This window comes from Cydia fagiglandana, chromosome 5 (genome assembly GCF_963556715.1).
Source record: "Cydia fagiglandana chromosome 5, ilCydFagi1.1, whole genome shotgun sequence".
Lineage (NCBI taxonomy): Eukaryota > Metazoa > Arthropoda > Insecta > Lepidoptera > Tortricidae > Cydia > Cydia fagiglandana.
This window is the reverse complement of record NC_085936.1, coordinates 14,171,902-14,316,080: the sequence shown is the minus strand read 5'-3', so window position 1 is coordinate 14,316,080 and position 144,179 is coordinate 14,171,902. Positions and strand designations below refer to the sequence as shown.

The window sequence follows — 144,179 nt, the reverse complement described above, 5'->3', positions numbered from 1 at the left end:
AGGATTTTCCTAAGATTATTCTATAGATAGGTTAGGTTAGGTTTGTTTTATGGCAATCCTGAAAATTACGCGTTTCTGAGAAAAACCAATTATGACTAAAGAAAATTCGGACAAACAATACATTATGACTTAAAACTATTTGGGAAACAATAGAGACCCGTTATGGGACCGGTCGACAAAATACGGGACAAAAACGGGACCAGTAAAAATACGAGACGTGATACTTAAATACGGGGACAGTCCCGTATATACGGGACGTATGGCAACCCTAGCCATACCCTAATACCCTCTGTCTAACAATCTAGGTGAACGCATGATTTCAGCGTTATTTCTTTTGTGCCATAGTAACTGGTGATACATTTGATAATAAGTAGTCAATAACATGGAGTCTAGACAAATACATTTATTTTCTTGGCTATACTACTCTTGTCCTTTACAAAAACAACGAATACTCGTGTAAACACAAACGTAGGGAGGCGTGTTAAGATTTTTAAAACATGAGTATAAGTAAATTTTAGTAAGTCACTCAAGGAAATAAACATCAAATCAGCATCGTTTATTTTACTTGAAAGTCTGAATACGCCTTCTGTAACAAACTACCTAAGGTAGTAGTACTAGTGCTCGACGCTGCACTAGTATTCGACATGGGCACTTTATGTCAAAGTAATATAGGTTAAATTTGATCGGCGAAGATTTTTCTGCATTTAATCCTTGTCACTTTGACATAAAGTGCCCATAACCGCGAAAACAGAAATTCGCAAATTGCGGGGATCTTTCTCCTTCACTCCAATGAAGGCGTAATTAGAGTGACAGAGATAAATTCCTGTAATTTGCGAACTTCGATTTTCGCGGTTATAGTCCAGAAGCTAGTTAAACATAGGTATAAAGCATTTCTACAAACGGCCACACTCCTGTACATCGGTGGGCCTTATGCCTTTTGTAATAAGGTCCACCGATGTACAGTTAACAGTATGCGAAATTAAAAATAAAGTATCGCGGAAAGTGCAGATTAAAAGCAAGCTTTTGTTCGAATTACTCATACATCTCTTTCTTACGGCTCATAATGGGTAACTTAATGCGTCCAGCCATATAAAACCTACCAAGCAAGACAAATTTTGCCGCTAAATATCAGTAATAGCCATAAAAACTCTATTCTTCGTGTAGGTACAATCAACAACAAAAGTGAAAATATATCAAATGACACACGACACACGGCACGACTATATTGTCAAGACTAGTCAAGAAAATAGGAAATCCAAGTTGACATAGTGATTTAAATTATTAAATTAATCTATACCTATAGTAAAGTTTTCAAGTGCCATGATAAGATAAGATAAGATTTCTTTATTGTCAAAGCTGTGTTGGTACATAGGTCTTAAAGAGTCTACTTAAGTCCGATAATGTAGCTTATTTCAAAGACTATGAACTCTAAGTACTAGAAATAAAGTAGATATTACAGAAGTCCATGATCAAAGACTAATTCATTCTCTGACTCACTGCGTTTTAAACAGTGTACATTATATCAAAAATTCAACAAATAAAAATGTAAAATAGGGTAATTCGTCAGTAACTAGCCATCGGCCACTAACTGGCCACCCTAAACTAAAAATGAATTATAATATTCACGTATAAAAAGAATTAATTTTTGTATAAGGTTTCAATAACTGGTCAGCCTTTAATAACTAGCCTCTCTCTTAAGGGGCCCACTTATTAACAGTCCGCCGGACGGTATGTTAGTTGTTCGGAACTGTTAAAATTTTGTTCTAACTGACAGGCCGATACCGTCCGGCGGACTGTTAATCAGTGGCCCCTTTATAGTAAACTGAATTCTGTTTATAGGTGAACAGAAATCATTTGTAGTTTAGCGTGGCCAGTTACTGGCGAATTACCCTATCACACGATTTACTGTAGTTCTCGATTTAGTTAGTGTATTATTTTGTTAGTGTGTATTATTTTGTGTGTTAGAATAAGAATTGTTAACATAATCCTAAGCATATTATTCTGCAATATGCCTACTTGAATAAACTATTTTTTTATCTTTATCTTATCTTTATTGTATCTGCTGACTGTATGATGAGAAAAAGTTGCGTCGCGAGCCAGCACCTTTCTAATAAGTACTTCTATTAACGGACAATACAAAATGTTGATGATTATACAAAGGAAAACTTTTATGTTTGATCATTTAGGAGGGTACTTTAGGACTTCTTGTTTCCGGCGATAATTATTGTTTTTCGGCTACGCAGACACTTACCCCCTTATTCATAAAACTTTACGGGCCTGATTTAGTTAAATTATATCTTATCCCTTTCTTACAAATTCATAAGTTAAAATGACAGATAAGGACACGATTATTAGCTAATTGAGGTTTGTAGTGCGTTTGTGAATAAGGCCCACTTGCACCAAATCGTTTATTGACCAAATATTTTTACAATTGACATCACAGATTGAACTTAGCCGAAAATTTGATTTTACAATTAAACTAATATCCATCGGCCCCAAACTAGGCGCAGCCTGTATCTCGGGAACCGGAAAAATAGAATTTACTGAGAGACTTTAACAAAACTGAATATGATGGCCGTTTTTTTTTTGGAAAAGAAATATCTATCTAACCATTCTACTAACCCGAGGTTAACGGGTTACGCCTGGAGTTACCATGGTTACCAGTACAATTTGACACTAAATTAACGGATTAACCGCTTAACCCCGGGTTATTGGGATGGTCCAAGTGGGCCTATAAGCGGGTTAAACTTTTGTATTCGTAAAAAGTGTTTACTTCAAAATGTATACGTCTCATTTCCTTACTTTTTTAGGATCACTTTCTTGTCCCTGGAACCCTAATAGGATCACTTAGTTTGTCACTCGCCATCCGTCCGTCTGTCTATCAAGACCCCTTATCTCGGGAACGCGTGGAGATATCAAGTTGAAATGAAAACCATATATACTCAGCCTCCTGCAGTAAATAATCAAACTTCTAAATGAAGGTAAAAAAAGTTACGGCCGATTATGCCGCAAAAAAACGTATCCTTATATTTCGACTTTCTCATGGGAATCAAGATTTATAGGATACGGCGACAGCCACGCATCCGCCATGGATGTAGGCTGGTAGGCTGTGGCTAAATAAGAAAAATAATAAAGTATAAATATTTTTTGTATATTTTTTCTTCGTTTTGTGTCATCGTGACCGAGTTATGAAGCTGTTTTTGTTCCATCAAGGTACATTTTATTAGATAGGTACATAAATATTATTTTTATTTCTAGAATTATTTTTTAAAACACTCTGAAACCATTTAAGGGTTCATTCAGAATTCGATTTGAGTAAACTGACGTTTTCATCTCTATCACCAGTGGCACAGAATAAAATGTAATAGTACCTAGCTAGTTTTCAATATCTGATTTACAGGCAAACACGTACTGCTGGCTCTTAGATTTGGTCGAAGTCAACTAGTCTTTCCATGATGAGATATACTCGATAAATTGAGGCGGGTGCCGTCGTGACGGAGTCGCCTATAGTTTAGGCCTCTAGGGCATTAGCCGCGTTATTTGAAAACGCCAGTTCGAATCTGGCCTCCGCCACTGGAGGATTTGGTTATTTTGCTTTAGTAAATGACATCTTTTTCACTCATTTTATAACTGATTTACAAGTTTAGTTAGCAAAGTAATGTAAAAGATTTTCCTTCCTTCCACCTGCTTTCTACTCAGTATTCTGTGTGAAGCTTCGTCGCCTTCGAAGTAATGGAAAACTGACTGTGACCTACAAAGGCATAAACTTTCAATTTCAGTTACGTAAATGTGAACACTGAACGCAGGGTACCTACATCAACTAATTTGTAGATTGCATGAGGATGGATTAAAGGCAGACTCAAAGAAACAAATTGATCGGAACACGAACATGTCTGGTTTTTATTGTTTTGCTCGACGAGGACCTATATACCTGTACCTATATAAATAAAAGTCTAAGGAAGAAGCTAAAGAAATGTATCACAATGTTAGAAAGAGTAAGTTTATGAGAAAATAAACATCACTTGGCAAATAAACTTTTAGGTACAAAACAATCCAACATTATTTAATGGCACTTTTCTAGTTCTCGATAACATTTACTTGACCTTTGAAATTATCTATACCTTTAGTTATTATCAATAAAAGTAGTAGGGAGAAGAATTGGTAAAGTTTGCTGAATATTTTATGTCCTACTTTTTGGAGGATGATTTTGCCCAAAAACTGTTGTCAGGCTTTAATATACCAAATATGCCAAATGTACATAAATGTTGTAAGTAGCACTATTATCTACCCGAATAACGTTTAGTAATATTGTTCTCGTCCATGTGCCCATTTCCAGAAATTTCATTATGTTTCGGCGTAATATTGCATTCTTAGCAATTTGTTCTATTTTTGTCCTGTGTATATTTTTGTTCTAATCTACAACATGTATTTTTAGGTCGCCTCGAGAATCTCGCTAACTAAATTGGCATTAGATTGACAGCTAAAAAGATACCAGGAATAGCAAAGAAAAAATCAAGGGCCCAACGTTTTCTGTTCTCTTTCACGACGCAGCAACTAGTATCATTTCTCTCACCTCGCTCTTTTAAAATGCCGTTTGTCAAAAAAGGACAACCATACTGTTGACAAGGTGGACTTCAAATCAAGTGTTGCCTTTCTTGATGCGCCCAGGCTGTGTATGTGTGCGTAAAAGCGTATATGTGTGCTCTTTTAGGGATGTCAAAAGTCGATTTTAATCATGTTATATATCGATAAACGCTACACAGCGGAACTAAATAGCGATTAATTGAAGCTTCAATATCTTCGTTAAACATAAACATAATTGAAATGCTAATGGATAATGAATATATTATAATATAATAATATAATTCAATTATTGCGGAACACCTATTTTAGGAGGTATTTATGTATTTTAATTAAATATCTGAACTTTCCCTTGGTTCCCTGCTGGGGCGTGACTATAAAATTGTGATCCCACAACCACAACAAAGAATAAAAGCGTTTTTGGTCATTTTAAGTATCGTTAAGCCTTTGAAGTAAAATTAAAATTGCAAGAAATGTCGATAGTTTATCGATATGACTTTATCGACATGGCTACAGCAACGTGGGCCTCATTGTTAATCGTACACTAAACAAAAGTGGCAACAGTGACAGCTCGCTGAGACACCGTCTTTATATATTATAAGTCTATGGAAAAAATAGTCACGAGTATGTGTCGATAAAATGATGTCGATAAGTAAGATATTATTGCACTTACTGCCCATGTGATAATTATAAATGGGTCACAAACGATTTTGATTTATGTAAATAAATGACGAGAAAAGTGGTTAATTCGATTGTAAGATTGTGACGTTACCACTCAAATCAGGAGGTGCGGATGCGAAATTAATTTCAATGTTAGTAGGTATGCAGGCGTGTTTATTTTAAGATCTCGATTGTCACCATAAATATTGTGTACATGTGGCCGGTAGATGAGACTGATCCAGAATTATTGAAATTCTGACCTAATTGTTAACTAGAATGTCCAGTTAAAGCCTGACAACAGTTTATTTAACCCTGAGATAGTGTCGCTGCAAATTAGCTTACGTATGGCAATAATGTGCGTACGTCATGTATAGTCGGGGTAGTGGGCATTGGCTTCATGTTGATACTCGTATAATGTCAAAACATTGCTTACAGAGAATTCGGTCCTTTCAATTTACATATTCGTCAAAATCTGATACTAAATATTCAATATTTATATATTCCTCGTTTTCTGACTCTAACGAAGTCTGATTTTCATTAGATGTTGTGCCGCTTTCAGGACCACCAACCTCGATTATAAAACGTTCAGTCTCCAATTCGATTATAGGATTTTTATCGTCGATCTAAATAAACCTTAAATGAAATATTAAAGTTTAAACCAAACAACTAACGAGTTCAATAAAACCGCACTATAAAATGTCAATACCGATCATGTCAACAACCAACTTTAAAACATTGTTTGTTAGAATGCTATGAAATCCTTCGTCTTTTTTAAGCTGTAAGTATTTGATTGCATGCACTACAATTTTTTCGCATCTTTGGTAATTTTTTTTGGCTTTTTTGTAATAAAACCGTTTATATTTGAATATATTCGTAGATATTTTCCGTTTGTTTACAACGGTGACATTCGATGACATCCAACGTTCGTTGTCAAAGAGTACTTGTTGCCAGTAAAAGAAATTAGTACCATTGAAAATCCGCACAATGGCGAGGGTCAAATAAACTGTTGTCAGGCTTTACAATCGAAGCAATAGGGATCACCGAGACGATTTTATTTTTGCGTCCACACCACACAATAATAAATGAGAAATTAATCAGATTGTACGAAATATTTCCCAGTCTGGACTGGCCTTATTTGTATTTTGAGCCAAACTCACAGTTTCTATAATTATCACCTAACTTGTTACTCTAGCTGTACCTAAGTTTTCCTAACCAATAAAACCAAATAAATAAAATAATTTATTTAATTACAATACGTTTCTCCGATGTCCTTGTCTCTATGGCACAATTTTCAAAATATCAAGTGATATTTGTAAAATTACTTAAAGTTATATTTGACCGCGCAATAGTAGCGCCCCTATCGGTGAATTCTCACGATATTTTCTAATTCAAACTTTTTTGATAATATCGATATGAACAGCACTGGTATCATTTATGGACATTGACTTGTCAATTTAGTTCGCGAGATTCTGGAAGCAATTTAGGGGCTAGGTCGATCTGTGCTAAAGGTTGTCTCAAAACATCTTTATTTGACAAACTTATTGCAAGCAACCTAATTGAACCTAAGCGCATAATCAAATGAATGGTAGTTACTGGTAGATAATAAAAGTCTAATTTATGATTAATAGAATAAAAGAATAAGTGTCAAAATTTGGTACTTAATCAATAAAACATGTCCGTCAAACAATTTTTATAATTTTCTTTAAATAACCAAAAAAAAATTTTGTAAAATGCCAAACTCAAGACGAAGAAAATTTTCAGTTCAGAATGAAGTGGCACGAAAAAACCTGTCCAAGGGAGGTACAAACACAAATAAGTACGCTGCAGAGATTGGTCCGGGGTACGATAGTTTTAATAGTACCTACGGCTTTGCTACTGTCAATAAAATTAGGATCTTAAAGCTGTTTTATTAAGGGTAATTGGTTGGCTCAGTGGTTCACATACCTGTTTGTAAAAGTATAAAGGGAACTACTTCATACAGCTTATTAAGGAAGTTATTTCGGCTGTTCAATGAACGAATGTTTCTGCTTTTTATTTGTCGGGGGGGTCGATGGCACCATGCCATCTGTGACCGTTAAAGCATCTGCGACGTTGGCCAAACCATCAACTGTATTTGTTATTCTCCTCCCTCCCTTCTGCCCTTAATCTAATTCGAATAGGTACCAATTTTAACTGATTGTCAATGAACAACGCTCACGATCCTAGTTTCAAATCAAGAGCTTAGATTGCATGCGTAATAGCTTCATGCTAAGCTTGGAAAAGGGTTAACAGCAAAATTTTGATTACCTTAATTTACTGGGGAACAAATTGGAAACATGAGAATATTCCAATAATTGCGATGTTTGATACTGTCTGACTTGTTCATTCTCGGCAAAATTATTTCGATCATGTTAGGAAAGCCATATGAGCTTCCGCTAGAATAGTTACTCGTATTTATTTATCAAGGGGGCAACCTTGTTGTTTAACTTCTCGTGCTAATATTAATCACCGAGCAAGCGAAGTTTTAACTAGTGAAATGTCGCCGCATTTTCGCTGAGGCGACAAGTAAAACGTTTTATCGTATCAATGACTGCCTACCTCCAGAGACGTCGGAATAAGTTTAAGAAAATCATTTATGTAAATCTTTACAGCATTTGAAGAATATTCAACTTTTCAAATCCTAACATCAATAGACATTTCGTAGTCTAAACCGTTAAAGGATTCCATGATATTGTCTACCGTTGTCCCGTACAAATGCGAATTTTCTGAAGATTTGTAGGTTTAGGAGTTTGTTTTTGTATCAAATGTTCAGAAATATGCACAAATAACCGTCGACTTTAAATGCCGATTAAAAAGTTGTAATACATGAAATAAAATACGTTTGTACGGGACAGCCCGTGGAATTCTCCTAAAGATATATGTAAGTATTTATTTTGTTTCAGCAATTCATCTTCAATTTCCTCACTGAAAAATAATAAAACAACAAACAAAGGTCTACAAAACCGCTCAGTAGCAATAGAACCCATGACGGTCGTGTTAGAATGTGATAACTGTTCGACCTCTTCAATAGTAAAAAAAGAGAACAATCTTGACCCCGTTGACTCCAGTACAATCAAACTCAATAGCCTAAGCACATCTACACACAACGGATCAGTAGCATCAAAGCAACCTACGCCGCAGTTGACGCCAGCCCCATCTAAACAGGGGACAACAAATAAAAGCCGAAGGGAGCCGACACATCAGCCACGAGCAAGAGTCCGTAGTCCCAAATATAGTTTGGTTGTCTTAGATACACCAAATACAGAAATATATAACTCAGTTGACTTAAGTCCTGCCAAACCCCAGACTGCCACAGACTCTGCGTCCTTAGAATCGTCACAACCTACACCAGAATCGTCTCCACACTCATCTAAACGAGAGACAATGGATAGAGGTCGTCGGGAGCAACGTCATTCACATCGAGCAAAAATTCGCAGTCCAAACCATAGAATATATGTTTTCAACACCCCTAGTACGGAAATTCATAAAATAGTAGATATTGGGACTAGTGCAGACGTTGGTATAGATTCATGTATGGAGACAGTGGGGACAAACGTGATAGACTGGGCGCAAGAAACACGAGATTGGCTCCAAGAAATCCAAGTTTATACTGTGAATACGGCGGAAATAGAGATGTTAGAGTTGGAACAGCAGAGCGATCATTCGTTGGACGATATGTGTAGAATCTGTCACAGTGGGGATTGTTTATCTCCGGAGCTTGGGAGGCTGGTGTCAGCCTGCAATTGCCGGGGCACGGTTAGTACAGATTATCATTTTACATTATAGTATTTTATATTAAATATTACGTATTAACAGGGTTGGATGACAAATCAATATTATAGTATCATCGAACTGTTATGATGATAGAGGAGGTTTTTGCCTACTCGCCATAAATATCTTGTTATTGTAATTCCAACGCCATCTCATTGAAATAGGTTAAGCTAAACCCAAATAATTCAGATGTCGAAAACTGTTTTAGATTTTTCACTTAATAACCAAATGTCCTTACTAGGTGGGACGCGTCCACGTGCGGTGTCTAGAGCGGTGGCTGACTGAGTCCGGCAAGTCGCGCTGCGAGCTCTGTGGGACACGGTACCATACGCGCCGCGTGCACCGCTATGGAGTGCTTAAAGCGCTCGTCATGTGGTTCTTGAGCCAGAACGCTAAACAGGTAAAAACTGGAGACTTATTATTAACGGAAATAGACGTTATATTAAGGAAAAAGTGACCAAGCCCTCCGGTGGCCAAGACCGAAATCGGATCACCCGACCACGACGGTACCCGTACCGAATTCTCTAGTAATTGCAATTAAAAGGCTAGGGCATTTGACTAACTAAGCTTGCACCTCCAACACCTTATGCTTGTGCTGTCTGTTCGATCAACTTTTTATTTTTTTACGAAGTACCACACCCGCGTGCACCGTTACCGTGAGTTAAGGGTTGAATCAGCATCGAGCCGCATTTTATGTATGAAAAATCGCTCGTTAGTATGAAGATGCGTACGCATCGAAAAGCTGAAAGGCTTTCAGTGAAAGCACTCTTAACCCATATATTGGCATTGTAACACCCGTGACACACGGAACATTAAAAAATCTAGCAGGTTCACTTTATACCTAATAACATAATTATGCTATAATATATCGAGTCTCCTTTACAATAGCAAAACAGAATTCACACAAGTGTAATTATAAATTATAAATTACTTACAAGGAAAGGTATCCGACTAACAGTTGAGTTGGTTACACTAACAACATTGCGCCGCGGAATCAACGGGTGTCGTTTCGTACTGTAAATATTTTTGCGTAATCCGCATTGTCCATAATTTCAATGCATTGTCTATCTGTTATTATATTAAGAGTTGCATAGTGGTCGTATTTATAAACAAGTAATACACAGAATCTTTACATAATACTGTTATGTATCATATTAGATACATTGCCAAGAACTCATGTGAAATGGATTATTTTACATTTAATACATTGACAAGTTGTCGCCAAAATAGGTTTAAGTAAGTACATGATTTATTTTAATTGTTTATACTTGGACGTAGTTTAGCGTAAAAGATCCATCCTCTAAAATTTTTCATTTAAATGAATGACTTTTCCCTTTGACAGAAAGTTCAAATTTTACTAACAGATTTTTGTGGATTGGATCTTTTACCCTAAACTACGCCCACTTGTGGTTGCAAAACATATCTGAAATATGTCAAATAAACTATCATATTATTTAGTTGTTGATCTTAGATTTTTTTTTAGGTAATAGATATTGCGTTTTACTAACAATAAAAATGATTTCTGTTGCTTTACAAGTTTTATTTTTTATTAAAATCCACATTTTTCTTGTGATAAGAAGGCAACTAGTTTGTCGAGGGATTAGCATTGTATCAAATATGATACAGTTGATTTTCCAAAACTGGAAAATCCTAGATTATTTCTTAATTTTTATGCTTACCAAAAACAAAAATGTTGTGTGTGTCATATTTAAAATATATTGAGCCTTGCCAAGATAAGGGTTTAAAACACCTGCGGTTCTTGAGCCAGAACGCTAAACAGTAACAACTGTTCCGCTAGGTAACATGTCAAAGAGTCTCGTTATTATTTAATGCGGGGCTTAATATTATGAATTTTAATTTCAAATTCAGTTAAGCGCCTAACGAAGTAAATCAATGACAGCCAAGTACCAATAAGTCCCTTTTACTTGTGCTTATGTATTACAACATCACAGTTGTGAAGATGAGAGACATTTCCGTTAAGTACAAACAGCAACCACTCCTAACTGGACCTTATTACAAAAGGCAGAAGGTCCACCGATGTACAGTTAACTGCGTGGGCGATGGAACCTGCAAAATTATTCTACAGGCTGTTACTGACCATGGGGCTTTAAATCCAGGGCTCGATTCTACGCGCTAAACTGAGCTACTTTTATTATGGCACCAACCCCGAAAACCCGATTTTTTTTTTACTTTTTCATACATTTTGGCTGATCAGATGTCAACGTTTTCTATGGAAAAGCCAAAAAAATTTCCCCGATTTTAGGGTTGGTCCCATAGTAAAAGTAGCTCAGTTTAGCGAGTAAAATCAAGCCCTGGAATTAAAGCCCCATGGTCAGACACATACTGTATAAATGAAGATGGCTGTAAAATAACATTTCTCGTGCAAATATTAGGTTATTGACCTCAAACGTCTCAAAATAATGAGAGGTGGTTAGTCGAAGTGACAGGTTGACGGATTCTACTCATTAGTAAGAAGCCCGATATTGCTATTAGGAACGTTCAAGTCACGTAATTAAGAGTTTAGTATGAAATTATTTCGTATTTTATTTTGTGCAAGGCTTCGTCCTTGAGGTCAGCATACATATTTATTCTATTCGCTATGTGTAAAAAATATTTGTTGTTTCAAAAAAAAATCAGTTTCCCCTATCGCACAAGTATATTTTAATTAATCTTAGATACAGCTTTATATGTTTCCATGATAATTTGTTGTTTGACTAGTGAGAAAAGCATTTTTATTAGTATGTAACCCTACTCTTTTATAATCTACTTTGTACGAATACAGCAATAATTGAAAACGAATTAACACCTGCGCCTTATTGCGTATAATAAACGCTTTACTCACATCTAGATCAAGATTAGGAACATTGTGATATAATAACGCCTACCGGCGAGTATCGGCCCGTTTGTATGACGAATTAACGAGGGACCTTTATATTCAATAAAACCTTTTTTCGTAATTTCGTGCGTAGCTAGAAAAACATATTGTGACGTCTTCGTGATTTTGTACAGTCAACGGTAAAAATATGGGTGTAGACAACTTACTCAAAAATATGTCCCATAGTTCTTAATTCACTGACATAAGAGTTATGGGACATATTTTTGAAATGATTTCTACACCCATATTTTTACCGTTGACCAGCAAAATTTGTAGATGCACTTCCACTTTTGTTTCTAAAAAAATAATCAATAATCAAACAACTAATTTTCAGCTCTTTAATTTCAATAATCGTGTAGCTCACACACGACAAACCTTAAAAAATGTCACAAATAATATTAGAGACTAACGGCGTGATTCGGGAAATGAATTAGAGATTCACTAGATATGAAATAGTAAAGACATGTGACGTTCCACGGTAAAAGGCACCATTGCTCCGGATGAATATCGGAGCGACGTTAATAATAGCGTAAGCGCCAGCCGCCATTATTGTTTGTTCAGCTACATACTTTTCAAACGTAAACAACGACGTTGTCGATTGAAATGACGCGTGGCCTAGGTGACAGAATTAAAGCTTACCCTTATCGATGACCATTGACCGGACGTATGGCACTTTGCCAAGTCCCAGCTATTGCCAGTCGGGTTAATTTAGGGAATGAACCGATCCAAATTGTGTTTGTGATCTATTCGACGAGTAACTTCTTTATTTAGGTGGAGTTTTCGAACTGAAAGAGTCCAATTTGGCAGCAAGAGTAAACAACACAATGTTACACATAGTAGCTAGGTAGTTTACATTCAAAATACAGTCTAGGAAACATCAAAACATCAACACGACTGTTGGAAATGTTTGCGTCTTTCTTTTCAGTGTATATACATGTATACGAACGTACCTACATTATCATCTTTAAGTATTCATATGTAATCTTATTATATACGGGCGGTATATTCAAAGCCTACACTACACTAGCCTGACAAGCCGGCCTAGCCAAGGTTACAATCGCTATCGCTTCTACAACGAAACGCTTCGTGTCTCTCTATCACTCTTCCATATTAGTGCGACAATGATAGTTGCGTTTCGATCGCTACGGAGCGTAAGCGATTGGCATTTTGGCTACGCGGCAAGGTCTCTTGTCTTTTAGAATAACAGGCAGTTCTTTCAAACTTGTAGGTCTTCTTGTAGATTGGAGAAAAAGCGCTGGTGGCATAGCGGTAAGAACGTGCGACTTTCAATCCGGAGGTCGCGGGTTCGAACCCCGGCTCGTACCAATGAGTTTTTCGTAACTTATGTACGAAATATCATTTGGTATTTGCCAGTCGCTTTTCGGTGAAGGAAAACATTGTGAGGAAACCGGACTAATCCCAATAAGGCCTAGTTTTCCCTCTGGGTTGGAAGGTCAGATGGCAGTCGCTTTCGTAAAAACTAGTGCCTACGTCAAATCATGGGATTAGTTGTCAAGCGGACCCCAGGCTCTCATGAGCCGTGGCGAAATGCCGGGATAACGCGAGGAAAAAGAAGAAGAAGAAGGTCTTCTTGTAGATTAAAACTTGTAGATTATCTTATGACTATTTGTTCCAGCTCATGGTGGACAGTCTCGGCATAATGCTGATGTCCCCGCTCGCGGTGCTGGCCGCGTGGCTGTCCGGCCGCACGCTGGCTGGGCTGATGACGCAGGAGAGCCAAGTCACCCCCTGGCCGCTGGCGTCCACGTTCGTGCTCGCCTGCATGACTTTGGTGAGTAATCAACTCATGTAAAGTATGGACACGAAAAAATCTGGTCATATTATGACTATAATTTCGTCGGGTGACAAGCAAAAGTCACAAACTAACACCATTGAAATTATTGGACAATGAACCGTGTTACAAGTGCAATAAAGTGCATTGTTACTTTAATCTTTTGATAGTACTTAGTGACTTTTGCTTGTCACCCGACGATTTAATTGTGTGTGTTGAATGATTTCCGAAAATCATTTTAAAAAGTGCTGCTTGAAAATCCTCATTTATTTAAAAGATTTACAATACTATGCACGATCAGATTTTTTCGTGTCCATACTTTACGGGGCCTAGCCAAGATTTCAGTCTAACAACGAACAACGCCAAACGGAAAGAGAAAATGTATCGGGATGACAGATGTTATTAAAACTCACGTGACTATTTCCATACATAATTTAAAATTCGATTGGCGTTTTCTATCAACGATTGTTACCTTGGCTAGGCCCCCTGACCGGTCTCATGTTGCAAGAGAGCCAAGTCGCGCCCTGGCCACTGGCTTCTATATGATCGTACCTGCATAACGCTGGTAAGAAGTTAGCAGCATGTAATAAAATTACCTAGCAAATAGTTATTGATTGTAGGTAAAAGAAAAGAGGCATCATAAAATCACAGATAAAATCGTGCTCCATAAAATTATGAAGCACGATTTTATCTGTGATTTTATGATGTTAAATAACAACCGAACTTGATGGATGGCGCTATACGATGCCTTACGGCTCGATTCGGAAAAGATATGAAATAGTAAAGATATGTGACGTTCCACGGCAAAAGGTACCTTATGGCGGCTGGCGCCGCGATTCGGGAAATTAATTAGAGATTCACTAGATATGAAATAGTAAAGTTATGTGACATTCCACGACAAAAGGTACCTTATGGCGGCTGGCGCTTACGTCGCATAGCGCCGCAATAGTATTGGAGCGACGTTAATAATCGTAAGCGCCAACCGCCATAAAGTACCTTTATTCGTGGGACGTCACATATATTTACTATATCGTATCTAGTTAATCTCTAATTCACTTTTCGAATCGCACCGTTTTTTTTTGTTGTTGCTGAATTCTGAGGGTGAGGGGGAAACTATTGAAACCAATTTTTACTTATTTTCTATTATAATAAATATTTTTAATTAGTGAAAGAGGATTAGATGAGGGATCTCCCGACAGGCGAAGTTGGTTGAAAGTTGTTTTTAACAGTAGTAAGTAGTAACTCATGAAACTTCTATAGCGACCTGTAAAACTACAAACACTACATAGCGCAATCTATTGTGTAAGTACTACAGATAAATTCAAAATAAACAACCAAAGTGACGCCTCAAGTCACGGTGAAGTGTCGGAATATTGATGGAGCATTCCACGGGTTGTCCCGTACAAACGCATTTTATTTCCTGTGATGCGACTTTTTTCTTGGTATTTAAAGCAAGTGAATATTTTTCTGTGCATATTTTTGACCATTTATCATAGAAAAGGAAACTCTTATACCTTTAAATCTTCAGAAACTTCGCGTTTGTACGGGACAACGGTAGACTATTTCATGGAATGCTTCAATAAGTAGTGTCCAGACGACCTGTTAACCTATTATTACTTACATATATTTAAAACTGATAGAAAGTCAAGATGATCGGGTAGGATATAAGCCAATCAAACTGTCATTTTAGTATCTGCGATATAAAATCAGAGCAAAGAGCATTTGTAATGCCACACAAAGTAAGTGCGTCTGCGTCATCAATGTAGTAATGTATTCAGTGTTCAAGTTTTTATATGACTTAAAAGTATTTAAACTTGTGCATTGTGCATTGTTACTCGTCTTGTGCGTCACCAATCAATACTCGTGCCCTATTTGTCACTTCTACTTAACGATTCAGACGTTTATTTCTCAAAAATTATTTAGACTCGTACATTCACTTACAATGACAAACATCTACACTATGTAACATTAAAAGTAATTGCATGCTAAAGTTACATTAACTTATTAATAACAATGAAGACCGCTATACGAAGCACCGACTTGCAAAAATAAATTTACGTAAAACTTTAATTCATTAACCAAATTAGCCATTAACCAAACTAGACGACCAATCACAAAGCTTTTTGTACCTCATAAAAATACATCAGGTAAAGGTATTATTTGTCTTTATTGCTAAGTTATTACGTAGATGTAATCTTCAATACTTTAACCTTCCAAAATCCTAGCCACCCTTTTGCTGATCTTTTATGCAGCATTTTACCTTAACATATTTGCGTATAAACTAATTTTAGCATGTTTGAGCTTGTATACGTTTATGTATGTGTTGTCACGTGATGTGGGTGCGCAAAACCGGAGAATGCAATTTAAAGATTTATTTATATAGGTATCACGTAAAAAAGCTTTACAAAGCTGGGATTCAATTTGACTTGGGTAAACTATTCAACTTTTTAAAGACGACAATTTGCAAAAAAATATCTCAGTTTAGTCGCCATATTCCCAGTTATCGTACTCATCACAAAAAAGCGCTTATATTACATGGTAAGTAGCTATATTTACAATTAAGTATCTACTCCTTTATACAGGTTGGCCCAAAAACACGTTAACAACGTTTTTTCTAATTATATTATTAAGTACTTACGTAACTAGAAAAATAAAAATTAAAACTACACTCTTTTTTAAGTATGCATCAAAAATTCATTGTCTTCAAAATAACCTCCTTTCGCATTGCTACACAAACGCAAACGTTTGTTGAAATTTTCAACGAAATGCCGCAGCTCCTCCATGCATATTTTATCCCATTCTTTGGAAAGTGCTTTTGTATTTAGTAGTAGCACAGGCCCTTGTGTCTAAGATTGACCGCAAACTATAATCCATTGGATTTAGATCAGGCGAGTAGGGTGGCCACTCTTTTGAACTTATAAATCCGAGAAAATTATCTTTGCACCACTGCTAATTTTCCCGGATTCATAAGTTGCGTATGCTGCAGTAACTGTTGCCCTGGCTTGTTGGCCGGGTTCCACTATAATACCTCTGCGAAACATTTATTGATTTATTTTAACGAATTGCTAATCTAAGCATTAGTCTGTTGTAAGATGGACGTCCGTATACGCGTCACTGTTCCAGTAGGTATAGTCATCATCCTACATGTGATACATGTCATCTTCAGTAATTGATAATAGAGGTGACAGCAGGGTGTCATTTTTCCAGCATTAGCGTGTCGTGCATTAGGGACATTAGGACGTTTACAACTCTTCAATATACGAAGACCCGAATACGCAAAATATATTTTTAGCTTTCGTCGATATAAAATTACACTCGTCAGCATCATTAATATGAATAGGCTCGAGATATTCAATTCCATGTCATGATTCATTGTGTTTTAAGCATCTGTATTGATTACGCCATATTGGGAAGGAGTGACGTCCTGACATACAGGAAATTAGGTTCACTCAAACGAGACTTGATATATTGAGAGACATCTGTTTTATTCAATTTCATAGGTTAATGAAGGTTCCCATTTAATTGAAACTGTAATACTTATCAAATGTCCTCCAATCTCAAACTTCTCTCAAAATGAATAAGTACGAGTACCTAAACTTTTATATTTTTCCGTATAGCTGAAATGTAGGTAAAAAAACAATGATAATAATTGGTCCAATTTTATTGGTTGTTCTGTTTTGTAAGAAAATATTCATTGTAATGAATCTTAACTCCTTTTCGTGTAACTTCCTAAGCATTCCTTCATTTCATTTACTCCCATTAAAAAGAACAAAAGAAGCCCCCGAAATTACAATCAATTTGCATTGCTTTACACAAATTCATATAATGAAATACCTGCTGATATTATCAATATAAATAATAAAATATTACATAATCAAGGACATTATTACACAAATTGACTAAAGCCCCCCATTCGCACTCCTACCTTGTAGTCCGCCTCGCGGGACTATGGCGTAGTATATAGCTCACACACCACCCTACATTGTAGTACACCTTGCAGGACTACGGAGCAAGAAGTAGCTCACACACGGTTTCCTAATTTTCTTTGAAACTATATTTTTTTTGATCCCAGGTATGTTATTACTGCTGGATCGTTTCGGCAGCGACACGGCATGCCCTCGGCTGGTGGATCTGGTATCGTTCGCAGTACGAAGTCCGTCTAGAGTTGCAAGATGAAGAATAATATAGGCGCATCATTGATGTGGCGTATGTATTTATAAAAAAAGTACTTAATTACCGTGAGAGGACTTATTAAGGTATATTGTCAATAAGGTCTCGGCCTAGCCCTAAAACTAAGAATAAGTTCTTGCAACTACAAAAGCTTTACCTTTGCCCTGAAAGGAAATTAAGGCTTAATGTGAGTATCCTTTTGGCCCCCTGTAAATCCATTTCCGTGCTTGTTTTTGTAACTCATTGGAACATTAAAAAGTTTAACGTGATTTGATCAGATATGGCATAACTCACTGTACCTATTGTACCAGTGTGCAAGTACAATATTATAAACATGCTCTGCAGTATCAAAATATCAAATCATGTAAAGAATTTTAATGTTATATGATGTTTTTTAAACAAGCACGAGTCCTGTTTAATAAGTGCGTGCAACCTAAACTAGCAATAAACAGTTTGGCATGAATTCAAGTATTTTATTAAAGTTTATAAGTTTTATTAAAGTTTAGTTTTGACGACCGGTCTGGCCTAGTGGGTAGTGACCCTGCCTATGAAGCCGATGGTCCCGGGTTCGAATCCTGGTAAGGGCATTTATTTGTATTATTATACAGATATTTGTTCCTGAGTCATGGTTGTTTTCTAAGTATTTAAGTATTTATATATTATATATATCGTTGTCTGAGTACCCACAACACAAGCCTTCTTGAGCTTACCGTGGGGCTTAGTCAATTTGTGTAAAATATTTATTTATTTTATATATTTATAATAAACCAGATATTGTGAATGTAACCCATCCCCGGTTGTGTATGGTGACAGTGGCAGCCAAAATGAATATGCCTGATGTAATTTATGGAAATTATACATGAATAAGAGGCTGTCAATATCTAAAACGCGCACACTGTCTATTTGTATCGGATTAAATGAGATAGTACTGTCGCATTACCTATGTAAGAGTCTGTGCGGAAAAAGTAGTCGTGTAATGTATAGGCTCTCTTACATTCTACAATTCTTCCCTTTCCGCGCAGACTCCACCGGGCCTGGGCAAGGAAATAATAAAAATAATATTTTAAATGAAAAAATGTGTGGATTATTTGTGTAACTCGTTAGCGGTTTAGGTATAAATGTTTTGAAATTGTAGTTTCAAACTGCGGACTAATACCCATTTTAAATCAAAAAATAAAGATAGAACCGTTTACTGGTGATTTTAAGACCAATATTTGGAATTATCTTCTGTCGAGGCGATTTTGTTCAATCATGTATCACTCGATACATCATTGAACGACACACATTACTTTTTTTTGGCTTTATTAAAAAAGTTTTTCTTAAAAATCTGCTTAAGACTGCGTCGTGCAAAATCAGCGAAAAAGGCAGTCACCGTTTAGTCGCTAGCGTCCACATCGCTTGATAAAAAAAATTATAATAAATATCATTATTATCCCAAAGAGTGTGTTTACAACGAATCACCCTTGAAAATTTGAAATCTTTTACAATATAATAAATACACTCATGCAAAGTTGTACCTAAAACGTGATGAACGAGTGTCAGCGTTTAGTAAAATTTGTATAAAAAAATCGATGCTCATGCTACAAAATCGAGTGATTTCGAAAGCCAGATAACTAGACTACAACGAATCAGGCTTTTCCTATTTTTCCTCTTAAAGGCTACAGAGAAATTCAATCGTAAACGTAAACTTTCGTAAAATTTCCATACATCCGCCATATCTGTCAAATTCTCCTTCTCCTCAGATGCCCGCTGTGGGCCGTTGGAAGCGGACGCGTACAAGCTTTTTCCAAATTGACAGTTCAATTTGGCATATATATTGACAGAAATTCATGTCCGTATACGAATGATGATACCAGTGAAAAACTGTGTTCAAAATAAATAGGGTAAATGAATAATGTCACACGGGTATTCATAAGTCATAATACTTTAAAAATATAACAAATTATTTAAAATATATACAAACACAACCAAATCAGCGTAATTAGTTTCTTCCTAATTCACTAAAAATTAAAAAAGTTTGAAGATTTGTTTTATCTTATTGGAATAAATTTTCATTGTGCTGGCATTCATATTACGTCATTTTAAAAACATATATGACATAATGTCAATATACTAGATAGACAATTTATCAACAAATTTCTTCACATTTTAACGTAAACAATATAAATTATTAAAATTTTATTTATGAAGACGAAGCAATGTTGTTCACATGATATCAGCAATAAAATTTTTAGTTTCAACCAGTTTTGTTGCTATTCTGAGAGCTATCACGTGCTTTGAAAGTTAATTCAATGATATATCATCAAGAAATTCAAACCAAGACTCGACCTGCAGTCTCAGCGAGTTTTTGTGGCTATATTATTAGTTGAAAGAACGATATTTCCATCGCAGTGGTATGGTTTACGAGTACCTATATTGGTTTCATGTGACGATGTTTATATAAATGTATCTATCAAATAACAACGTGCTTTTATTTCATTGATATTCGGTGCAAAACGATAACTCAGTAACGAAAAATAATTACTTATCAGAAATGCCTTAAGGCGCTCTTATAGTTGAGTTTTACGTTTCCGAGGGGGTGAAGCAGACGAGTGGTAGAACAGGCGGGCGGGGGCCCCGCGCGCCCCGCCGCACCATTCCCGCGCAGCACGTCTACATCCTTATTCTGGCGCCATCGGTATTCTGAATATTCTGATTTGTCAGTTCCGGGATTTTTTCCGGCAAATAATATCGAATAAGGTTTATTAGCAAATTCGTAATTTAATGAGTACTTAATGAAATTATATACAATATGAGAGTATACCCCGACAAACTAAGAACCTAATCAAATTATACCCAATTACTATGAGACAGAAATTAGTACTTAAGTACTTACCTTAAAAATATAATAGAGTTAGACCAAGAAAATTCTGTAACGATTTTGATTGCACACGCAGTGCAAGTGTTATTTTGAACGACAAACCTTCATGAAATTATGATTAACACTTGCACTGCGTGTGCAATCAAAATCGTCGCAGACTTGGTCTAATTCTAGAAGTCAATTTCGGGCAAGTAGGTATTGTAAATAAGGAGGAATACTGTAGTTCGTTTTTTTTAGCATTAGAAAGTACTTGAAAGAAGGTAAGCGATCTAGACATGTCTTTTAATTGAATGGCGCTTTTTAAAAATCAGTAACTATTACTTATGAAAGCTTATTTTATATATTAGGACTTTTATTTTATATAAAATCAATCAACATTTGGCATGATGTGTCACATCCCCGTAGCTGCAGGCGTCCATAGGCTATGGTGAATGCGGGTCGTATGCTGGCTTGCCACCAGTGTGGTATATAAAAACAGCATTTTTTGGAATAAATTTCCATATAGCACGGTACGGACTTGGCGGAAATAAGGTAGAAGTACTAGTGCACAACGCTGCACTAGTATTCGACACGGGCACTTTATGTCAAAGTGACAAGAATTAAATTTGAATACAGAAAGATCGTCGCCGTTCAAATTTAACCTATATTACTTTGACATAAAGTATAGTGTGTAGCTTTCAAATAGAGCTCAACGGCTAATCCTATTGTCTATTGTTAAGTAAAACCGCACGTGCTACTTACGTGCAAAAAAGGGTCTTAATTATTTTATTTGGCACCTGAGCGCCGGCTAGGCCAACGCTCAAAAAACCAGTGTAGGTGCGCTCTCCGATAACGCGCCTTTGTGTCATCTCGATGACACATTTTAGACTGGTTCTGTAGCGTTCGACTCGCCGCACTCAGTAACCGGAGTACGTATTTTTTATGCAGGTGGTTGTGGCACGTGGCATGAGCGGTTTTACTTAACAATAGACAATAGGAGTCTGTGGCCATGAGTAAGCCCATTCATAATAAAAAAAAAAAGGATTAGCCGTCGAGCTCTATTTGAAAGCTACACACTATACCCATGTCGAATACTAGTGCAGCGTCGAGCACTAGTACTTCTACCTTACCTAATATTAAACACAAAACCATTTTAGGCATTTTTCGACCACTTCCCTTAAAACGCATGTAGGTAACTCGGAAACTAAAAGCGGTGAAATGGTTAGGTACCACTCGGAAGCCGGTGTTGCTCGAAGGGTACCACCATACACTAAACACTCCCACATAGGTATTTGAATCCCGTACACATATGTTTAAAAATGATTCAATTTGAAATAGCCTTTAATAAAATTTGTTTACACAATTTATCAATCGTGACTGAATTCCGGATTGGTTAGACGGGTGTGTGCCTTTGCTTCCCAACTTGTTATAAATTGACAATATGACGGGCGAATGTCTGAAATGTCACAGTAATTAAGAATTATTTTGCTTTTCTTCGTAAGAATGTTGAAAAACATTGTGTGTATAACATATTTGCATATTTATACAGTGGTTACCCATTTTATGAAACGTCCACTAAACTAGCATAGGTCCGACGCTGGCAGTGGCCACGGGCGTACTGGCGCGGGGAATAGGCACAAGGTATTGCCGCGTAGGGTGTAATTTAGTAGGCAAAAGTTGAATTCATAAAATTATGAATGAAAAGATTAACGTATCGATAAAAGGACCAGCAAAAACGAAGATTTACTTAAAAGCTATCGAATGAGGTAAGTTTCATATCCATTTTCGTCGTAGTACTTCTAAAATATGGATCAAAAGACAGCTTTAAGCATGTTTTCAACTTAAGATTCTATCGAGAAAATAATGAGCCGTTGTGTTTCTGACAAGCAATAACGTAGTTCAAGGACTAAAGTTATACATACTAGAAAATAATGCATGAAATCCTTGTAAAAGTCTGTAAATATGGTTACAAAAAAGCGCATTTTACTACACACCGCGCCTTAAAGTTTTTTCAGTGAACGTTTATTTATAGGTATTTATGAGGTCTTATGTCTTATCAGCGTGGCTTTGGCCTTTGGACATTTTTGTAATGCTTTGTAATAAGGTAGGTGAGGTATCTATATCCCTCATTTAATAACCTTTTTTTGAATGAATTACAATATAATTATTTAAATAAATAAGTGGTCTACAAACATACATATCCGCTCGGTCCGCTAAAATAATTTAAGTGCCCTACATAATAGGTATATTTAAGATTAACAATCAGTAAACATCATTAATTACGCTCAAATGCTTGTTTCCTTCGAGCAACACCGGCTTCCGACACGTCGGAAGGGAGGGGCCCAAGCGATATCTCACCGTACAAATCTTTCTGCCATTTTTCGCGGGGGGAAGGTGCACACAGTGGCACTTCTCACACACTTACATACAAAATCCAATCAGAGGCCCTACCGCGAACCACGTTCGACGTGTTGCCTCTCTATGGCACTTGTAAATTCATACGTAAGTGTGACAGGGAGGCAACACGTCGAACGTGGTTCGCGGTAGGCCCTCTGTAATGACGACACAAATACATACAAAATGACACACGTCAAAGACAAATCTTGCAAACCTCGATCTCTTTTTGTGTACGGACGAGTGACTAGTGCAAGGCCTATTGACTTCCTTGGAATGACGTGACCCTTCATAATTGTACATGTGTGCTCCGTTTCTAGAGCTGTATTGCCAGTAATTACCATAAAAATATTTTACTACAGCAACATTGCTAGAACTGGCTTTGTCTATACGATTTCTAGGAACAAATCCAATTATTTTATCAAATATATTTTGATTTGTATTTTATGAAGTAGTCAAAGTCATATGTAAATTATTATTTATTTTTTGAAATATGTAAATTATTATCTATTTCAGTTTGTCTTTGTCTATGTTCATAAAATCTATGAAGGGTAGACGTGCCTCTACCCTCCTTGATAAAATTTAAAAAAAAATCTTTGTCAATAGGCCTCTTTGATAATGATAAGCCTTGATTTGAGTCTGGCCGGTAAGAACATAGACAAGACAAAAGTCTGTAATGTCAATGCTGTCATTTAAGTCATTTAACGCCAAAAATATAAATTTTCATATAAAACGATTTATTCACTTGAAATATGTTTATTTACCTATTAATTTAAAAATAAAAACTATTCATATGTACGAGCAACATATCTAAATGCGTCTTCGCACAGACTTAGTTAAATTTAAACCGTTGTCGCTCTTCCTTCCTTGCTGTATTATGTATCCGGCAATGGCGACTTCATCAACAATTCTTATCCGGATTATGAAAAGCCCTAATGTGTGTGTGGAAACCGTTGTAGTAAACCAGAAACAGCGATAATTTCAAGGTAAGAAATATATCAATCTTTAAATGAAAATGAGTGTACTAATTACCAAATTCAAATATCATAACGTCGGTGAGATTGCCAATTCCGCTATGTGCATTTTAGCAACTTTTCAGGAGAGACAAAAAATCGATTTATTAAATAGTTGGGCAAAAACGTGACTTAAATCTACGTCCAAAGACTGTCAAAAATAACAAGAAATATGTTGTTTAAGAAAAAATGGGGATTAAATCACTACAGATGAAGATATTTATTTTTTTATCAATTTTGTGCACATACGGGTATTAGTTTTGAGCTTACTAAACACGTATGTGTAAGCCATGCACATAGGGATTTTAATTCATATTCATTTAAGATTTTTTCACAGTAAGTTATGTGTCTATAAATAAAAACACAATAATATCTGAGAACAATCACTTGTATTACAGAGAAATGAAATTATCAGAAGGAACATTTTAGCATCAAACAAAAATACTGTATGCACCTACCTACTAAATACTTAAAAAAAATATCTAATTCGCTTGAACATACTTCAGCAAAATTGTTAACAAAGTATACATTTTCTTATAAAAATAAGAACGTAATCATCGAAATAAACGTAACTAAAAAAGTTTTATTTAGTTTCTTAATTTTTTTTAATTATCTTGTAAATTCTTGTCACAATAATAACTCATAGTTTTATGACAACTAAGAGATATAAAAAATGTAATCAGGGGCCAAATTCGACATGTACAACTGTCAGATTTCGCATCCACGTCAAATCAACAGTTGATTATATCGCATACTGAGTGTTGATTCCATCAACGGTGGATAATATCATTTGGTACAACCAAAACTCAACTCTAAACCAAGGGTGGTTTGGTCTGGTTTGCTTGTCACCCTAACTGTGGATTGTTAATGTCAAATTTTGACATTGTACGTATTCGAGAACTTATGATTTTTCCCACATCAACGGGAGATCAACACGATACATCAAACGTCGCTTGTCGAATAGGGGTCCTGTATTTGATTCCTTAGGTATATAACTAATCAGACTTGTTGTTGACAAATGATATCAATATGTCAGTCGTGATGAAGACAATCATAAAAATAATGGTGATCTCTATGCATGTATTTTTTCAAAGATTGCAAGCTATCAAACTTTGACTTGTCAATTTTTCGTGGTGAGTCGTATAAATTCGTAAGTGCATTACTGTTTATGCGTTGACGTTGAGGTAGAGGTTTCCATTCTTCTGGATGTCGCAACTTGTAATCAATGTTTCCATTTTTGTAACGGAGGCCCCTTATATCGGTCACTACCGGATCACCTTTTTTTTCCCGGGCCTGATTGAAGGAAATTCGCATATTTTCTCATAATCTTGAAAAAAGTTATAATCTAAATGATGCACGGTATAAGGTTTTGCAGGGCGTGCATGTCTCATTATATTGATGTAATCATTAGCCGTATACATAGGAGCCTTAAAAAGACCCTCTAATGTCGAGTGCACGCTGTCCACCTCCATCATTGTATGACCTTTTTCAAGGATCAGTTGTTCAAGCTCGACGTTTGTTTCTGATGACAAATTTAATAGAGCGGATGATAGGACTCTGTTTCTATTCTGGTACGAGCATCCGTCTGATATAAGGATAATTTTTTTAAAGCCCTCGGGAATTTTCGATTTGAGAAAATGAATCAGACATGAGGTAAATTCGTTTGCAGTTACTTCGCCATTACCTTCATGCCATACATATAATTGTACTTCTTTATTGTTATTGCAGTAGATACTGAAATTATGAAGTTGGAGTTTTTGCTTATAATATTGGACAGATACTTTTAGCCTGGGGCACAATAACACGCCTTGTACGTCCATTGTAATAACATGAATTGTTGTGTCAGGTATGAATATGTCAGAAGAAAAAGTTGGGTCAGGTTCATGGCTACTTATTTGTCCTGTGCTAAGATCAATCAACAATTTAGATCGCCAATGTTTGCCTCTTTTAGACATTTCTCCAACCTTCCGATTAAGTTTACTTTTGATCAATCTGTCAACAAACATGCCATAATACGTTAATATAAAATCGAATAATAAAAATAACAATTTATTCAGTTTTATATATTTACTTGCTATACTTTCGAATAAATTAAAAACATAGAAAACGAATTGTGGTATTCAATGTATTTTGATAGGTAACTAGATTTAATAGACCAAATAGAACAGAAGTAGGCACCTATAAACTGCACAAACATATATTTTTATATATGTTTGTGCAGTAATAGGAAATAGCTAAGTTAAATTGACTTTATTTTATTATAATTTACCAATGCTGTTAAGTACCTACGTTAAAACTAAGTGAAGCTACCCACTTACTGTGTTGCAAAGTAGTTTGCTATAAATAAGGAAAACTTACCGATCATATAAGCGATAAACAGGTAGTTCACAATATCAACACTTTATGAAAACATTCCGGCTAAAATATTTTGTTGTGGATACCAAAAACCATAAAAACTTTTCGAAATGATGTTTTCTGACCGAAGTTCATAGGCACACTAAGCAACTGTCAATGTCACTCGATACTAAATCCACATATGTGCATCAATGGTTATCAATTTCTTCGATTTTATTTGGTTACCAAAACCCGTATGTGTTTAGAAGCACATGTGTAGTTATTTTTAGGGCTAAAATCACAAATGTGTTTTGTTAAAACCTGATCCAAGTAAAATTTGCGTTTACTGATTTTTGGATTAGATGCGGAATTCAATTTTAAAGTCGAATCTGCAAAAAACAGAATATCGAAAAAATGCACATAACGGAATTGGCAATCTCATCATCGATAATTTAATCTTACTATCCCCGTAAGTCCCGCGGAAATCGCTACACAGGTTGACCCTAACAGGACTCTGGAGCGATAGCAAGCCAAAGACCAAACACACAAACATGGAATGCGACAATTTCATGGAAAGGATTACGAACATGGGCTGCGATAAGATGCAACCCAAGTTTGTGTTCCATAAGAATTTTAACGTTAAAATTCCAACAAGGGCTGAGTGGACCGAAGGTCTTGAAGCACCAATCTCTGATGAAAACGACATTATATGGTACACAGATGGGTCTAAGACAGAATCTGGTACGGGGGCAGGCATTTATGCAAATGACTTTAGTAGTAGCATAAGCATGGGCAATTACGCCACTGTCTTCCAAGCCGAGACATTCGCTATAATTGCCTGTGTTCATGAGAATATAGTTAGGCGAACCCAAGGGAAGAATATCTATATACTCAGCGACAGTCAGGCCGCTCTCAAAGCGCTCGAAGCTCCCAGAGTGGACTCTAGACTGGTATATAATGGCGTCCAAGCTCTGAACCAGCTTGGAAGGCAAAACAGGGTGCAACTGGTATGGATCCCAGGGCACGAGGGATTCATAGGCAATGAAAATGCAGATGAACTTGCCAGAGCCGGATCTGTAAGTAACCTTATAGGTCCGGAACTATTCGTGGGGCTCTCACAGGGAACCATCACAACGGCTATTAAAGACCATACCAAGACTAAACACCAGGAAGAATGGGATAGTCTGACGGGTCTAAAGCATGCAAAGCTCTTTATGCAAGGAATAGACTCCGGCTGGAGCAAAAAGCTTTGGAAACTTAGCAAAAGACAACTCCAAATCATAACGGGGGTGTTTACTGGCCACTACGGGGTCAAAGGATTTCTGGCCAAGATGGGACGGACACTCTGACAACACCGATTGTCGTATGTGTGGCGAAGAGGAAGAGACAGTAAGACACTTAATGTGTGAATGTCACGCCCTCGCCAGACAAAGAATGAAGGACTTTGGAGCAGGATACCTGGAACCAAAGGACTTTAAAACGCTACCCATGAGCTCCATCATCCGACACATGGATATGGTGGGAAAAGCTCTTGAGTAGTTGACGGATCTCTTCTAGGGGGTAACTGCACAAAAGATCCCTATGGGTCGAAGTGTATCCGCAAGGGCCCCCGAAAACAATAAGATAAGATAAGATAAGTCCCGCGGACGCTATATCGCGTCCGAAATTATAATCTAAATTCATCATAGATGTAAAACCTCTCATTGTTTACGAGTAAGCTGGTAAATTTAGACCTTAGGAATTAGCGACGTTAGTAATTAGGAAGTTAGATTATTTATATTGTTTAATTTGTGACTATTTTGTTTTAGCGTGTGATAATAATATAATCCTGGCCCGTCATATGATTTCTTGGAAAAAGCTCAAAGGGCACGTATCTGCTGCATATACAGACTAGTTTTCCGGTGACCAAGAACGCTGCGTGGAGCTGTGGAGCAGAAATGTCCGATAACCGGATAGATGTAATAACAACTTGTAACCATTTGCCATATCAATGTATGTATTCATATGTATTGCTCCTAACATATATACATTAATCCTAATAGGAATGAAAATATTTATATCTTAATAATACGTAACTTTTTGTAACCTTTTATATTTGACGAATTTTTAAATATAGTACCTAATCATTATCTTATAACGTATTTCTTTATTTATTTGTGATATGCTAATTTAAGAGCCCAACAACGTGCACACTAGCACCACTGCTAAAATAAATAATCGTGATTATTTAAGTTAAATTTAAATTTTACAGGTATTTAAAAAAGTGGCCGCTACTGACTGTATTGTGTATTTAAGTACCTTTTGAATACATCAAGCTAGTTTTTATGTTGCTGGATTCGTCAATCTATGAGCTCAAAACAAAAACGGCCGCTTTAGTTTTGAACGGGTAGGTTGACGAATCCAGTAACATAAAAATTAGTTTAATGTATTCAGCAGTGGCGCTAGTGTGCACGTTGATGGGCTCTTAAAAACCTGACCCCAACAAAAAATAAAATAATACAAAAAGAAATTCCCTCTCCGGGATTCGAACCCAGGACCATTAGCTTCCTGAACTGGATTACTGCCAATACCCGCTAGGGGCGCTAGGCTAAACGGGTTGTCAATTCTAATTACAATGGTATCCTACCGAGCGCTAGTAGTATAAACGAACTTTTGAAGGGGACATTTTTTTGTATGGAGTTATCGTTCTTCTCCTAGTGAGTATTATATTCTTTGGACTAGTGTCACAACACGCACACTAACACATTTCCGTTGAAGTATGTCATTGTATTCTGAGAGATGAGAAGTCGGATTTGTCGCTCGACCGATCCGCAATTTGTACTGAGCGAGCAAAATCGATAAATCCAACAATTACTTGAGTCTAAAATATAATAATTGTATTTAAATGTAATTAAACGTATGATATGTAAAAAAAAATATTACATGTGAAATGTAACACTTTCATTTTGTAAATTTGATGTCCCCGACCTCTTTTTATAACAAAAAACCGAGCAAACAGGCATTTTTGTGCAGCAGTGTTCACGCGCGCGTCTGGACTCGGTCTAGTGAAAAATCCAAGTGCAACTAGTTTTATTACCCGCGCTAGATTAGATTGACGCGCTAATCTTGTACCTCGGCAGAGGGGAAATAGTGCGAATGCCGCCTCCCTTCCCTTGTTTCAGTACAAATTGGCTGAAATACTTCCGACATAAAACCTAAAGGTATAAAAGTACAATTTGCTAAGTAAACTGTCAATCTACATTAATTATAATAGATAGACTCTTAGAAGTCAGCTTACTGAAGATTATGAACAACATATAAGTACTTTCTAAATAAAATACAATTTGTTTTTCCATGACTCATGTAGGCCGTATTTTACTATAGACCATTTTAAATTGAAGATGAAATTAATTCATGATAAAAGCTAATAAGGCCCGGTAATATTTTCGGTTATTCTTGAACTTCTGTTCAAGTCAGTGTTCAACTGTCAGTGCAAGTAACAAGGCCCGGTTCCGAACCAACATGGTATGGTTTTTAGGGTTCCGTACCCAAAGGGTAAAACGGGACCCTATTACTAAGACTTCGCTGTCCGTCCGTCCGTCCGTCTGTCTGTCACCAGGCTGTATCTCACGAACCGTGATAGCTAGACAGTTGAAATTTTCACAGATGATATATTTCTGTTGCCGCTATAACAACAAATACTAAAAACAGAATAAAATAAAGATTTAAATGGGGCTCCCATACAACAAACGTGATTTTAGACCAAAGTTATGCAACGTCGGGAGTGGTCAGTACTTGGATGGGTGCAGTGGCGGATTTGCAGTCTTTGCCGCCCTAGGCCCCAAGCCTTGTAGCCGCCCCTTTCTAAGCATCAGCACCCATCATATTGACTACATTTAGATCAGGCAACGGAAAGATATATTATAGAGGGAAATGCTTGGGACACATTTTTTACTTAGTAACTTTTTTGGACTCGTTAGGAGGTGAACATATCAAAAGTTGGGGGCTTTGGTTTGAAGGTCACAGCTTTCGGTTTTTCGCTTATTATATCTTAGAAACTATACGTCCTTGTGACATGATGATAGGAACATAGGTTTTATGAAAAAAATAAGCAAATACTTATTCATTTTAAATGACAGTTTTACCAATAACATTGACTTTCATGTACCTACAAAAACATTTAAAACTATTTTCTTGAATAACTGCTAAACTATTTATCCTAAAATTATAAAAAAATCTGAGATTCTTACAATGAGCTCTTTGATTTGATATGTAACACGATATAGTTTGAAAAACTTTATTTTTAAATTTTCTCATTTACCCCCCAAAATATGGAGGCCATATTTTAAAATTCATTTTCATCACACTCGCTCAGTAAATGTGGAATTGCACGTAGGCGTAGCGGGAGTTATAGAAATTTCGTTTTCCCTAGGGAGTTATGAAGTTTCTAGTGCCATAATTAACAGTTTTTTGTCTTTAAACTTATTTTTTGTATCGCAAGTGTGATGAAAAACATTGTGTGTATCTCGGGGCGTAATAATATTGCAAACTCGAGCCTATAAATCGGTCCGGCAAGCCGTCGCGATTTAACTTACTCTCGTTTGCAATATTCAACTTACGCCCCATGTTGCACAATGTACTATTATTTACGTTACACGTCCATCTTTGGGTCACAAACTTACAAATGTGTGCCAAATTTCAACTTAATTGGTCCGGCAGTTTCGGAGACCTCTCTCTTCCCCTGGCTCAAGGGCTACGGCCGGGGACTTTTGATATGTTCACCTCCTAGATAGTTCAAATAAAAATAGGTACAAAGTCAAAAATTGTGTTGCAAGCATTTCCCTCTATAGGTACTTTTTTGAGAATTTGTTGCCTGGTCTAATTTTGAGTTATTTTTTGTTATCATCAGCGAATTTTTGTCACAATTTGCCGCCCCTAATATCTTGCCGCCCTAGGCCCGGGCCTACTGTGCCTTATGGGAAATCCGCCACTGGATGGGTGACCGTTTTTTTTTTGCTTTTTCTTTTGTTTTTTTTTGCATTATGGTACGGAACCCTTCGTGCGCGAGTCCGACTCGCACTTGCCCGGTTTTTTTTATAAAACGTGTATTTTTCAAAAGCGCTGGAATATTTATATAACTATTTTGGTATATGAAGAAACATGAACAAATGAGAAATCTATATTGAATTGATTTGTTAATAATATCCTGATTATTAATAGAACTATTTCAGTTAAAATAAAGGTGGGCCTTATATGCTTCACCTGACCTTATTCGTCCACATTTAGATCCTATAGCTATATTTGGTCACTTTGGCCGTCACTATCTATTTGATGCCGATTGTACTAACAATTAAAAGTACAGCTCATATGTACTTTTACCTGTACTGAAACTTAAGCATTTGAGCGTAATTAAAGATGTTCACTGATTATTAACATTACGTGTTAAAGAACCGTGTCCCGATGGTGCGTCCATTAATGAATCGCATATTAACGGATAGAGGTTTACGAGTACATTCACGGAAAAATGATTATAGGCAACCCAATACTAGTGGCTTAGTTGCCGTTTATAAATCGTTTGTGTCGAGCAAAATCAGCGGAAAAGGCAGTCACCGTTTAGTCGCTAGCGTTCACATCTCTTGATAAAAAAAATTATAATAAATGTCATTATTATCCCAAAGAGTGTGTTTACAACGAATCACCCTTGAAAATCTGAAATCTTTTACAATATAATAAATACACTTATGCAAAGTTTTACCTAAAATGAGATGAACGAGTTTCAGCGTTTAGTAAAATTTATATAAAAAAATCGATGCTCAAGCTATAAAACCGAGTGATTTCGAAAGCCAGATAACTGGACTACAACGAATCAGGCTTTTCCTATTTTTCCTCTTAAAGGCAACAGAGAAATTTAAGGTTAAAGTTAGGTGAGGAATATAAGGCCCAACGGGTAACAAGGCCCAGCATTCAAGAATAGTAGTTAAAATAACAATTAAATAGCTGTAAGCAGTACTGTAAAATACTGATAAGTGTTTGAGGCCTCCTCACTGAGGAGATTTTGTAATGTCATGACCGAACTGGACCAAACGTTGGAATGTTATGATAAGTCTTGTCATTCATGATAGTGTCGGGCCCGTATAAAGTAGTATGAACGACAGCCTTACTGGATCGTATTTTATATTTTTCTTAATTCTAATATGTCAATGCGGTTACCAACTTTTTCTGCCACGCGTTTTTCTGTCAAATTGTGAATCCGTATAACTCCAGCTAATAAGGAACAGATTGCTATTATATAGTATAGGCTTTCCATAATATTGACAACCGTATGACATCATATGAAGTAATAATACGCAAGATTTTGAATTGTTGATTCCAATCGCAAGTTGTTCAAGACATGAAAATTTTAGCAATATTATTTATTTTTTACTTTTATGAATCATTCATTAATTTATTTCATCAAAAAATGGTTGTCTGTAAAGTCAGTATACGGACGATAATTTTGCGTGATAACGTCATAAGAAAACGTGGCCGTAACGTTACCATGGAAATCTGTCCACAACGTTATCATGGAGATTTGGCCACAACGTGACCGGTGTTCATCGATTTATAAGACGTTATCACGCCAAAAATATTTACAACAACAAATGCACTGCTTCATTGTTCACCCTAATGCCACTAAACATCCCAACTCTGTAGGTTTATAACATTAAAAATGTTTATCAGATCGTTTTCGTGGGAGACTGTACATTTTCAAAAGTTACAACGATAACAAAAGGCAGTGGTATTAAAAGATACAGGAGTTTGCGGAGCATCGTAAGGTAGGTAAGGTATTAACACAATTATCGTTACGAAACACAAACTAAGCTTTTGCGATGTAGTACAATTTAAATCAATTCTAAAAGTGAAGTTTGTATAGGTATGTATATTCTTCTGAGAATAAATTGTCTTATACCTGGAATCGATTGTTTTAGTAAGTTGGGTAAGAAACACTCTATATTACAAATCTTGTACCTATTACAAATGCAAAGTATAGATCGTGTCATTCACGAAAACGCGTGCCTTGACTTGTATTGCCATGTTATTAAAGGTTAGATTTACCAAATCAGCGCGTCATGGTGGATCACATGAAACTATAAAACAAAATGCCAACAATCAAATGAATCTAGGCCTTAATTTACTATACAGGGTGGAAAGATAAGTCGGGCCCTGGAGGGAAATTACCTTAATTATACCTTATTTTTAAAAAGAAACAAAACTGCATTCAAAGATTTTCTTAAACTCGCTTGCCTCGCCCGGGACTCGAACCGACTAAAAATTCCAAAAAATAAAAACTCGCAAGTTTATTCTACTAGTCGATACAGTTAATGTTAATGATAACATTTCTCCAAGAAACATTAGGTCTTACACTCGTCTGTCGTACAAAATATCCATAAAATCTAATATTTAGTACTTAAGATTTCGTATGACAAGCCAAATTGAATAAAAAAAGAAAAATACTTTTAATGCAGTTTTGTTTCTTTTTAAAAATAAAGGAATGTCTCCTTTAAGTAAAATGAGCCAGCTTAAGGATTTAAGGCTCCCTCCAGGGCCCGACTTATCTTTCCACCCTGTATACCATTTTAAATTTAAGGCGTAATTAATTCCAGATAAAGGATAATAAGGCCTAAAGGGAAATTTTGTAGGTCTTATTACCCACGAACAATGTATGTGAACTGAATAGGATAAAAAGGAACTAGATTATAACATATTGTTCTCATGTTTAGCACAGTGTAATAATAGTACATTATTGCAGAGGCCGGGAAAGGGCAATTCGTGGATGAGTTTCGATTTTGTCGGACGACGCGAAGCGGAGTCCGACAAAGAAGACGAATCCACGAATTGCTATTCCTGCCGAGGCATATATAGTGCTTTTCTCCAAACATGCGAGGAAATAAGCTAAAATAATTATTATTTAAGCATCAAGCATCACTCAAATCAAACCTTCACATCCAAAATGTCAAAAACAATTTCCCTCTTTAATTAATTTTTAAAAGTTAAAGGCACAAACTTATTCTGCCATTCAGTACCATTCAATATTCGTTCATTCAATATAATTGCGCAATATAGTTTGTCAAACCAACTTTTCAGTCAGTAAGAACCAGGAAAACTACACCCATCCTTTTCTTTTGGGTGCTAGTACTAGTGTAAGACAAAGATAGTATGATTCTCTTTGTCTATGTTTGAAATGAGAAAGTCCTTTGACAAACTATGTAAGCTTTATGAACACGGATGAGATTTAAAAAAAATATAAAAATAATCTTTGATTTTATTAAGCAGTATTCGCACGATCATACACGTGAAATGATAGCTGATCGGGTCGTGTAGAAGCGGCTCGCGGTAATAATAATTGGCTGTTTGCGTTTTTTATTATTAAAAAGTAAAAAACACTACAGTAATAAGTTATTACTGTAGTGTTTTTTTACTTCCCGTCCGCTAGAACAGGACAGCGATAGTTTGATGTTTTTTGGTTAGAGTTTGACATTAACGAAGAACTTCCCGTACTATTTTTGCTACAGTAAGGTGAACATTTCCGAGCATATTGGAGAAAATAAATATTTTTTTAATAATAAAAACGATCGTTATATGATAAGTACCTACAAGCTGAAATGTATGTACATTTTACCTGTGTGAAAATTGTATAATTGAGATAAATAAACTAAATTATACTTACTATATTCTCTGTTATTCTTGAACTTGTACTTGGGCTAAAAAGGCCCTCTGTCTGTGCGGGTGACAAGGCTCGGCCCCGGGCCTTATTGAACGTGAGACGAAATAGTAAATTTAATTATTTTTATATAGGTAATTATGAGTTCTTTGATTTCCCGATAAGCATCACTTACTGACTTACAAAAGTATAAATGTAGTACATAATAATATGTAGTACCTGAATTTTATTAGAGGTTTTTAAAGCCTTATTATCAATTAAGTTATAAGTGAAATATAATAAGCGTCTTTAGTTGTAAAAAAATATTACAAGCCCTATAACTAATGAGGGGATCATTTTAGATATAGTCCACTTTTTTCGAGTAGGTAAATTCGGACTATGTTTACAAACCGCATACCATCGCCCATGACCACACTGTTAACTGACAGTTCGTAAACCTTATTACAAAAGGCATAAGGTCCACCGATGGACAGTTAAGAGCATCGCCGTTTGTACCTATCTTAATACAAATAAAAGTCAACAACGAAAATAATTAATTACCTAATACGTCACATACCTATGACATGACATGAACAAACAAGGAAAGCTATATATAAAAAGTGATTTTTCTCTGTCTTCTCACAAAGGAAAGCTTTGACAGTTTAAATTCCTCAAAGAAGGTCCGTAGTTAACACTAAACTCGAAACAGCACCTTTAAAAAAACATTAGGGGTCACTGACCTGTCCCAGTAAATTGAGGTAGTGTGTGTGAGCTGCGTTTGTGTGTGAAATGGGGTAATTTGACAGAATCTGAAAATTTACCCTCCTCGACGCCCTCTTAAGTAACATCAATTTCAGTGTTGACATTGACAGCCTTTTAAGTGAAAATTATAGATAATAAGTTGTGTTGCTCGCCCGTAATGTGAAGGGTAGATGCGTAGTGCGTACAGTATCTTTACAGAGAGCTGAAGCCATTCTGTAAACGTATTTGTTTTGGTGCCGACTAAAACCGTTTTTTGTTGTTGTTCAAAGCAATTTGTTTTTTATACAACACAAACACTTTCAAGCTAAATAAACCAATATTTATACTTATCTCTGCGATAATATTTAATAATGCGCCTACTAGCATTATTGTAGACTTTTCTCAGGATGAATTATTAATAGATTTGTCTCGTACGTAGGAGTCAAGGATTGATGGAGAACGTAAAAGTACATTTAGTAATTAAGACCCCAGTCTTAATTACTAAGCGCCCTAGCACAGGTGGCTTTAACGTCATGAAAACTTCTGGTTTAAGAGAGATTAATGGAAGTTACAGTTTTGGAATTTTCTCTTCAGGATATTGTTAGAAATTTGTGATATCATCACGAGCGACTACCTATATGTATGTGTCAAGCGCGAGTTCAAGTATGGAATCGCGCGGGAAAACGCGTCATGCTATTGTGTTTGTTCTAATGATCATTTTCACTTTTGCCATTGGGGACACACTCCATCAGTGTATCAGATCTGTAGAGTTAGATCAAGCTGAGTTGGCAGCGAAGTTGATATCCCAGACTGTGTGTTATTTTAAACGTCAAATTTCTATTAAATGATGGCGTTCAAATAACACTTGCACAGTCTGGGCTATCAAAACCGCTTCCAACGTAGCTTGGTCAAACTCTAGGTTGGGACGTGAACATTATTACTCTTTTCTACACTTTATAAAACAAAGACCCCCGCCGCGTCTGTCTGTATGCAGGTATGTATGTTGACGATAAACTCAAAAACTACCGAACGGATTTTCATGCGGTTTTCACCTATCAATAGAGAGATTATTGAGGAAGGTTAAAAAGTGAAACTTGTTAAGGTTTTGTGTAACCCGTGTGTGAAGCCGGGGCGGGTCGCTAGTTGTATTAACCTTTTCGCCGCCGTGTCAAAAACAAAAGCTGTCACGCGGACGCCACGTCACCGAAGTGTCAAAACTGAAATTGATCTTGATGCATATGTACGACTGGTTTGTGACCGATTAATCAGCCTGCGGTGCGGATATATCGGTCATTGGCGTCCAAAAGGTTAAAATAAAAGTACATTTTCGTGGTAAATTCAGTTGTTTTTAATTCCCTCCAAATTGTCGGTCCAGTCAGGCCAGCCGCGTATTTCCTGGTAGAGCTTGCGGCCCGGGCTCTCTGTGGCGATGAGTTGCCGGGCTCCTACTAGTTTATAGTCGGTCTTCAGGTGGCCCATGGTCACTCCGCACTTGATTAACGCCTTGGCGGCCGCCAGCGCTTGAGGGGTTGGCTTGTCATCTAGAAGTAAAGAGTTAAACGGTTAATTTTAAAATTAGTTAATGGATTAAGAACCAACAGGAGTGGTCATTTCCCTATACAAACGTAATCGACTGTTTTCTCCGTGGGTTTTGATGCTAGACCAATGATTTTTTCAACACAGATTAATGTCTTGGTATTATTAGTTATTAGTATGTGTCTATTTCTTAGTATATGACATTTATTTCAGTTTATAAATTACATGTAGTGTTTCTACTTGATAAATTTCTGAAAAAATAATTTAATTTGTTCAAATACTTCTAATAGTACAGATTACTATTGCCAATATCTGTGTCTGACCGTTTTGCTTTTATTGATTTTTGTTTTTTAAGGCGCTAGAGCCTTTCAAAAATGGCCAAAATGGCCTAATTGACTGTGCCGCAATGAGAGGCGTAGTATTCAAAACTGATATCAATTAGCCAAAAAAGCGAAACGGTCCGACACAGATAATTTCATAACCATTTAGATTTCCAAGTTTGGTTAGGATTGGTTAAGTTTTAGAGGAGGAAACAGTCGAGTACGAAACCTCGATTTTTGAGATTTTTACGCGGGAATTTTCGCCTTGTCCTTATCGCACTAGTTTTAGGAGCCGCTTCCATTAGAGTGACGGGTATATTTACCTAAAATATTTTAAACTCAGCTCCTGTTTCGTCTTAATTTATATATTAAGGAATTGATAAATGAGCAAATTCAAAAGAAATACTTTTTTTATTTAGTAATGACTAATGATGTTTAAACATTAACCCCCTTATTCATAAACGTTAACTAAAGTTGACAAGCCGATAATAATCGTTTGTCCCTTTCCATCATACCCATACGTCGGAAAGGGACAAACGATTATTATCAGCTTCTCAACTTTAGTAAACGTTTATGAATAGGGGGGTAAGTACTTATGTATTTGACGTTATCATATTATTTGTTACTTAAGATCAAATTTCTTAAACCACATTGTTTGTGCTTTTAATCATAGAGAAAACCTGAATGACGTACGGAATCCTAAAAACGCAGGAAAGGAAATCCTACTTTATGCATTTTAAAATTTCTTTATTAACGGAGTGTAAGTAGGTATAATATATAGATGCACATTGGAACTTAGGAGTGAACACATGTAATTGTGTAGATACTTACTACTATTTAAGCAATCATTTGTGACGTCCCACGGGTAAAAGGTACCTTATGGCGGTTGGCGCTTACGCTATTATTAACGCCGCTTCAATATTGTTGCGGCGCTATGTGACGTAAGCGCCAGCCGCCATAAGGTACCTTTTTCCGTGGAACGTCACATTTTAAGAGGACATCCGATAGGGTCGTCAGTAATACCTGCAGATATTGGATTCTATAGGGCAGAATTCATTGACCTTTTTTTTTTATTATGAATGGGCTTACTCATGGCCACAGACTAGCCGAGGCGTAGACGTGGCCTACGATGGAGCGAGCTCGCCCAAAAGGTGCCTGTTCACTCTTGATTAACCCTAATACTAATGGTCGCCCCGTTTCGTTTGTAACTGTATATTATTTATATTATAGGACAATTTAAATATTATACGTCAATTTGTGTTCGCACATGTGCGTTCACCGTCATACAAGTTTGTTCGTTTGTTCCTAGGCCACGCCCTCTGGCAGTGAATGCGTTAGTATTATTTCGAGGTCGATGATAAAGTTTACACAAAGCCTTTTTATGTGTTAAAAAGATTACGGGTGAAGTTTCGAAAATCCCTTTAGTATAAAGAAGAAGGGAATTTAGTTATTAGTTTGTTTCATGTTAATACTTTAAATACAATTTAATTTTACAAACAATACATGAGGCAATCACTAGTACATGAGAGAAGCATCAATAGTTGAGTTCATCGATATAGGAACTCCCAACCTGTCAATAAATTTAGCCCCATAGAATCCGATGTCTGCAGGATTAATATTTAATACGGTGTCTTCGTGACAGTCGCTGGCACCTAACATACATACATAATTAATGTTTAACATGCATAATTCATACTTAAAATTATACGTTTACGAGTATGTATTAAGTAGCGCTTGTTACTATGCTACAGCCAAAACATATAAGGTTAACGGACGCATCTCTTTCAATAGGCGCCTCGACACCATGTCACGGGCGAAATAGACTTTCATCTCAGTATCAAATTGTACTTGGTAACCATGGTAACTCCAGGTTTAACCGGTTAACCCCGGGTTAGCAGTGCAAGTGGCGCTTAGTAGGTAGTTGGTTTTATACCTACATATTATTGTATTTTATGATACCAGCCATAAAAGATTTTATTTGACCTTCAGGGGTCGAAACATGCATATCGCAATAAGGATGCCCGATAAAGAAACTTAAGAGGCAACAGGAGTGGTCATTTCTCCATACAAACGTACTCGACTGTTTCCTCCGTGGGTTTTGATGCTAGAGCAATGATTTTTTCAACACAGATTAATATTGTCAATATCTGTGTCGGACCGTTTTACTTTTATTGATATTTTTGTTTTTTAAGGCGCTAGAGCCCTTCAAAAATGGCCAAAATGGCCTCATTGACTATGCCGCAATGAGAGGCGTAGTATTCAAAACTGATATCAATTAGCTAAAAAATCAAAACGGTCCGACACAGATAATTTCATAATCATTTAGATTTCCTAATTTGGGTACGATTGGTTAAGTTTTGGAGGAGGAAACAATGGAGTACAAAACCTCGAATTTTGAGATTTTTACGCAGGATTTTTCGCCTTGTCCTTATCGCACTATTTTTAGGAGCCGCGTCCGTTAAGGTAGACTTCCGAGCACAGCGGCTCCGGCGACACTAACGCAGCGACACTGACGCGGCGACAGAGCGACAGTATTATGCAGTATGGAAATGTATGAACTTACTTCCGAGCGCAGCGTCACTATCGCAGCGACAGTGGCGCCGCGTCAGTGTCGCTCGGCGATAGCGGCCGTGCTACGTCTGCGCAAGCACTGTCGCGCAGTCGCTGCGATCGTACGTGGTTTTGAGGCTATGTCAATATTTAAAATATCTAAAAAATGAATATTAAAGCGACAAAAGCTCCTGAATTTGTCGTCGTTCTCGTTTAAATGCTTTTTTTTTCAAGTTGGTATAAGTTCCTTCGTCTATTCTATACTTATGAAAATTGAATTGGGTAGGCTTCGCTCCATACTGTAAAAGTAACGAAGCAAAAGATCGTGATCCTCCTCTTCTTCTAAAAATATTTTCATAATTGATCGGTTTATCATAACTTCATAAGTATATTACGTCTGCACCGTATGGAATAACAACTGCGGCTGTCGCGCCGCTCGGAAGCGAATCTGCGTCAGTTAACGCTGCGACACTGACGCAGCGGCTCTAACGCTGCGGCCGTTGCGTCAGAGCCGCTTTGCTCGGAAGTCCAGCTTTAGCGAGACAGGCCCCCTAGCCAAGGTTACAATCGCTATCGCTTCGACAACGAAAAGCATTATGTATCTCTATCACTCTTCCACATTAGTGTGACAGTGACAGTTGCGTTTCGATCGCTACGGAGCGTTAGCGATTGGCATCTTGGCTACGCGGCCAGGTAGGTATATTTACCTAAAATATTTAAAACTCAGCTCCTGTTTCGTCTTTACACGATATTAAATTTACGTTTCATCCATGTTAACGAATCATGATTGCACGAATAGTATCCACCAAAAAAGAAAAGTTATTCTTCTTTATATATACCTATCTATATACTCGTAAAATACTATTAGGAAATCGAAATATATCTATCCAAAACATAAACTTACAAAAAAAGAAAATTAAATTATACACAAATAGATACAATCAACAATGAAACTAAGGAAAATCAATAATTCTATTATTGGAATCTATTTTAATCCCCCCAAACAATAGAAAATCCGAACATGTTTAATTAAGACCAGATGACCACTATAATACAGACCCAATTTCCTGTGGATGTGGTTTTATCATATTTAATGAAACCTTTCGAGTACGAACTATAGACGCACAAATATTTACCGATTGATTTTGAACAAAGCAGCCGCAAAAAAACAAAGAAGAGTGATAGAGAGATGCGGCTAAAATGGGCCTGGGCAGGGCATATGTGCCGACTTCACGACGAACGGTGGAGCAAGTGCGTTTTGGAGTGGAGACCCCGGCTAGGCAGAAGAAGTGTAGGCAGACCACCCGCACGTTGGTCCGATGACATAAAGGAGACTGCGGGACCAGTCTGGATAAGGGTGACCAACAACCGCTCAAAATGGAGAGAGATTGGAGAGGCGTATGCCCAACGGTGGGCGAACACACGCTGAAGAAGAAGAAGAATAAGAAGAAGATAGAGAGATACAAAGCGATTCAATGGTCGCAAGCGATCGACAACACCTTGATAAGGCCGCTGGCAGATTTAAACTTGCGACTTTCTGGGATACCGGTCTAACCAACTGAGCTAGTACAGTTACTGATGGGCCGACGAGAAATTTTCTAAATTGCGAAATTTTCACATGGAATATTTTCGGAAACTTAGTAACAACTAATACTGATATAGACTTTCACAACTATTACACATTATTAAATTTTACAACGGGACTTAATTGCGTAAAGTTTTCTTTGTTACTTGTGAATTTTTTTTCTAAAATTTTCGGGACTTTCTTACTTATTGGAAATTATCCGCAAGTTGCTATGCTGTTGCAGCTTCTGAATCTCAATTCATTGCATTGTTTACATGCCTTTGTTCGCACGAACTTTTGAAATAATATTATAAAGCGATTAACGAAAAACCAATTCACTAATTTGTTTTATAATAATTAATCCTAACCCCTTTATAAACACGCCAAAAGTCTCAATTAGCTAATAATCGTTTGTCTTAATCTGTCTTCTTGTCTTATGTATTTTGTAAGAAAGGAACAAACATTTTTCGCTTAAAAAATTATAAATTATAATTAATTTAAAAGAGAGTCTGGCTTCAATATTGTCTGATGTTAATGTTTCTCGAATCATTGTGCCCAGACAATACTAATTTGATTGTTCACATTAATTTGTACGTTTTCAGGCTATTGTGAAAGAGTTAACGAGCAACACGCGTCCCAATACAATGTTACTCTTATCGTTGGCGAAAATGGCGAATGTTCGCCTCACCGCTTCAATCACGTACCAGCCGGCCTAGCCAAGGTTACAATCGCTATCGCTTCGACAACGAAAAGCATTATGTCTCTCTATCGCTCTTCCATATTAGCGCGACAGTGACAGTTGCGTTTCGATCGCTACGGAGCGTAAGCGATTGGCATCTTGGCTACGCGGCCAGGACCCCCATTCAGATTTTAATTTCTTGTTACGGAACGGTTATGAATACGACCCGTCAGCTATCAAACAGTGACAACTGGTCCAGAAATATAATGTAATAATCTGAATCGGGCTTTAGTGTGATCTCAAAACCAAGTGTGAAGTAGGTACGCATGTAGTGACTACGGAGCACAGGTTACCACTGCTACCAGGTAATTTAAAATATTTAAATGGGCAAATGCTCGCGAAACGATCAGAATACGATCAGAGTAATGAATTCTTTGTATTGACCTATTCAAATATCTTAATCGGCTTAGGACTTCAATGGACTGGTTTTAGTCTGAAATGGTTTTAGTTCATTTATTCGAACTATTCAATTAAAATAATCTAGGTATATTCATTGCGCGCCAGATTTTTTTTTATGAACTATGTCCGAGGAGAGAAGAGGAAGAGGCATGAAATGCTGCTTAGTATGATGGGAATCTATGGACCATGCGACTCGAGGTGGTCATTTTTAAATGATATGATGGGCCCGATTCGGATTTTGAAATAGACATCTATTATATATCTTTTAGACATCACCAAGATACGATAACGATATGTTTAAGATCTAACCTGTCAAATTTGACATTTGCGCGATTCTGGAGATACTCTTGAACGATTTCCTCAGGATATGACTTAGAGATCCAATTCACGTCTAATAATCTAATCTTACGCTATCTAACGTAAAAGTGACATTGGTTGCCCGAATTGTGCTGCAAAAGAGAACTAGTTGATATCTAAACTATAATGTATCTAGAATGGATCTAATACGTGTCGTCTCTTGTGAATATCTTGAAGTTCGAATACGGCAGTATGTTTTTGAATAACCAACATAAGGGAAAATGGCGAAGCCTGTTGCGGATAGCTTTATTGTTTGTGCGTAATGACGCCTGTTGCTGATTTATGGCTGTGCCTCTGACGAAGCCTACGTTGAGTTTTTCAATTATTTATGTCGCTTACTTTCAATAACGATTGATCTGTTTTTAGTCAAATAAAGTAATCTCCTTCTTCCTCGCGTGGTCCCGGCATTTTGCCGTGGCACGTGGCTCATGGGAGCCTGTCAAATAATTTGGCGTGTTGTTTCATGTTGGCACCCGTGAACTATTTGAATATGTAATGTTTATAAACGTAACTTACTGTTAAAGTTGCCTATAAAAGATATTCCTATGGACTTCCTATTGTAGCCGTAGGTGTGGGCGCCGACGTGGAGCCAGCCGGGGCCCTCGTACACTTTGCCGTTTCCACCAACCAGGAATCTGAAATAATTCCCACACCTCGTAAGCTTAATAATTAAAAAAAAACATAGAAAAATCTGTCTTAGTCTTCCTATTGCCCTACAATGTAAAGGCGTGCAATCAAAACTTTCATGATTAATAAAGTTATTTATTATGTAAGTATCCAGTCCCATCATTTTACAACTATAAATACAGAAATAAGTAAAAAGTTATAAAATGTAAATGAGTGTTTGAAAGGGAAAAGTTATAGTAGAATAGACCCCTTTGTTGGTAGTTTGCACGAACTTTTGAAACTCAAACCTATAATTTCAGTTTGAATAATAATAACAATTATTGTTTGGAACATAGAACATAATAATGAGAACGGTAGATAGAACGATGCAGAAGGCGGTGATCTTGGACACTGCGCGGATAGTACCTACGTCGGTTCCTCTCTCTGCAGCCCTGACCACCGGTAGCTTGGGCCTTGCCCCGCTGCTGGCGGCACGCTAGGTTAGGTTTTTTATAATGTGTTTATATGTATTTTTTATTGTTTGTAAGTGTTTTTATATTTTACTTTTATATTCATATTATAAAAACCCTAGCCTAAGAAAAATGATGAATAAAAAAAAGAACGGTATGAGAATTTCAGATGCAAGTCGGAACGCGTTCCTGGTACAGGAATGATAAAAAAAAATCAGGGTGTTTTGGCATAGTATAAACATGTTTAGATTAGAGGGTATGTATTGATATATTTTTAAATCACACTTGTATAGTCAGCAGCAGAAGTTGCTACGCGGGCGAGGTGTTCAAAATGATCTTGACGCGACTTTATTGTTAAGAGAATAAGAGCGTGTCAAGGTAATTTTGTACACCTCGCCCGCTTAGCAACTTCTGCTGCTGACTGTATCTATTCCCATTCCACTAATCGACTTGAATCTTTTTAAATCGAGGTACTTAATACATATCTTTTAGGTAACCATCAGGGGTCGGACAAAAAGTGCGGATGACGTCAAACCACTTATAGGATGATTTCAAATAGTATTTTTGATTTTCATAAACAATTATCACTTTTCATTTATCAACCTCTTTATTAAACGATATCGCCACTTGAAATGAGTAAGTACGTTTTTGACTGACACATTGTCAATCAGATGAACAATAAATTGACTTCGTTATTGTTTAGCTATTGTATCTTCACGATTATATTTAGCTAAAATTTATATTTACTAATGTATAAGAAAACGCTCTAAAATGTCATCTTTATTTTAGAGAATATTGTGGCAATTTTCCTTTACTTCATTAATACTACTTTGTTACTACATGTCACACGGAAGTTTAAATATAAACTCAAACATCATCCTGTGTGCAAGATTACGTCATTTTTACGTCATCCGCACTTTTTGTCCGACCCCTGGACTAACCATAGTCCATCCTAAACTGCATTGGCACTTACCATGAGGTGAGATTGTGGTCAAATGCTTACTTTAATAAAACAACGGGTTGCAGAAGTGAAAACTCCATGACATTGTAACAGTTTTTCGATCAGGTCACGTGTCCGTCTTACGAATTTTCAATCTGTCGAATCTGTCGGCCACGTGACCTGTCGCGAGTTTAACATTTTTTTCCCCATCACAAAAAGTGCACAGCGCCGCTAAAGAAGTTTTCACTTCAAAAAAAGAGGACAGCAAGCAGAGCAAGCTTCTTCAGTTTTACTTACGAAGGCCCCAAGTCCCAGTAGCTAAGCTGGTCCAAGAAGTACGTCTGCAGGGTCCGGACCTGCTCCGCGCAGGCCTGGTCCGTGCTGCACGTGGGGCTGACTGTGTGCATGATGATGACCAGACCGACCGGCCGCGGCAGGTATTCCACTCGAGTCGGGCTTAGCCCGTCCCACTGTTCTCTCGTTACTACTCCGCAGTCTGAAAAATAAACGGATAAGATAAGATATTATCTTTACTATTTCATATCTAGTGAATCTCTAATTCATTTCCCGAATCGCGCTGGCGCCGACAGTCATTTTTAATTTAAATAAGGGAAAGTGGGAAAACTGAGACTTCGGCTGATTGGATTTATTGATAAGAAACGACGGGCGCGGGACTGTTGACTTTTTAACCGGCTCGAGGTAAACTGACGTTTTCTATTTTTCGGCCATTATATTGTTACTTTTTTGAGGCTGGTGTCACACAACTGGGAGACTAACACAGTACACACGGGTCAATTTTACCTACTATCTAAGTATTTTATCAAAAAATTATCACACGACATGCACATATCACACTTACACTGTACGATTGTTTTCGACGTACGTAAATACTTCTACATAAATATAATATTTGTTGTGACCTGGGTTCCGGCAGAAAATCAGTGCTTTGCTCGAAAGAGCGAAGCGTACCACTGAGCCGTGACCCTTTTGTCCTGCTGCAACGCACACAGTTTGTACCTACCTACTTTTATAAAATTTTACTGTTGTACCTACTCATTTCTATGCTATTTTTTTTGTAACTCAATTTTCTTTGTTAGTGTAATAATTATTGTTTTTTCTTTCTGTTATGATGTGTTTAAATTTATATTGTGTGTCATTGCAGCTGTCAAATAAATGATTTATCTATCTATCTATCTTTTTTTAATGCAGGGTTATTTAGAGATTAATATTTTATCTCATTTCTAAACATAGGTTTTATGTATACAAATAATGTGGTAGAAAAACAGAAAACTAAAATAAAGCTAACAAAAACCCTAAATATAAAGATAAATATAAATTAAAATAATTATTAAATAAATTTACCTAATTGGCGCTTCCGGCCTACGTCGTACCCAGCTAAAAGGTGTCCATAATGCCTGAACATTGCCGCGCTGCACTTCAATTGAGACCTAACCTGTTGAATCTGTTATGTTCCAGTGCGGGGGTCGCAGCCCCTTTCCCGTTTCCGGCTTAGTTCACCGGTAGTGTATATTCAAATAAATACCATATCATATAAGCATCAAAAACAAATTAACGTAAATATTTTTTTTTTATATTGTGAATGGGCTTACTCATGGCCACAGACTAGCCGAGGCGTAGACGTGGCCTACGATGGAGCGAGCTCGCCCAGAAGGTGCCTGTTCACTCTTGATTTGAAGGTTGCCGGGTTATAAGAACACGGAAATATAGACGCCGGCAGGGAATTCCATTCCTTGGCAGTGCGCATAAGGAAAGTAGAAGCAAAGCGTTTCGTGCGAATTGGTGGAATATCTACCATGTAAGGATGGAAACCGGCCGTGCGTCTAAAAGTCCGATGGTAGAATGGGGACGGTGGTATAAGCTCGTGTAGCTCTTGGGCACACTCCCCGAAGTGCAGCCTGTAGAATACCGACAGGCTGGCGACTTTCCGCCGATGGGCCAAAGACTGAAGCTTAGCCGTTAGCTTCTTGTCGCCAATCATCCTCCTGGCTCTGCGCTCCACTGAGTCCAAAGCGGCGAGTTGGTATTTAGCTGAGCCATCCCACAGGTGGCTGCAATACTCCATACACGACCGGACTTGAGCTTTGTAAAGTGTTAGAAGCTATTTCGAAGGATACCTACCTATTACCAAAACAATCCGAGTTTTTATTGTCTTTATTTGAAACTGGAGTAACTGGACCTACAGAAACACAAACACAAACACAAATACATATTTACCTATAAGAACGACGCATAATACATTTTTTTTGGCATCATACCTATGATATGAGACATTATTTTGGGAGTAAATATAACGCAAGCAGTAACTACTAAATATTAGTTCTTCGAGTCCGTCTAATCCACAGACAAAACATCCTCCAGACTTAGCATAGTCGCGCTACCCCCTCTGCCACGCATACGGTAATTTTACTCCATGTTCGAGTCGAAAGTGTCATTGTGTGACGTCCGTGTCTTTGAACGGACCAATCACGGCACGGGACTTCGCTCACCTCGTCCCGCGCACCCCCTCATTTTTGGCATCATCGGTTGCATGAAATAATTGCTCTAAACTCGGTCTAGAGGATTCCTAGTCTATGGTCTAATCTAAGCTAACCTTGCACCAACTTGAACGGAACAAAGTGAGGAAATACCATTATAAACATTATAATTTCATATAAATAGTTTCGCTCTCGTTTTCATGGTTCCGTAACAGTTCAAAGTTGTCTTCCAAAATCACATACGGTTGTTAAGCGTGGTAAAAACCTGCAAGGGTCCACCACCAAAACGTTCAAGTACCAGTGTGTTATTTAAAATTATTTATAAAATAAGGGGTGATAGTGAATAGAATCAGGCGTTACTTTGCTGAAATACATATTAATTAAAACCAAAATATTACTTTGCTAATCCGCGTAAAAGATAACGTGCTAGTCAATCAGTGCTAACCCGTTATACTTGTAATAAAATCAAACCACAGTTTAATGTTTACACTTATTATTACTTATATTTCAATATCAACAACGAGCACAGTCATAGTTTTCTTACAGTCGACGCCATATTGCATGCCTCCAAAACAAACCTTTTTGCTTACACCCTTGCTATGATAACTTTTAAACGAATATTACATTTATTACTTCTATTAAACATTTGTAAAATCTTTTCATATTATGAAATGAATTATGGTGTATGTTCAACTTACATAACTTAAGTGATTCTTTTAATAAGTATTAACTAAAACATGGAATACTATACCGGATGCCTCAGTGCAATACTGTGTTAAAATGCTACTCAATGACCTTATTTTGTTTAATATTTATAAGTCGAATCAAAATAGAAATAATTTGATGGTAAAAGAGGTGTTTTATTAATAATATTGTATGTCAATTAAGCAGCATTTCTAACAATCGGCCATCCTGAATTTTGCCTGACCCTAGGCAATCCAAAAAAAAGAAATAGAAATGAAATATATCCTAACAAAAAAAACTAATACAATGACTTTGATCATGACTCACTAGGTATACTAAACAAGTAATAACAATACATAACCTATTGTTTATAAATTACCTACTCAATATCAATTTTAAGAGAAGACTAAATGTTAATAGGTAATTATCACATATTTAACAATAATAATAATTATTATTTTTAAAACGACTAACAATCTGATATTACACTTAAACAACGCTGTGCATAAATAGTTCGTTTTAACATTTATATAACAAGCTTATTTTTACATTTATTGGCATCAGAGGATAACAAAAAAAAACAAGTCAACAAATTTACTAATACCATTTTCGGCCATCCTACATATGTAGATTGGATGTCCTCATTCAATTATTTATATTGTTAATAGGTACATATTAATAATTATAACATTGACTAATTATTTAAGATTTTGGTATGTATGTTTGACCATCACTTAAACTACACACTATCCCCATAAAATAATTGTCTTTCGTTTCATGATGAACGGCAGTTTTGTACTATTCAAATCCCTCACTTTCACTTATACACAAACTGGTGACGACTCCACCTAGTAGTTGTCAACTTCATGTAAATACTCTCGGATGTAGCATCTAGTAAATTGTCATCTTGTGTCCAACACACCCACCAGATTCAGCAGCCTCCGGTATGTTATACACGTACAGGATGTAACGGCGTCAGATGACTCGCTCAGCGCACGCTCAGGGTGTAAAAATGAAAAATATATGAGAAAAAAAAAATCAACATATCGCCAGATCGTACAAACCGTAAATAACGGTGTCGGATAAATTGTTTTCTCGCATAGTGCATGCCCTTGGTGTAACTTCATTTGAAATGTAGTCTTCTTATCACGTGTCACACACACAGGATGTAACACTGTTCGGTCAGTTGCCGCTGAGCAGTAAAATTATTTGAAATTTTCCATCATGTCATATGTCACACATACAGTGTTTGGTAAGTTATTCTGTCGCATAATACACGCACCAGGTGTAAGAAGGAACCTTATCATGGCATACCCACACAAGGAGCATCCGTCTTTAGATAAGCTTAGTTGATGCTGCTTGTTACCGCGTTCTCACGCAGGGAGCTATCGGCCTCAAGCGAGCTTACTGGGTGACCCCTGTTACCGCGTTCTCACACAAGGAGCTATCGGCCTCAGAGGGTCCTAACGCTTATTACCGCGTACCCGCGCAGGGAGTATCGGCCTCAAGCAAGCGTTTCAAACAGATCTTGTTACTGCGTACGCACACTGGACGCAGCAGCCTCAGCCGAACTAAGTGCAGTGAAGTGGTGGTGATTTATCTTCTTGTTGCCGCGTACACACACAGGGTGTATCGACCTCCAGACACCACGTCGCCTCAGCGGTGGAACGTATGCACTCAGTTTCGGAATATAAATCTTTATACTTTCATATATACCATGAATATAAGTATACATATGTATATATATATATATAATATATATATAATTATTTATTTGACTTTTTGTGAAATTAAGATACATTATCTTTATTTATTAACTACTACGTAAGTATTACGTGGTGAATAATAATTTTATGTATACAACGGAAGACGTACGTTGAAAAGTACAATTAGTGAGAAATAACTATTTATTCGTTATCCGAGTAACAACTTTCGTTTTCTGCATCAGATTCAGTAATAGGGCCTAGCCTTATCCAAGGTTTTATTTTATCCGCGGAGTACACATTTTTATATTTTCTAGTCGAGAACCCATCTACGCTACTAACTTCGTAACGATCATTACCCAATACCGCGGTTATCTTGTATGGGCCACTATAGGGTGGGACTAGTTTGTTGCTACTCCCAATGTTGCGAGAGCTCTTTAAAACCATAACTAAGTCTCCCTTTTTATATTGTTTGGCTGAGCAGCGTTTGTCGTCGAATCGAGCCTTCATAGATTCTTGCTGTTTTTGTATGTGCGCAGACACCTGTTCCCGTGTCGTGTTAATATTTTCGTTCAGCGTTAGTTGTTCCGATATGTCGTGTAAATGGTTTTCTGACAAGTTTACTGTTTCTTTACCGAATACTACTTGAACTGGTGTTTTCCCTATACCTTTGTTAAGGGTATTATTGAGGCTCCATTGAACCTTGCTAAGGTCTCTGTCCCAGTTACGGTCATCTTTATCAATATTTAGAGCGGTCAAAGAGCTTAGTATGGATCTATTATAACGCTCAATTTGACCGTTCGCACGAGGTGTTGCTACAGCATTCTTCACATGTCTGATCTGATTAGATTCTATAAATCGTTTAAACTCAGCCGAAGTAAAACTGGTTCCTCGGTCCGATACAATCACTTTAGGGGAACCAAACAATCCAACAAATTCACTCATGATTTGAATTGTTGTCCTACTTTTGGTGTTTCTAACTGCTCGCAAAACGATAAATTTGGTAAAGGAATCTATAATTCCTAAAATATAGGTATTTCCGCTTTTACTTTTGACAAAAGGACCAAGATGGTCTATGTGTACGCATTCGAATGGTGTACTTGGCTTAGGAATAGGGTGTAGAAAACCTTGTTTCTTACCGGCTGGGTCCTTTGCATAAGCACACGGGATGCAAGCGCGAACATATTTACGGACAAAATGGGCCATAGCTGGAAACCAATAGTCTCTGCGCATTTTTTCTAACGTTTTCTCGAATGAAAAATGGCCACTTTCGTCATGACATAACTGACAGATTTTCCATCGAGCATCACGTGGTACCACCCACTTCCATTCGACCCCAACCTTCCTGTATATTTTACCATCTTTCAATGAGTAATTATCTCTTATGTCTTTCGCTTCGGTACAGTTTTTATCTAGGACGCTCTTGATCAGTTTCAGTCTAGGATCGCTCAATTGTGCAGCTATTAGAGAGTGCTCTTCAGTAACGATACTCATTATGCCAAGTTCCGTTATATCGTTGCTTTCGTTGGGTAATGGATTTCGACTCAAGCAGTCTGCATGTTGCATTTGAGTGCCTGGTCGGTATTCAATTACAAAGTCGTAGTCTTGGACTAAAAGCCACCACCTAGCTATACGGGGAATAAGATCACGTTTCGTGAGGGTCGTACGGATTGCATTACAATCCGTCACTATCTTGAACTGAATGCCCAGCAAGTATACACGAAAGCGATTTAATGACATTACGACTGCTAGAGTTTCCAGCTCGAACGAATGCATATGCTGCTCTTCCGTTGAAGTTTGTCTGCTAAAATACGCAACGGCCTTGAGGGGTGATTTCTCATGTTCCTTCTGTAGTAAAACGCCACCGATTCCCAACTGACTGGCATCCGTGTGAAGTTCGGTTAAATTCTTGGGATCATATATAGCTAAAACCGGTCTGGTAGTAAGAATTTCTTTGATTAGACTAAAAGCTTTAATTTGATCTTCACCCCATACCCACGGTATATTGGCCTTTGTTAGAGATGTTAAAGGTTTAGCTATCGTTGCAAAATTCTGGACAAATCTCCTAAAGAAACTAGCCAATCCAATAAATTGACGAACCTCGTGGCAGTTTTTGGGTACGGGAAAACAGGCAACGGCTTCCGTTTTACGTGAGCCCGGCCGTACTCCGTCTGAGGATATTTCAAAACCCAAATATTCAATCGTCGTTTTAAAAAAATGACATTTACTCAAATTCAGCGTCAAATTTGCCTCTCGTATTATACCCAACACGCGGTGTAGCTTCTCGATGCCTTCTTCGAGGGTCTTAGAACCTATGATGATATCGTCCATATAAGCTAATACACCTGGCACTTTATTTTTATTTAACAATGAATGGACCATTCTTTGAAAAACGGCCGGCGCATTAGATAACCCGAACGGCATTCTGTTATATTCAAAATGCCCATCTGGGGTAACAAAAGCTGTCAAATGCTTTGAGTCCTCAGATACTGGTATTTGGTGATATCCTTGTGTTAGATCCAACGTGGTAAAATAGCATTGACCCTGTAGATTATCTATTTGATCGTCAATAAGAGGCATTGGATATTTATCTTTGACGGTCTTTCGGTTAAGAGCTCGATAGTCTACACAGAGACGTAATTCTCCATTTTTCTTAGCTACCAATATTATGGGACTCGCGTATTCTGAGCTCGATTCGCGTATTATTTCGTTAGATAGAAGTTCGTTAATAATGGTGTTTACTTTTTCTCTCTCGGAGAGGGATAATCTGTAAGGCCGATACGTTACCGGGGTTTTATCATGCAACTTAATACGCAATTCCGTAAGTGAGGTCTTCCCCAATTCGCTAGTCGAAAAGGCGAAACAATCCCTGTGGCTATTCAGTAACCTATGTAACTCAGATTTGACCTCCGATGCTAAATTAACGTCAACATTTATTTGATCGCTTGTAATGACAGCGGCATCGTTTTGAATACGTCTCACATTAACTATAAAAGAATCGTCATTTTCTGTAGACACTACCAATCTGGGTACTCCTATACCTCTAGCTAGAATCTTGTTCTTAGGTATCACTACTTCTTGGTTGTTTAGACTGATTGCAATCAAACGTCCTATACCGTTAACAAAGGGGTAAAGTCCTGGTAGTACTAAATATTCTCGACCTTCGTCCAGTCTCATGTCTGGGTTAATGCTAACAAACCCATTATAGTCTCGTGAACAGATCACCTGTACTATAGTGTCGCTTTTAATTCTGGTTTCGTTAGTAGTTTTTAACACGATGGAATTAGATTCGTTGGACGTAACTTGATACAACGTTAACTCCTTGTCAGTCTTAAAAGCCCTAACGGATGGGAGCTCAGTAAGTGTTTGCCCTATTAAAATATCACTTGATAAAAGTGACGCCGGTACTACGTAAGCGACTACCTGTACGTCAACAAAGTCTACTATGACTCTAATTTGAGTCTTAGCACCGGGAGTAATTGAACTATGGCCAAATCCTCGTAGCTTCGGCAAGTCGTCTGTACTGAGGTTAAGGCATAATTCTTTGCATTTCTCTTCAGTAATTAAGGTACACTCGCTGCCAAAATCAATGTATCCGGTCAATTCTACATTATTGACTTTGACTTGTTTATAATATTTAGAATCACTGTTGTAGGTACTTGCTATAAGAAAAACTTTTTTTGACGTTGTACTATTATCATTGGCTTTAGATGATCTTTGAGTTTTGCAATTGTTCTCTAGGTGACCATATTTCTTGCACTTGGTGCACTTAATAATATCTTTGGGGCATGTAGGTATAGTATGCCCAAGCTCTCCGCAATTGTAACAAGTTATCGAACGGCTTTTTTGATTTGACGTATTGTCCTTTGAAGACTTATTATCAGACTTCCTAGAAGAGTCTTGGTAACGATCTGAATTAGTCTTTTTGAAAGTGGAACTATCACTGTTCTTATGTGTAATGTTTCGAAAATATTCAAGGACCTGATTGGTGTCATCGTAGTGAGCCCCTTCCACATGCATACGAATATTATAATCATAAATACCGTGACTTAAACAATCCACTGCTTGACGACCCTTAAGTTGGCACCGATTTATGAGCATAATTTTGTCGTAAAAATACTCGACTAGAGTTTCATTACGCCTACTCTTGCGATTTAACATTTCTACTAGCTGATCAGCATAATTTTGGTCGTCTGGAAACGCCTTTAGTAAGTTTTGTTGCCATTCTGCCCAATTGTATTTAACTGTAGTCAGCCCATCGTACCACTTCTTTGCTAATCCCTTAAGTTTCGGTAAAGCATAATATATAGTTTGGCGCTCAGACCAGCCGTATATTTCCGCTGACTCGTTAACTTTTGTAAGCCAATTTTTCATGGTTTGGTTTTTCGAGTTAGGGTCAAATTCTGTAATAATATTTTGTGCTCCAGGAAGATGCGGAGCGTTCCCACGTACACCTCCATTATGTAACATGCTGATCAGTTTTTCTACTATTGAATCGCTCGTCACCTCTGTACATTTGTCTTTACTGTCCGAAGAATGTACAGATTTCGAGCTATTTAATGAAGAAGTCCGGTGGCTTTCATTTCGTACAATCCGCGAGGACGAACGTGGCGAACGAGTTGCATTCCGGTCGTCTTTAATAGTGGTAATATTACTGCGTTCTTGATCAGATCGGTCAATCACACGCGATCGGCTTCTTTCAGGCGATGGAGTATCTATACGCGACCTGCGCTCTGTAGGTACTTTACGTGAAGGAGAGCGGCTCCTAATTACTCTAGGTGACAATGACTTACTACGATTCCGACGCGACCGGATCCGGCTCGTTCTTGTTGTCGGTGATTGTGAAACATCGCGGGAATACCATGATCGCGATGTAGAACGAGAACGCTTGATTGATGACGCCGAATGTGTGTCGCGTGAAGAGTACGACTCGCATCTCAATCGTCGATTACGGCGATCACGAGTACGACGACGTGACTCTCTAGACTCCTTGGAGTCATGGTTGCGTGAGCGTCGTCGCCGCCTTTTACGCGTTGTATGATCAGAGTTTGGTCGTTCACAGGACGTGTCTGTGCGCATAGGAACAGGGCCCGAAGGCGTGAAGCCTCGATCTGACATCTTACTTATAATAATAAACTATTTGTTTAAGTTAACAGTATGAAGCAATCACAACAATTATTTAATCAGGATTTTTTTGTTAAAATCAGGTAATAGTAACTAAATGAGTTCTTGACTGCACGACTGTACGTGGCAATTTTCTTTTAAAATGTTAAGAATAGTTGTAAAACGAGAGAAAGAATAATAGCTAAGGTAACATAACCATTTTCTATTAGGTACAAGCAATAAACATTAGATATTAAAACTAATAACTCTTAACTAAATCGACTAAGATATTTACACTATTGTACATATAATATAACCGAAACCGAGCCATATATGTCTTCTGGAATTAAAAGTTTTATTTTAATTCATGTATAATAATTTATGATTACCAAAGAAAATGGGCTAGAATTTCCAATATTCTACTACTCCAAAAAGAAAATGGGCCAGAATTCCCAATATTCTACTACTCCAAAATAATACCAAAGAATATTGAGAAAAAAAAGAAAACTATTTGATCAGTTAAATGCATACAGATTAGGAAATGGTTATCAGTAAAAGTAGCATTAAAAAAAATATTGTGTTAGGCAGGTACAATAAAATACTGTTTGCACCTATGCAGGGAGTTCTTCAAACAAAACAATATTGACCAAATTTTATTAATAATGCCGACTGTACCTTTTATGCACAATCCTACCAGAAGTCAATTTCAAAATCTTCAACTAGTTAAAGTTGAACTGCTTTACTCCATCCATGCTGAGCTAAATTCAAGGTTAGTAACAATACTGTACCTACTTATATGATATGTAGGTATATAATTAATGAACATTGTATCATTGTGTATTGTATCATTGTATTGTACAATAAATAATATCTTATCTAAATAAAATTTAATTTTTATGACTAGTTTACTATTTTATAAATAAGTTTATATATTTATATATATTGTGTGTAGGGTCCACTTCACAGCAAGCGAACACTCTATAACCATAAGCTTTTGCAACTCTAAAATTGACTGCCCAAGGAAAGGATGCAGTGCATAATTCACATACCCCGCTGTCAGCAATGTTTAAGTTCACCCATTTACAACACATGGTAAAAGTTCAAACAATATTAAACAAACAGTCCAAGTAAAATGAGTAACACGATCTGTCTCAATCGCTTAACCATGATAGGTACTGCCCGCATATCATTATGCAAGCAAAACTGAATGTATCAAAATTTGTAACTCGAACAATAATTTTAATCAGAAATAGGTTAGTGTATCCGACTCCTCAATGAATTGTTGTACATTAATGATTAATGCAAACTAAATAAATAGTCTTAGAATATACCGTGTATATTGCCATGCAAAGTTAAAACTGCAATTGTTCTAATATCAAAATTAACTGAAATTGTAATTTGAACCTTCCGGTCACAGCAATAAGATTCCTATTTCAGACTCCAGCTATAATTCGGCTAAGCGAAATAGTTTACAAAATTGGGACTGTCAATAGGTTGCAGTTAGATAATTATGCAAATAACTATGTGACTTCAATTAGATCCACTATAATTTCATGAACATTTCGTTTACAAAGAAGGATTAGATCAACATAGCATTATCGTGATATCCATAAGAACCTCGAATAAGTAACATTTTCCGAAAAAACGAAAAGAAACATTAAAATAACTGTTTAGATAAGGAAATGAAATTGTATCTTTAATCAGCGTATTCATTGAAAACAAGTACTTATCGACCACTAGGAGGGAAAAAGGTTGGTCGTTTTCGGTTGAACTAGCCGGTAGCCGGTTCATAGAAACGTAAACATAAACAATGCAATTGGCACTTACCGGTCAAGACGCGGTTAATCTGCAAATACGTACGTGGACGTAAATGTTCCTTGTCACTTCTGATTTAATAAAATCAAACCACAGTTTAATGTTTACACTTATTATTACTTATATTTCAATATCAACAACGAGCACAGTCATAGTTTTCTTACAGTCGACGCCATATTGCATGCCTCCAAAACAAACCTTTTTGCTTACACCCTTGCTATGATAACTTTTAAACGAATATTACATTTATTACTTCTATTAAACATTTGTAAAATCTTTTCATATTATGAAATGAATTATGGTGTATGTTCAACTTACATAACTTAAGTGATTCTTTTAATAAGTATTAACTAAAACATGGAATACTATACCGGATGCCTCAGTGCAATACTGTGTTAAAATGCTACTCAATGACCTTATTTTGTTTAATATTTATAAGTCGAATCAAAATAGAAATAATTTGATGGTAAAAGAGGTGTTTTATTAATAATATTGTATGTCAATTAAGCAGCATTTCTAACACTTGCGTATTTTTTTTACATGCAATTAATGTTCCCACCCTCCCACCGCAAAAATATATACGCAAATAAATATAACAAACCACCACCAAAAGAATAATACTCGACACGTGTATCGCCTCTCTACGAGGCATCCTCAGGAGTTGTTGACGGTCTGACGCCTGGCAACGGAATCCGATCCGATATAAATTATCACTTTTAAGTAAGATTTAAGGTAGATAATATCATATACATGTCACTTACACAACTTATGAGTATTCCTAGTTTATATAATAGTAATCGTAACGTATTTTCGTAAATAAATTGCCGATATGTAATAATTATTAAATTAAAGTTGCCTCTACAACTTAAATTGGATTTTTTTATCTGTAAAACGTTACATATCCTTAAAAATAATGCATATATTTACCTGCCAGTACCAGGTCCCTTTGTAGTATCAAAATCACAAACACACTCAGTATTCGAATCATGTTAAATATTTACAACAACCGGCTCGGTCGAGCGGCGCAGGAGCACTAATAAACTAAAACAACAATGTTCACTCTCAGAGCGATAAACTTTAACATTAGGTATAATATGGGATCTGTGCATCCTTATCTTATGCATGTGTAGAGGTAGAGATGCAACGGATAGTTGTTTGGCCGGATACCGGATATTCGGCCTGACCATCGGCCGAATATCTGGTATCCGGCCGCAGAATATTCGGCCAGCGGAACTATACCTACATTTCGGTTTTTCAGGTGCGCATTCTGCAGATTTGACCTGTTTCCTAGTAAACGTTAGCGCGGACTCATTTCTAGGTTCGAAATGAGTGCGCGTGCAAGTCAGTGGAATGTTGAGACTGACTGTTTCTTAAATCCAGTTAGTTTACTCCGAAATCAAGCAATGTTACTATCCGGAATCCGGCCGGATAGTAGGTCACTATCCGGTATCCGGCCGGATAGTAAAATAATGGCCGGATAGGCCGGAAACCGGATAGTAACCGGATATCCGGTGCATCTCTAATTAGAGGCGTAGTATTAAGTCCAACTAAAAGTAGATTGTCTTTTAGTTAATTGACTACCCATTAGTGTTTAGTTATAAATAGATTTATGTTATACTTGACTTATAATATTAATAATAATTCTACATGACATTGAAGCTCTCCAAGGGGCGTCCACGTGTTGGATATACAGGGTGTTTGGTACATCGTTTGCCAAATTAAAACGGCAGATAGGTTGAGTCATTTGCTATCTTCTCAGGCCTAGAAATTTTTAATTTAGCGCACATTTTTTTTTTCACTTCTTTGCCAGTTTTTCGTAAATTTCAAATTTTTACTTGCGTAGTAGAAAAAAAAACCATGGCCAATTTTGTTTTTCTACAGAGAAGATAGCAAATGACTCAACCTATCTGTCGTTTTAATTTGGCAAACGATGTACCAAACACCCTGTATATCCCCACGCAAGCCTATCAAATGACCGGGATTTATTGGCCCGTGAAATCCAAAATGGAGGACAAATGAATATAATAAATTGATGTTTATTATTAAAGTTTATCGCTTATTGAAAATCCTGTATTACTGTAAACAGGTTCAATATCATGTCTGATATCGAGCCTTTTAAGATAAATACTTTAATGCTTAGCATCACTTTAGTGTCGTGCCCCGAGTTAGCACAGGTATGATAATTACATTAATTACCGAATTCTCGTAGGTACCTACCGAAGAAAACAATATTGGCAGAGATATAGATAACTCCGTATAAGATAAATAAAGTCTAAGAAAAAAACGTGCCTCGGAAATCAAGAAAAAGTCATTCTCGAATAGATGGCGCACATACCTCTGGCCTATTCTCGGCTAGATGGCGTTGACGACACCGTTTGATATTTAACAATTTTAACACATATCAGTGAAAGAACATGGGTCAGTATGGAACAATAACAATTAAAAATCATTTATCCGTAAACATATTTTGACTAATTTCAATTTTCAATTTTATTTTAAGTTTTAATCGTGTGTCAATAGATGGCAGTAAATGTACCGTGACTACAAAATTAACTTTGCCAATAGCCCTCTATACTATCTATTCTCTTTGATATTGGCAAAAAAGTCTAATATTTTAGTATTTATAGGCCGGAGCCGACATTGATCGATCCAATTAATAAACAAATAATATGGAGAGCTTTTTTTCTAACCTTAGGAAACAGATCTGTTTATAGACATGCTATAAATAATGTCCCTACTTGATCATTTATATTTACGTTTGTAAGGGTGGTATTCCACTTGTCCAGTTTCATTGTCCATCCAATGTGTATTTTGTATCACTTTTTTTTTTATTTTTTTTTTTTATTGGTGTTCAACTCTTGCGGGCTTACAGGTGGCCCCAAAACGCTCACAAGATAGTACAACATAAAATTACCATATAAACAATGTCAACTTACCTAATACATAAATTGAATAACACAATTATATAAAATTAAATTACACCAAATTACAACTGAATAAATGTGAAATTACAATTGAATTAAATTATGTCAAATAACAGAAGAACAAATATTGAATTACGTCAAATTAAATTGAATTATACGATTAAATTAAAATAAATGTCAAAATAACAACGCAAGCACATAATTATCGGACTAAAAGGTTTGCAAAATGAACTATTTTTGTTCTTAATAGTGCCATGTTATCGGCAAATACATCAGCGTCCTGGATCTGTGCAAGAAACTCGTTCAGCAGTGCAATAGCTCTGGCAGTAGGAGCGTTGAAGGCTTGACGAGTTCGAGTTTTACAGGCTGCAATGGCAAAAAGATTTCGCGCGCGTCTCCCTTTGCGGCCTACCGCGTTCGTGAAGTTATCCGGCACAAATAAACTTAGCCTACTCAGAACAAGCGGATTGTTCACCCTATGGCGCAAGAGTGAGCAGCAATGGGACAATATCGCAACTTTCCGGCGTAGCTCGAGGGTATCCAAACCGACCAACCATTCACGAACAGCGATGGAAATAGAGTTGGGTAGTACCCGTAGTACCGCTTGTAAAGGAACCGTGTGAATTTGCGTTGCACCCATTCTATCATCAACACGTACTTCTTTTCGCACGGATCCCACACGATTGCATTAGGGCTCATTTAGACGATGCGAGAACTCGCATGCGAGTTTCATTACATTGCGGGTTTTGATCGGTCGGTTGAATTGGACGTAACCAACAGTCCGCAATGTAACTAAAATCACATGCGAGTTCGCGCGCCGTCTAAATCAGCCCTTAGGGCTCATTTAGACGATGCGAGAACTCGCATGCGAGTTTCATTACATTGCGGGTTTTGATCGGTCGGTTGAATTGGACGTAACCAACAGTCCGCAATGTAACTAAAATCACATGCGAGTTCGCGCGCCGTCTAAATCAGCCCTTATACTCCAGTTTGCTTCTGACGTATGCATTATACAATAGTAGGGCATGTTTGCTTATAATGAGAGAGTGAGACGCAATGACATTGGACCGAGATATTGGACAGATAGAATTACTTACTACCCTAATTCGTTTTTGTACACGTGGAGATTATTTTTAATTTGTCTGTTTGTGTAATGATCTGTAGAAAATAAGTAGCTTATTTTTTTGTCACTGGTGGTTGATCATACCGTGAGTCTGCGCGCGCACTGCTAGGTTCCGGCAGAATACCAGCGCTGTGGCAGCAATTCTGCAGCACATGCTGAGTCGGCGCCTTTTCGCGACTACACAGTCGTGACAAAAAAAAATCCTAGTATGTAGTTAGTAATTAGTTTAGTATAGTAGGAGAGAGCGGGATTAAACGTGCCGGAGGTAAGTTGATCCGATGGGAATAGGAACGCAAGTAAACCATGGAGCGATTCGTATGATGTTTGTCGCGAAAAATCAGACCACTATGCGGTTGCAGGAGCCGTTTTCGTTGCTTCCATTATAGTAGAATAGTAGTTATGGAAAATAAATAAAAAACGAGGGCACAACAAACCCCACGGATAATCACATTTCTGCTTTGGATTTTTTTTACTATCTGTTAATAGTACACAACAAATTATCATATATTTCGACGAACTGCAAAATACTCTTTTAGCGTGTGTGAACTGAGATTTAAATATTTGACATATTTGACGGATAATTTATAAATTTTAGCAACGGAACAACCCGCCCCATAGCGGGGTTAGTTGTTCCTTTCCGACCTATCTCATAAAAAAAAATCTGGTAAAAAAACTGTTCAACCATGCACAAAATAATATCGCTACTCAGAAACGCAAATAATCATTATTTAATATAACGCAACCCACATAGCTTATTCACACTGTTTTCATAGATCAAATTTGTATTTTATGAAAATCGGCACGTTTAACCCCGCTCTCCCCTACTTAGACATAAGTTTTAGTTTTATTCTTATCATAAGTATTTTTTTTTTGTGCCACGATAATGTTTTCATAAAGTTTTTATCTATCTATCTATTTTTTAAAACATCTCATAAAGGAAATAATGAAACGACGTTGAATGGTAGTTTTAATAAGTTTTTATTTACTATATACTATAGTCCGTTAAATATCCGCTCTATGGTCATTTATAGTTTTTCTAAAAAATAAGGCATTATTTTATTTATAATTGTAATTTTTTTTATTCCATTTGTCACTTTATTATTAAATACTCTCCCAAAATAAACACACCGAAAGAGCAAACATCATTAGCAGACTGTATGAACTAATTGCCTAAATTTATGTTTATAAATATATCTAAGCACGTATTTTATGAATGTCATTCAACTTGTTCGCATTATACCTATATAATTATGTATATATCAACATGTTTTCCGTATTACGTCATTAGCCGGGAAGTACCTCAGTGCGGTTTATCTTTAAGTATGTATTAGGTACCTACTTAAATTGATAGTGGTCTGAGGAGTTTTTGATAAATGAATAATTTAATATATATGTAAATATTTTTTTTTATCTCACTAAACTTGTTCGTAATGCAAACGATTTTAGTCATATCTATAAAAATTAAAACCAACCAAGATTGCCTTGCCTTCCCTGTCCGTCACAATAGACAGATTTTACTAATTTCCAAAATGAAAGTTTTCTTTGTGTCTTGTGAAACTTTCCTGATACTTCAAGAATGTTTCCGACTTTTTGGATGCCGCAACTTTATTTCTCTTTCTTTTTTAAACTTGACTAATATAAGTAATATTATTGTACCTATTCAAAATTGAGTACGAAAAATAATTTTGCCTGTGCTTATTTGCTGAGAGTCTACGAGTACATTTATTTGACGATTTAATTAAAGTAAAAATACTGTATGTACTTACAGGAAGGAAAATATAAATATTAGTTCATTACATCCTCTAGTCTGACGTTTCCTGATAAGTACCTAATAATATTTAATTTAAATCAACAACATCAATGACTCAACCCGTTTTTATCGGGGAGTCCCCAAACACAAATAGTACAATACAAATCGAAGATACCTATGTTTCCGGTTTTGCAACTATTTCCATTTTAATAAAGCTTAAAATGTGCCGATTATCTTTAGAGTCACTGTACCTAGGTATACACGAGTAGAACTAAATCTTTGGTATTGTACAACTATGCCCAGGCTCACATATCTCAGACAAATAAAAGAAAAAGTTTCTGTCGTGTCGTACGAGGGAGTTAAAAGGCTGGCCCAGAAAAAAGAAGAGTGGCGATTACTCCACCGACAAGAGCATAGCTCTTAAATACTGATGATGATGATGATGGTACAATTATGAGTTATTCTAAGTAAGGTACCATAAATACTACAGATAAATACAAATTATTAAACTGAGAAAGAGCTTCGTTGAATACCCATTACTACATGTAAAATATCCAAAAATCGTTTTCTGGAAATATTCAACGTGGGAGCGGAAGATTTCCAAGATTCAGGAAATAACTAATTGCATTACTTTTTCTCAATACACATTTGACATTACTACATTGACGTTTTATCGAATAGCGTGATTCCTCATCACAGTCATCACAAAACATAATATGGCGCTGTTTCTTCTATCTACTCTGTAAAACTTGCAATTATTCTCTTTTTATTAAATAGAAGCTTCTATAAAACTTATTCAGGTATGAATTATAAATAAGTTGAAGAAAGTATAGTCAATGTCTTCCACCAAAGTCAAAGGAAAACTATTCCTCCATGTAATATAGAAGTTTAAGAAGTCATTCTTTGTTCTAATTAAAATTGCACATAAAACTTTATAGCCCTCTTGGGCTGTTCATTTATTCAGAAGCACCATCTCCAGCCTTTGTTATTTAAAATTGCTTGCCTTTTAGTCTTGTCTTAATTATCAAAAAATTAATAATTAAGGAAAAATTATAACTTCCTGTTTTTTATCTCATAGTGCTATGCCCCTAATTAATATTAACCGAGACGAAATATTGAAGCATTATAGCTTTAATCTATATTGGATGGATAGCTTTATTTTTACATAATGGCAATAGGTACTCATACTATACTGCGATAGTATACTGCGAAAACCTTTAGTCTCAGAAACACGTAGGTAGGTTTCTTATTGCGATACAATTTCTAAAAATGTACCTAACTTGTTTTTATTTAATTAATTCCTGTTCGTACCCTTGAAGTTTAGGTTATTTCCATTACCTTCTGATTTAATGCGCCTTCGGTCACTTTAAGTGACCGTTATATTTATTTCATACATATGTAGGTATTTACGTTTTTTATAAGTTTATTCATGGTTTATTCATGTAAGATTTTGAATTTCGAACGAAAATTATAAATTGTTCGAATTTGAACTACTGAGTCTAAAAGACATCTTTTTTATACTGTGCCTATACAAGAGGAGGAAGTTGTACAAAGGCAGATCTAACAATAGGTAGACTGAAAGTTTGTCACTACAGCCTACTTTTCAGCTCTTTGCAAAACTTTCTACATAGCGGAAGCAGTTATAAAGTTGACCCAAAAATTTTTTATTAAGCTATGAGCTTCATCACATATGTTCCTTGAGTAATTCTAAGCATTTCAAGCCTGGGAGCCAATAAGAAATGTGTGTCTACTCGGATTTGTAATGGATTCAAACTTTCAACCCCTTTTTAACCCTGTTAGGGGATGAATTTTACAAAACGCTGAAATTACTTTTCCTGTCTTTTAATAATATCCCCAAATACAAAGATTCAAGTCCCGCGTTCGAAAATTTTTTTGATATCCATACAAACTTTCAACTCCTTTTTCACCACCTTAGGGGATGAATTTTCAAAAACGCTGAAATTAGTTTTCTTGTATTTTAATAATATATCGTTTTACGAAGTTTCAAATTCCTAGCTTAAAATAAAACTTGAACCCCATACAAACTTTCATCCCCTTTTTAACCCCCTTAGGGGTTGAATTTCTCAAAATCGCTTCTTATCTCTTGTACACTTTATAAATGTAATCTAGTGTGCAAATTTCAACTTTCTATCTTTTGTAGTTTCGGCTCCGCGTAGCAAAAATCTCCAACCAAATTTTTCACCTTTTTACGTTTTTCTTGTAAAATTACTATGAAATTGAAAAAACAAATATCAGCAATGAATTCTACGTCTTTGGTTTATACGAAAATGATACCAAACTTGCCCTAGTACCCACCAGGATCAGAGTAGATTTTTTTTAAAGATGACGGATGGCGGCCGTCTTTGTACCCCACCCTCCCCCCCACTTCACGCTAGAAATGCTTAGAATTACTCAAATATCAGATGTGATGAAGCTCATAGCTTAATAAAATTTTTTTGGGTCATGTATGGCAGCGTTACATAACTGACTCCAGTATACAGAAGAAGAGTGTGTCACGTGACGGTTCGACCTTCTTCAATTAAAAGTACTTAATTGGAAAGTAACTTGTACTTCGACAAAGTACCTACCCGGATTGCGTGGGGTCTGTTTATTAAGGTGAAAAACTTATTAGGTAGGTAATTTAATTGTTAGTCATAATTCAGTAATTACGATTCGAAATTAAAGAATATAAGTCTATTTTGTAAGAAATTCGTAGTCATCTCAAGAAATTGTTCCTACAGTTTGTATCAAACGTTAACATTACTGTGTTATATAATTAACTCTGCTGACAAAGCTTTACCAGAGTATATTTAGAAGGTCTCAAAGACTTTGTCAAATTATTTATTCTCAATTAAGCTAAATATTTTTACAATGCAACTACTTTCACATAGTCAATTAACATCTCCGGTCGCTCCCACGTATCTCGCCACGTGTCGATGTCGTTCCAGAATTTCAGGGTTGCCTTCGACGCCTGGTTTTTCCACGGTTTTGGGTGATTGTCCTTCGTAACGCTCCCGTCAGGGAATTCCGAGTGACCACCTGCTGCCAACCCCAGGGTTATGTAGAACTGAAAGAGATAGTTATGAGTTATTTTTGGCTTATTATTAACCGGGTAACTAAAATATTAAACAGGAACTTTCATTGGGCATATAATAATATAATATGGCTGGGCATTATTATTTTAGCGCCAAAAAAAAATATTAGCCTCAAATATAAGCATCATATTATTATAAAAACTGGCAGCATAATCAGGCCATCCAAAAAATATAGGGAACTTAAGGTGATAAGTTGGCGACTAAAATAATAAATTGGCAACTAATATTGTAAAGAATCATAAAATTTAGTTGTCATCTATTTGTTCACACTTAAGTAATCAACTATAGTCATAACTGAGCATTTCGTTTCAGCTAGGTAGTATTTTAACACGAAAGCACTTAAATTTAATTAATATTGGTCACTTTTGACACAAAACTCCTCAAATTAATTTACCAATACGTAATGGTCAGTATATGTACTTATAGACTATAAGTTATAGTCGAAATTTCTAATCATGAAACGCCTAATGGCCATTATACCATTCGATCTTTAAATTTTTAATTACTCATTTCAATAGTTACCACTGTGTTCTGAGTCAACAGATAGGTGCGACGACGAGCAAAGCGAGGAGGAGCGTGTTACGTTGAATGACCAAACAAAATATTTTAAAAGAACTTCATTTTTGATTTTTTTTTTCATATTCAAAATCATTTATTTACATACAATATATATACAGTGGTACAACTGAACGAAATTAATAACTAGCTTAAATCTAAAATAGGCCCTGAGGCATTGTACCAAGGATGCTGGTGGCATTTCCCCGCTGAATTATTACCTTGGCATTTTCTTTTTAAAATGTGCTTCATAAATGGTCTCCAATATAAATTCAGTTGCCAATTAAATACTTGGTACCTGTCTAAAAATAATCAAAAGATGTAACGGCATTAAAATACAACTCATATTGATATATTTTGAGGCTCCCTTTTTGTTGCCAAACTATTAATTTTAGTACCCATTTCTATTTTTTTAAACTACCCAAATTCGATTAATTAGTTGACCGGTTAAATACATGCCGTTATTTTTATGCTTTCCGAACTTTTTATTTCGATCCCAGCATTGACCTCTATGCTGGGATCGAAATTAAAATATGACATACATAAGTATAATAGGTATTATCTTCTGCTCATGCGTGCAGCATTCAACACGGAGATTGCAAACCCCGGCTGGTATCAATGAGCTTTTCGAAATTTATGTTTGATATATCATTTGATAATTACCAGTCACTTTTAAGTGAAGTAAACAGGGTGTGGAAACAGAACTATTCCCAATAAAGCATAGTTTCCCCTCTGGGTTAGAAGTCACTTTCGTAAAAACTAGCCAATTCTTGAGACTAATTGCCAAGCGGAGCCCAAGCTCCTATGTATTTAGTAAAAAGCTGGACCAACGCTAACAAGATAGTGGTGATTATTATCTTCGACAAATCTCGCAGTTTGTTAAAGTTAACCATCCAATTTAGGTGGACAGACTCACTCACATGGTCATCAAAAGGGGCCATGCCTGATTCGTGTGGTCCAGCACAGGTCATCGGGAGACGCGCGCGCAACCCGTCGCTGCCAGGGTCCACGCGTGCGTACTCTTCACCGTCCACCGATAAAATCAAATTATCTGAAATATGAATGTGAAATTACAAATCCAAAACAGCTTCTGAAAGTCAATCTCCTTTTATTTGTTACCAAAGCGAGAATTACGTATTGCTTTCATTGGTCATTGTATACCTGTAAGCGATGTGATAGAAGCATGCCAAAGGTATATTTAATTTTTTAACAGTAAAACCATTAATTAATAAACTGCAAAAAGCAGTTGGGAATCTCATTATATTATGCCTTACCTGGTGTCCACTTGAGAGAATACACATGGAAATCATCACCCCAAAACTTGTCCGAGTTTTTGGTGACCAGCAGTGAGTCGTGACACTTTGTGTCGATAACAGGACCGCTGTACAGCACCTTAAACATTGTTGATCATCTATTACTTTAGAGTATAAATACTTTGATCACCTAATAAGGCGGCAGGATTAGTTCTTTAGTATTTTTCTTCGAAGGCGGTTACCATATCGATTCGTCTTCCGGTCTCTGTCTCACTCGTACACCGACGGGCTATGCAGAAACGGCATCAGTATGATTTTAAGTGTGATAACCCTCTCGTTTAATATTGCCCATAAAAACAAATCTAACGCGCCCTAACGCAATGTCATTTTTTTATTACAGAGTTCCTAAGTTACCTTAGTTATGCACCATCAGATCTTAGTCAGAAACCGGGAGTGCTGCATTTTCAGTATCGTTGACTGCCAAATAAACAATTAATTTCACCAGATCTTAAACCAGTTTTTTCAGAGGTGTAGGTACACACCAATTTATAATACGTTTAATTTATAACATGTTCATTTTACTAATTATGAAATATAAATATTTGCTTCGTTACCAAAACACAACAATAAATTTACCTTATTACCGTACTCGGTGGTTCCTTTCCTTAGCTCTTCATTGCCTCGGGCGCACGCTATCTTCAACATTCCAGAATTCTTTGTTCCGTAGACAAACTTCTTCGAAAATGATTCCAATAGTATCTCTTTAACAAATATAAATTATTTATTTATCATATAATCAGGGTTTATGAGTTTTTCGGAACTTATGTACGAAATATCATTTGATATTTGCCAGTCGCTTTTCGGTGAAGGAAAACATCGTGAGGAAACCGGACTAATCCCTATAAGGCCTAGTTTCCCCTCTGGGTTGGAAGGTCAGATGGCAGTCACTTTCGTAAAAACAAGTGCCTACGTCAAATCTTGGGATTTGTTGTCAAGCGGACCCCAGGCTCCCATGAGCCGTGGCAAAATGCCGGGATAACGCCAGTACAGCTACCCTAACCGACAGATCGAGTAGGTACCTATGCATGATCAATATTATGAAACTGGAAGAACAGAAATAAATGTGAATCTGGATCATAGTAAAACACACACAAGAACTGAGAAGGCTTTAGGTACCAATTATTAAACTGTTTGCTTTCTTTAACTGACCTGGGTAAATCCAGTCTCCCTTAGGCAGTTTGGCCCGAACGCTGACAGTGCCATAAGTGAAAGCAAAGCTTAATCTACTGATAACGCGGCCTCCAATCACAGGCGGGATAACTGAAGAACCATCGCTGGCTTCTACGTAGCATGCACTGGATTGCCCCGATGTGCATCTAAAACAACGAAGTGCAAGGACTAAGAGATCCGACCCCAAAAATATGGAATAGGGATTCTGGAGAAATGTAGGTGCATGTGCAATGCAGTTTTGTAAATTTTGATTTGAAGATCATATAAACATTTCGATCTGATGATGATAGCATTTGAAGGCAGTTATACATTGAGTATTGGACTTTTATGCGCTGTATGTAAACTATGTATGTTTAGCAGCAGCTGGCAACAGCCGGATGACAGAAGAAGATCCGTAATCTTTGTTTTCTATTGATACCTTGCATATAGTGTGTAGCAGTTTAGTCATTCTTCTTCTTCTTCAAACCTAGTGTTTTTCCGGCCAGGACTCGCTTTCTTACTCAATCTTCTCCACTCTGCCCGCTCTTCGGCATCCTCAGATATGAGGATAGCAATTTATTCATTATTAAACAATAATTTACCCTTTATATAAATCCAAAGAATCAAACATGCTGGAGTGGGTAAAACCTGGCTGATTTTGCTGAGGCTTTGGAGCAATACGAAGGTACCCATTCTTCACAGATACTGTGGAACGCTGATATGACACGAATGGCAGCTCCTGTGAATTCAAGAATAAGATAAACGATACAAAAGTGATCGATCGTTCAGGTAATGCAAGGGTTTACTTTATTTATTCTGATTTCTTAAGCTGGAATTAGGACTATTTCACCAATCAGACGCGTTAAAGTTTTTTTTGAACTCTTAGGGAGTTTTTTTTTTTTAGTCTGCTGCCTAAGAATATGTCAAGTCTTGAGGCGGCCTATAAGTTTTTAGTCTAAGTCTGAATTTTATTGTACACTAATCAGATGTACATATACATGCGCAGTGGGTTCCAGACACGAAAATGCCTAATACTTACAGGGTGGTCGACTGGCACGTATTGTTGCACTTCCCAGATATCTTCGCGCAGAATGTCGAAATTTTCCTCAAAGACAATCTGTCCTGCGCAGGCGGTGCCCTGACGAAGGCGCGTCAGCGTTGATGCGCATACGAAGGGCTTAAATATGTGTTCTGGAAGAAACAACAAATATTATTGCAACCATGAGCTACCTAACACCGGATTTTGTTTTCTCTACGATTCTTTAAATCAATTGTTCCGACAAAAGATGCTATTGGTAATAATCACGTCAAATATTGACTGCTTAAAATGTTTTATAAATGCTCCTTATCTGACATTAATTATTTTATGCGTGAGCTGAATACAAGTTATTAATATTATATTCATTCTAGGAATAGTGGTGTGGGTAATTACACGAGGATATTTTTTCTTACCATTACTATTTGAAAGTATGACGTCTTCTGCAGAAGTATCTGAAAAAATTCCCATCTGTGTGTTTAAATTTTGGCTTGTCACATATGAATATAAACCAGAAGCGTATTCTGTTTGTGAAATTGATTAACATCAGAATATGCCTCCAGTTCAATAAAAATCACAACAAAAAATATAAATACATATACCAGACTCAATCGTATGTTAATTAATGTTTGTATTGCAATTTTTTATATTACATACATAATTTATATTAAATTTTACATGAAAAAAATTACTCAACAGATAATTCGTAATTTTAATATGCCAGCCTATTACTGTTTTCGCTCATAAGGAACGACAAAAAGTAGTGACGATTTTAAATATAAACGTCCCTATTCATAAACGCGCAACAAACCTCAATTAGCTAATAATCGTTTGTCTTTATCTGTCATTTTGACTAATGTAACTATTTGTAAGAATGGGATAAAACATAAGTGTTCCCGTACTTTCAATCTCCCAGACACCCTTAGAACTAAATCCAGTATGCACGCCCATGAAAGCCACAGGAACGGGGTCAGGGTCCCGCCACGATATGAAGGGCTGGGTCTCGCCTTCCCGCCCAGCCCTGAAGTTCCCGCCGTCCCAACGCACCCAGAACCCTCGCGAATCTCCGCTCTTTAATATCCCATTGGTTTCTGCTTTAGCTTTATCAGAGGTCCTACAGCAAAATTTTCTGAGCACGCTCTTAGTGTTACTCCAGCCTCCGATGACGACCTGGAAATATTTTAATTACTACTCGTATAATTAGAATTAATAGTCGCGGATGACGGATGAATCAATGCTCTAAAATTACCCGCCACTCTGAAATTATTTTCCAAATCCCTATAGAGATATTTATACAACAATAATCTATCTACAATTCACGTTCTAAAGATATAACACAGTGTAATGTATACAGGGACTTATCCTACTGTTAAGCTATTAGAGAATATTAGTAACTAATTTTGACGTATAGTATATTATTAATTCGTAACATTTCGCATATTCGTTACTTTTGATGCTGACTTTACGTGCACAAAGTGAAAATGTTGTAAAATATACTAACTAGTAGCTCAATTATTATTATTATGTATGGCTCCGCCATTTTGAAAAACAAAAAAAACTCTGAATCAACAAAATAAAATGAACATCGAATCGAACTAAGAACGAGAATTGTGATCAGTTAGAGGAGAACAATACGAAAAAATTTTTGCCCTAGCTGAAATGGATAAGGTAATTAAATTAGCATCAATTTTTTTCGTTGGGCTACCATTATTTATAAAAATGAGATAGATACCTCATACATCGGATCGGTTGCCCAGGGATGAGTGGCGAGGCCAATCGTCGCATCGTTACTTGCGCGCACTCTGATCCTCAGCGAATCACCCTGTATAGGGAAAAACTGCCACTTCACATCATTTTCCGTTGCTACATCTGAAATCAGGTGCGGGCGACTGTTGAAACCCTTCTAGTCCATGCACGGTCATCTTATGATACTTTTTAGTGTTCCGTACCTCAAAATCAAAAAAGCGGCCAAGTGCGAGTCGGACTCGCCCATGAAGGGTTCCGTAGCAGCAAGTAACATAATAAAATTGCGGTTTACGATTTATGACGATTAAAAAAAACTACTTACTAGATCTCGTTCAAACCAATTTTCGGTGGAAGTTTGTATGGTAATGTATACCACGCTCTTATAAATCTCTTATAAAAAATAAGCTAAGATACATGACACGAATGTTTTTTCTTGCTGACTTTGATACTCAAACTTAGTTTAAAACCGGTTCAATTTCATCAAAGTCTATTATTGTAGCGTATAGCCTAATATTTATTACTTCCCAAGGCCCTAACTTCGCAATTGAGTATCTCAGTGGTTACCCTTAATGAAATAAATCTAATCCCTCTCGAGCTCTCGACCTTGTTAATTTTATCCTAAATTGTTACTTGTGTTAGGCACTTTATCCGGTAGAAAATTCTCAGCTATAGTAGTTTTAAAACAGCCAAGGGTACAGTGACAGAACTGACAGATATCATATTTATACAATTGATAACAATGATAACCTTAAAACTCAAAATCTCGCAAAATAGTAATTAAATGACATCTGTCATCGTACTCATGCTATTCGAAAAATACTATAAGTAACCCGTAGTTATTGCTCTCAGGTGTACCTATCTATAAAAATATAGTTTTTGTAGATAGGTACATACACCTAACCTTCTTACACGAATATTTTGTGCTATTACCAATACACTTACCAATGCCAACCCCGTCCTTATTTGAACCACCTGAAAAAACCATAATATGAACATCATTTTTGTTTTATTATTACAAAGAGGCCAATGTTGATTTAAAAAAATTGGTACCCGTATTGGTGGTATGGTATTGGTGGCTGTAGGCCCGACGTTTAAGCTATAACTTTCTCGCCACCGCGCCTCTCAGGGGAGGCTTCTGGTCGTCGGCCCTCCGGCTCCGATTATCAAGGCAGTTAACTTGGCAAAATGTTATGATATGATAGGTCTACATTTGTATTATGGTATAATAATATACTCCGCCTGGTACTCTCTTCCCGTCTTTTCTAGGTCACCTGACTGACACAAGCCTACGTCATCATGCGACAGCGCTATATGATAATATGCGTTAGCGCTATATATAACGGCCATGTTATTGTGACGTAGGCCTGTGTCACTCTGGGAAGAGAAGACCATGTTTTATTAGACTATGATTTGTATACTTACTCGCTATTTTCCAATTGCCAGTAGAGCCCCATGTTGTTCGCACACCTACATAAGCAACGCGCACCGGATCGGTGTCTTGCCACGACAGGAATGGTTGGGCCTCGTTTTCTCGACCAACCAAGACGTTCCCATGATCCCACCGCAACCAGAACTCGCGGAACTCTTTGTCGTTCAGAATTTCGGGCGTTTGGCGTTCATCTTTTTCTACGATGTGACAAACGAACTTTCTGATCACACTCTTTGAATTACTCCAACCTCCAATAACGATCTGTAAGGCACGTATTTAACCGGTCAACTAATTAATCGAATTTGGGTAGTTTAAAGTAATAGAAATGGGTACTAAAATTCATAGTTTGGCAACTAAAACGGAGCCTTAAAATATATCAATATGAGTTGTATTTTAATACCGTTACAGCTTTTGTTTATTTTTAGGCAGGTACCAAATATTTATTTGGCAACTGAATTATTATATTGGAGACTATTTGTGAAGCACATTTTAAAAAGAAAACGGCTAAATATTAATTTGAAAATGAAGTTCTTTTAAAATATTTTGTTTTGTCACTACACGGTCAACCTAACACGTTCCTCCTCGCTTCGCTCGTCATCTTTTGACTCTGGCAGAACCTGGTAACTATTTAAATTAGTAATAAAAAATTTAAAGACCTAATGGTCATTAGGTGGTTCATGATTAAGAATTTCAACTATAAGTATAATAGTAGGGTATTATACGTAAATAAATTTGTGGTGTTTTGTGGATTAGAAAATTTGTCAATTTAAAGTACTAGGTATGCATATGTTTAAAAAATTATTTAAAGCTTATGTTTATAGGTACCTTAGGTATTCTGTTTATGTACAAAATATATAAACCACCTAATTTTATGATCGCTTTACAATATTAGGTGCCAAATTATTATTTAAGACGCCAACTTATCAATTCAAGTTCCCTATAATTTTTTTGGGTGCCTTGATCTTGCTGCCAGTTTTTTAATAACATGATGCTTAAATTTGATGCTAATATAAATTTATTGGTGCTAAAATATTAATGCACAGCCAAATTATATTATTATATGCCCAGTGAAAGTTCTTGTTTAATATTTTAGTTGCCCGTTTAATAACGCAGTTTTAAGGGTGACTCACGTTAGACCGGGCCGTGTCCGGGCCGGAGCTTCCGGCGCTTCTGGAAAACATCACGTGATCACCAGTCATTGTCATAGAAAAGTAAGCGCTCTGGAAACTCCGGCTCGATCTAACGTGATATTTCGTATAGTTTATCAATAAAGGACTGTCTCATTTTAATTACACGGAGAGAATCATAGGTACGATCTTTGAATCTTTGTTTGTTTATATCTTTGTTTTAGTACCAGTACCCACAAGAAAAGGATGAGTATAGTTTTCCTGGTTCTTAATACTGACGGACAAACAGGTTTGACCAACACTATAGTAGCAACCACGTCAACTATGGTTGCTTATGATATTACCCAGAACTCTCATAAATACCTACGTACCTATTTAATTTAATATATTTTGGAGTATTTTCTGCCTCTCTCCAATTACTAATTTTCTTAAACTTGTTTCAATTATCAATAAATTATAGGGCTTGATTGAGTTCCCGTTCATGCAAGCGTATCTCCTTACGGATATTTCCATAATTAATTCAACGCCAAATTAAACTTATGAAGGTGTTCTTTTGCTTCTTCTTTTTCGTCTTAATTTTTTTTTCATCCCGAAAATGGTTACATACCTGATACATGGGGTCAGTTTTGCGGGATTGACTGGTCAGTTCAATAATGACGTCATTCCGCGCGCGCACTTTAAAGTGCATGTCACTACCCGACACTGGGAAGAATTGAGCTTGAACGTCGACTTTTGTTGCCACATCTTCAAAAAAAAATAGAACACATTTAGGTAAATACAACAAATTATAAATCATTAATAACGCATATGTGCATAAGTTTAGTAACATATTAATGAAAGTACTGAGTGAATCCAATCCAATTAAACAATAAGATGTTGAAGTCAAAAGGCAAAAATAAATTCCTTTTAATCACCAGGTAAACAATTACAATGTTGATTAACGACACCAAGTAAATTTCCAATTAAATCAGTCTGTCCACATCGAATAAAAAAAAATATATGCGTGCAAATAGGTACATGTGGCTAGAAGTACTTGTGAAACAAAATCGGTCTTATCACAAAATTCAATTTTAACTTTTTAGACAAACAATTTTATCAGAGCAGCTATGAGTTTTTGAACAACTTACCAATACTTTGTTCATTTCCGCCGTTGTAGCGTGAGCCGTCTGAAAACAATATTTAGTTGAATTATTTTTGTTCTGAAATATATTTACGTTAGCACAGGACGCTATTTGCAATATCAATGTCATGTAACTCATGTACTATATGTAAAGAGCATGTTTGTGCTGCGTAAAATACATACTTGCTATTTTCCAGTTCCCATCTGAACCCCAGGCAGTTCTCACGCCGGCATGCGTCACTGGAAAAGGCTTCGGGTCTTGCCAAGACATAAAAGGGTTGCCCTCTCCCTCGCGTCCAACCAAAATGTTTCCATTATCCCACCGTATCCAAAATCCTCGATATTCCTTATCATTCAGGACCCTAGGTGTCTCCACTTCATCTTTTTCAGGTGGCAAACAGGTTAATCTTCTAAGCACGCTCTTTGTGTTTTCCCAGCCTCCAATAACTAGCTGAAATATAGGTATCAGTAATGTAAGGTTATGAAAAAACTGTTAGAGTCTGTTTGGAATGAGAATAGTCGTAAAATGTATTGGGCTCCATCAGTGGCGGATTTCCCATAAGGCACAGTAGGCCCGGGCCTAGGGCGGCGAGATATTAGGGGCGGCAAATTGTGACAAGAAATTCGCTGATGATAACAAAAAATAACTCAAAATTAGGCCAGGCAACGAATTCTCAAAAAAAGGTACCTATAGAGGGAAATGCTTGAAACACAATTTTTGACTTCGTACCTACCTAACTTTATTTGGACTATGTAGGAGGTGAACATCAAAAGTCCCCGGCCGTAGCCCTTGAGCCTTGAGAGGGAAGAGAGGGGTTTGAAGGTCACATTTTTCCGTGTCTCGCTTATACTCGTATCTCGGAAATTATGCGTTCTAACGACATGATAATTATACAAAATGAAAGTTGTATTTTCTCCGAAACTGCTGGACCAATTAAGTTGAAATTTGGCACACGGCACACATATGTAAGTTTGTGACCCAAAGATGAACGTGTAACGTAAATAAATGAATTTTAAATATGGAGGCCATTTTGGGGGGTCAATGAGAAAATTTAAAAATAAAGTTTTTCAAACTATATCGTGTTACATACATATCAAATCAAAGAGCTCATTGTAAGAATCTCAATTTTTTATTTTATTTTAGGATAAATAGTTTAGCAGTTATCCAAGAAAAAAGGCAAAAATAAATGTTTTTCTTATGTTTCTTTTTTAGTTTTTTTTTATGTTTTTGTAGGTACTTACATAAAAAGTCAATGTTATTGGTAAAACTATCACTTAAAATGAATAAGTATTTGTTTATTTTTTCCGTAAAATCTATGTTCCTATGATCATGTCACAAGGACGTATAGTTAGTTTCTGAGATATAATAAGCGAAAAACCGAAAAATGTGACCTTCTAACCAAACCCCCCCTACCCCCGCTCAAGGGGACTTTTGATATGTTCACCTCCGAGTCCAAATAAAGTTACTAAGTTAAAAATGTGTCCCAAACATTTCCCTCTATACCTTTTCGTTGCCTGATCTAAATGTAGTCAAAATGATGGGTGCTGATGCTGAGAAAGGGGCGGCTACAAGGCCTGGGGCCTAGGGCGGCAAAGACTGCAAATCCGCCACTGGGCTCCATACATATCACGACTCTTCTCTTTCCGCACAGACTCTAGGTCCATTCTCGATATCCTACCTCACTGCTGCCGTGTCACACACAACTCCGTTAACTCGAGTTACATGAGTTACGGGTAACCAGTCTAAATCGTCTTAAAAACCATTAAATATATATCTTCTAAAAGAAAATTTTGAAATTTATTACTGAGAAAAGCATATGACTAACTCATGTAATTTTATTTTTTTGCCGATGGCGTCAGGCACAACTCAGTTAACTTGAGTTGTATGACTGACAAAACCAAAATATCACCATCGTTTCTAGTTACCGGAGATAGGCATGACTGGCCAAGCGCTTGGATTATACGACAACAATATTCAAATTGGTAAAGTAATACATATGCTACGTCTGATCACGCGTATGTCATGTAACTTGACTTACATGACTTCGTGTGACCACTATAGTATGGTAGAGTTGATCATGCGGAATCACTTAATTCGAATAAAATGAAAACTATTCAATTATGCGAAAAAAATGAAAGGGCCTAATCTGTGGCCATATTTCCTGCATGTAAATAGATTAGAAAAAATAAAAACAATATGATGAACCGTCAAACATTATCAGCATTTGAATATTTAAAACTTTAAACGTAATTATCTCGAAACTTAATTTTTAAAGTTACATGAGATGCGCGTGACACGGCAGACTGGCTGAATGACCGAATAAAGTGGTTTCCTAATATCTTTATTTGGGGAGAGAAAAGGGTCGCATGTGTGGAATAATTAGCCGTCCACTATTCACTTACAGGAGTTGAAAGTATTTTAAATATTTAAGTTAGTGTTCCAGTAGATTATTTTCCATTTAACAATGAACATAATTATAATACATACCAGGTACATGGGAACGGAGAAATAAGGGTGTTTGCTGAGAGCAACATAGGCATCTCTGACAGCATTTACTTTAAACGACACTGAGGTGCTATCGTTCACAGGAAAGAACCGGTATATATTCAGGTTGCCCCCTGTAATTATTTCTGAAAAAAAAATTGTACTGAGCACGATGTAAGATGTAAGTAAACTAACACAAAGTAAACTAGCCCCCATATGGAACTTTTGCCGTAGTCTTGTCCATATATCGTTAAAAAATTTCAACCTCATTTTCAGTTGTTACGTTTCAAAAATATATTATTGAATGTAGAAGGTTCTACTCGTATCTTTAACGTTTTGGCTTTAAGTTATCTGTCAATACCTGAGTACGAGAACTACCTATATAAAACATATATGAATACCTATAAAGCCGACCACTGACTAACAGGCCGCCGGACGATATCGGCCTGTCAGTTAGAACAAAAATTTGACAGTCCCGAACAACTGACCGGCCGATATCGTCCGGCGGACCGTTAGTCAGTGGTCGGCTTTAGCCTCCGCCCGCCATAATAGTGGAGCTCGATACTGTTTGGAATGTGTTCCTAATTTCAAGATCTACCTTCTCACTACCTTCGTAGAACTACCTTCGACAGTTCCAGCTTTGCTTTGTGTTGCCAGCCCGTGTGTAATTAACGAAACTGTTTCATAATTATAGGTATGTACAGATGTCAATAATATGTTAGTACACCAACCAATATCAACATCCATTGACGTCCGCATTATTGGCATCTAGGCACCGAATGCCTTTGACCGTCTACCGAATGGCTGTGAAAGCTATTTAATTTTAGTATTACAAGCATTTAATTATTGGAACTTAATATGTACAGATGTATGAGGTATACTCAATAGGTAAATTTAAACTGTAATCATTACGTAGTTAACATTAATGGTTGATAGAAATTATTTGCCAACAATGTCGTAATTTGTTTAGGTAATTTAATAATTTAAGTGCCTACGTATAAGAATATCGAAAATAAATGTGAGTGGTTGATTATATTACTGTACCTACGTCTCCTAGCTGCGTCTTGTATGTGTATGAGGGTTTATATTAAAACTATTGTGTTTTTTTTAAATATGGGTTTGCTCCATAAAATTTGTATCTTTTAAATGGAAAACCTAACTCAAACATTTTAGGACATGATTTAAAAAAAATACGAAACTGTTGATTAAAAATCAACTTGAAATGTGGATTTGATTTTTTAGAGTTCCTTTCCCAAAGGGTAAAAACGGGACCATATTACTAAGACTCCACTGTCCGTTCGTCCGTCTGTATGTCTATCACCACGATGATCCGTGATAGCTAGACAGTTGAAATTTTTACTGATAATGTATTTCTGTTACTGCTATAACAACAAATACTAAAAACAAAACAAAATAAATATTTAAGTGGGGCTCCCATACAACAAACGTGATTTTATACCGTTTTTTGATCCGTACCGATACCGTTTAACGATCGTTCACAACTCATTCCGGCAGGACATTGCCCCTATAAAGATAATTGCACGAACTTGCATTTCTGAACAGTGTTGTGAGGCATATCAGATCTTCGGTGCTATAGAGAGAATAATTTACAGTAGGTAGTAATCAAAATTATGCATAAAATATGTAGGTATATGAACTATTTGCTACCTAAATATATCTACCTACGTCTTTAGTTACCCACTTTTCTTGACTTAAGTCAAATAGTTACTAGCAAAGCTGTATTATATCCTTGAAATATATGTACACCTATTATAATATCATGTAAGTGTCATTTTATGCACCTATCTATGTTTATGTTTAACTACAATAAATAATAATTAAAGATAAAGAGCTTATTAAAAAAAACTCTATGTTAGAATGATGTAAATAATAAAAACCAATACTTTACCTTTTTGAGCGCTTACAAAGTGTAATATCGCAAACACCACGGCACATTTATTAAAAAACATTTTTGTTGTAGATCAAGCTACTTTCAGCTAAAACTGAACTGAACTAAACAACTTCAAAGGTCATCCATTCAAGATCTCAAAGGTTACTTTAATAGATTTCTTTAAAACATTGTAACCATGTAATAAATATTTAAAGACAACGTCCGCATAAACTCGATAGCTATAAACAACTACAGAATATATTTACTTTTTCAACTTTGAGGAAGCCAATTTGAAGCAATTTTGATCTCATTTCGACATCACTTACCTACATATGCAGCTCGCTCGTTCTTAGGTACTTGTGAGATGCTCTCAGCCTTAATAACAAATCAGTTACAAATTCATAAAGTTCGAATGCCGCTCGAGTTCAATTTAGCTTTATAACAAGCTATACCTGTTTCGGAAGGGGAGGGGGGACTTGACTGTGTGATGAGTCGTATAGGGTTTTACTTCAAAGCTATATCACAGACATAAGAGGAAAACATCTTAAAAATAATATAAGCATTCGTTTTGTAGTAAATTAACGCTGCTGCTGCTATTTTGTATAACTCAGAGCTATGTATTAGAAGGTTAAAACTTCCTCGATGGCCATTTCTTCCACCGCAATTTCCACGCGGCAGCGGGAGCTAAAGTTCATTTTACTCCCACAGGAGTTATAGCTTTTCGTTTAAATATGTCAGTAAATTATACGAACTAAGTAGATTCTAATTAACAACACGCCAAAAGAATCAACCCACCCTTTATTATCATTACTGCTCTCTTTCAAAAGTATTTGCCACAATCTAAAGGTCTTCATAGAGACATTTGACGAACCTATTTTGATCCACTCTTCTTTCCCCTGCCCTTATCCCACGTCATGTGAACTGTCAGGACTTCCATTCTCCTCTGTCTTTCGTGTCCTCAGCACTCACTCCTTTCTTTCTCATATCCTCTTTCACACAATCCATCCATCGTTTTTTGGGTCTACCATCCGCTCTCCGTCCATCAACATTCATCCCTAACATTCTTTTGCCTATATGGCATTCATCCCTCCTCATTACATGCCCATACTACGATAACCTAGCACTCCTCATTTTCTCCGTTACTAGAGCTACTTTCAAACTGCCTCTTATACACAGTGTAACATGAGTAAACCGAATAATTTTAACAGCGTTTTCCTCATCATATTTAGAGACAAAAATGTCCTATAAACTTTTTTGAAATTCGCCTAGTTTCAGAGATATTATTAATTGAAAAAAAAACTAGTTTTTATTGTTACATAGTGTAAAAGGCCTTTTTGATGGTGATGTTGCTGCTATGGGACATGGGTCTAAATATCCTTATTGATAGATGTCAAAAAGTGACAAGTAACACTTTGCAAAAAGTAGGTTCTACGAAAAAAAATGGAAAAAATCAATTTTAAGTGAAAAGTTTATCAATAACATTAATTTTTTATGTACTTATACATTCAAAAAATTGAAAAAATAAAACAAAAAAAAAATTTTTTTTTGGCGAAATTGACCTAAACTCATATTACATTTTTTACTTCTTTTGACCCCAGAAATGCGTGGTTAAAATTATTCGGTTTCCTCATGTTACACCGTGTATACTCATTCTTAATCCTTTCTCGTCACTCTACCTACTAAGTGTAAGTTCTAGTTTTATCCACTATTAAGTACTAAATCTGACTGTAAAACGTTAAATGAAATTGTCCACCTACATTCCCACCCACCTCTTACTTGTACTAGTTTTCTATTTTGAGATAGGATATTATGAAAGATTGAATTTATTAATATTATTGAAAATAAAATTAGCGTAATGACATGTTAGTTTATTCTTTCAGATAGAAATCAAATATAGAATAGGATAAAGACAATAAAGTATTGCCAACACAAAATACTACTTTAACACTCCTCCTCGATTATAAATGTGGCAAAGGTTAAAAACATATATAATCGTATATAAGTAAAACTAAAAGTAACAGTTCTTAGTTACGAAAACTTAAATAATAGTGTTTATCATTAACACAACACACAACACTCTCGCTTTACAGAAACACTGAAAATAGAAAACTAAGAAATGTTTAGTAAGTCTCTATTGTGAGCAAATTTCTCTGCAGACAGTATTTTTGTAAACATATCAGCAGCATTATTGTATGAGTCTACGTGATACACTGTTATGGTTTTGTTCTTCACTAAGTCTTTGACGAAATGGTATTTGATGTCAATGTGCTTTGCACTTTGCTGTTTTCGTAGCTATTTGACATGGCGATGGCTCCCATGTTGTCTACGTAAATGGTAGGGGTTAAGCACTTACCGAAATCCTTCGCTAATCCTTTTATATTTACTACCTCTGTACATGTGGTGGCCAGCGCGACGTACTCTGCCTCAGCCGTTGACAAGGAGACACAGTGTTGTTTTCTCGAGTGCCATCCAATAACATTACCGTTGTACATTATTACACTTCCACTTGTACTTTTCCTATCATTTTTCTGGCCTGCCCAGTCGGCATCTGAATATGCTTCAATATTATTATTGTTCTTCGTGTAATTCAGCCCGTAATCTGCTGTTTCTTTTAGGTATCTCAGGATTCTCTTTGCTTGCTTCCAACATTGTATATCTGGTTTGTCCAGAAATTGACTTAAGTATGACACAGCATAACTGATGTCTGGTCTAGTTACTGTTGCCAAAAACATAAGGCTTCCTATTATCTCTCTATAGGGAACATCTATCACATTATTGACGTCTTTGGTCGTTTTAATTTGGCAATCTTTTTCCATCGGTGTTTTAACACCATTACATTCTGTCATCTTAAATTTATCAAGTATTTTTTGTACTTGTTTGCTTTGGGTAAGCTTCATTCCTTCATCTGATCTAGTTATTTCTATGCCAAGGAATGTATTGATAGCGCCTAAATCTTTAGCCTGGAATTCTTTAAACAATTCCATCTTTACTCTTTTTATCTCTTCCTCTTCTCCTGTTATTAATATGTCGTCAACTAATACTAACATCCAAACTTTATTGTTGTAGTACAGGCAAAAATCATGTTGGGACCGCTTTAGTCCTATATCATTTGTAATAAAGTTATTCAGTCTTTCGTTCCAGCATTTTGGACTTTCTTTTAATCCATATAGACTTCTTTTTAATTTTAGTACTTTGTTTTTGCCAGCTTTAACACCTTCGGGTACTTTTATGTACACTTCATTTTCCAACACTCCATTCAGGAAAGCTGTTGGTATGTCCATTTGACATATTTTATAATCATTTTGTACGGCGTTTACTAAAAACATCCTGATTGTATTCATCCTTGCTACTGGTGAATAATTGTTCCCGAAATAGCTGTCTTTCTGCTGGAATCCTTTTGCTACTTGGTGAATAATTGTTCCCGAAATAGCTGTCTTTCTGCTGGAATCCTTTTGCTACTAGTCTAGCTTTCTTTAAACCGCTATCTTTGGTCCTAAAGACCCATTTCGTATCTATCGCTTTTTTGCCTTTAGCTTCTACTTCTTCCCAAGTATTCAACTTTTTTAATGAATTTATTTCTTTTTCGATAGCTTCTTTCCATTCTTTATCTTTAATTGCTTGTTCGTATTTCAGTGGATCTTCTTCATTACTTGTGAGACAGTACGCCATGTAAGTCTCGTAGTCATTGAGATGACTTGGTTTGTTAATCTTTCTTCCTGATCTCGTCTGTTCTTGCACGCTCATATCTGATATATTATTATTTTCTATTTCTATATCCGTATTGCTTTCATTATTATTATCTTCTGCAGTATCATATATTGTTGTATTTTCGATATTTGTTTCAATTTCCATATCTTCATCTATTGGCTCGTCTATTGGTTCGTCTACTCCATTTTTGACTATTATATTTTCATTATTTATTTCGATTTCATCTTCTTCATCATCATCATCATTCACGTATGGTATAAAATTACGCTGATTATCTTGTCTTTTCTCTTTATTAACCCTTATCTTGGCAAGGCTCAAAATATCTTAAATATAAAATTTTTTTTAGCTTTTTGTCACCTATTGAGCATACTAGACTATTAAAAAATAAGGAAAAAAATCCAGGTTTTTCCTGTTTCGGAAAATCATATGTATCATATTTGATACAATGCCAATAACTCGATAAAATAGTTACCTATTTTTTAGAAGAAAAATGTAGTTTTTAATAAAAATAAAACATGTAATGCAACAGAAATTAGCATTTACTGCTAATTAAACGCAATCTAAAGCATCAGATGACTATTAAACCTGTAAAAATAAATTATATCTACGAATACCTGATCACATGGGCGGAAAATTTGATCCCGTAAAGTTTCAAAAAAGTCGTCAGCAAAAAGTTGAGTAAAATATGAAAGTAAATAAATAATTAAAAGTAAAAAAAAATACATTTTTTTTTTACTTTGGGGCCATTTTTTGCCATATACATATTTTTCCATGCTACGGGCTACGGCGTAGCAATAATGCTACAGCGTACGAATATATAGTTAAATAACATCTAGTACTTAATAAAATTAAAGTTTAATAACTAAATAATACAACAACTAATATTAAATAATTGAAGCATGTTTTGTAACCCCACAAAAATAAAAAAATAAAAAAATCATGTGAAACTATTTTGACGATAACTTGGCAATGTATTAAATGTAATACAATCCTTTCAATATGTACATTTCTGAGTTCTTGGCAGTGTATCAAATATAATACATAACAGTTTCATGGAAGGTTTTGTGTATTAAATGTTTTTAAATTCGAAGGCATTGTAAATATGTATGCACTGAGAGACAGTAAAGATATCAAAACGTAGATTATGGAAAAATATATACTAACATAAGAAATAAATGCAAAACTTCCAGTACGAACCGAAATCTCTTGTTTCCGCGGCGCCATGTTGATTATTACTAATTAATTTACAATGACACTCATGTCCATTATTTTTTTCTATAAGTAAGGAGGGTAGCTCGACATATTGATGGCAGAATTATTTTGTTAGGTAATAAAGTGAACATGCTAGACTTTTTTAAGTTCCATGTATCACGGGTGTTACGATGCCAAGATAAGGGTTAAATGTAGTTTCGTTTTCATTGAACTTAACATCTGTGGATATTATTACTTTATTTTCTTTAGGATCATACAGTCTGTATCCCGAGCCACTGTATCCAACCATTATATATTTCTTAGCTCTTGGTTCTATCTTTGCTGGTCTGGGTAGTGTTACAGCCCATGCTTGGCTGCCAAAGACTCTAAGTTTTGTTAGATTGTTATTACCAAACCATATCGTTGCTGGTGCTTCTCCATCTAGCGCTGCGGTTGGACTTCCATTTATTTCGTAAGCTGATGCTGTAACTGCTTCACTCCAAAGACATTTTGGTAACTTGGTTTCTGCTAATTTGGTGTTGCTTCACAGTTTGAGGCCTTCCGAGCATTTATTTTGAAGTCGCTGGAAGCTCTGCAGCATCAAGTGGAGTTCCTGGCCCAGCAAGTAGACGCCCTGGAGATGCGGTCACGACGAAAGATACTCCTTTTCCATGGCGTGGCTGAGGCTAGTGGAGAGGATACATCGGCACGGGTTGTCGAGTTGCTGAAGGAACATCTGCAGTGTGAGCTGGCTATAGAGGACATCGCTCGGAGTCATCGCATGGGTCGGCCTAGAAGTAACCAAATAAGATGCATATTGGTCAAGTTTCGCGACTTGTCCGATCGCAACAACATCTGGTTTGGCAAAACCAAATTGAAGGGCTCCGGTGTGGTAATGTCGGAGTTCTTAACAGCGCCTCGACATGAACTCTTTATGGCGGCTAGGGAGCGTTTCGGAGTCCGAAGCTGCTTTACGCGAGACGGCAGCATCTACGTTTTGGGTAAAGATGGTAAACGCAGCTGCGTGTTTGGTCGTGCAGATTTCGACCGTGTACAGGTCGCGGCGTCGGCGGAACCGGCGGAGCCGGCTCCCAAGGCAAGTGATGTAGGTGCCCCAGGTCAAGCTGCTGCGACTACTGCGAGTCAACGAGCCGGAAAAGCGAAACGGCAAGCCGCTATAAAGCCTCGAGCCTAATTACTGTATCATGTTTCTTTCTTGCAACCCTTGTTATGTCAGTATTTTTTTAGTTCATTTTAATGCTCTTTTTCTTGACTGTGTTGTTTTGCTGTGTATTTCTACCTTCTTTTAGTTTGCTATTTCTGTACTGACATTATTGTATACTTAGTTTAGCCGGATAATCACTACTTGTTGTAACTTTTTGACAATTACATGACATGATGACAGCTGACGTTTTATGCAATGTTGCCGTTTAACAGAAGCGTTTCGTTTTACGTTACGTCAAAATTATTGTTTATTTATAATTACTTCATTGTCGTTTAAGATGTTTAAATATTCCGTGTTTCATACTGCTGGCGGGTAGTCAGTTTACTGATCAATTTAATAGTTTATAGTTTATTTTTTGTTTTAGTCTTTTTTTTTTACTGTATTTAATTTATATATTTTTATATTTATTATTATATATTTATACACAAAGGCTATGTCACATTCAAGTAATATAAGCATTAATAGTGATAGTGATGATTTTCTTTCCTTTTCTTCCGATTTCGATGGTGAGAGTTTTCACAGCCTCCCTCCCCCTCTGCATGACGTACTTGACAGACAACTTTCTGATGTTCCCAAAAACCTCAATATAGTCCATATAAACGCGCAAAGCATTCCCGCTCACTTTACTGACTTTTTGATGACTTTCGAATCTAGTAAAATTGACGCTATTCTCGTATCGGAATCTTGGTTCAAACCCTGCTTACCCTCTACATCTTATTCCTTGCCAGGCTACCGCTTAGTGCGGAATGATCGTGCATGTCGCGGAGGTGGAGGGGTTGCAATATATATCCGTTCTCATATTCCTTTCTCTATCCTTACCATGTCGCCTCAACCGCTTTCTTCTGACACCGCAGAGTACTTGTTTCTTGAGCTGAGCTTCTCTCACTCAAAACTCCTTCTTGGCGTCTTCTATTCTCCCTCTCTTCGAGTTAACTACTTCAACTGTTTCGAAAAGCTTCTTGAAGATCTTCTACCATCTTACAATCACCATATTATTATGGGCGATTTTAATACATGCTTACTCAAAAATGATTTTCGCTCAAACTCACTAAAATCTATTGTCGATGCTTGCAACATGACCATTTTACCTTCTGAACCTACACATCACTTCCCAAATTGTTCTCCGTCGCTCCTAGATCTTACTCTGGTCTCCTCTACTGATCATGTTGCTAAATATAATCAGTACTCTGCGGATGCCTTTTCCTATCATCATCTTCTGTTTCTTTCATATAAAATCCGTCCCCCTAAGGTGTCTCCCAAGGTTCTTCTTCAGCGCAGTTTTGGTCGGTTGAATGTTGATAAGCTTCGCGAAGATGCTCTCTTAGTTGGTTGGAACGCGATATTGGAGGCGGATACCGTAGATAAAAAAGTATCTCTTTTCAATTCTTTTCTTACGCAGATCTACGATATTCATGCTCCGCTACGTCCGATTAAAATCAAACATGTTCCTGCTCCCTGGCTGACTAAGGAGATTAAGTCACTCATATCCAAGAAAAATTCGGCCAAATCTAAATATAAAGGCAACCCGACTGACAAAAACAAAAGCAGGTATCATACATTGCGTAATAGATGCAGTACCGTGTGTCGTGATGCCCAGAGGAGTCACATCCACAGGTCTGTTGAGAATGGTGATCCTGCTAAAGTCTGGAGATTTCTCAGGTCGTTAGGAATAGGGAAATCTGCACAAGATTCCATTAACACTAATATTGATATTGATCGCTTAAATCACCACTTTTCTACTTCCGCCACTTTTTCTGGACCAGCTAAATCTGACACTCTCAACTATCTTTCTAACATCCCAACTCCTGATCACCCATCCTTCTCTCTTACTCAATTCACCGACAGTGAGGTTAAGAAGAATATTTTAAGTATTTCATCCAATGCCGTCGGGGTGGATAGCGTCAGCCGTAACATGGTCTTGCCTCTCCTTGATGTCCTGGTACCTGTTATTACCCACATCCTAAACCACTCAATTTCCTGTAATATTTTCCCTTCACTTTGGAAAGACGCTGACGTCATTCCCCTTCCAAAAAAGTCAAATCCTTCCTCTTTCTCTGACTATCGCCCAATTTCTATCCTCCCTTTCCTTTCCAAAGTCCTCGAGCGCCTTGTACATCATCAGTTAACATCTTTCTTAAATAGACATGAGCTCTTGAATCCTTTCCAGTCCGGATTCCGAACGGGCCATGGTACGGCTACCGCACTCGTAAAAATTACCGACGACATCCGTGCAGGAATGGACAACAGAAAGGTAACCGTGTTATCGCTGTTGGATTTTAGTAATGCTTTCAACACGGTTGATTTTGACGTTCTGCTCGGAATCCTGCATTCTTTTAATATATCTCCTGCGGTGATTGATTGGTTTAGTAGTTATTTAAAAGGTCGTCGGCAACGCGTAAAAGTAGATTCTCTCTGTTCTTCGTGGTGCAGCACGCTGGCCGGCGTTCCGCAGGGTGGCGTGTTGTCTCCTCTTCTTTTTTCTATTTTTATAAACTCAATTACTAGTAATCTTTCTTCCTCATACCACCTTTATGCCGATGACCTACAAATTTACTCTCAAGGCACCATTAGCGATCTACCTATGATTATCAACTCCGTAAATCGTGACTTGGGTAACATCTCGGATTGGAGCAGGCGTTACGGACTTTTAGTCAACCCAACCAAAACCCAAACGATAATTGTAGGTAGCTCTAAACTTATTCCTAGGATTGATTTTTCTGTGCTACCTTCCATTACGTTTGATGGTGTCCACATTCCATTCGCTAAACAGGTAAAAAATCTCGGGATCATAATAGACTGCACTTTATCTTGGATCCCTCAGATTAGCGAGGTAAGCAGGAGGATGTTTGCATCAATGGGTGCTCTTCGCCGACTACGTAATTTCTTGCCTTTCGCCACGAAAATTGCGCTATCACATTCGCTTCTTATGCCTATATTAGATTATGCCGACACCTGTTATCTGGATCTTACTGAAGACCAGCTTAGTAAACTTGAACGCCTTCAAAACCTTTGTATCAGATTTATATTTGGCCTGCGTAAATTTGACCATATTTCCAACTTTCGTGCCCAGCTCAAGTGGCTCCCTATACGTCTTCGACGTAATTCTCATATCTTAGCTCTTCTCTATAGCATTCTTTTCAACCCCGCTACTCCTTCATACCTTAAAGAACGTTTTAGTTATCTCTCCTCCGTCAGGCCTTCACGGAAATATCAACTTGTTCCCCCTCCTTCTTCTACGAAATTTTATAATGACTCCTTTACGTTTCGAGCTGTTCGTCTGTGGAACAGTCTGCCGTTAGACATTAGGTGTGCTAAAACTCTCCAAAGCTTTAAAAACCTTCTAAAGAATCATTACTTATCTCTTCCTTAATGTGCCCCTGTGTATATATTATATATTTATATATATATATATATATATTGTGTTTGTATTTTTGTATGTGTTTATATATATGTATATGTATGTTATATATATTAAACTATTTGTTTGTACCTATTGGTACATATTTATATAATTGTATATGACCGAATGTGTAATCTTCTTATTCCTGTAACTTATTTCGTGCACTACCTGTTTTTAAAAGTTTTCTATTCTTTATATCCTGCTACCCCAAGGTTGTCTGGAAGAGATCGCTTACAGCGATAAGACCGCCTGTTGCTACCATTATTTACACTGTAAATCTGTTATTTTATTTTTCTTTGTGGTGCAATAAAGAGTATTTACTTACTTACTTACTTACTTACTCCATTGTCTACTCTTAGCCGTTTCGTTTTTAGTCCAAATTGGGTTTTTATAAATTTAATGAAATTTATTATATTATTTTCAGCTTCATTTTTAGTTTTTAGTAATCTTACGACAAGGTAGTGTGAAAAGTCGTCAATCAGAACCTGAAAATATTTGTGTCCATATATACCAATAGGATCTATTGGTCCACAAACATCAGAATGAATTAGATCTCCAATTTCTCTTGTGTTGCTTTTCTGATAGTAGAAACTTATTCGTGTACTCTTACCTTCGACACAAGTATCGCAGATCTTGCTTGGTACTGGTAGGTTTAATCGTTTTAAATCATTATAATTAATATGACCAAGTCTCTTGTGCCATAAGTCATTATTTTCGTTTGTAAGATTTGCATTTTCAATGTTTTCAAGTTCAATTAGTTCTAGTTTCAGTAAGTATAAGTTGTTTGTTTTATTTCCTTTTATGTAAATATCGCCTTTTTGTAATTCTACATTTGTTTTCTTGAAGGTGATTTCAAAGTCTTTTTCAGTAAGTTTATTAATCGATAATAAATTATGTTTCAATCCATCAACCATTAGCACTTCAATTTCAATTTCTAAATTTTCATACTTGGCGTTTACAATTCCCTTCCTTCGTGCTATCAAGTATTCTCCATTGGCGATTTCTATTTTAATTGGTATTGGCATTTCTTTAGTTTTAGTCACATATTTCTCACATTCTTTCTTTAACATATGGTTTGAGGCTCCTGAATCTAGAATAAAGTTATCTGTATCTTCTATTGCAGCCATTGCTATAAATGCTACTTTGTCTGTCCAATAATGTGGACTTTGTCCTCTGTATGAACCTCTTGTGCCTCTCGGTGCACTTCGATATGATCTTCCTCTATAATTGCTCTGTCCTCTATAGGAGCTTGTGCCGCGATTGGGAGTTCGACCTCTTTGTTGATTAAAATTATTGGAGTAGCAATCAGTTGTTCTATGACCTCGTTTTCCACATTTGAAACATGCTACAAATGTCACTTCGGGTTGCGATGATGATTGTTTACCGTTATTCTTTAGTTCGGCGTCTAATAGTCGGCTCTTTACAAATTCTGTAGTTAATTCTTTATCTACGCTCATAGTTTCTAATGTTGTAATGACGGTTTCATATGAATCTGGTAAAGTAAGTAATAAGTGAGCGACTTTATCACTTTCATCTAGTTTACAGCTTGCGGCTTCCAGTTCGCTTATAATTGTGTCGAATTTCAAAAAGTGGTCTTGTAGATTCCCGGTGCATTTTAAGGTCAATAGTTTCTTTTTTAAATATAATTTGTTGAAAACGCTTTTTCTTTCGAATATTTCTTCCAACTTCGTTAACATATCTTTGCTACTATTTGCTTTTTTAATTATATCTAAGTATTTATCGGATACGTATTGTACTATTGTTGATTTTCCTTTCGCGTCACTTTGTAGAAATTTCTCTTTTTCTTTTGCCTCGGTGGGCGGATTATCGGTTAATACCTTTGCTATGCCTTTCTCTTCTAGTAATATTTTTATTCTAAATTTCCAGTTTGAAAAGTTCTGTTTATCATCCAATTGTGGAATTACATTGTGATTCGACGTAGCCATCTTTTATTTTTCGCCGTTGTGGCTGAAAAATTTGAAATTATCGGTACTTACCTCGTTTGAGTTTTCGCTCTGGGCTTTTTATTTATTTAGCATATTTACTTTAATTGTTTATTTATTGCCCATAACCTTTTGAGATAGGATATAGGATATTATGAAAGATTGAATTTATTAATATTATTGAAAATAAAATTAGCGTAATGACATGTTAGTTTATTCTTTCAGATAGAAATCAAATATAGAATAGGATAAAGACAATAAAGTATTGCCAACACAAAATACTACTTTAACATTCTAGTTATACTTAGACCGGGTAGCCAGAAGCTACTCTTTGTTTACTTTACTACAGTTCGAGTAACAGGTAATTACTTTATTCATAGCACCTAGATGAAAACTTTTATTACACAAGCAAAAAAGACCTTGTTCTGTCCCGACAGAGCTTAGAGGATTTTTATGACGTCTTTGAAAAGGACTCGAACACTCTAGGGATATATCTCGATTACGATACGACATATAATTTTGTATGTATTTTAATTTAAACAGGTGATATACATACATTTGGTAATATTTTGGGTGGGATATTTCTATGACTCAAATAATGATGTACGAGGAATCTTGTTTCTACAACTTGCTAGGTTACCGGTTTGAAGCCGACTACTGACTAACAGACCGCCGGACGATATCGGCCTGTCAGTTAGAAATTTGACAACTCCGAACAACTGACCGGCCGATATCGTCCGGCGGACTGATAATCAGTGGGCCCCTTGACGTTTAGATAAAACGATTTTAAATTAATTGACCTACTTAATATAGGTAAGGTACAATAAAATACAATTAAGTAATTTGAAAAGTCCATATATTTTTAAAATAACTTAATAATTACGAGAATTAAAGGCGTAAACACACTACGGCAGACGTAGTGCATACTCCTAATATCGCTGGCAATAATTGTTTAAATCATACACAGCTCATCGCCACTTCGAACATAGCAAAGAAAATTTAACAAGTCTTTTAAGTACATACTGCATACTGCAGTATATGTCAACCTTATCTAAAGTTGTACCCCTTATTCATAAACGTTTACTAAAGTTAACAAGCCGATAATCGTTTGTCCCTTTCCGACGTATAGATATGATAGAAAGGGACAAACGATTATTATCGGCTTGTTAACTTTAGTAAACGTTTATGAATAAGAGGGATAGTAAATTACAACGCGACAACTTTCACGTAGTCCACCAGCAGCTTTGGTAGTTCCCATGTATCGTGCCAGGCGTCAATGTCATTCCAGAAGTTCAGGGTTGCCTTCGACGCGCGATCCTTCCACGGTTTCTTGTGGTCCTTCGAAACGCACGCGTCGGGGAACTCCGTGTGGCCTCCGACTGCCAACCCTAGGGTTATATAAAACTGAAACCAAAAAAGAAAATTATTACATACTTTTGTTCGCATCAGAGTCGATTTCTGGGAAAGAAAATCAGCTTCCCATGATTTCCATTTCGGCTTCCAATAATTGATAAAGTCTAAGTGTAAAGGAACCACGGATACGACGGCAATCACGTACAGTACAACCCAAATTTCTAATAATTCTAATAACAGTAGCTCCCAGGGCTGACCTTTGATGATAGGTGATTGTTCCGCAAAAGTACCTCTGTATATTTGAAGACAAGCCCGGGTGCCAAGACAAGACAAGCACCATGAAATAATTGAAAAAAAAAACTTTTTGGCGGTGTTTGTTCATATTATTATGTGCTTCAACTATCACAATGAATAAAATGCAGATAGACCGGATCTAAGTAAAGTTACTTAACATGGATAAAGAGACTATTTCAAAATTCAAAAACCATTGTTTTGCCCTAATCGGACTTATTGACTTACGTGGTCGTCAAATGGCGCCATGCCCGATTGTTGCGGGCCAGCGCAGGTCTTTGGCAGACTCGCGCGCAGTCCATCTCTCCCCGGCTCGATGCGACCATACTCCTCGCCATCCACCGACATGATCAAACTCTCTGCAAACATAAAATGTATCATCGTTCATGTTCATGAATCAAGATAGCTCTTAAAAAAGTATACAAAATGGCTAGAAAATAACTGCATTCCCATTGCCAGGGAGGTGTGGCTGTTCCATACATTTTCGCTGGTATTTTTCTATGAGAGGGAAAATTTTACTTTCTTTATTTCGGAGTTGGTCCCATAGTAAAAGTTGCTCAGTGTAATCCCAAAACCTCCGTGGCAACAGGAATGCAGTAATTTTTTGCCACCGCGTATAGAAAGTGTGTCGTAGAAGTGTGGAAGCTAATGAAATATTTTTTTTATCTAAAAACTTCCATCCTCGTCTTAATTGTGTTTTGAAGTTTGTAGTCTCTACAATGAATAGTGGGTACGAGTAAAAATAATATTTTTCCTCCCTCACCTGGGGTCCATTTGACGGAGTATACGTGGAAATCGTCACCCCAATAGTTATTAGATACTTTGTTGACAAACAACGCGTTGTTACACTTTGTGTCTATCACGGGGCCACTGTATAGGACCTGAAATAATATAACGTTATTTATATTTATCCACTAATCAAAATAAATATTCCTAATTCTATTATTCGACCCACAAGATGACGCTTTATCTTACATGTGTACATTCTAGATCTGTGTGACGACTTAGACACAAAACAAACAATAAAGTACTAAATTGTTATACCTTATCATAAGCGATTACAATTATTAATACCATTGTTATGTTATTTATCTTCGACCTAGAGAAAGGCCATTTTGAAAGTATACTTTGTCTTCAAAATGATATCTAAATGATGCAAATGCGCGAGGCAAATGTAAACAAAATGACATCATTACGATGCCAAAATTTAAGTTTGAACTGGCCTCCTATTTTTATTTTGTTTAGTAAATATTATTTGAGCTTATGTTAGATTAGTTAAAAACTTTTACAGCCGTATTCATAAACAGTTAGAGCATTGATCATCAGTTGCTAATAACCGGATGTCACAAAACGTGATTCATAAACACTTTTTAGCGCTAAACAGTTGATCATCTCTTTATTAAATCCTCGGAAAGTTATGGAGCCGTGGACCCTTTAATAGATAAATTATTCTTGCTCTATAGTTCGTTTTTTTTAGCATTAGAAAGAACTCCACAGAAGCAAGCGTGTAGTTTTTATCAGGCTCTTTAGTTGTTAATAATTATTGTATTATCTAATGTAACATGGTCAATACATATAATTTACTTCAAATTATTACCGCTAAAAGTGCTGGATTTGGAACCACACGCTTACTTCTACGAAGTTCTTTCTAATGCGAAAAAAACGGATATACTTTCCTTCTGCATACCTTATTTCCGAACTGAGTAGAGCCCTTTGTGAGATCTAAGTTTCCACGTGCACACGCTATCTTGATCATCCCCGAGTTCTTAGTTCCATAGACATATTTCTTTATCAGCGGCTCTAGCAGTATCTCTGGAAAAAAAGGAAACATTCAAAACGATTTCCCAATATTCCCGTACTGTAGGGTTGCCATACGTCCCGGTACGCCGGGACATGTCCTGGTTTGAAGCATGATGTCCCGGTGTCCCGGCCCATAAGCAAATTGTCCCGGTTTATAAATCATAGTTATTTAGTAGGGGGCATTGAGACAGACAGACGGCCGGACGGTCAACAAAGTGATCCTATTTGGGCTCCGTTTTTTTCCTTTTGAAGTACGAAATCCTAAAAACCTACCTACTATTGTCTCGAAAAAATTTCGCGCTCGCTTCGCTCGCGTTTTCATTTAAGTACCTACATTATTAGTGACAGTCAAGTTGAAATTTTGTACACATATATTATGTAAATCTATAACCCGAAGACGGACATGTAACGCAAATAAAATGAATTTTAATCATAGGGGGCACTTATTGGGGGGTAAATGAGACACTTAATAAACAAAGTTTGCAAACTATATGGTGTTATATATCAAGTGATAGAGCTGTGGGAATCTCAAATATATTTTATTAATAATTTTAAGATTAATAGTTTAGAAATAATTTAAGTAAATAGACAAAAAATTACCACTTCCCCTCTTTATCTCCGAAACTACTAAAATTAAAAAAAAACTAAATAGTTCCTTACCTACAGATGACAGAAAAACCTATTAGAAATATGCAGTCAAGCGTGCGTCGGACTTATTACTTAGTTTTTGATCGTCCCTTACGGGTCTTTTTTAAACATTTCACTCACGTTTCACATCAAAATATACATTGTTGAAAATTGTGTAATGTACGGAACCCTTGGAAGGCGAGTCCGACTCGCACTTGGCCGGTTTTCGTTAAATGTCCCGGTCTGAGCCCCCACACTTATGGCAACCCTGCCGTACTGTCACAAAATTTCTGTCACAAAAGTATTATCTTAGTTTCTAACCCCCGTCACAAAAAGAGGGTTGTTGTATGTTTGAAGTCAATGTCTGTCTGTGGCATCGAAGTTCTCCAACGACGTTGCGGTTTTTTACATGAATGCGACATTATTTGCGATGGTTCTTAGCTATGTTTGAAGCGCTGGTGGCCTAGCGGTGAGAGCGTGCGACTTGCAATTTGGAGGTCGCGGGTTCAAACCCCGGCTCGTACCAATGAGTTTTTCGGAACTTATGTACGAAATATTATTTGATATTTACCAATCGCTTTTCGGTGAAAGAAAACATCGTGAGGAAACCGGACTAATCCCAATAAGGCCTAGTTTACCCTCTGGTTGGAAGGTCAGATGGCAGTCGCTTTCGTAAAAACTAGTGCCTACGTCAAATCATGGGATTAGTTGTCAAGCGGACCCCAGGCTCTCATGAGGCGTGGCGAAATGCCGGGATAACGCGAGGAAGAAGAAGGTTCTTAGCTATGTTTGATAGAAATCGATCCAGCAGTTTGAATAGTATAGCTTTTTTTATATAGGAATGGATGTAGCCTACCTGGGTAAATCCAATCGCCTTGAGGTAATTTGGCTCGAACACTGATGATACCATATGTAAAAGCAAAACTAGATTTGGTAGTGAGACGACCTCCCACCACCGGTGGTATGATTGACGCGCCATCGCTAGCTTCTATATGACACGAAGAAGACTGTCCCGATGTACACCTTAAAACATAGGTAAGTGTTGTTAAAGTAAAAAACACGTTAGGTTTAACTGATTGGTATTGCGTTCGACCGCCTCAATTTTTAGGGCACATAATATTTGGTTAATTTTCTTTAAATTTGAATGGAATTTCCAGTTACTCAAACCGGGAGCACTGTTTTTTGTTTTTAGGGTTCCGTACCCAAAGGGTAAAACGGGACCGTATTACCAAGACTCCGCTGTCCGTCCGTCCGTCTATCACCATGCTGTATCTCACGAACCGTGATAGCTAGACAGTTGAAATTTTCACAGATGATGTATTTCTGTTGCCGCTAAAACACAAATACTAAAAAGTACGGAACCCTCGGTGGGCGAGTCCGACTTGCACATGTCCGGATTTTTTCAATTACTGTCGCTATTACAAAAGAGTGTCTAAGAATGTAATTTGAAACAAACTTTTTTTCAACTTGTTTTAGGCACTGGTCCCACCGCGAGCTACAGTTGCCTCCAGAAACTCGCGAACTAAATTGACATGAGTTTGACAAATAAAATGATACCAGGAATAGCAAAGAAAAAATAGTCAGGGGTATTTGTCGATAAAATGATATCGATAAGTAAGATGCACCTACTACCCATGTGATAATTATAAAGGGGTCACAAACGATTTCGATTTGTATGAATGTGACGAGAAATGTGGTTGATTCGATTGTAAGATTGTGACGTTACCAATCAAATCAAGAGGTGAGGATGTGAAACTAACAAATTTCAATGTTAAGACGAAACAGGACCCGAGTTTTAAATATTTTAGGTAAATATACCCATCTCGCTAACGGAAGCGGCTCCTAAACTAGTGCGATAAGGACAAGGCGAAAAACCCTGCGTAAAAATCTCAAAAATCGAGGTTTCGAACTCGACTGTTTCCTCCAAAACTTAACCAGTCATAACCAAATTTGGAAAGCTAAATGATTATGAAATTATCTGTGCCGGATCGTTTTGCTTTTTTGGCTAATTGATATCAGTTTTGAATACTACGCCTCTCATTGCGGCATAGTCAATGAGCCCATTCTGGCCATTTTTGAAAGACTCTAGCGCCTTAAAAAAACAAAACTATCAAAAAAGCAAAACGGTCCGATAGATATTGACAATATTAATCTGTGTTGAAAAAATCATTGCTCTAGCATCAAACCCCACGGAGAAAACAGTCGAGTACGTTTGTATGGAGATATGACCACTCCTGTTGGCTCTTAATATGCAGGTTTGGGGGCAAGTTGTTTATATCAAGAGCTCGCGGTTGTCGCCATAAATCTAAAATTGGTGATTTAATTTTATACAATGTGACCGGTAGATGAGATTGAACGATAATTAAAGTTAGACCAAGAAAAGTCTGCAGCGATTTTGATACCCCACGCAGTGCAACTGTTATTTATACCTCATAATTTCATAGAATTTTGACGTTTAAAATAATACTTGCACTGCATGGGCTATTAAAATCGCTGCAGACTTTTTTTGGTCTAATTCTATTTACATTCTGACCTAATTGTCAACATGAATGTCTAGTTTCCAACGTCCCTAACGTTTTAATTTTTACGTCCACACCACACAAAATAAATGAGAAATCTTATCTTATTTCGCCGTCTGGGCGAATATATAAATAAGGCTATTTGTATTTTGAGCCAAGATCACGGTTTTTATGTTATCACCTACAACTTGTTACTCTAGCTGTAAGTTTTCCTAACAAATAAAATAAAATAAATACAATAAAATATTTATATAATTAACTACAATATGTTTATCCAATATCCTTGTATCTATTACTATAAAATTGCACAAAAAATTATCGAAATACCAAGTAACATTTGTAAAATAATTTAAATTACATAAAGATACTTTTTAACTGACCGCGCAACAGTAGCGCCGCTAGCGGAGAATTCTCGCGATATTCTCTAATCCAAACTTTTTTGAAAATATCGATATGAACAGCACTGGCCAAACTGTGGTATCATTTGTGCACATTGACCTGTCAATTTAGTTCGCGAGTTTCTGGAGGCAACCTTAGTAAGCTATGAGCTATCGGCTATAAACACGAACAAAAGATAAGCACTCCCGTGTAAATAAAAGAGACACGGCGATATTTATAGTTACTCGCCCAGCGGTGAGCTTTTGTTCGTGTTTATAGCCGATAGCTCATAGCTTACTAGCTCGCGGTGGGACCAGTGCCTTAAGATCGTAGATTTACTTACCCATTATATAGATCCAAAGAGCCATATAAGCTGTAGTAAGTAAAACCAGGCTGGACCTGCTGTAATGCAGGAGTAATGCGGAGGTATCCATTTTTCACGGAAACGGTGAAGCGTTGGTATGACACGAATGGAAGCTCCTAAAAACAAATGGGTTATACTCAGGGTTGCCACCCTGTGTACTCGAATAGGTAACATGGCCAAGAAGTTTTTGGGTTTTTACTGCCAGATACAAAAGGAAATAAAAAATTTAGGCAGTAATTCTAATGCATCGTCGTCGTAAATTTAAGAGCTAGACTCTTGTCAGTGTAGCTCTCTCCATTTGACTCTATACAGGGCCGCCTCCTTGATTTCCTTATACGACATTACAGCTAATGCATAAAGGAGATAAAAGATCATAAAAGATTTTTGGGCAAAATTCGATAAAGGTATCCAGAACATTAAGGTAAATACCATTTATAATGAAATTGTGAAAGTTAAGAGTTTTACTGCTCTCGAAGATGTCAGTAGCACTCACAGGGTGGTCAATGGGGACGTACTGCTGGACTTGCCACACATCTTCACGCAGAGCGTCGAAGTTCTCCTCAAAGACGACCTGCCCTGAACATGCGGTGCCCGTGAATAGGCGCGTCTGCGTCGGCGCGCACACTGCCGGCGCCGGTGTTTCCGCTGGCAGCACAAGCGGGATTACTATCGGCTCTGGAAGAAGAATTTACGCAAATTTGTATCATCTTTACCAATCAAGTTATAGACTCGTCATCCTCTGCTTTCTACACGGTCGTCAGAGACGCGTTGGACAGAAACCGGCGGAGACAGATCATCCGCTCCAGATGCAACCCTGATACTGACCACGATCCTCAGACATGAGGGACCGACTAAAGAGAGATCATCTTTGCATTCGGTTGGTTTTGAGAAGGCAAGTTCTTGGTATTAGAAATTGCCATAAGCCAATCGAAGACATTCCAAACTGGAGGACGGTTAATCGAAAATAGTTTTAAATAGATACGTCCGTTGGTTAGAGTGGCAGAATGGAGCAATCGCAGGGTCAATGAAGCAAAACATTTTCCATCTATTATTTTGATTTAAAAATCTGAAGATTAAATTGTGATTTAAGCTATTGATTCTGGACTTTATATGTTTGTTGTATTAAGACTTACTGTGGCTAACGCGATCATCAATTGTAGAAGATCCGAGTTTCCAAGTCCCGGTAGACCCGAAACCGGTGTGCACGCCAAAGTAGCTAACTGGGAAAGGATTAGGGTCTTGCCACTTCAAAAAGGGGCTCGTTTCTCCCTCCCGCCCAGCCATAACGTTTCCCTTGTCCCAACTCATCCAGAAAGTACGGAAACCGGTGTCGTCTAAGATTTCTGGTGTCTGAACTTCATCTCTCTCAGGTGGTAGGCAGCATCTTTTTCTAATCACGCTCTTTGAGTTAGCCCAACCACCAATGACGATCTGCAATGTAACCAATGAATGTGACCCACGCAAAGTGCAACGCACGATTGTCTTTTCTCTGTCATATAATATTCTCTCTAAGTCAGACTTTTCATCATTAAATATTATGTTACATTTCGGTATAATTCATCTATTGTGATTCTTTTTTGTACCAGTATATTTCCAAAAAATATTTTGGTATTATTTTTCTGGTGACAGTTCTCAGTAATGAACGTTCACCAGAAAAATAATACCAACATATTGTTTGGAGATATTCTAGTTATTGAAAATTGCTTGACACCTAAATATTAACCCGAACCCATTACTGAATCTCTGAATAAGTACTCACCTCATACATAGGGTCAGTGTCCTGGGGCCCTGATGTAAGACCAACATGGACGTCGTTGCGAGCCCGTACTTTAAAATGCAGCGATGTACTTGAAATTGGGAAGTACTGGTACTGGAGGTTGTCACCAGTGACAATTTCTGGAATTTGACATCACACGCCTGCTTATTTGTGACAAGGGCTCAAATTGTCTATATAATTAACAGATTGTTCTATAGGTTCTTTGACAAATCAGTTATTTAAGGTCAAAATGGGGAATGCTTCACTAGAAATTAGCAAAGATAATTACGATATACTCGCAATAATCGAATGAGTATTGAATACAAACTTACGTTCTTCAGCGTTGTTACGAGATTCATCTGAAAAATAATTAAAATAAATTAATCCGAGGATAAGAGTTTTAGAAATATTAATGGCTCCATTGTTTCACAAATTGTTTCGTAAAAATAAACCTTTCAAATAGCTGGAGAGTGATCCAAAAATCATTTACCAAAGTTTTGGTTATCTTCCTATGATTTTATGAATCTAATGTTAAGTGTCCGGAAATTTACATTTAAGTGGAAACTTACTTTTGATCTTCCAAGTGCCAGTTGACCCAAACCCAGTGTGTAATCCCATATGGGTCACACGTATGGGATTCAAATCGTCCCATGACATAAACGCCCTATTCGAGCCTTCCTGTCCGACCGAGATTTTTCCATTCTTCCAACGCATCCAGAAACCTCTGTACTGATACTCATTCAAGTAATTTGGTGTGGCAACTTCGTCTTTTTCAATTTTTTGGTGGCAATATTTCTTTCTGATTACGCTCTTCGTATTTCCCCAACCTCCAATAACAATCTGAAAATATTTTTTTACAATCACCTCTTGATGTGCAATGATAATGAGCTACAAAATGCATGGACACATTTTGTACCTAATCAATTCGTTCAATTTCTCAGATGGGTGTAGTTCTTGGCCTTTGCCATACTTCATTATACACTCTAAAAAATGAAGACCAACTAAGAGCAGTTTTCTCTTCGTTGACGTTAAGTTAATTACAACAATAACGATCTTATATAAATCAAAGAAAGCTGATTACTTAAAACAATAAGTGTATCTGTGATTGAACTAATAAAGTAGGTATGTTATTAATCCTAACAATTGTATACTTTGCATCTATTATTAACTTGTTGGCATAATTATGTAACGTAGGTTAATTCAATCCTTAACAATTTAATTAAAACAGATAAATATGTTAATAGGTATGAACATTTTAATCGTTTTTTTGATTATTTTGTCTTTGTTGATTTACATAAGATTTGCTAGTTGAATCAACTAAACATATAATTTATTTAGAACAACGAAGATAAAACACTCAATCCCATTATGATCAAGTTATTGTATTGATTACGAAACTAATATTCCATTCTACTAAGAATTATTTGTTAAATCGATTTTCTTAATAATTAAATTAAATAATCGGTTAATCCGATCAATCAAGAGATAAGTAGGGGGATCGCCTGTACACCCGCTCTCCGCCCCGCCCGCGCCCCTCTCGTGGCGCGTGCGACCGAGCAGTCAGTCTCTGTAGCACGCAGTTGCGTTAAGCTCATTCAATTACTTATTCCTCTGGAAAAACCTGGTGTGTACAAAGTTGATTGCAGTTTTGGTAGTTCGTACAGTGGGCATACCAAACGCACTATTGCCTGCAGAATTAAAGACCACATCGCTGCGGTCAAGAACAACGACGCTCACAAGTCAGCTATTGCTCAGTGTCACCTTGAGTCGAGTATAAGTCACTGGATCGAGCTGCATAGTCCCAAGGTCATTTCGACAGCACGCCACTATATACCAAGATTGGTAAGAGAAGCCTTAATTCACAAATACAATCGTGAAGATGGGTTTTTAAACTGTCAAATGTGTGGAATCTTGTGATTTGTTTGACTAAAAAACAACCAGTGACATCCGAATCAAACTCGCGTAGTGACGCTGTGAGTGTAGTGTGCTTGGATAGACCAACAAGTGTGAACGTGATTGGACCAACGAGTGTTAACCCCTCGTATGCTTAGACACGGATCCGTGCGCGTGAATTTAAATGCAAAACGTTTACTTTCAAAATGATTAAATGAATAAATAACATCTTATTATAATATTTTTTTGTTTTATTCATTTACCCCCTTTTTATAAAACTCTACGGGCTTGATTTAGTTTAATTATGTTTTATCCCTTTCTTTGTTGTTATATTTTATTTACTACTTATTCGTTTAAATTTTATACATTTTCTTTGTGCTAGTTTTTATACGCGCCGTGCTGAATAAATGCTGGTCCTCGTACTCGCATTATACTCAAGGCATTAGTCTTAAATACTAAGTAGGTAATACAGATTACAGATTTATTTCAGATCTTTTTGAGGATCGGCCTAGGCCGATATGGCTTCACATTTCACAAGCACGCCTCCTCCCGTGTTTGTAAAGCTAAACCGGTCTAAGCCGATCGCCAAAAAGATCTGAAATAAATGTATAATGTATATTTTAGTATTTAAGACTAATTCCTTGAGAATAATAACGAGGACCACCAGCATTATTCAGCACGGCGCGTATAAAAACTAGAGATGTGAAAGAAATGTTTTAGTAAATGCGACAAAGTAAGTCATAGTACAATTGAACAAGAATGGTATTGTACTAAACAAGCTTCATAGTTGAAATGATTAAACAATTAAGATTCAAATTGAACAATATCTTAGTTCAGGCTAATAAGATGCATAAGTCGATGTAATCATGTTCTTAGTTGAACTTATTTAGGTCAAATAGTTAATACAGTAATTCTTCATGTTAACATTGATTTACATCTTAGTTGAAATGATTAAACAATTAAGATTCAAATTGACCAATATCTTAGTTCAGGCTAATACGCCATAAGTCGGTGTAATCATGTTCTTAGTTGAACTTATTTGGGTCAAATAGTTAATACAGTAATTCTTCATGTTAACATTGATTTACATCTTAGTTAAACTAACTTGTTTGTTTTCATTATCAAGCCCTTAGTTGATCTTACTAGGATCAATTAGTTAGCATAATTATTTTTCGTGTAAATATTGAACAAGATCTCAATTGGTTCAGTTACCTAACAATAGTAATAGCAATCAGAATTACCTTGTTTGATGTGTTTAAGTTCTTGTTAGGCTCGTATGGAATCAAGATGCTTGATTACGGCCATCAAGATATTGATAGGGCCAACCAAATTTTTTTTAGAGTGTACTTCTAAACAAAATTAACTTGAATATTTCATTTCAACTTGCGTACCTAAATATGTCAAAATGTTATATTACAGAGGTTAGGTTTCTTCTAAATTCAAAAGCAATCTTAAGGCTCCAGGGAACTTTATAAGTCTGACACTAAAGTATCAACCCACCGAAAGTTGTTTCTAAATTGATTAGATTGAACTAAGATAAAGTTATCTACACAACATATACCTAAATGTGGGGTAAAGTTAAGCAAAGTTCATATCGCAAACACGCCTGATTAGACGCTTGATTTTGACGCACGTCCCAAAAACTTTCGTACCTACCTCATACATGGGGTCTGTTTCGCGGGATTCCGAGAATAGACCGACATGGACATCATTATTTGCCCGCACCTTGAAGTTCACTGAGCGACCCGATATTTGGAAAAACTGATACTCCGTGTTATCTCCCGTAGGTAAGAGAGCTGAAATGACATAACATTAACACATTATAAAAGACATGTATTTATGTGTAGATAGGACGTAAGTACGATTCTCGAAATCAACTGAGGATTTCGGTTAAAAACCCTAATAAGTATAGGGCTTCAGAACTCACATTTGCTTCCTTCGCCGCTTTGTAAATTATCTGTAAATTAAAATATACTATCAATTTGATATACATATATCGAAATCAGGAAATCATTATATTTATGGTGCTAACAAATTAGTCACGGATATTTTAAGAGATGATACATTACATTAAAACAAGTAATTTTTAACTGTAATTAAGGAACCTTTGTATATCCTTCTAGAACGTCTAAAGAGGTCTCGTTTAATTATCTTATTAACAGGGTGTTTTCTCTCTAGTTTTCTCCAAAAAAACATAACAAAACCACTGATGTTTCATACTTAAATGTACGCCGAGAACCGAGTACTATCAGCTATAAAAATATCCGTAACTAATTTGATTTAGATTTATAGTAGTGTACCCTATGATGGGCGTGGAACCAGTAATGGGATAAAAAACCACAAATCCTGTAAAATAAGTGTCTAAAAGTAGTTTATAAACATTGCCTGTATATTATCATAAATAAGAGTCCTAGAGCTGTTTCAGTTTGAATTTTTATTAAATTTGGTTGTTTTTTAAGAAATTGGCGTCAACCCAAAAGTTGTCGTGTCACTGAAAAAAAATACCACTACGAATTCTTAACAACTTCGCTAAGAGAGGTGAGTTAATTTATTAAATTTTAATTAATTAATACTTGATGAAAACTGGAATGTGTTTTGTTAATTGCATTTACCATGAGATAAGGTATACAACATACTATGTTGTGACTCCACAGATGTAAAAAAAATAGTGGTATTTGCCCCAATCCCATTATAGGAGCTGTAAAACTGCATACCTCCTATAATGGGACAATTTACATAATGATGCTTGCCATGCCATCATTTCATGTTTAAACAATACAGAACTAAATTTAGTTACGAAATATGTCAACCAGGAGGTATGCTCGGACTTCGGATAAATTAATATCGTTTTTTAGTGTGGGTCAAATCTTGGTAGCCGAGTTTGAGCCACTTTCCCGTTTTCCGATTGAATTGAAATTTTGTATTCGTAATTAAATATGCAAATCGGATGATAATGCAATATTATGATAACATGGACCAGATCTGATGACCTATTTCACTATTTTATACTGATAGAGCAGTGTCCATTACTGGGGGGCCCATTACTGGAGCTTTGGTGTCCATGACTGGAGAAAAATAGCATAGTTTTAATTTGTTAAGTATGTGGAAACTCATTGCAGTATCTTTGATACAACACGCCTGAAACATGAAAGACGGGTAGGACTTTCATCTTTCAATACGCTAAGCGGTAGACCATTCACATGTATTAGGGAAATATCACAAATACTCCAAATTCCCTCTTAAATGTCCCATGACTGGTGCTGTTACTATATATTGCAAGAATTATATGTAGAGTAGAGATATGTCATTCTTATTTATAACTTGTTTAACTTTGCTAATCGAAATGCATTGGTTATATTTTTTGACGAAACCTGAGGTGGATGAGCTATCTATATAATGACGAAGCCTGCGCATGTGGATCTAAAGGTATCTATGCTGTTATTATTATGTTGTTATTTTTGGGCCAATAAATTATTTTTTTATTATTACAAAAGTAAAGTCGATTCTAACTATTATATTATATATTATGACAATCACATCACAAGATTAGAGATTCTTAATGTAACTTGGAAACTATCTTAGAAAGACCTGGTTAAATTTTGAAATCTCTCATGACAGATAAAGAATCTTACCAATTTCCCACAAGCCAGTAGCTCCAAAGCCTGTATGCACGCCGAAATAGGATACCGGCATGGGTTCTAGGTCAAGCCAAGTCATAAAGGGCTTGGCCTCGCCATGGCGCCCGACCAGGATCGTGGCACTCTCCCACCTGACCCAGAAGCCACGGTATTCGTCCCCGCCCAAAATATTCGGGGTTTGGATTTCTTCTCTCTCCCATGGGAAGCAGCTTTTCCTTCTTATTACGCTTTTTGTATTCGACCATCCTCCGATAACGATCTAAAAACAAAATAAGTAATAGTAAAGTTGATAAACTTCTTCTTCTTTCTTCTTCCCTCATTGATATCTGCATATCCCGATCTAAGGAAAGCCTTTCAAACCGCGTTTGACCTAGTAAATAATTATGTAAAGGGGCAACTAAAGGATGACTCACGTTTGATCGAACCATGTCCGGGCCGGAGCTTCCGGCGCTTCATTTTCTATGGAAGACATCACGTGATCACCTGTCATCTGTCATCTGTCAGATTCTGTCATAGAAAGTAAGTGTCGGAAGCTCCGGCCTGGACACGGCCCGGTCTAACGTGGGTCATCCTTAATACTTGTAACTATATCTAGTGACAGGATAGGTACCTCATACATAGGTCCAGACTCCCGCGGTATGGAGGCGAGAGCGATGTGGGCGTCGTTTCGCGCGTGCACTTTAAACTTGGTCGAGGTGCCGTACACAGGGAAGAATTGGTATTGCACGTTATCTTCCGTAAACACATCTGAAATCGAATTCATGTATGAGCTAAAAAGATTATTTTTGCTCCCATAATGGTAACATTCCATTTCTAACCGCAGCTGCACTCCTAGTACTGAACGCGTCGCTGTTATTGTCAATTTCCATAGTAAAATGAACAGTAATGCAGCTGTCGTTGGAAATGGACTGTCACCTTAATTCAAAATACTAACTAGTTAATTACCAAATCTTTCTGTGTATCTAAAATCAAAGCAATGTTAGAAATAAAGTAATAATAGAAAAATCTACTGTCTCTGGCGTGACTCGAACTCGCGGCCTCGGGATACAAGACTTACCATTATCGATATTCTTGGGCTCAGAAGGGACATCTGAAAAATAATTTTAGAAAGATATAGTTTTATAAGAAGAGAACCATGCGATTAGATTTACTACAAAAAAAATAGTTTTACTGTTTAATTAGATTTATTGAAACTGTAGCAACAGGTAATGGTTAAGAAAACTAATAACTTAAATAGCTAATCGAGATCGGTTTTCCCAACAGCATCTTATCTCAAGGGCGATTTTATCGACGGTTGTGCGATTCTATGTATGGCATTGGTAATAACCTCTTTTAGATTAAAGAAAAAGAGAAATACTAGAACAAAGACATAAAAAAGCCTATTAGACGAAAATTATATTTACTATCGATCTTCCAAGTGCCAGTTGACCCGAAACCAGTGTGAACTCCCACGAAAGCGACCTTGAAAGGTTCATCAGGGTCATGCCACGACAAAAACGGGCTGGCTTCCTCTGATTTCCCGACCTGAACGATGCCATTGTCCCATTTTATCCAGAACCCACGGTATTCATCTTTGTTCAAGAACCGAGGCGTCGCAAGACCGTCTTTCTCTTGCTGCTCGCAATATCTTCGTCGGATTGCGCTTTTAGAGTTTTCCCAACCGCCAATAACGAACTGAAAATTATATGTTACAATTAAAATAGTTTGGAACTGTAGTTGAAAGTGACAACTATAGTTTAGAACAGTGATTTCCAAATAACGGTCGGACTCAGTCTGCGAGCCTGGCAATCCGGACCACGAATACAGCCTTCCATATAAATATAGGTAGACATAAATTATTCGTAGAAAAGTTTTCCCGTGATCGTCATCCTCATCATCATCAGCATACCATCAACAACCATGTCGACAGTTTGGACAATAAGATGTACATATTTATAGTTCGTAGGTTTCAAATAGAGCCCGACGACTAATCCTATTGTCTATGGTTAAGTAAAACCGCCGTGCCACGTGCCACAACCACCTGCATAAAAAGTACAGTACCTACTTCGGTTATTGAGTACCGGCGAGTCGAACGCTACAGAACCAGTCTAAAATGTGTCATCGAGATGCGTAACAAAGGCGCGTTATGGGAGAGCGCACCTACACTGGTTTTTTGAGCGTAGGACTAGCCCGCGCTCAGGTGCCAAATATCTAGAATACTTAAGACCCTTTTTCGCAGGTAAGTAGCACGTGCGGTTTTACTTAACAATAGACAATAGGATTAGCCGTCGGGCTCTATTTGAAACCTACGAACTATACACAACTAACTCGTACGGCTTGTTACTTGCCTCATACATTGGGCCGGACTCCCACGGGTGGCTCGAGAGCGCAATATGAGCATCGTTGCCCGCGCGCACCTTGAAGCGCAGCATATTACCCGACACCGGGAAAAACTGGTACGTATTACTTTCGTCCGTTTTCACTGGAATCAAATTAAATCTTCTTTTCATAGATATCATGAAGATATTTTTTAAATAAGAAACTAAGTTACAGGATGAAAAACAGTACCTATTATTGCTTGTGCTCCTAATATAAACTACGTAAGTACTACATATAAGTATATTACCCTAAGTAAAAACTAATCAAATGATTTCAACTGCGTGTTAAGTGAGTAAAATACTAATAAATTAAACTGCAAGTTTCCGAAGGATACTATATTAAATGTAAATAGGTACTAAGTGCTCCCTTCGTAGGAAGTTAATTATGTAGTTGTATCATTATGGCTATCATGGGTATCTTGCTACCGCATAAACTGAAATAGATGTCATATAGGTACTTACGAAAGAAAAATTGACCAAGGCCTACAGTCCCAGGACTGGAATTAAATCCGACGGCACTAGTCGAAATTTCTCGAGCAAATGTGATCTACTTTATCTTTCTCCCATAGTCGTTGTCATAGAAAATCATAATACGTACCTTCTAACTCTTCATGCTCATCTTTATTTCTTAAGTCAATGTCTTCAAAAGACGCATCTGTGGGTTTAGTAAATGATTATTATTAATGCACTCAATCAAACAGAAATATTAATTAAACATTTTCGGGCACAAAAAGTTAGCTAATGTATTTATACACACTGATTCCAATGCAATTTCATTAGGTACGTTTAACTTAAGATAACTTTAAGCTATTTAAAGTAAGTACCTATTAAATACTACTTTATTTTTCAAGCACATACTTTGTAATTAAATTTTTCAAACACAGTAAATACAAACTCATACTTTGTAACTTCCACACGCCCTTTGACCCAAATCCAGTATGCACTCCTGCAGCGGCAACAGAGAACGGCTCATTATCACGCCATGAAAGGAACGCGTTCGTCTCGCCCTCGCGCCCAGCTGACACTATCCCATTGTCCCAATGCACCCAGAAACCGCGAAACACATCCTCGCTGAGGTATTGAGGTGTCGGCTTTGCATCTTTCTCGTGAAATGAACAAACCCTCTTTCTGATCACGCTTTTTGTGTTATCCCAGCCTCCGATGACGACCTGAAAATTGAGTCTAATTATAATTATGATCACTACATTTACAAAAGTTTACACTATAGTACAAAAGTCGCTTGTAATAAATACCGTTAAGACTATATGGCCAAAAATATTTTAAAAACTACTTCAACTGTCGCCCCCGTTAGCGATGGACCCAGTCTTTGCTGCGCGCGTGCTGGCACTGCTGGCAGCTTGGCCGGTACGGATGCCGCTGCCAGCGCGCGTCTTTTGTTTTTATTGTATATGTTTTCTCTTTGTAAATATTAATATTTCGTGTGTAAATATTGTGTAATATACTATACAGACAAAGTTTTCGCGTATTATTCAACATCGGCGGCCCGACAGTGTACAGTCCGCTTGAACACCCTGAAAAGTGCTGGATTATTATTATTATTTGTCTGTCTTTCCATATCTCGGGACCATGGGGTCCCGGACCTTTGGGACGCGTGCGTGGGGCCGAAACCAACAGCGCAGAGGCCCTTTAAGACAAATTAATCTAAAGGCAAGGGATACACGTGGCGGATACCATCCCCGAACGCACAATGTGATACATCCGATGGATATCGGGCTATGGGAGGAGACTAGCGGACACCTGCCGTGACCATCAGTCTCAAAATTGTATAAGACAGGGTGGTGACTCGCCTACTCATTGAGTGGGCCCCGCAATGGCCGCACGCACAGTGCGACAACAGGGCAACACTTTGGAGTGGCTATGAGGTTGCCGAGAGGTGAGCCTGCGGTAGCCAGATCCCGGTATTCGGTTCAGCAGGCCGCCGGCGTTATGACATTTTACACTTCCAACCTGGGGCATAGGTCCCGCTCTTGCGACTTTTGGGGTCCGCGGTGTCGCCACTCACCATCAGCTCGCCACTAGCTTCCCCCGCGGGGTTATTATTATTACTATTAAAAACTAATTTATCGTTGTGTACCTCATACAGGGGATCCGTCTCCGTTGGGTGCAAGGACAGCGCGATGTGGGCATCGTTGTGCGCGCGCACTTTGAACTGCACCGAGGTTCCCACCACCGGGAAGAATTGGTACTGAAGGTTGTCTCCTGTTTCTACATCTGAAATGTACGTATATTTGTACATTTAACGAGGCTAACTTCAAGCAAATTATTGAGGCCTAGGTTTTTATAAGTGAAAAACCCAATCGGTGATGTGAGTGTGTTTAATCCATATACAGGGTGTTTGGTACATTGTTTGCCAAATCAAAACGGCAGATAGGTTTAGTCATTTGCTATCTACTCATACCTAGAAAAAAAAATTGGCCATGGTTTTTTTACTACTACGCAAGTAAAAATTTGAAAACGAAAAACTGGCATAGAGCTGGAAAATAAAATCGTGTGCAAAATTAAAAATTTCGAGGCCTGGGAAGATAGCAAATGACTCAACCTATCTGCCGTTTTGATTTGCCAAACGATGTACCAAACACCCTGTATATAGTCTGTATCTTTAGTTATTTAAATGAAAAAAAGTAAAAAAAATCTACCCTCAAATGGCTCCTTAAGCCAGTTGAGGGTAGACGAAAACATTACATGATCAAATAATCTAGGTTTAAATCAGGTCTTCCAGTGACTGATCCAGGCGGTTTTGTATTTGGTTGGTTAACCAACAAATGTTATAACTACCGGAAAATGTACAAATTGTTTGTTTACTTTTATTTAAAGACCTAAAGATACATAGTATGGTATGTTGTTACACTTCAACACCCAACGCATTGTATATTGTGCGGGATGCCTGTGCCTGACCTTTTTAATCAGAAACTTATTATGATTCAGCTGCGTCTTTCAACATTAGTGTCACAAAAACTAGAAAAAGGAATAATCTTCATCCTGGTTATTGGAATGTGTATTGGAGTGGTTTGGGTATTGGAATTTCATCCTTTCTCAACAACTATTTCTTTGATGTGCGCCCTTATTATTCTTCGAACTATCTTACTATAGTACAACCGAATATACAAGCGGTAAGCAATTTATTTATCATAACATAACCTAAACATATTTGTAAATACCTATCATCATCCTCATCATCATCTCAGCCATAAGGCGTCCACTGCTGAACATAGGCCTCCCCCTTTTTTGGGGGGTGAATGCCATAATCGCCACGCTTGGCAGGCGGGTTGGCGATCACAGTCGAGTACACCGAATTTGAGGGACGCTGCTGCCCGCCTACCGGTGGTCTTGGACGTGGTTTAAGGACATACCCGGGTCCTGGACGCAGTTTAAGGACATACCCGGGTCCTAAATACCTATAAACTCATATATTTCAAATTGTTCTTTCCTTGAATCTAACAAAACACACAAAGTAAATTGCAGTTATTATTCGTACTCCGAACCCTTGATTAATACAATTCTGATAACCTTTGTTATCGACGTTATACCTAATGGCATTTAAGAAATGACTAAAACCTTATACCTACAATTTTTCAATAACGTAAGTTTATAGTAATTTATGATGACATGACTTATTAAATGTCAAAGAGTTGTAAAGCCTAAGAAAAGAAGCCTGTGTGCTTTTAATTAAAAAAAAGTTTATACTCCAGACTTTATGACGTCACAGCAACTACCCCCACCACTTTCGCGCTTGTCATCTCACATATTTGTGTTCAGGGCATTACACTAAACTAAATGCATCGATACTATATTCACCCATATCCGAGACGACACGAGCGAAAATCGATTTCTAGAAGACTTTTCTTTCGTTGGCCGGGCCACTATTTGTTCAACAAATGTAGAATGCAACTGGTGATGTACATACAAATCCGTACAGTATACGGCTAAATTATCTGGTAAATCTGATTGCCAACGTAAGACAGTCTCTGTGGACCAATTAAAACGGACACTGACATCAGAAATTTGAATCACTACATGCACGGCTAGACAGAGGTATAAATTCATTATACAGTAATTGGCGACAATATTTAGCTTTATTTAGCCAGAGACCGGTTGCTTCATTTGTGGTGTAGGTATATGCATCACTTGAGGAAAATAATAAAATTTACGTGCCCGTCGTGCCCTTATCAGCCCGGTATTTTAGTTTAGTTTCCTTATTTGTTAAATTTGTGAGCTTAACAGGAATGTTGTTCCTATTCTTTCGATTGGCTTTCCGATGAGGGTTTATTTGAAATATCGGTAGTTATTTCGAAAAACAGTTGCCCGACAGAACGCTCTTACAACGCAGCAAGCTTTAGTGCGACAAATTACTGATCGATTTTATTGAGCAAAAATTGAGTATAAGTAACAATATTAGCGAGACAAGTTATAGTTTTAGATACTCTGATCGTTTTTACGACTACCTACCTACCCTTTTACAGGACAACTTTAGTGGGGCAAATTATAATTGGACTCAATGTTGCTACAAACACTTGTATACCTTCCTTAACAAACATGAAAATTTTAAAAGTTGCAGTTTGTCCAAACCTTGATTTTTTTAAGTAATTCTAAGTAAAAAAATAAAATTTCTAAGCCACTTCGTACTAGTAAATACCACAAGGTACTTACTACTAGTAGTAGGTACGAAGTGGCGAAGTGACTGTCAGAAGATACGATAGTGACATTAATATTAATATGAGATCCCTAGCGGCTTTCATATTGACTGCCACTGTTAAAAGGTACGAAATTGTACTGAAATCAAATTCTTTCACTTAAGGCCTGATTCGAATTCAATCTGCCAAATTGAAAACCCTATTAATGGTACTGAAGCTAGCTGAATCAAGATTTGTTTTTCCATAATTTATTGAAAATTTGTTTAAAAATTGTTATTTATAAGTAAATTCATCATTTTCCATTTCTTCCCGCTCCTGTCGTTAGTTTTGTTGTATGCCCTCCATCATACATCCGACAGTGTTTTTTGACAGTTTCTTAGTTTGAGTCCTATCAAGAACAATGTTTATTTTGAAATATTATATTGCATATAGTTTTTGTTGTTTTAACGAACTAATTCCTTGGACACTCCACTCCATACCGTTCAATAGGTCAATACTGTGGGACTTTGTTGAATCAAGTTTTTTGGTCCGATTTCGAGGGTACTGGCTTAAGCATGCTGATTGCCTCATAAACATCGTGGATCATCTCCAAATATTATCAAAGTAATATTGGAAATCCGCATTATTAAACTAAAGCTGCGAACCGTTTCTTTTAGTGATGTTGGTGTCGATTTCTCTGTCGAAAAGTAACCAATGCCCGGTAACTGACACCACATCGACGAAATTCCTGATACGCCAGATATTTGAAGATATGTCTAGATCCTCATTGTTTCATGGATATTGCAATGAAATTACCTTTCAGTATTGGTATAATATTAGGTAACAGGTTATGTTGGAAATTAGTTATGTGCAAGTTTCTTCCATACTTATCAAGTTTTTGACAGCAATTTGGCGCCTAATTAAAAAGACGGCGGCGTTTATTTGATTTTTTTGATCATCTTAGAATTGATAAAAAAAAAATTTTTTGGTATAATAATTTTGTGATTCTGATAATTATAATGTCGTAGTGTATATATAAAGTAAGCTAGAAAATATCCAAGAAAAATCACTCTGAATTTGTCAAATTTGTTTCGAATCAGGGCTTATCTATTAAGTCTTGCCCAGGACGTAGGTCATTCCACCTAACAGAGGTCAACGTCCGTCCCTTTCTTGCAAAATTACTTGTTTATCAAGAATCCAACGCACACAGTTTTGTATTTTGATAAACCAGATTTATGACACCACGGGAATTTTGAGGCAAACTTATCCACAGTTAAATAAGAAAAAATTAAATCAGTTATTTAAACGGTCTGTGTTTCTGAATTATTCTACTTAGTTATTTTTTTATACATTCTCAATTACCTTCTTTCGCAAAAACCTTGATACAACTTAATATTAAAAACAACAAAATAGTTACCTTCTTGTCCACAAACAAAGTTAAAAACAACAACGACAACAACAAGCACGACACACTCCGCCGCACGCATCTTCACTTATCACTTTGGGCGACTGTGAACTCGTCAACATGACAAGTAGAGTGACCACTAAATAAGACTAAACGAAGTTAAACTATTGGTTAAACTTTAAAACAAAATATACTCAAGTAAACGAGGAAAGAGGACGATTCATGTTTGTGGTCATCGTGCCTTAGCGTTTAAGCCATTAATAAGACCTGTTTGCGAGCGGCTGCGGGGAGGGGATTTCAGATCACGTTATACCGGTGCATTATATTGTATGAATACAAATTCGTGATATTATAGTAATTGTCCTAAATCTCATATATAAACCTCTTAAGAGCCAACAGGAGTAGTCATTTCTCCATACAAACGTACTCGACTGTTTCCTCCGTGGGTTTTGATGCTAGAGCAATGTTTTTTTTCAACACAGATTATTATTGTCAATATCTGTGTCGGGCCGTTTTGCTTTTTTTGATATTTTTGTTTTTTAAGGCGCTAGAGCCCTTCAGAAATGGCCAAAATGGCCTCATTGACTATGCCGCAATGAGAGGCGTAGTATTCATAACTGATATCAATTAGCCAAAAAAGCAAAACGGTCCGACACAGATAATTTCATAATCATTTAGATTTCCAAATTTGGTTACGATTGGTTAAGTTTTGGAGGAGGAAACAGTCGAGTACGAAACCTCGATTTTTGAGATTTTTACGCAGGATTTTTCGCCTTGTCCTTATCGCACTAGTTTTAGGAGCCGCTTCCGTTAGCGAGACGGGTATATTAACCTAAAATATTTAAAACTCAGCTCCTGTTTCGTCTTAAAAAATTGATTGTGTTTGAGACTTCACATTCATATCATTCTGTTGCTTTACTGTCTTATATTTTGGGTGATCTTTTTTTAATGCCGAATTCTCTCTCTGAATTTGAATATGTTGAATCTACATATAGGTAGTCCTCATTATTGGGCAATATTTATTTACTATTCATTTCGTATCGCTTCTCTTTCGTTAAATACAAAAATAAATTAAAATTCATTTAACTTAAGTTACAGAAATGATAGACTAAGTACCACAACTTTATACCTACATACTTAATAGTTTTAGTTTCCATAGACAGTGATCTCCTAAGACTCAGACAGTCGTCACAAAAATTTACCAGCTGCGTCACAATTAAAAAAAATAGTTATATTACCTTAGTATCTTAGTAATTAAATTAAATCCTATAATTATAAATGCATAAGTGGTCATCATATTTATTGTTTATGCACACGAGTTAGATAACATTAGATTACATTTTTCCTGTTATGTTAAGGCCCACCCCACGCAGTCTCGCAGTGCGTTGCCGCCGCCGTGCGAATACTGATTAATCTGATTATGATGACAATTGAAATTCAACTTTATGATGCTTCAATTAAGCTGATATTTGTTAAACAGGAGGCCAATTATTTTTTTATTTTTTTATGGTTTTGTTGTTATTTTGATACGGCCCTGACCGTGAGTGCTAATCAGCATTAGCGGCACACACTGACTGGTGCTGAAGAAATGCAATCAGTCCTGCTAGTTGCGTTCTCACGCGAGTTAAGGGTGCCAGCCTCCATACATCTTGCGCGACTTCAAGTATGGACTCGCGCGTGAGGTCTTGGGTCGTCCCATTCGTTTTGCGTTAAGTTCTTAAATTAGTCTTATTCTGCTTTCGTCACTCATTCTACATTGAAAGCCACCGACGATTGTGACGAATGTAGAATGAGTGACGACAGCAGAATAGGACTAATTTAAAAACTTGACGAAAAACGAATGGGACGACCCAAGACGATACCCGCGTGAGAACGCAACACATGCTAGACAGATAACATGATTCTAGGTTAGGTAAGCATGAAAATTAGATGAAAACCATATAAATAGAATACACACCTGTTACTATTTCTAATTAAAGAAAAGCGAGTGATACAACATTTTTGCATCGGAGTAAAACTTTTCAACTGTTTCCAACGCGACATTAAAGACTGTTTGCTTGTTTTGCGCACATTCCGCAAACTGCTGCTGTATAACTACTGGAAGTAAATTATTGAATTGAACTCACGAACTCTGACAGAAACAATACAATACAAATACTCTTTATTGCACACCTCAATAAAAAAGACAATACAAAAGAAATGCTACAAGACCTTAGCACGGCAAGTCTTGAAGTCGGACTCGAAATGAACAGGACGAAAACCCAGTTAATGACCAATGGCGCGAAACGTAGGGTCACGGTAGATGGGCAGGATATACAATATTATAACGAATACACCTATCTGGGCCAGACAGCATCCTTCGATAACAGGCAGTCCAAGGAAATCGATCGACGCGTCGAAAACGCCTGGAAGAGCTTCTGGTCCATGAAGGCGTTAATGAAGGGCAACCTTCCACTAGCACTAAAACGCAAACTCGTCGACATGTGTATTCTGCCTATCCTAACCTACGGTGCCCAAACTTGGTCATTAACAGAAGCCCAAAAGTCCCGACTCAAGATTTGCCAGCGAGCAATGGAGCGCAGTATACTAGGAGTCCGTAGAATCGTTCGGGTAAGGAACACAGAGCTGCGCTCCAAAACTGGAATCGCAGATGTGGGTGTGAAGGCCGCCAAGCTCAAGTGGGATTGGGCGGGACATATCTGTCGGATGCACCCGGACAGATGGGCCAAAATAGCGACCGAATGGGCACCACAGATCACCCGAGGCAGAGGCAGACCAAAAATGAGATGGCGAAACGACCTGGACTCATTTTGTGGCGACTGGCGGGAGCATGCACAAAGCCGTGACGAGTGGCGAAAGACAGGGGAGGCCTTTGCCCAGCAGTGGGACACAATATAGGCTATAAAAAAAAAACAGAATAACAAGCAGAGGTAAACAACAGGCGGACTTATCGCTAAAACGCAATCTCTTCCAAACAACCTTTGGTCAGCGGAAATTAATAAATTTACTTATGTCAGTATTAGGTGTTGCAAATGAAATGAAACAAACCTATCACTAAATACATCGAAAACAGACAAATTACCATGCAAATAAAAATAAACAGAATAAAAATACATATACAATACATATACATACTTATATAGACATACATAAATAAATACATATATTATATATAATATAATAAAACGATTTTTTTGAAGCGAATAATATGATTGTAGACTTAATTTGTATCATCGTGAGCTAGTACTCTCTCTTCTGCTATGTCAATCTCAATTTTAAAATACATGCGTATAGGTAAATATACTACTTATATGCTTACATTCAGACATTCGTCATCCAGCCTTTGATTAATCGACATGCTCTAAACTCTAAAGAGCCTACCTTTACATGTATAATAATAACGTACCATTTTCCGTGCATACATTTGCCGCTACAGAAAATTTAGGCGCAACGGCGCTCTCTGTGTAATGATCCGTATAATTATAATACTTTTAACTCAGCAGTAAGGTTTGACTTTTCAGATAAAAAATTGTGACATGACTTCCGTATCGTGATTTTGTTTTGGTACTGTATATTCACCGTAACTTTCTATATATTTACTTACGTTTTTATTTATAGTGCTTCAGCACACCAGTGTGTGCTTTTAAAGTTTCTGTTATCATTCGTTCTACTACAAAAAGCACTTTTCCACAATTATATAAGTCCATCTCTTTTTGTAGTATTTTCGATCAAGTAAAGTGCATTGGGTAGGTGCTATCAGATTTACTTGAGCGGCCGAGGTGCTCAAAAATATCTGAACACCTACTAACGCCTTGACAATAGAGGCGCGTATTTATGAGTGCCTTGGCCGCTCCAATATAACTAACTATATACATATAAATATTGAAGACCCGGAACAGAGAAAATATAAGTACCTACCTACTATTGATTTTATATAGGTATCAGCCTGGATAACCAAGCTCAATTTTCTATATAGATTTAATCGATGATTGATTGACGGTAATTTAATCGATGATTTCAAACTACCTGTAGGTACTTTTTTTATTAGTAATACTAATAAAATCCGTGCAACACAGTAGAATAAAAGTCGGTAATTAATTATTTATTAACGTGTTTTATTATCTCCAGAAATCTTTGTGATGAAATTCATCAGAAAAATTAGTTTTATTGAAAACTGTTGTAATTAATATATTTATTTATTTATTTATTTATTACTCTTAATTTTAAAATCCACTTCTATAACAAAAACGAAAGATGTATATAAATTCAAATCTCTTTAGAATATTTTTTTCTACAATTTATTGCCGATTTAAAAATGGACAGACAATATTTTTGTACAGAATTTATTGTACCGACCAAGAATCATTAAATTTAAATACGCTTTGTTTGAAACGTCAAGAAACATCTCAATCTTTGTAGCGAAAGGTCATTATCCTTAACTTTATCATGCTCGCCATTTATTTTTCATTTTACAAGAAAAGAAAGCTTTTAAAATCAGGAAATTATTTTAATTAAATTTAGCCAAAATAATTGGTATCGTCTGCTAATGAGCATCGTTAAATAGGGGAGAGAAGATATAATAATATTCATGCAAAAATGTTTTCATATTTCATGCTCTGAAAGTGGCTAATTGTTTATCTATCTATCTATCTATCTAAAACTAAAACTAACTACAATTAAAATAACTAAAATTAAATATTAAAAATACCTATCAAAGTTTGGTGGCCTCGGGAGGGTGCCCAAAACGATATGTTCTGGCGTACGGTGTTTTACTTTCCGAGTACCTATGTTTTTGTTTCCTTTTACCGATTAGCAATGGAAATTTTATTCTAAATGGATTTGTTGTAGGTGTAATTTAGATTCTTATATGTATTTAACTTCAGACTCCATAAACAACGCTAATTTTACCTAAACTGTTTATTTGAAAGTACCCTTAATAAATACTATAGGTACCTACATATTTTTTTTACTTTACTTTCCTTTACTTTCCTTTTATTTATTTTACTTTCTTCGTCAAAGCACGAGTGTCCCCCATTGAAAAGTCAATTCTACCAGCAAACATAAGAAAACAACTCAAAATTTACATTTAATTACTTTGCCTCACATGTGAATAAAATGCAACTTTGCTACCAGTTTTTGAACAATCAAGCGAGCCTTTACCGGTTGGTGTGGTGAAAAATGTGTTTTTGCTTTTAGCGTCACAATACAAAATGACAAAACTACTTAGTTAAACTACCACGTGTAACGAAATTCATTATGATGTCTCGTGCGCACACAACGTGACCAAAAACAGAGCTTTGCGAAAAATAACAATTATTGGTTATTGCATCACCGTGAAATGAATGGATGAATAACCAATTAGGTAGTTAATTTTGAATCCTTCTTAATATCAGATTCATCGTTAATAATGATAACTGGCTGTTAAGGGGCCCACTGATTACCAGTCCGCCGGACGATATCAGCCTGTCAGTTGACCGCAAAAGGCTACACACTAACAGTTTTCTGTCAGTTTTCGGCCTGACGACTTACACGAACTGATCGTGTGTGGCCGCCTGACGATTCCAGTCAGCGCCGACAGATATCCGCCGGACAGTCCGTGGCCTCGAGTCCAGTCAAACACACATCATGAGGTAGCCGGCCGGCGATCGACACACGTTACAGCATTAGTCAATTCTATTTTATTCCTAATACTTAAGAGTTCATAGTCCCTAATAAGCAATATAAGCATACGACTTTTTGTCTTCGAACATCACGGATCCAATACTTAATTCTTTGAGGCTGATATTTGCTTGTAATTTCATACACAATTTACGGCCAGTAGACCTTATTAATCTTAAATACGGTAGGGCTTCTGTCAAATTGAAATAAAATTATTCCGAATGTACAAACTACGTCACCAGATGTCAGTATAAAATTTATACAATTTTAAGGCCTGAATACAACAATGCGAAGGTTGCATGTATCTAGTTTGTCAAGACTTTTCTTTATTTATCATGTTGTTACCTCGCAACTGTTGTTTACTGTCAGTCAAAAATAAATGTCGTAAAGAGAATTATAACCTAAACCTTATTTTTTCTCCATTAATTTTAAATGTGACATATTGTATTTGCGTGGCTTATATATTCGAAAATACAGACATGATTATTGATTGCTGGAAGTGTAACCGAGTAAAAAAGGAGCAAGCATTCAAAGATTCAAATAGGGAAATTAGCCTCCCAATATTACCTAAAACACTGGTTAAAATTTTAATAGTTCTCAAGATAACGCCGGGAGGTATACCATCGTTGGCGTTCACGGCAGCTAGCAATGAAAAGACTAGCTATGAAAAATACCTTTATAAGAAAATCGAAAACATAATACCACAATTCTGATTTTTTTAATGACTGACATTCTGCAAAAATTGTGCGATTTGATTCTATAAAGTACGCTATAAAGACACGTGGTAGGAACACTAGCGCAAGTATAGATACCTCACCTAACCTAACCGAAGTACCTGCTTAGACAAGAGATAAGATCTATGCCTGAAATTCTTCAGCTACAAGTTGGATCCGAATTATGACAACATTAATTCATTCCGTTTTAAGTTAAAAGAATATCTGGAGCAAACTGTGTTCGGCGTTACAGAGCGTGGCGTGGCGATATTACCTACCTGCAATTCTCCTACTATGTGACAATTATTACAAAAAAAGGATATGGAGTTAGAAGCTGCAAGCGGTGGATTCAACCTACTTTTACTTACACCGGCTCTTATTTAGGTGCTATCTTTGTATACAAATTGAAAGAAATGAAAATACTTTACTGTTATGTTTTTGTTTTATTCATTCTACTCTTTAAAACCTTTTCTACGTAATATTAGGTCCACTTGGGCGGTTTACGAGTGATTTTTTTGTTTGATACCTTGTAATAGATTTTTATAATTTACAAGAAATCAAACAAAAAATTACGTACATCACCAGATATAGTGAGACACTTCGTCACCTTTTTCTGGTAGTATTTCGTTTCTGTAACGGTCTGGCGCCCCCTACGCAGAGTTTCGCGTAATATTCCCTATTGATAGATAACCTTCGTCCTTCTCAGATTTGAAAGTCAGTTAGGTAATAAAAGCTTGTAAAATAGTTTCTGGTTGGGCCAGTAATTGACTGGTAAAGAATAACTTAAAACATTAAGTCCACCTTTTGTACCTTTAACTTGTTTTGTGCAATAAAGTATAAAATAATGAAATAAATAAATATTTAAAGTACATCCTATTTTACTAGTAGAAATAATAAATAGGACCAAACAATGGAACTGTTACAATTATAGAGTAGGAAGGTAGGTAGAGGTAGGTAACTACTTTATGCAATCTGTTTAATTACGGAGGCAAACATAAGAAAAACATCAAAATCAAATTTCATGTAACTAATAAAATAACTAAAAAAGTTTCATAATTTCAATTATAGAGGACCTTTGGTTCCAAAGGACCAGAACCAGAGCTTTGGTTGCAACTATTGAGGTTTTCCATTTATCCAAGTAACCAATTAACCAGGTTGGTTACATATCAGAATACCGAAAATCGATTTACCTAATGTTGAATCACCTATGGCTCGTTTGACCTATTTTTTTAAATACCTAATGATCAATTAACCTAAGCTCATAACACCTAATGAACAAATTACCTATTGCACGTTTCACCTACAATTGGTTTACCTAAGCTCAGAATACCTATGCTCGATTCACCTAAAGTTGAAACACCTAATACTCGAAATACCTAAAGCTAATATACCTAATACACGAAACACCTAATGTTGATATACCTAATGCACGAAATACCTAAACTCGGTATACCTAATGATCGAATTGCCTAAAGTTAACATACCTACTGCACGAATTACCTGAAGTCGGTATACCTAATGATCGAATTACCTAAAGTTAACATACCTAATGAACGAAATACCTAAATTCGATACACCTAATGCACGAAATACCTGAAGTCGATGCACTTAATGAACGAAATATGTACCTAAAATAAAAAATATAATTATTGTTTAGTAGAATATTACTAGGACATACAACATTTAGTATACATTTTTTAGCCAAATTATTCAATTGGCTAACTTTATCAAACTGCACAACGGGACTTAATCGCGTATTTAAGTTTTAAGATTTACCTCCGACGTTTCGAGGACGGCGTTGTCCCCGTGGTCTCGGAGAAGACTGGCTCAAGTTGACATCAACATCTTCTAGCCGCGCGAGTTTTTCGAACTACCCGCACTTGGTCTTGTTTATCAGTTGTTGTGCAGTTTGATAATGTTTAATAATCGTGAAAGTTTAAATCAGTGAATTGGCTAACTATTTTTTATTATAATATAAGGTCTAGTCATTTGCCAGAGTCGAGATAGGTGCGACGACGGGTAAAGCGAGGAGGAGCGTGTCAGGTTAACTGCGACCAAACAGTGCCAAAACCGACTTTTATTTCATCGTCATGATGTTAACTTACAAAAATTAAGTTTTTGATAAGATAGGATAAGATAACTAATTTTGTATCAGACTTACAAAATCATTCTACTACCTAAAAAGTAGCGTTTCAAAAAGTGTATTTTTAATTTGTTATCCGAACAAACAGTTTCTACTGTAAGATTGGGAAGTCATACGAATTATTGGGTAGAATTGCCACTTGATCATTCGGCAAAATGATATGAATTTTGTTCTAGGTATATAGACTTAAGGTATTCCGTGCATTAGGCATATCGACATTAGGTAATTCGTGCAGGAAGTATATCAACTTTAGGTATTTCGTGCGATAGGTTTAACAGTTTTAGGTATTTCGTCCATTAGGTAAATCAAGTTTAGGTACATCGTTCATTAAGTATATCAGCTTTAGGTGTATCGTCCATTAGGTATATCAGCTATAGGTGATTCGTTCATTAGGTATAATAGCTTTAGGTGAAACGTGCAATAGGTAAAACGTGCATTAGGTACATCGTGCATTAGGTGTTTCGGCCATTAGGTTATTTGAGCTTAGATATTATAAACTTAGGTCGGTCAATGTTTAGGTAAAATGATCGATAGGTAATTTAAAAATAGGTGAATCAAGCATAGGTGATTCAACATTAGGTAAATCAGTTTTCGGTATTCTGATATGTAACCACCAGGTTTCACTGTAGTAGTAAAATATAGGTTTAAATTTTTTTCCTTATTACAAAGGAATAAGGTCCAAAAGTGTAAACATTATCTTTGACGTCGACAGTCCATTTTGAGGAAAAAATTAAACTAGTTGAAAAACACGAAACTGAAGGCTCTCGACTGACAACAGATGACGGCCAACAGGCCACCGGCCGGCTATCTGATAATGTGTGTGTAAATTGGCCTGCAGGCCACGGACTGTCCGGCAGATATCTGTCGACGCTGACCGGAATCGACGAGCCGTAGTCCGAATAGCCGTCAGTCCAAAATCTGAAATAGAACTGTTAATGTGTGGCCTGCTGCGGTTAACTGACAGGCTAACATCGTCCGGCGAACTGTCAATTTGTAGGGATCTGTCAAAATTATATCAGACTATTGCCGGCAGGCGGCCGTACGGTGGGAAAATGACGACTCGTCTGTAGTCGCAGAGGTGGCAGCAGACCATTGCCGGCCGGCAATAATCGCTTATGTTTGTGGACGTTATTGGTCTAGGACGGCAGGTCGCCCGATAAGGCCAGAGACTGCAGGCGGACTGGTAATCAGTGGGCCCCTTTAGACTGCACGATTGGCTCGAATAGAGTGACACCGCTGAACCAGTATTAGTTTGATACATTATACAGATAGGCTTGTCGTAAGCTTTTTCTTACCTAACCCTTTGCCTATGTATTACTTATGATTGTTGTAATAAATATTTGGTTGTTGATAGGCTTGTGGTACAGCCGCCATCAGATATATTGAAGCGGCCAAGGTGCTCAAAAATATATGAACATGCATTTTATCGTGGCATGGTCATTTGGTCAAGGTGTTCACGAATTTTAATTTATACAAGCAGTAGCAGTAACGTCTGAGAACGATGCTAATAAGCTTAGAATAAATTTAAAAATGGTAAAATTATTGTCTTAGATGAGACTTGATCCAGGCCGTGAGTTCAAGTCTCACCCAAGACAGTAATTTTTCAACGTTTAAATTTAATGTGTTCATAAATATCAGATATTTGTGAACACCTTGACCGCTCAGATAACTGATGGTGACTATACGTAATTACAGGGCAATGCTTTTATCGGAAGTATAAGTACATTTTAACTACTTTAATTAATTAACAATTTAAATGTCGGTAACGCATTTACAAGCCCTCTGGTATTCTGGTATTCTATTGGCTGGTGTCCATGGGCGACGGGTATTCGCTTACCAACGTTGGATGGTGCAGGCCCACTTGCACCATCCAACTATTAACCCGGGGTTAAGCGGTTTAACCGTCAACCCAGTATCAAATTGTACTAGTAACCATGGTAACTCCATGGTTAGTGGAATGGTGCAAGTGGGCCTAAGTGGCAGCGTGGTAATGACAGTGTCCGTCTCTTTCAATCGGGTACATAGTGTTAAAAAGTGACACTTATTTCATCACGTGATTGAAGCCATCCATAAGCCTGCGGCACTTAAATCTTAAAAAAACCGGGCAAGTGCGAGTCGGACTCGCGCACGAAGGGTTCCGTACCATAATGCAAAAATAAAAAAAAAACAAAAAAAAACGGTCACCCATCCAAGTACTGACCCCGCCCGACGTTGCTTAACTTCGGTCAAAAATCACGTTTGTTGTATGGGAGCCCCATTTAAATCTTTATTTTATTCTGTTTTTAGTATTTATTGTTATAGCGGCAACAGAAATACATCATCTGTGAAAATTCCAACTGTCTAGCTATCACGGTTCGTGAGATATAGCCTGGTGACAGACGGACGGACGGACAGCGAAGTCTTAGTAATAGGGTCCCGTTTTACCCTTTGGGTACGGAACCCTAAAAATCAGCACTTAAATACCTATTAGTTTTAGTCCTGATTCCTTAATGGGCAACCAGTTTGCGCGCATACCGCGATAAATATTCATCGGACTTATCAGAGTCACTTATCAGAATCAGAGTCACAGTATACAGTGTAAAAGTGGTAAAGCAGCAGCAGCATCGGTATCATGGTCCCATATGTAGCATAGCATGTAGAAGCGCTGGTGGCCTAGCGTTAAGAGCGTGCGACTTTCGTGCGACGATCCGGAGGTCGTGGGTTCAAACCCCGGCTCGTACCAATGAGTTTTTCGGAACTTATGTACGAAATATCATTTGATATTTGCCAGTCGCTTTTAGGTGAAGGAAAACACCTAGTTTCCCCCCTGGTTTGGAAGGTCAGATGGCAGTCGCTTTCGTAATAACTAGTGCATACGCCAAATCATGGGATTAGTTGTCAAGCGGACCCCAGGCTCCCATGAGCCGTGGCAAAATGCCGGGATAACGCGAGGAAGAAGAAGAAGATATGTAGCATAGCATAGTTGTTAGAACGACAGGCACGGTGAGAAATGATAAAGAGCCGACCATCTTCGTCCTGCTACTGGTCAACATATTTTTTATCGAAATGTAGGCATAGGCACAGCGGTTTCTTCTTGATCTTATCTTATTAGTAGACCGGGCAGCGAAAGAAAAGTCTTCTAGAAATCGATTTTCAATATCGATGCATTTTGACGACCGGTCTGGCCTAGTGGATAGTGACCCTGCCTGCGAAGCCGATGGTCCTGGGTTCGAATCCCAGTAAGGGCATTTATTTGTGTGATAAACACTAATATTTGTTCCTGAGTCATGGGTGTTTTCTATGTATAAGTATGTGTTTATCTATATAAGCAGGGGTCGGACAAAAAGTGCGGATGACGTAAAAATGACGTAATCTTGCACACAGGATGATGTTTGAGTTTGTATTTAAACTTCCGTGTGACATGTAGTAACAAAGTAGTATTAATGAAGTAACAAAATAATCGTAAATAAATCCATGGAATTAATAATACAGGTAGTGAATAAAATAAATTTCACGAATAAGTGTCTTTTAATATTGTTTACCTTCGTCACAGATTATATAATAGTTCTTACGAACAGATACTTATCTCTCAAACAAAACGCAAACACCTACCGTTTTGATACCTACACAAAAATACAATGGAGTGACCTTCAACGCGCCGCTCCCCGCACCGCGCGCACCGGCACAACGCTAGGGTTGCTGACGCTTAGAAATTACAAATAAATGCCTACTTAAACAGCAGAGTAAAATAAAAGGAAAGCTAAATCTTAAATTATACCTAATATTCCGAATATGCTTTAGTGTTTGCGAAATAGTCATTTTAAAAGGTCATATGTCACTGCAGTAACCGCAGTGTTTACGCCGTTTTATAAACTGCGCAATAATCCCAGCAAGAATTAGTTTTAAAACTTCGTGTAATTTAAAACCAGATAGAGAATAATGTTACACAATAAAGAAAAATAATAGAAACCCCATGAATACAGGTAATTAATTATAAGTTAACCAGAGCAAAAATGAGTAGGCACTTCCGATGTAAAGTTAACTTACTGTCGTTAAAATAAACATTTACCAAAATAAATTAAAAATTTGCTACCTATTTCAAATAGATAGATATCTAAAACTATACATTTGTCATAAATAATAAAAATTACATGTTTAATTAAAGAAATTCAATAGTAGGTAGGTACAGGTACCTACTACGTAGCTTGCAACTGTCGTAAAAATTTAAAGTGCGGCGCGCGGAGACGTGCGTACGTGAGCGCGTGTGGCAACCAACTGGCTTGCTTTTCTACCGTGAACGGGAGCAGATTCGTAGGTATTAATCCAAGCTCGCGCGGAGAGTTCCATAGGCCTGCCTTCGTTGGTATATCTTGATTACAGCAAGAGCAGTATACGTGTTTTTCACGTACATCCAAAAACGGAAAATTGTCACAATATTCGAGTAAAGATGACATTTTAGAGCGTTTTCTTATACATTAGTAAATATAAATTATAGCTAAATGTAATCGTGAAGATACAATAGCTAAACAATAACGAAGTCAATTTATTGTTCATCTGATTGACAATGTGTCAGTCAAAAACGTACTTACTCATTTCAAGTGGGGATATCGTTTAATAAAGAGGTTGATAAATGATAAGTGATAATTTTTTATGAAAATCAAAAATACTATTTGAAATCATCCTATAAGTGGTTTGACGTCATCCGCACTTTTTGTCCGACCCCTGTATATAAGTATGTACATATATCGTCGCCTAGTACCCATAGTACAAGCTTTGCTTAGTTTGGGGCTAGGTTGATCTGTGTAAAGATGTCCCCAATATTTATTTATTTATTTATTCAGTGTAATGCCCTGAACCCAAATATATGAGATGACAAGCGCGAAAGTGGTGGGGGTAGTTGCTGTGACGTCATAAACTTCTTTTTTATTTTCGTTTAAACATACCATGTGGGGAGCCAAATAAAAGGGCTTTGTGTGTAGGTTACAATTTTTTTTCATTCATTCCATTTTATTCAAACAAATAAATTATTATTTTTCAAAAAGCCTGATTACTAAAATATACATATTACATATCTCTCAAAAATCGAGTCGACATAATTATATTTCTCGACTAATTTAATCATTACTTCATTAGCGACCCACCCTACAAGAAAAAAATACAGTCAAATTTAAATCAATCGAATTAAAACGTAGAATTTAATCAGATTCGTTTTAAAATCAAACGAAACTAAACAAAAGCAACTCTGTTACTTTTAATAATCATTTCAATCTCATTTGAAGATACAGCGGGGTAACGCAGCCAGCATCTTGGGGACCTTAGCACAGGGGCCCTTTTTAGATTTAGTTTAGATTAGTTTTATTTTATTTTAGAATAGTTTGTATTTAGTTTAATTTTAAGTTATTTTTATTTATTGTTTTTTGACTTGTTTTTGTACCATATATATGAATAAAGAATTAAAGATCTCATTTGATGTAATTTGTAGGTTCTTGTAACTATGAGGACCTTGGGACGCTAGAGGTTTAGTATTAGCTACTGCTTCAGCATGATATAGGTATACTGTTATGGCTATCTGATTCAGTTCGATATGCCAATATTGGGGATGAGTGATCGTGTGGGCAAACCTGTATAATAGACCTATCCGTTTTGCTAGTCACGCGCTACGGGTATAACTAATACTCCCATCTTTGACACTTTTTATGAGCGATGGAGTGCTTAATACTCGTATTGTAACAAATTTCAAATTTAATTAAAATTATTCGTGGTGATATTTGTAGCTTGGTGCACGTATCAAAACGAAATTAGTACCTACTTAGAACACCTTCCACAAGTATGTTTTAAAATTACAGTAATTTTTAAACCTGTTCCAAAAATAAACAAAGTTCCAAACATTGAGTAAATCATTGAGGTTCATTGATTTAGAATATTAGACTCATTACAGTGTTGATGAGACCTTATTTAGCTGTTATCCGTGAAACACATTATCGTCATCATCACTATACATGCACAATGATGTCACTGTATCTTCTAACTCCCTTTCCGCCCGTACCCAAAAGTCAAATGTTACTGCTAGGTGCCTTTTATCAATGACAATTTTGCTGGTTCAGTGATCTCACAGAGTTACGTAGGTAGGTACCTATTTTTAACAGTTCTTTAGACGCTACGTACGTAAGATAGTACATATCTAATATTGTTTGTTCATTTGTCAGAAAGTAAAATAAGCCGATATACCTATTTTAAACATTTTAAAACGTTGATATTTTAGTTTTAAATCTCACGCAAGTGAGTTTTTTGTAATTATAATTATATTTTTATGTTTGAAACAAAGAACATAAGGTGACAGGGTCGCTAATAGTATTTAGAAACCGTAGGCGATGACGACAATATAGGTACTTAGGGACTTATCCGTGTTTTTTCCCATTAAACGCACAGATGAAGAATAGGTTTTGCTTGATGTCTCTGACCCCTAAAATCTGGCTCATTCGTACGACGTATACGTATTTGTAGGTGGTTGACCTAGTGAGACTTTCGCAAAAATGTAGAATGCTTATGGCTCCTCTACACGATGGCCCAGCGCCGGCCACTCCAAGGGACGCAGCCATGCGGTAGAATGAGATAGCAATATCACTTGCTCCCTCTAACGCATAAATGCGTCCCTTGGAGTGGCCGGCGCTGGACCATCGTGTAGAGGAGCCATTAGATTGCCTACCGCGAACGTCGAAAATCGAAATGCTGCGCGTACCTATGTGTGATCTAGACTTTTAGCTGTCAGATAAATATTTTCTGCGAGAATGACGCTGTCCTGCACTTCAAGATAAAATCACTTATAGTACCCCTAAAAGTGATAGCAAAAAGTTTTATGAACTCTTAACACTCTCGTCGCACGATTCGACGTGGCACCGTGTATAATATGTACCTACATATTTGTTTTTTTGCCCTTAGGTCGTTGCTAACAGTAAATACATAAGACTACAGAGAAGAGTAGTAGCGAACCGGTTTACGCGAGTGAAATTTTGAAATACTTACTGATAGGTCTATTATAGGTCTGTCGAACACATTTCTACACAAACCAAAAAATGGCATTTAGGACATTTTAAGTAGGTATACAGTGCGTAAACAGTCCGTGACGCAAATAACTGCCAGGTTAAGAATGCTGAGACAGTGTCATGTTCACGGCAAAAGTGTCGAATACATAATTTGAGTCGTAGGGTCGTTAGGGTCGGTTGCACTAAACTGTCTGCCACCGTTAAAAGCGTTCGCTATTTTTTTTTGTATGGAAATTTTTTATACTTTACTTCTGTTTGACGTTAATCATAATCAGTCTGTTAAATGTGGTTGGTGCAACTGGGCCTCAGCATCCTCTTACAAGACAGGTTCGATGACAAACTATGACGTAAGATTTATCAGAAAATTTAATTTTGAAATTACTTAGTGTTACATAAAAATGTACAGTAATTTTTTTTAATTTAAACCCATTTCATACCTTGTCACAGTGACAATCAATATGAAAGTTGCTAGAGACCTCATACTATTGTTACTGTGACAAAGTACAAAATGGGTAGGAAATTTAATCCCTTGTCCCTTGGAATGGCCGGCGTTGGCCCATCGTGTAGAGGAGCCATTACGGGTTTCTCATTTCAAATCAAGAACTCGATTACTTTTTACGGTTAAAAGGGAAATTAAACTTAGATTTTATTTATTTAACCGTATTAACTTTAACTGATTGTCAATATTTATTTATGAAAAAGATTACCATCTGTATATTGAGAATTCGTCAAAGAAATTAAACATTTCAAATGCTAATAATCTTGTAAACCATTGAAGTGTAAATAACGCGCAGTTTAATATAACGTAAAATAAATTTAAAAACTTCTAACTAATCTCAGTCAGAGACTCAATATTTATATAAATTAATGAATATATACTTAATACAAACATCTGCACCTTAAAAAGTTATACACACTAGTTTTTTTGCATAATTAAATAAAATATTTGGGTAATAATTATCATCATGATATATTAGACATATTATTATTCAAATTAATCTCGCATGACAACCTAGTTCTGAACCAAATCCTGTTCTGCGTGCGTCACTATCTTGCCACTAAGCAACATACGACGGGATGATAATAAAAAAAAACCGGGCAAATGCGAGTCGGACTCGCGCACGAAGGGTTCTGTACCATAAAGCAAAAAAAAAAACGGAAAAAATGCAAAAAGAAAACGGTCACCCATCCAAGTACTGACCACGCCCGACGTTGCTTAACTTTGGTCAAAAATCACGTTTGCTGTATGGGAGCCCCACTTAAATCTTTATTTTATTCTGTTTTTAGTATTTGTTGTTATAGCGGCAACAGAAATACATCATCTGTGAAAATTTCAACTGTCTAGCTATCACGGTTCGTGAGATACAGCCTGGTGACAGACAGACGGACAGACGGACGGACGGACGGACGGACGGACGGACAGCAGAGTCTTAGTAATAGGGTCCCGTTTTACCCTTTGGGTACGGAACCCTAAAAATGCTAATCTCCATACAAAATGACGTCCTTAACTATAAATTTTAGGCACCGCCATGGCACGTGATAGGGGAGTGGCATGGTAACATCAACGTACAGTCAGCAGCAAAATTTGCTAAGCGGGCGAGGTGCTCAAAATTACTTTGAAATGCTCTTGTTCGCTCAACAATAAAGTCGCATCAAGATCATTTGAACACTTGGCCCGCTTACGCTACGTCTTACCTAGGCGAACAACGCGCGAACGCGGCGCGGCGCGGCGCGGCGAAATCAATCCTTTGATGCCCATAGAAGTGTCCTACGTAAGCGATCTCGTTGCGAACGCGGTGCGGCGCGATTTGCACGCGAATGTCAGGCGGCGCGGCGCGGCGCGGCGCGGCGGCGGCCGCTTTCGCCGCGCCGCGCCGCGCCGCGTTCGCGCGTTGTTCGCCTACGTAAGACGTAGCGTTAGCAACTTCTGCGGGTGACTGTACAGTGCACATCCGGTAACCTAAGTAACCTGTGTTACTATAAGTGCAGTGACTGACTGTAAATATTGTGCGACTTAGCTTATTTTTTATTGGACATACTTTACGACAAAACGCAAGCATTGGTCCTCAAAATGGCAGCATGCTGTAATGCATGACTCGATCTTCTAGTTATTGGGCTCAATTGTGGGCGATTAATACGAGGAATCGACTTAGAAAATTCTGAATTATTTTAGAAAGCTATGTAGTGAGAAAAAAAATAGTTATTTAAACCTGTAGAAGATACCTACGTTAAGACTGCGTCGACCGTCCAGTGGCGGTCTCATTAGGGGTGACTTTTTTAACCAAAAGGTACGTTGTCGGTTATCAATAAGGCTGATTTTGGTTGAGAATAGCACAGGGGAATTGTTTTCTAATAAACCAATGGAGGCCACATTTTTCCGTTTAGGTGATACTTAAAGCAAAAAATAAGCACAATAAAACTACATATGTGACAAAGATCAAAAGTTGGGGAATCAGTATTTGTTGTTATAGCGGCAACAGAAATACATCATCTGTGAAAATTTCAACTGTCTAGCTATCACGGTTCGTGAGATACAGCCTGGTGACAGACGGACAGACGGACGGACGGACGGACGGACGGACGGACGGACGGACGGACGGACGGACGGACGGACGGACGGACGGACGGATGGACAGCGAAGTCTTAGTAATAGGGTCCCGTTTTACCCTTTGGGTACGGAACCCTAAAAACGAACTATAGGTTAGCAGGCAGGTATACTAACTTGTAGCAGATGTTTCATATAACAAATGTACCTAGTAAAGGGTAAAGGTAACATTATCTGCCTGCCTTTTGCCTGCCTCAACCTGTAATTTGTGCCCAGTGTTGTTTTTCTTTAATTGAGGTGTGACGATTACGCAGCGTCTTACGTAAGCAAACAACTAGCGAATTAGTTTGTGTAACTAGGTACATACAGGCCTATTCGGATTTCGAGATAATCACAAGATCTAGAGACGATTTAGAGATCAACTAGATCTACATTAGATATCGACTAGATGTGACTTGGATATCTAAGTCATAACTTCTCGGAAATCGTTCAAGAGGACCTCCAGAATCGCGGAAACGTCAAATTTGACATATCTATCTTACAAATATCTTTAAATTATCCATATCGTAACTTGCTGAAGTCTAGTAGAAATCTATTTCATTTTCCGAATCGAGCCGTTAGTAATTTCCTTACACATTAGATTAACCAGTCTTAATTGTTTTTGAAGATATTCTTGAAAACTTATGGTAACATTCCATTTCTAACCGCAGCTGCGGTACTGAACGCTTCGCTGGCATTGTCAAATTCCATAGTAAAATTGACAGTAGTGCAGCTGTCGTTGGAAATGGAACGTTACACTTAGTCAAATGTACCAGACACCAATGCACATCCGATGCACCCATTGCATATGCATGCTCTTTGATGCAGTGTTCCTATAGTCGCCATTTTTCGATGCATGGTCACTTTGAATAATGGCAAACCGTTACTCGCTTCACTGACCATATTTTACAACGAAATAGTACTAAATATCGCACACTGCGAAAATACAGTGGTAACAAAATCTCGTGTTGTAGAGTGGGACGACGGACGTAAGTAACTTTTATTTGGTCTGCAATGTATCTACACGGGATTAATGGACTGTTGTATCTAATGATAAGATAGTCTCTATTTAATATGTATACCGGGTGTGGCCTGTAACATGAGCAATTAAAACATAGATCGTACTCCTCAAAGGGTGACACTTTTGTTCAATAACTTTTAAAAAATATGAAGGATTTAGACTCCCTATTTTTCATACAAAATAAATATTATCTTCAATGGACGCCATCGCCACGCCATTATCATTGTGATTGACGTTGCTTGTCACGCCTTAAACATAACAAAATTCGCAATACATTGCGTCTTAGAATAAACTTTAAAGTGTATTAAAAATCAAACCACAAGTTATTTTTAAAAGTCGTTAAACAAATGTTGGTCAGTATGAGTACAGCCTACAGTTCTAAATTTTTTGCTCATGTTACAGGCCACACCCGGTATATTCAGTGTATTTCTCGTGTCTCCATGTGTCCTCCGTGTCTCGTATAGGTAGGTTTGTTGTAAGTGTATAAACATGCAGTTTCACACAACGGAAATTATATTTTCGTTAAGTTAAGAATGTCTAGACTTCTAAAACAATCACTTTTCATTTTGTTGAGTTTGTAGCGAAAGTATTCTTCTTTGTTTACCTACCAATTTAAACTGTTTGTTCTGAAATGTTTACTTTCCATATTCGTGACTTAAGAAGCCCTAACGAAATTTTGTTCTCAATTTTAAAAATAAAATAAAGCTCACTAAGACTCGATAGCTCTTGCAAATGTTTTATTCATACTCTAAGGCACTTCTTACGACTTTATGGCTAGTTTTCAACAACGATTCGACAAAACGGGTCTTATCAATGGTAGCACGAACACGAAGCAACTTCTGTTAGCTTCTGTCTGAAAACTGTTATTTATATAAAACTATAAAATTATTGATGGAGTCTTTATTCTGATTTTTGAGTTGCATTTAAAAAGACTCGATAAAGTACCCGCTCCGGGACTTATAGGTTCAGAAGTTTTTCAAGCGCTGAATCTCATTGCTTGTAGATCATTCGACACCCTTCCTGTGAATCCTGTGGGGGGGTGTAAGGGGCCTCGTCTCTGCCGTGAAGACTGCTTCAAGCCGCATTCCACCATGTGGGGCGTTCAGTCACCGTCATTTAGTGGGCGGTTGGACTGAGTCTTGTAAAAAAATCGGCCGAGTGCGAGTCGGACTCGCGTTCCAAGGGTTCTTAATTTAACAATACTATATTTTTTATATGTGAGACGCGAGTGAATTGCCTTTAAAAAATCCGTAGGGGTTGATCAAAAACGAAGTATAGTCAGACCGTAAAAAGTCTGCAGCGATTTTGATAGCCCACCCAGTGCAAGTGTCATTTTAAACGTCGAACTTCTATGAAATTATGACATATACATAACAGTTATACTGCGTGGACTATCAAATCCGCTGCAGACTTTTATTGGTGGGACTATAAGTACACTCACGCTTGACTGTATAATTGTAGTAGTTTTGATGTCATCTAAAGGTAAAGAACTATTTTGTACTTTTCTTTTTCAAAATTGTAGACCTAGTAGTTTCGGAGATAAAGGGGGGGGGGGCATGGTAATTTTTTTGCTATTTTCTTAAATAACTTCTAAACAATTCATTTTAAAATTGCAAAAAAATATATTTGAGATTCTCAATATGAGCTCTTTTATTTGATATGTCAAAACCGTGTTGGTACTACTTTACCCCTCAAAAGTGGCCTCCATGTTTAAAATTCATTTGTTTACGTAAGATTTTACAAAAGAAGAATTTACATATGTGTACCAAATTTCAACTTAATTGATGTCGTGCTTTTTGAGAAAATGGGCTGTGACAGATGGACAGACAGACAGACGCACGAGTGATCCTATAATGATCCGTCGATCGGATGTAGTTGTTCCGTCGCACAACTCTCCTCGAATTGGTCCGACCGTGTGATGGCTCCTCTTCACGATGGGCCAACGCCGGCCACTCCAAGGGACGCATTTATGCGTTAGAGCAAGTGATATTGCTATCTCATTCTACCGCATCGCTGCGTCCCTTGGAGTGGCCGGCGTTGGCCCATCGTGTAGAGGAGCCATGAGAAGGGTCAAACCCGTTCTTCCAGTAGGAAGACTGCATGAACAAACAAACACAATTGTTTAATCAATCGCTAAATAAAACAAATTCAATTTGAGCCAGAATTAATCACTCTTAATTCCCGCCTTTTGTGTTCACATAATTGATACAATTTGCCCACAAAGGCGTCAATTTGGAACTTTTGCTTTCAGATCTAGTTCACTGCCTTAATTTCAGTCATAAATTCTTATTAGGTACGTAAAGGACACTTTCAGAATGTGCGCGTAATTATCTAATTATCCAAGATAATGCAGACCTTAAAGGGTTTTATGAGGATAATGGCACTTACGGCCTGGCTGACATTGCGTGACTGGCTTCGGCTAAGGCGAAAACCATAGGTGGGAACGAAATATCCGATCGCTGTGTCTCGCTCCAACCTATGGTTGTCGCCTTAGCCGAAGCCAGTCGCTCAACGTCATGGCCATGCTACTCGTACTTATTTTCAGTTGAAGAAGACATTTAAGAAACCGGTAAAAATATTTTCGATTTCGCATTTCAAAATTTTTACCCGACTACGGCAACGCAAAAGGAGGGTTATGATTTTGACCGGTATGTATGTGGGTATGTATGTATGTATGTATGTAGGTTCATCTGTTCCCTCATAACTTCTAAAGTACTTATTATATTTTAACAAACGATGTGTCATTCGAATCGTCTTAATCGTCCGCTGGTTATAGGCTATATGGCGTCACAAAAAAATGAACAATGCGCCCTCTAGAGGTCATAAAGTCACGAACCAAAAAACTAAAATTAAGTAATGATGATGTGTTATACATCATTGGAAAGAGCTCAATTAGCACATTTCAAATATATAAATATTGTTAGCTTTTGCACCCGGCTTTGCTTGCATGCGCCAGATAAAACATTAATTTATCGGTTAGGTGATTCGAACTATGAATCTTCCGCGTGTTACGCGACTACGGCGATACAAGAAGGTTTTTGCAAAAGAAATTTGTTTGGCTGCTATACATGGTGTTTTTTTAATGTCCTGCAACATTTTATAACGTGAATAGGTATAGAAGTCCTGATCAGCCAAAATGTACGAGTATGAAACGGTCAATTTTTTTACAAGATACGTACGCGTTCCGAAGCCGGACGCCTTCGGCGCCCTCATACTAAAAGAGTCGGGCGTAGCCCGACATACGCGTTCCAAAGCCGGGCGCCTTCGGCGCCCTCATACTAAAAGAGTCGGGCGGAGCCCGACGTACGCGTTCCAAAGCCGGGCGCCTTCGGCGCCCTCATACTAAAAGTGTCAGGCGTAGCCCGACGTACGCGTTCCAAAGCCGGGCGCCTTCGGCGCCCTCATACTAAAAGTGTCGGGCGTAGCCCGACGTACGCATTCCAAAGCCGGGCGCCTTCGGCGCCCTCATACTATAACAGTCGGGCGTAGCCCGACGTACGCGTTCCAAAGCCGGGCGCCTTCGGCGCCCCCATACTAAAAGAGTCGGGCGTAGCCCGACATACGCGTTCCAAAGGCGGGCGCCCTCGGCGCCCTCATACTAAAAGTGTCGGGCGTAGCCCGACGTACGCGTTCCAAAGCCGGGTGCCTTCGGCGCCCTCATACTAAAAGTGTCGGGCGTAGCCCGACGTACGCGTTCTAAAGCCGGGCGCCTTCGGCGCCCTCATACTAAAAGAGTCGGGCGGAGCCCGACGTACGCGTTCGAAAGCCGGGCGCCTTCGGCGCCCTCATACTAAAAGAGTCGGGCGTAGCCCGACATACGCGTTCCAAAGCCGGGCGCCGTCGGCGCCCTCATACTAAAAGAGTCGGGCGTAGCCCGACATACGCGTTCCAAAGCCGGGCGCCTTCGGCGCCATCAGACTAAAAGAGTCGGGCGTAGCCCGACATACGCGTTCCAAAGCCGGGCGCCTTTAGCGCCCTCATACTAAAAGTGTCGGGCGTAGCCCGACATACGCGTTCCAAAGCCGGGCGCCTTCGGCGCCCTCATACTAAAAGTGTCGGGCGTAGCCCGACGTACGCGTTCCAAAACCGGGCGCCTTCGGCGCCCTCATACTAAAAGTGTCGGGCGTAGCCCGACGTACGCGTTCCAAAGCCGGGCGCCTTCGGCGCCCTCATACTAAAAGTGTCGAGCGTAACCCGACGTACGCGTTCCAAAGCCGGGCGCCTTCGGCGCCCCCATACTATAAGAGTCGGGCGTAGCCCGACATACGCGTTCCAAAGGCGGGCGCCCTCGGCGCCCTCATACTAAAAGTGTCGGGCGTAGCCCGACGTACGCGTTCCAAAGCCGGGTGCCTTCGGCGCCCTCATACTAAAAGTGTCGGGCGTAGCCCGACGTACGCGTTCTAAAGCCGGGCGCCTTCGGCGCCCTCATACTAAAAGAGTCGGGCGGAGCCCGACGTACGCGTTGCAAAGCCGGGCGCCTTCGGCGCCCTCAGACTAAAAGAGTCGGGCGTAGCCCGACATACGCGTTCCAAAGCCGGGCGCCTTCGGCGCCCTCATACTAAAAGAGTCGGGTGTAGCCCGACGTACGCGTTCCAAAGCCGGGTGCCTTCGGCGCCCTCATACTAAAAGTGTCGGGCGTAGCCCGACGTACGCCTTCTGAAGCCGGGCGCCTTCGGCGCCCTCATACTAAAAGAGTCGGGCGGAGCCCGACGTACGCGTTCCAAAGCCGGGCGCCTTCGGCGCCCTCATCCTAAAAGAGTCGGGCGGAGCCCGACGTACGCGTTGCAAAGCCGGGCGAGGCGCCCTCATACTAAAAGAGTCGGGCGTAGCCCGACATACGCGTTCCAAAGCCGGGCGCCTTCGGCGCCCTCAGACTAAAAGAGTCGGGCGTAGCCCGAAATACGCGTTCCAAAGCCGGGCGCCTTCGGCGCCCTCATACTAAAAGAGTCGGGCGTAGCCCGACGTACGCGTTCCAAATCCGGGCGCCTTCGGCGCCGTCATACTAAAAGAGTCGGGCGTAGCCCGACGTACGCGTTCCAAAACCGGGCGCCTTCGGCGCCCTCACAGGCACTAAAGGGCGCAGCCTGATATAGGCGGCGCTCTGCGTGCATTTCTGTACCGAGGACGCCCTCGCAAAAGTTATATAAAGTGACTTCAAAAAGTTAGTAACGAAATCATGACCCCAAAATTAATTAAATAAAAAATAAGTTCAAAAACTAAAACCCGACTACTGCAAATCGCGCTCTAAAAAGTATGAAACAAGATAGAATTCTTATATAAAATTATCAAGCAGGAAATATTATAAATGTTACCATTTTTTTTATATAAAAATACAACGTAATATAATTTACTGAATTTTTTATATATTTACAGAGATTCAGAGGATAGCCGTGGTCGTATGCCACATTACTTTTAAGTTTATAATCGTGGCATACGACCACGGCGATCCTCTGAATCTCTGTAAATATATAAAAAATTCAGTAAATTATATTACGTTGTATTTTTATATAAAAAAAATGGTAACATTTATAATATTTCCTGCTTGATAATTTTATATAAGAATTCTATCTTGTTTCATACTTTTTAGAGCGCGATTTGCAGTAGTCGGGTTTTAGTTTTTGAACTTATTTTTGAAACCATATTCAGGTGGCCTAGCCAAAATTACAATCGTTCGCAGAGCAACGAAACTAAATGCTACCTGTCTCTATAGCACTAGTATGAAACAGTGATAAAGAGACAATAGCGTTTTGTTTTCTGCAAACCATGTCATTTTGGCTATTACCCAGAGTTCATGTCTCCCTTGAACCTGTCTGACTCATCAGACCAGTACCTCGTCTTCCAACTTTATAGTTATACTTAACAGATAGACAGTTTTCAGTACATCATTTGCAGCTACTTCTGATAATTACCGTACTTAGTGTGGTTTAACCACAAGGCCCGCCCTCTGTCCAAGTTCGTACAAGTTACTTGGATAAATGCCTCGATTGTTGACATTTCCCGCAGTGAACCCGGGGTTAATTACCATAAAATAATGTTATTTCCATTTGCATAATCACGACCTCTTTGAAATCAAGGTGAAGTCGGTAAAGAAGTTATTAACACAGTTGAACACGTTGAATGATGTGATACTTGGTCAGTAATGACTTGCAGTCTTGTTCTAAAAGGGTATAATCATATTAGTTTTACACTGAACGATATGTTATCCTCTGCGTATTCAAATATAGCATAAGTAACTTCAATATTTAACCAGAGCGCTACTACAATTTAAAAGTTAAATTAACCCATATGGACGTAAATCTGGAGTTGAACTACGTGCATTTACTATTGAGAGCTGTTTGAATAAGTTGCTTAGTTACCAAACCAATACCAATCTGCCAATCGTTTATTCATTTTTTTTTAACATTGGAACTTGAGTCGGCCGGCACATTCGACATTATACAGGCTGGAAAGATAAGTCGGGCCCTGGACGGAAACTACCTTAAATCCTTAAGCTGGCTCATTTTACTTAAAGGAGACATTCCTTTATTTTTAAAAAGAAACAAAACTGCATTCAAAGATTTTCTAAAACTCGCTTGCCTCGCCCGGGACTCGAACCGACTAAAAATTCCAAAAAATTAAAATTCGCAATTTTATTCTACTAGTCGATGCAGTTACTGTTAATGATAACATTTCTCTAAGAAACATTAGGTTTTACACTCGTCTGTCGTACAAAATATCCATAAAATCTAATATTTAGTACTTAAGATTTTTTTACACAAGCCAAATTGAAGAAAAAAAGAAAAATACTTTGAATGCAGTTTTGTTTCTTTTTAAAAATAAAGTACCCAGAGTTTTTCATTTTACTTAAAGGAATGTCTCCTTTAAGTAAAATGAGCCAGCTTTTTAAGGATTTACGGTAGTTTCCCTCCAGAGCCCGACTTATCTTTCCACCCTGTATATGTACATTCCATGATGAACTACTGTTGCCTAGTTTGCGTTTGTAATAGCGCCATCTTTGGTGAAATTAAGACATTATACTATATCGGCTCGAACAAGAGCATTTAAAAACACACATAATAAAACTCGGTACCTAGTATTTAATACTTATAATTTATAATTCCTGAAGGATACATTAGTTTAAGTTAGGTAAGACAATTACGACGTTGACAATGTTAATTATGTATGAATGTGACCAGTTGAAGTTCCAAGCTACTACGATACGATGAGAAAATCAAATTGAAAAGCTAAGTAGAAATCGCTTGCATACCATGCAATGATTGCATGTTATGCTTGAATACCAGCAGAAAGTAAAATACCTATCAAAAATCCTTAAAAGCAATTTTAAACTTTAAATCTTGAAGTTCTTGCCGGATTCAGCGTGAAATTGATTTTATGCACACATATATTTGTTCAAAGCACAATTTTACCAGCTGCAGTACGAAACTCGTGCCGCGAGGACGATTCTCGAATGATAATTTGACGTATTATTATTAAGTTGGAATTGAATTAACAAATTTAACAAAGACCGTACTTATATAAAGTTCCTTATAATTATGTCTGCACAGGCTGCAGCGACAAAGTGTGGCTCTCACTTTAAACGTCATAGTTTATTAGGATTATTATGGTGGTACTTCAACACACTGTCGTTAGTCGATTCAGTATTTAGTTAGCTTATGGCTAACGCTGACCTGCGTACGCTACGCACTGTTAAGTTTATTTCATTTTAATTAGATTTATATTAGTATTATACAAACAGAACTTTGGCCCGGGTCGAAGCACCAGGAAGTCAAAAGATAATATAAAACTTGCTTAAATTTACACTGCATGGAAATATGCGAGTAACTTAAAACATACTGGAATTCAGATCTATCCTCACACACACACACACATAAGCTTCAAATGGGAACAAAGAGTATTAGGGCAGTTATTAGTTAGAGTCGCTATTTCATAAATAATTAAAACTTGTACCTACTTACGCAATTTTAAGGAGTCTGGTTAATAAGTTTGGTGTTGTTTTTGTTACTCAACAGGGGCCCTATTCGACATGTACAACAACTATCAGATTTCGCGCCCACTTCAATTCAACAGTTGAATGAATCGCATTTTCATCAAGTGCGGATATTCGCACAACCAATAATTCAACAAGTATCAACTTTGTTTTATTACTATTTTAAGGTTTATAATGGTTTGGTTTGGTTGTCACCTAACTGTGGGTTGCTAATGTCAAATTTTGACACAGGATTGTTCAGATTCAACGGAAGTTCAACACGATACGTCAAACGTCGCTTGTCGAATAAGGCCCCTGATAAACAAGTGGGTAAGTACCTAAGCTTAACCAGATCATCCTCTCCATCAGGCAACATTTTTCAATGAATGGGTTTTGGTAAATATTATCTTTTTTAATACCTCGTCGGTGGCAAACAAGCATACGGCCCGCCTGATGGTAAGCAGTCACCGTAGCTTATGGATACTGCAACTCCTGAGGTGTTACATGCGCGTCAACATACATGGTGTGTCTGACCAATTGAAAAAAAATGAAAAAATGAAAATGAAAAAAGTTTATTGTATAAAATTACAAATACAGTAAATCACGTCCCTGAGTCCTGATCTAGGAAACCCTGTGTTACAGGACCCAGTTTCCATTGACCATGGGGTTTTTTCAGGGATGAAATTTTTTCGGGATTTCGGGGTTGGTGCCATAATAAAAGTAGCTCAGTTTAGCGAGTAGAATCGAGCCCTGGATTTAAAGCCCCATGGTCAGACACACCCTGTATATGTAAATATCGTATCGTTTCGTTCATAAAATATCTATAAGTATCCACGGTATGAAACGTTAATGTGTGTTCTTTATTCGTGATTTTTTTTAGTTTAATTATGCGAATTCCAGCTCCCAAGGGTATACGCCATAGAAATTACGTTCCGCTTTTTTCCTTATTACTTACAAGAATAGCAAATACGAAAATATCCCACTTTATTTTCGGTGTAATTAAAAAAATGATCCATATAAATGAATATGTCAACTTTGTTTAATACATTGGAATATCAATGAAATCATTACAATAACAGTTTACTTTAGATAGCTCATCATTCATCATCATCATCATTTCAGCCTTTATACGTCCCACTGCTGAGCACAGGCCTCCTCTCATGCTCGAGAGGGCTTGGGCTATAGTCCCCACGCTAGCCCAATGCGGATTGGGGACTTCACATACACCTTTGAATTTCTTCGCAGATGTATGCAGGTTTCCTCACGATGTTTTTCCTTCACCGAAACGCTAGTGGTAAATATCAAATGATATTTCGTACATAAGTACCGAAAAACTCATGGGTACGAGCCAGGATTTGAACCCGCGACCTCCGGATTGAAAGTCAGACGTCATATCCACTCGGCCACCACTGCTGCAGATAGCTAGCTTTAGATAGCTAATACCGACTAATGGAAAAGTGTTATTCCCTTCAGGGACCACAAAATTGCCATATCGAACTTTCCAGACATCTCTCAATGTGGGAGAAAGCTCCAAATAGACTGTTCTTGGTTCATTAAAGCATTTGAAACATACATTTCCAGAGCGTTCGATTATAAAGGGTTCGATTAAAAGTTATTACAACTTCAAATCAAATGAATGTAATACACTCATTTGATTTGAAGTTTGTCAGTCTGAAACATTTTTCTGTCGCGGTAAGTGTATATCGTCGGGTGACAAGCAAAAGTCACTAACACCATTGAAATTATTGGACAATAAACCGTGTTACAAGTGTGATAAAGTGCATTGGTTACTTTAATTTTTTGGTGAGTGTTTTTTTTTTTGGTGAGTTGGAGGGTGTATTTTTGTTGTAGGTTTTTTTTTTCGTTTCTGTTTAATGTGTATTTTTAGAGTAAGTGAGTTGACGAAGCCTGTTGCGGATTTTATCGCTGTAGTTTTTCAAACTTTATTTTCAATAATAATATTTTTTGATAGTACTTAGTAACTTTTGCTTGTCACCCGATAATTTACAGATGTAGTGCATAATGGTTTTCCTTTGTATTTTCTCAGAAAATCTCGTATTTGTCTTGCTACTTCAGTCAACTTTAGGACTTTTTGTACCGAGACTGATTGAAATAGAAGTGAAAATACAAAGGAAAATAATTATACACTACATCTGCACAAACTCAAACAATTACGTAGGTATATATTTAGGTACCTTTTACAAGACTAAAAGAAATATCCAGTGCCATTACGGGAAGGGTAAGGGGACCCGGGTATGTCTTTAAACTATACGTCCAGGACCCGGGTATGTCCTTAAACCACGTCCAAGACCACCGGTGGACGGGCAGCAGCGTCCCTCAAACTCGACTGCGATCGCCAACCCGCCTGCCAAGCGTGGCGATTATGGCATTTACCCCCCAAAAAAGGGGGAGGCCTATGTTCAGCAGTGGACGTCATATGGCTGAGATGATGATGATGATTGCGGGAAGAAGTTTCAAGGTTTGCAATAAAAATAAAATATTTGTAATATTGATATTTTATTATTCACTATATATTTTCTACCCAGTTAGACCAAGTCTCTATCTCTTTCTGTAGCTTCGTACCCGGGCTCTCAGTATTGGCGACTTGCTCATGACCTATAAGACGGTAATCATGCGCCAGATAATTGTGCGATATGCCGCAGTAGATAAGGTCCTTTGTTGCTCGTAGAGCTTCAGTAGCCGGCAAGGTCTCTGAAAAAAA

At 37.3% G+C, this 144,179-nt stretch overlaps 6 protein-coding genes across 7 annotated transcripts in view; 2 read left to right on the top strand and 4 right to left on the bottom strand.

Moving 5' to 3' along the window:
• Positions 1–6,902: 6,902 nt before the first annotated feature.
• Positions 6,903–17,922, top strand: LOC134664549 (uncharacterized). 2 transcript variants are annotated; one of them, XM_063521253.1, is made up of 5 exons: positions 6,903–7,057; positions 8,163–9,015; positions 9,272–9,430; positions 13,542–13,697; positions 17,770–17,922. In XM_063521253.1, the coding sequence occupies exons 1-5, from the start codon at positions 6,972–6,974 to the stop codon at positions 17,878–17,880; spliced, it is 1,365 nt and encodes a 454-aa protein (XP_063377323.1). In that variant the 5' UTR covers positions 6,903–6,971; the 3' UTR covers positions 17,881–17,922. The 2 variants fall into 2 exon arrangements, with proteins under 2 accessions (XP_063377323.1, XP_063377324.1); XM_063521254.1 differs by having other exon boundaries at positions 6,937–7,041.
• A 19,246-nt stretch (positions 17,923–37,168) lies between these two features.
• On the bottom strand, positions 37,169–58,197 carry LOC134664560 (peptidoglycan recognition protein-like). Its single transcript, XM_063521271.1, has 4 exons — positions 58,056–58,197; positions 45,626–45,824; positions 43,829–43,947; positions 37,169–37,388 (listed from the first exon to the last, which is right to left on the bottom strand). The coding sequence occupies exons 1-4, from the start codon at positions 58,114–58,116 to the stop codon at positions 37,186–37,188; spliced, it is 582 nt and encodes a 193-aa protein (XP_063377341.1). The 5' UTR covers positions 58,117–58,197; the 3' UTR covers positions 37,169–37,185.
• A 7,407-nt stretch (positions 58,198–65,604) lies between these two features.
• On the bottom strand, positions 65,605–80,106 carry LOC134664527 (beta-1,3-glucan-binding protein-like). Its single transcript, XM_063521220.1, has 17 exons — positions 79,890–80,106; positions 77,984–78,126; positions 75,679–75,946; positions 75,503–75,541; positions 74,983–75,119; positions 73,242–73,509; positions 72,762–72,791; positions 71,806–71,942; positions 70,976–71,243; positions 70,490–70,528; positions 70,077–70,228; positions 69,640–69,776; positions 69,038–69,204; positions 68,465–68,589; positions 67,850–67,967; positions 67,496–67,626; positions 65,605–65,992 (listed from the first exon to the last, which is right to left on the bottom strand). The coding sequence occupies exons 1-17, from the start codon at positions 79,948–79,950 to the stop codon at positions 65,792–65,794; spliced, it is 2,421 nt and encodes an 806-aa protein (XP_063377290.1). The 5' UTR covers positions 79,951–80,106; the 3' UTR covers positions 65,605–65,791.
• Positions 80,107–85,302: 5,196 nt separating this feature from the next.
• Positions 85,303–87,228, top strand: LOC134664742 (uncharacterized; the record flags this gene model as incomplete). Its single annotated transcript, XM_063521489.1, has 1 exon — positions 85,303–87,228. A coding segment is annotated over one exon (663 nt), but the record flags the coding sequence as incomplete, so codon positions are not given.
• A 5,283-nt stretch (positions 87,229–92,511) lies between these two features.
• On the bottom strand, positions 92,512–114,559 carry LOC134664741 (uncharacterized). The gene is made up of 22 exons (XM_063521488.1): positions 114,363–114,559; positions 110,410–110,546; positions 109,216–109,483; positions 108,913–108,969; positions 108,285–108,418; positions 107,361–107,667; positions 107,015–107,047; positions 106,568–106,704; positions 105,952–106,216; positions 104,247–104,276; positions 103,976–104,115; positions 100,996–101,266; positions 100,759–100,785; positions 100,430–100,566; positions 99,804–100,101; positions 99,164–99,345; positions 98,650–98,786; positions 96,266–96,432; positions 94,670–94,794; positions 93,746–93,863; positions 93,211–93,341; positions 92,512–92,742 (listed from the first exon to the last, which is right to left on the bottom strand). Exons 1-22 carry the CDS (start codon positions 114,430–114,432, stop codon positions 92,545–92,547), a joined length of 3,369 nt encoding a protein of 1,122 aa, XP_063377558.1. The 5' UTR covers positions 114,433–114,559; the 3' UTR covers positions 92,512–92,544.
• A 29,424-nt stretch (positions 114,560–143,983) lies between these two features.
• The window catches only part of LOC134664832 (peptidoglycan recognition protein-like), an 11,800-nt gene continuing 11,604 nt past the window's right edge, over positions 143,984–144,179 (bottom strand). Inside the window, exon 4 of the mRNA XM_063521565.1 lies at positions 143,984–144,169. Coding sequence (XP_063377635.1) covers positions 143,985–144,169 — 185 coding nt within the window. The 3' untranslated portion in view covers position 143,984. The remainder of the gene's footprint in view (positions 144,170–144,179) is intronic.

Bases quoted from the DNA above. Each gene is read 5' to 3' on its own strand.
- LOC134664549 (XM_063521253.1), top strand. From the start codon at position 6,972: ATGCCAAACTCAAGACGAAGAAAATTTTCAGTTCAGAATGAAGTGGCA. The intron at 9,016-9,271 runs GTTAGTACAGAT...TGTCCTTACTAG, and splicing joins CCTGCAATTGCCGGGGCACG to GTGGGACGCGTCCACGTGCG. The intron at 9,431-13,541 runs GTAAAAACTGGA...TATTTGTTCCAG, and splicing joins TGAGCCAGAACGCTAAACAG to CTCATGGTGGACAGTCTCGG.
- LOC134664560 (XM_063521271.1), bottom strand. From the start codon at position 58,116: ATGATTCGAATACTGAGTGTGTTTGTGATTTTGATACTACAAAGGGAC. The intron at 45,825-58,055 runs GTAAATATATGC...TTTATTTTTCAG, and splicing joins AAGGGACCTGGTACTGGCAG to ACTGCGGAGTAGTAACGAGA. The intron at 37,389-43,828 runs GTAAGTTACGTT...CTTTACTTCTAG, and splicing joins TTTTATAGGCAACTTTAACA to ATGACAAGCCAACCCCTCAA.
- LOC134664527 (XM_063521220.1), bottom strand. From the start codon at position 79,950: ATGTTTTTTAATAAATGTGCCGTGGTGTTTGCGATATTACACTTTGTA. The intron at 78,127-79,889 runs GTAAAGTATTGG...TTTTTTTTTCAG, and splicing joins CTTTGTAAGCGCTCAAAAAG to AAATAATTACAGGGGGCAAC. The intron at 72,792-73,241 runs GTAAGTATACAA...TGGTTTTTTCAG, and splicing joins TGGCAATTGGAAAATAGCGA to GTGGTTCAAATAAGGACGGG.
- LOC134664741 (XM_063521488.1), bottom strand. From the start codon at position 114,432: ATGCGTGCGGCGGAGTGTGTCGTGCTTGTTGTTGTCGTTGTTGTTTTT. The intron at 96,433-98,649 runs GTAAGTAAATCT...CTATGTTTTAAG, and splicing joins TCTTTGGATCTATATAATGG to GTGTACATCGGGACAGTCTT. The intron at 93,342-93,745 runs GTGAGGGAGGAA...TTATGTTTGCAG, and splicing joins CTCCGTCAAATGGACCCCAG to AGAGTTTGATCATGTCGGTG.